The 144,179-nt window shown below is 43.6% G+C and overlaps 2 protein-coding genes across 5 annotated transcripts; one reads left to right on the top strand and one right to left on the bottom strand.

Annotated features, from left to right (window-relative positions):
* The first annotated feature begins 31,073 nt into the window (after window positions 1-31,073).
* LOC147457517 (tRNA modification GTPase) lies at window positions 31,074-62,930 on the top strand. Its single transcript, XM_086512376.1, has 10 exons — window positions 31,074-31,232; window positions 31,531-31,664; window positions 33,167-33,483; window positions 33,855-33,993; window positions 34,086-34,207; window positions 34,806-35,009; window positions 35,105-35,164; window positions 35,484-35,622; window positions 35,695-36,035; window positions 62,581-62,930. Exons 1-10 carry the CDS (start codon window positions 31,183-31,185, stop codon window positions 62,773-62,775), a joined length of 1,701 nt encoding a protein of 566 aa, XP_086368502.1. The 5' UTR covers window positions 31,074-31,182; the 3' UTR covers window positions 62,776-62,930.
* Window positions 62,931-83,340: 20,410 nt separating this feature from the next.
* LOC147457516 (T-box protein) lies at window positions 83,341-101,635 on the bottom strand. Of its 4 annotated transcripts, none has more exons than XM_086512372.1 (8): window positions 101,217-101,634; window positions 86,290-86,448; window positions 84,841-84,924; window positions 84,622-84,764; window positions 84,451-84,521; window positions 83,791-83,904; window positions 83,629-83,721; window positions 83,341-83,554 (listed from the first exon to the last, which is right to left on the bottom strand). In XM_086512372.1, the coding sequence occupies exons 1-8, from the start codon at window positions 101,592-101,594 to the stop codon at window positions 83,472-83,474; spliced, it is 1,125 nt and encodes a 374-aa protein (XP_086368498.1). In that variant the 5' UTR covers window positions 101,595-101,634; the 3' UTR covers window positions 83,341-83,471. The 4 variants fall into 4 exon arrangements, with proteins under 4 accessions (XP_086368498.1, XP_086368499.1, XP_086368500.1 ...); XM_086512373.1 differs by having other exon boundaries at window positions 84,841-84,918; window positions 101,217-101,632; XM_086512374.1 differs by lacking the exon at window positions 86,290-86,448 and having other exon boundaries at window positions 101,217-101,635.
* Window positions 101,636-144,179: the final 42,544 nt, after the last annotated feature.

Raw genomic sequence — 144,179 nt, 5'->3', positions numbered from 1 at the left:
CAATGCCTGTTGGTCTAGCATTTCACAACGACACTTTTGGTCCAATAATAGAACCGATGCCAACGTGAAGAGCAAGATCAGCACACTTTAAGATTTAGAAAAAACATTTATGAAAAAAGATTATAACAAAAATGTATACCAACTTAATTACAAAGAAAAGAAATGACTCATGAGATCAGGCTAAGGATTATACCGTAAATTTTTCTTGCTTGTGAGGGCTTGGGAAAGCTTGGAAAATTTCAGGAAACCTGAGAATTTGTAATGTAAATGGCCTATGAACTTTGAGAGTAGCGAAATTAGGAAATTAGCTAAAGCACTTTTGTGACAATACTTTGTGAGCATAGTGGGTGAGCTTAATTGATGGTAGCAACATAAACATGGTATTTAGCTAACTTGGCATGAACAATACTTTTGCAAGAGAGAGAGAGTTTAGAGAACATGACAAAGGTTGAGGACCGGATTTATGCGGAGCCGGTCCCCCCTCCAATAGGCATTTTTATTTTAGTTTCTCCCATCAAGAGAGAGTTGGTACAATACAATCTTTGTGTTCCTTGTGACCTAGGTGATGCAATGAAGATGGAAAGCTTCATGCATCATGAGCATAACATAAACTTTGTAGAAAGCATTAACTATTCAAGCCTCAATCCCAAGGCCTCAAACACCTTCAAAGGTGGAGAGAGCTAGCAAGGAATGAGGGTAGGGAAGAGGAAGAAGAAACATTACACAGGAGAAAGAAATAGTTTCTCACTTATCATCACTCTTCTTGCTAGCATACATAATAGCATAGTAATGAAGGTGGAGAAGATGGCAAGCTTAAGCATTGAAGTATGGAACTTGGTTGGATTTGCATTCCATAGCCAAGAGTGTTGGTGTAGGCACTCAACTTCTCAACAATCTTGGAGAAGGAGGTGGAGTTCCTCTACTTTCACCAAGTGAGAATCAATGAAACAAATGAGTGTGTGAGAGGTGTATACCCCCCCAAGCATACCCCTTGCTTGCTTTTGGCAAACCCTCCTTTTTGCTCATGCCTCAAGCTCATTGGACACCTCTCCCCCTAGCCAATCATATGCACCATGCATTTCAAGTACATGGGTAGTCTTTGGACAAGTGTCCTCCTTACCCCTTAGAGAGAGAGAGATTGAAAATATCTAAATATTTGTTGAATTGAACTAGAAGCTCATTGGACCCCTCTTTAGCCCAACCAATAGGATTCAAGTACACCATGTGGCTAAGCATAGGGAGAGTCTGACATGTGTCCATGTACCCCTTGAGAAAGGGGGTGCCCTTTGGGTGAGTGGGAGGTTAAGTCACAGATTCCCCTAACTTTGGGGCTTTCCCCCTCCTTTGTAGGGTCTCTTTTTGACTCAAGCACCTTACCCCCCATGCATGGAAAGCTTCTCAAGCACCTTCCTCACCAAGCATGACAAGCACCTCAAGTACCTTAGTCATCAAGCATGACAACCACCTTAGTGATAAAGCACCTCAAGCACCTTAGTCATCAAGCACGACAAGCACCTCAAGCACCTTAGTCAGCAAGCACGACAAGCACCTCAAGCTTAGGGCGGATTCCCACCTCAAGCTCCTAGCTTGCCTAAGGTCAGCCTAAGGTCAAAGGACTTTTAACACTAACCTTTGGAGGTCTTTAATGAAGCTAACCCTAAGGTCTTTTGAGCTCCATTAGATGCATGTTGCTCTTTGATAGACTACCTCCTTTTAGACGCATGTTGAGATGTAACCATCTTTCTTCTTGGTCCCCTGCTGAGATAAGTCTAGAAGCACTTATTGCATATTGCTCTTTGGTACACTGTCTCCTTTTGGACCTCTATTGAGATGTAGCCATATCTCCTTTTTGTTCCCTGCTGAGATAGGTCTAGAAGCACATGTCTCTATTCTAACTCTTGTTCCCGTTTATTCTCTCACATCAAATGATCAATTTAATATGAGAAAATCATTTGGGTTAGCTAGATATTAGGTTTTATGATAGAAGTTCTCTGAGCTGGAGGGCGAGGGAATTGTGAGGGAAATGGGGGTCCCTAGGGCCCCTATTTATAGTTTCCTAAGGGGCCCGCTGGGCTACATGTTGGGCCCACAGGAGACAGAGCTCGACGGGCTAAGCATGTACCCAAGCGGGGCCCAACAGGCTAAGAGGCTGTACCGACGGGCAAATCCCATCGGCGCCCAGGTTCCCTCCAAGTCACCATGTCATTTTTTGTGAATGTGAAGACTTATGAATTGAGAATTTTGTTAATTAATAGTGTGATTACAAAAAAAAAACTCGTGATTACGTGAATGTGAAATTCCTGCGAGTCCTTGCAATCGCCATGCACTGATACCAATTGTGAGTGCACGAATGCGGTGCATGTGTAGAGAGGGAAAGAGGAGAGAGTGAGAGTGCATATATGTGTGGGTGGAGCAATCCTCCAGAATGAGAGGATCCCCTTATTCTTTGGTATATGAAGAATAAGAAGAAAGCCTCTAAAATGAGAGGAGCCCCTTATTCTTTGGTATGTACACAGTGGTGGCCGGCGGCGGACATCGGACATCCAGTCTTGGGCAAAGGCACATTGCCTTTACCCCAACAAACTCCCACTTAAAAGTGATGGGCCAACGAGTGGAACATACTAGATAAACTACTAGTATGTACAAAGCTTCCAAGCTTTCTTTGTCTCTCCATTGCTAAAAACGAGCAAGCTTTCGTGTTGAAGCTCTTGACACCACCGTACTCCCTGCGATCGCCATGTGCTCTAATATGGGTTGAAGTGTGCGTATGCAAGTGCATGTGCACACACACACAGAGAGAGAGAGAGAGAGAGAGAGAGAGAGAGAGAGAGAGAGAGAACACGGTGTGGGGTGGAGTAGATTGACAAGAAGCAGCACTCGCTCCTTATTCTTCTATGTATAAAGAATAAGTGAGTAAGTTAGTAGAGTCAGTGGGCGGCCGAACACTGGACATCCGACCTTGGGCAAAGGCATAACTCCTTCACCCCAATAGATGCATGGGTAGATGGTGCCATTGAATCTGTCACAATCTGCCATTCCTATGTTGTGGCTCTTGGCTCTTTTGCGGTATTCAATTGGGAAAAATGGGATGCACAAGTAGGTGCCACCATAGGTAGAGCAATTGAGTGCACGCATGGGCTAAGAGGCCACAAAAAGAGGTGGAAGTGGGGAGGGGTAGAGTTGACTATATGGTGCCATTCTATGTTGTCAAAAACAACATCTTTTGCCCTAGAAATGGCGTTTTTGTGTTTCTAACTAAGGGGGGCATTTCAACCTTTGATGAATTGTGAGGAAACATGGGGATTTTCCATAGTGGTTTCCTTTTTCAAAAACCATTTCTTGATTGTGATAACATTTCTAGCTTTTGGTGGTGTCGCACTATACCCCTATGTTTGTGCCCTATGGTGAGTCATGATTCTCCAGACCCTCTTCATCAAGCATCGGAGGTTGTCAATGGCTTTCAAATTTTGAATATGACAATTCTTTTCATTGCAAAGCTTCATTACAATACATGCTCTAAATGGGCTTGGAGAAGAGGGCAAATGAAAAACTAAGGGGTATCATCAAGGTATCCACCTTTGAGTATATCGTCAAGTTTACTCTACCCATCAAGGAGTATATCTCCACAATTTCCTAGTCATTGCACTTGCCATATCAAGATCCAATTTGTAGATTGTCGCTTCTTGTCTGGACACGTTTCATACAACTTTTACACCATTCGCGTGACAAGATTTTGTGGGCACCAATGTAACAATGTTTACGGGTAGAGTGTATTTAAATGGAAGGGCTGCCAACTAATTGGGGTTAATATTGGTCTAAGTGGCCTCTTTGCATACTTTTGCCTCCTCACATCAATATAAGCTAGGTGAATCTCCCTAGGTTTTGTGGCACAAGGTTCTGCTCAACATGGAGCAACTAAAACAAGAATTAGCAAACCTTAAAAAATAAACACTTCTAATGATCATGCAATGTGATCCGCCCATGACCTTGATTGTGCAACGTCCTCATTAGAGATGGAAAAAGAAATACCCAAAATTTCTCTCCACTGATGAACTCGACTTTCCCATGGCCTCATTGACAATGTCCAACTCCATATCTTTACTATTTAATCATAGAAAACTACACTCATTTCCTCTTAGCTAAGTGAAATAGGAGGTCTAACATGATATTCCCTCATTAGCTTCAAAATATTATGTCGAGCTTGGAACCTAGTTGTGACTACGATGACCTCAACCATTAATCATCAAAAGGGTTCATGTTTGAACCCATACACATGCACCTATGCATATATTCATATCTAAATTTAATATAACTTCTCTGTCTTTGTTCCATCTTGACCTCTTGTCTTGTCTAGCACAAGATATAGACAAAACAATTCACGACAAATTTTACAAAGAGGCGAGCACAATCGAGAAGGCAACAAAAAAGTTGCCTCCCTTTAAACTTGTGTGCCTATGTTTTAGGATGGATAGTGCAATAGAATATGGGGCAGGGCACGTGTTTCATTCGTTATAATCTTTGAGGAGACAAGGTGCCACTCTCCACCATACTTTGGCACTGTTGTAGTTCGTGCACTTTATATTCTACGTTAAAGTTATATGTTCGTTGTTGTAGTATGAAGAGTTTAACTAGTTGTGTGGGTCCTTTTTTGTAGCTTGGCAAATCTGGTTTGTAAACACAAACCAGACATCTACATAATAACATGTTAGTAGTCTACGAAGAGTTGATTGTTCTAATCCCACTTCCCATAAATTGTTGGACTTATGTTTTGTTAACACCAGTCTTGGAAAAACAAAAATACAACTGTAAAAAAAATGTCCACAATTTTAAACATATCTAAACAAAAAATGCTTTCAGGGAAATACACCCCAACAAATAGTCTGATTTCATAAAAATAATAGTAGGAAATTTCAATCACAGTCTAAGGTGTTTTCTGACGACCATCTCATCTCTATGGACTAATGTGTGTCAAGAGTCTCAAATTTTATAGAATGCTCCAAAGGATAGTAGGCTCAATCTTCTCTGAGAAATCCTCTCTATAGGTATGCCAAAGACGTGTTAAGAGCTTCTAAGATTATCACATAAAGATTGACCATATTTATTATTCATCTAAGTTAACAGATTAATTGTGGTTTTATATAAAATTTCTCACTTGAAAATAAGTGTTTGTTGGAATCAGGGTTGCAGGGATGCACATACAACTTGGAGAAGATGAAGAAGCTCGAGACACACAATAGAGATTGTATTGCTTAGTGCGCAAATAGAAAGATAATTTCCAAGATAAGTTAAACTAGAGTGATGGCCGTATATATACTACGCGGGAGGAACCTCCTAATGAGGGAAAAAGTGCTTTGACACTCCTAAGTGCATCACTACCACATATATGGTAACAAATTCCCCATAGGAGTGATGTGGTGAATCAGCTGACACATGGTGTATAGGGAAGTGCCTTGCCCTAAGGACATGATTTATCCATAAAGGAAAACAAACCCAAAGCTTTGAACTTCCCATGAGGCAATGCCTTTGTGAACCGGCAAGGTTTCCTTGTGGTAGCACATAAGCCAAGATGATTTCTCTTGCCGAGAGTCTCTTCTTGACATAGTAAAAACGCACCTCAATGTGCTTTTTGCGAGCATGGAAAACTCGACTCCTCACAACTGCCAATGTGTTCTAACTGTCAGTGTAGATGATGTTGGCACTCTCATGTCCAACACCCAGATCATCCATAAGGCGTCTGAGCCATACACTCTCAACTATAGCTATGAAGACTGCCTTGTACTCAACTTCATAGTTGGAAGTGGCCTTAGTAAGTTGCTTCTTTTTCAACCATGATATGCATGAACTTTCCAACATGAGACAAAAACCACTTGTGGACACTCGTGTGTCATAACAACCAACCGAATCCGAGTCCAAAAAGGCATGAAAATTTGGCGGCAATGATCCCCCCTTGGCATAAAACAACCCAAGATGTAAAGTGCCACTCAAGTAGCGAAAGATCAGACCATGCATAAATTTAGTGACCTATGAGACTACAAACCGAATATGTGACCTCATATTGCATACATAAATAAGGCATCCACAATAGTCTGATAAAGAGTGACATCAGCAAGATCTCCAACATCATGAAGACAAATTGTTTCCATTGGAGTAGCAATAGGTTTGCAGTCTTCAAGTCCAAACTTACATAGTAATATTTCTATGTATCTTGCTTGGCACAAAGCAATACCTCTATCAAACTAAATAAATTGTATGCCCAAGTAATAATGCAAAAGCCCCAAGTCCTTCATCTTGAAAGTTGTATTTAATTCCACAATGTGTGTCACATTTGGACCAGTAATCAACAAATCATCTACATATAAAACGATGATGAAAAATACATCACCCTCAGGCTAACATACAAAGTGCTTTCAGTTGGACTATTTCAAAATCCTTGCTAAACCAAATGAGTGTTAGCTTTCTCATACCAAGCACGAGGAGACTGCTCAACCCATATGAATCTTTCTAACATTTGTACAGTTTCTTTTCTTATCATTTGTTGACAAAACCGTGAGGTTGCATTACATATACTTCCTCAAACACGACCATTCATGAAAGCAATAATAATGTGTGATTGATGTACATTCCATCCAAACTAAGTTGCCAATGCACATATTCAATGAACAATAGTCAAACGAAAAGTGGGAGCAAAAGTCTCCTCATAGTCTATGCCTTTTTGTTGTGCATAACTTTTTGCAACAAGTCTAGCCTTGTAGCGATCAATCTCACCATTCGGCTTACATTTCAAGTTGTAAACCCACTTCATCACATAAACTAGAAACAGACAAAGCATAACAATCTAACGCATAAAATGCATGACAAGAACTTGAACAGGTACAAATAGACATAGGTGCATCCAATTTACTGCACGCAAAGTATGCACCAACCATTTCTTCATTCTCATCCCATTCCACATCAAGTACGTTATGTACATCTGCATCAATCATGAATTTCATGTTTTGTTTGTGGATGGTACAACCTATAACCTTTGCTTTCATGACTGTCACCAACAAAAATGGTTTTGACAGTCTTATCATCCAATCTGTTGCATTTGTGGCACAAAATCATAAGCTAAACAACCAAAAATGTGCATGTGATCAATAGATGGCTTTTTATCATGCCATGCTTCATAAGGAGTCATAGATCGCAAGGCTTTGGCAGGACAATTGTTAAGTACATAAGTAGCACTCATGATAGCCTCAAGCCAAAGCGAATGTGGTAAAGTTTGACTCTTGACCATAATCGTGCCATCTCCGTAAGCGACCCGCTTTTTCTTTTAGCAACACCATTTGTGTTGAGGTGCATACGTCAACGTACATTGGTGTTTTATCCCATGACTAGCTAGAAATACATTAAATTCATGAGACATATACTCCCCCCCCTCAATATGAATGGAGGGTGACCGTTGTACATTTAGAAAAAATTTAAGTCACAACCAAAAATTTCTTGAAACATATGAACACTTTGGACTTAGCTTTAAGCAGATATACCCATGCATGCCTAGAGTAATCATCAATGAAAGTCATGAAGTATAAGTAAGTACCCAAGGATGGACTTTGCATAGGCCCACAAACATCAGTATGCACAAGTTGTAACCTGCATGTAGCCCTTAGTGAACCACCTTTGGAAGCTTTGTACTCTATATCTTATCCAAAATATAGCCTTCATAAACATGCTTAGAAGGTGGTTCAACATGAGGCAAAGAAGCAAGCATATCAAATTTCTGCAAACACAACAAACTGGAAAAATTCATATGCCCAAAACGTGCATGCCAAAGTTTGGCATTTGAAATAGCCTTTGAATCCACAGGTGCATTTGCAAAATTCTCCTCACACTTACCATATTATGTGAGCATATACAACCCACAACACAAAATGCGAGGTGCAACAATTTCATCACCACTGAACTCTACATCTATCATCCACACATTTGACGATAAGACCAAGTCTTGCAAGTACAAATACAGTCAAAGGGTTTTTTTAAATCCTTGATACATAATGTGGATCAACAAGTGTGAAGGAACTGCCATTTGCAGCAATTAGCACAATCTTTCCAACTCCCTTGACCATATATCAAAGTATTAAACAAGTGACTCTGCAACAATTGAAATACATGCATCATGGACGGAAGGATCATAAGTACAGTCTTCACTAAATGCCCACTCTTTGCATCTACATCAACATCACAATCTTCATCTCCAAAAGATTCTACAATAGCTGCATTGGTAGTAGATCCAACCTCTTTCTTCTTGGCTTCTTTTGCCTTCAACTCAGGACATTGCTTTATCAAGTGATCATTAACCATGCAATAATGGCAACACATCCTCTTCTTGCCTTTTTCACAGGAATTCCCAAACGACTTGTTGCTAGCAGAAGCACTAGACACAGGTGACCTTCTATTCATAGAAGAACCACGAGAAGTGGCTACATTGCTATTATCACCTCCTCTTTGAGCAACAACAAAAGCTTGTTTAACTGCATGCTCTTTAGCCCATGTTCTCTTGAAAGTAACTCATGTGACAACAATGTGCATAATGCATCAAATTTGATAGCTTGAGGGTTTACTTGGGTCATAAGTCTCCAAGTACTAGCAAAAGTTTGATAAGAGTTTGTCAACACATCGGAGAGCAACCTGCACACATGAATTGTTAGAAATAACTTCCCCTTTAGAAATGAGTTGCTCATTGATATCCTTAATACCAACAAGAAAAGTGTTTATTAATGCACTTTTAGCCTCATTGCGACTTGCATAAAGACCAGCATGAGTATCCCAAGCTTGTTTAATTGATTTTGTTGAGCGAACATGAAGAGTAATAGTGTGCTTCACAGATAATGCAATCAATGCATAAGCTTGTGCATCTCTTACATCTCCCAACGAGATTTCTCTGTCGTAGGCAAAACAACTCTAGCAGCAACAAATCTGCTAGAACCTGCAACATCCTCAATAGAGCTTGTATCTACAAAAGACGGATGTACATCTAGACACCCTTTAACACAAGAACATGCATCATCATGTAAGCCCACATTGGGTAGTTATCCCCATCCACTTTTTCCTCACCAACAAACATCTTGAAAACATCCGTGCTATTGTTAGTCATGGCGAGTGATTGCACTCTACATGAAAATTGTTTCGAAAGGGAAAAACCAAAGTAGGACTAGCACATGCTATGTAGCACAACCTGAAAAGGATTGTGAGGGACGTATTCAGTAGGAGTTAGGTCTTCGAGCAAGCTCAATGGAGCGAGCTTTGGAGTGAACTTTTTTTTTTTTTTTGAGGACCGCCCTCCCTACCACCCCTTCCTCCTCTTGCTGCCCATGTGCTTCCTCCTCTTCCCTTTCTCCTTCTCCTTAGCTTCCTCCTCCACCTCCTCTCTCCATCTACTCCTCTAGCCGCCCTCCCTCCTCCAGCAATCGCCCTACTTCCTCAAGATTCTCCTCTTCTTTCTCCCTCTTTCCCTATCACTTTATAACCTCTCTCTCTCTCTCTCTCTCTCTCTCTCTCCCCTCCCATTTTCCTCTCTCGGTCCCCCTATCTCTCTCTCTCTCGAACCCGCTCCCCCCCCCCTCTCCTTCCCCTTCTTCCCCCTTCTCTTTCTCTCCCCATCCCCCCCCCCCCTCTCTCTCTCTCTCTCTCTCTCTCTCTCTCTCTCTCTCAATATCACTCCCTCCTCTCTCCCCCTCTCTCTTCTCTCTCTCTCTCTCTCTCTTCAACTCTCCTCATTGGATAGATCTTTAAGGTATCCCAACTCTCTCTCTCTCTCTCTCTCTCTCTCTCTCTCTCTCTCCAACTCTCCTCATTGGATAAATCTTTAAGGTATCTTGGGATAGTTTCCTACAACGTTAAAATTCTCTTCTTCTTCTTCTCTCTCTCTCTCTCTCTCTCTCTCTCTCTCTCTCTCTCTCTCTCTTTTCTATCTCTCTTACTGTAGGACAAAAGGGAGAGAGAGAGAGAGAGAGAGAGAGAGGAGGCGATCGGGAGGGAGAGATAGAGAGAAGAGGATTTGCCGGAGGGGGGGAGAGAAGAGGAGATGTGTGTTGGTAGAGAGAGATAGGGGGCTTAGAGAGGGGAAAGAGAGAGGAGTAATGGATGGAGAGAGAGAGAGAGAGAGGGATAGCGCTAGAGAAATACATTTTCCATAACTTAAGAAAATAAGGGTAAACTTGAAATTCTCTCGATCTTTAAGTCAAAATTGAAGGTTTTTTTGATATTTACACGTAAACTTGTGAATTTCTCAGTTTTTTTCAAGGACCTCTCAACATATAATCGAGATTTTACAATTTTAGCCGCTTGAAAACACTATACCCCGTTTTTTTTGTACTTTGATATGGGGGTTGGAGAGGGCGAGCAGGGAGAGGGGGGGGAGGGATTGTGAGAGGGAGAGGGGGGGAGAGCATTGCGTTTTTTTTTTTCCATATAAAGAAGAATGAAAAAGAGTTTAAGTATAAAAAAAAGGCTCTCCCAAGCAAAGTTAAGTATAAAAAAAAGGCTCTCCCAAGCAAAGCAAAGCAAAGCAAAGCAATAGCGATATCTCTATTGCTTTGCTTGGGAGAGCCTTTTTTTTAAACTTAAACTCCTTTTCATTCCTTTTTTCCTCTTTATATGAAAGAAAAAAAAAAGCCAATGCTCTCCCTCTCTCCCTCTCACAATCCCTCCCCCCCTCTCCCTCTTTTCTTTCCACCGGCCCTTCCCTCCTCTCCCCCCCCCCCCCCCCCCCCCCCTCCTCTCTCTCTCTCTCTCTCTCTGTGTCTGAGCTAAGAGAATTCATGACAAGATTGTTGATAAGGGGCTCATATTGTAAGTTAGAAAGAATTCAGCACGATGAGTGTTTGTTAGGGTTTGTTTGTAAGTTCACAACTCTAGGTTTTGGAAGGGTGGTGTGGGAATCTTGTGACCTAATTAATTGATTTTTTAAACATTGAGGCAAGTATACAATATGACTAGTGTAAGGGTGACAATAATTATCGAACATCGTTTGGATTGAATTTATCTATGTAATATAGTAAAAAGATTAAATTGTATACACATGTGTCTACATCTTGAGAGAGAGACGACGAGGGGAGAGAGTAATTTTAATGTCATAGGAACAATCCTGAGAGACACCAAAGATCTATGTGAGTCTTGAACTGATGACATGATACGCACGAGAGAGAGAGAGAGAGATGTGCATGAAAGGCAAGCTTTATATCATTGGATTTTGTCCATCCCTATGTAGGAGGGCTTCTTAGCAAGGTACTTCAATATGGGGATTTTGTCTAGCCCTATTCCGGAGGGCCTCTTAGCAAGGGACTTCAATATGATAAGATGAGAAATTGATACCACTTCTTTAGACACTTTAGTTATGACTAAAGAGCAGGCTACTAGGGATGAGATGTGCCTTCAATGGCATATGAAAGATAGTTGGGTGATTACATTCCCTTCATCTGCCGTATTCACTTTCCACTCCATTAAAAAAATATGGACTTTGCATGGGCGTTGTAAGGAATCCTAATTTTTAGGGATTAAGGATAATGTTGTGTAGGGTTAAGGGGACAAGGACATTCAAAAAGCTAGTTTTGAATAGGCTTTTCTATAATTTTTATTAAGCACATGTAAGATGCGGACGAGGAGGCTCCTTTCTCTCTCTAGCTTTTTGAAAGTGAAGGGAGTAAAGGAGTGTGGCCACATCAGCAAAAATGCATGAGTTAGGTCTTCGAGCGAGCTCAACGGAGCAAGCTTTTTTTTTTGGAGGACCTCCCTCCCTACCACCCCTTCCTCCTCTTGCCGCCCATGTGCTTCCTCCTCGACCTCCTCTCTCCATCTCCCAAGCAAAGCAATAGAGATATCGCTATCGCTTTGCTTTGCTTTGCTTGGGAGAGCCTTTTTTTTTAAACTTAAAACTCCTTTTCATTCCTTTTGTCTTCTTTATATGAAAGAAAAAAAAAGCCAATGCTCTCCCCCTCTCTCTCTCACACACACAATCCCTCCCCCTCTCTCCCTTTCACAATCCTTTCCCTCCTCTCCCTCTTTTCTTCCCTCTCTCTCTCTCTCTCTCTCTCTCTCTCTCACAGCTAAGAGAATTCACGACAAGATTGTTGATAAGGGGCTCATATTGCAAGTTAGAAAGAATTCAGCACGATGAGTGTTTGTTAGGATTTGTTTGCAAGTTCACAACTCTAGGTTTTGGAAGGGTGGTGTGGGAATCTTGTGACCTAATTAATTGATTTTTTAAATATTGAGCCAAGTATACAATATGACTAGTGTAAGGGTGACAATAATTATTGAACATCGTTTGGATTGAATTTATCTATGTAATATAGTAAAAAGATTAAATTGTATACACATGTGTCTACATCTTGAGAGAGAGACGACGAGGGGAGAGAGGAATTTTAATGTCATAGGAACAATCCTGAGAGACATCAAAGATCTATGTGAGTCTTGAACTGATGACATGATACGCACGCGAGAGAGAGAGAGAGAGAGAGAGAGAGAGAGAGAGAGAGAGAGATGTGCATGAAAGGCAAGCTTTATATCATTGGATTTTGTCTATTCCTATGTAGGAGGGCTTCTCAGCAAGGTACTTCAATATGGGGATTTTGTCTAGCCCTATTCCGGAGGGCCTCTTAGCAAGGGACTTCAATATTATAAGATGAGAAATTGATACCACTTCTTTAGACACTCTAGCTAGGACTAAAGAGCAGGCTACTTGGGATGAGATGTTCCTTCAATGGCATATGAAAGATAGTTGTGTGATTACATTCCCTTCATCTGCCGTAATCACTTTCCACTCCATTAAAAAAATATGGACTTTGCATGGGCCTTGTAAGGAATCCTAATTTTTAGGGATTAAGGATAATGTTGTGTAGGGTTAAGGGGACAAGGGCATTCAAAAAGCTAGTTTTGAATAGGCTTTTCTAGACTTTTTATTACGCACATGTAAGATGTGGACGAGGAGGTCCCTTTCTCTCTCTAGCTTTTTGAAAGTGAAGGGAGTAAAGGAGTGTGGCCACATCAACAAAAATGCATGAGTTAGGTCTTCGAGCAAGCTCAACGGAGCAAGCTCTTTTTTTTTTTTTTTGGAGGACCTCCCTCCCTACCACCCCTTCCTCCTCTTGCCGCCCATGTGCTTCCTCCTCCACCTCCTCTCTCCATCTACTCCTCTAGCCGCCCTCCCTCTTCCAGCAATCGCCCTACTTCCTCAAGATTCTCCTCTTCTTTCTCTCTCTTTCCCTATCACTATATAACCTCTCTCCCTCTCTCTCTCGCCCCTCCCATTTTCCTTTCTCAATCCCCCTATCTCTCTCTCTAACCCGTTCCCCCCCTCTCTCTATCCCTCTCTACCTGCCCCTCTCCTTCCCCTTCTTGCCCCTTCTCTTTCTCTCCCCATCCCCCCCCCCTCTCTCTCTCTCTCTCTCTCTCTCTCTCTCTCTCTCTCTCTCTCTCTCTCTCTCTCTCTCTCTCTCTCTCTCTCTCTCTCTCTCTGCGAGCCACAAAGGCTCCTAGCACACAGTCATACAGCAGACAAGCTCACAAGGAAGAATGGTGTGTCACTCACCTTCCTGCGTAGTTGTGAATGAAGGATTCCCGCGCCGCGAAGAAGAGGGAGACGCCTCTACGCCGCGCTCAACCGCCTCGCCGCCGCAACGCTCGATCACACACACTCTCACACTCTCTCTCACACGTACACACACACACACACAAGGAGATGGTGAAGGAGAAGGTGGAGATGGAGCAAGAGCGGCTTCTATTGCACAATGAGAGAATGAGTAAAAATTAGGTTTAGTGGCTTTTATATGAGCTCTCCCCATTCACACTTGGGCGCCCATACTTAGCCAACTAACTCCTTGAATATTCCAGTTAGAGTGCGCCTGTCATCGGCGATCACCCTTACCCTGTTCCTATTGGTCCAACAAGCCCGGTACCTGACTCTAAATAATACAACGTTTATAGATCATAGGGTGTCCGTGTGCCGTGAGGGTTAACATGCCCCCCTTCCTGATGTAGATTCTGTCCTCGAAAGCTATCTAGTTGAAGCTCGTTCGTTGAGATGGAAGAGTAGTCGACATGGATGTGCGTAGCCTTCTTCAATCACTGCAAAATCAAACAACATTGCCACAGTAATTGCATTTTCATATACAATTAAAAATCATATGCAATAGACAGACCAATTGATTGGTAACAGAATTTTAGACAATTTGTCAGCAATAAACATTAAATTGCAATATAATCAAATGCATAAACAGATGTAAAGGTAAAAAATTAAACAAGTCCGGGGTCGCTAATTTAACGGTCAAAAGGCACTAGAGCTCGACTATTAATACCATGGGTAAGCTTCTTAATTTTCTGTGGTCAATTAAGTTGTTAAATCGCGAGAGCCAAGTATTCATGTTCGAGGGCTGACTAGAGGCTATATCTAGAAGACCTTGTAGTTAAGCTACGATAAAAGGAATTTCTCATGAAATCATCGCCTGACTGATTACCTTTTCTTTGACCCCCCAAAGTCTTTTCACATTGATTCAATTTTGATGTGTGTGCTTATTTTGTATGCCTTGGGTTTTTTGCTTTTCAAGGAAAAGCGTCCACACTGGGAACCTCTAGGGCTCTAGTACCATAGGCGATACATGTGAGTGAAGTACCAATTTAAGCAGGGATTTCTCTTCCAGCTTAAAATTTTACATTGTGGCACTTTGATTTTTTGTTTGTTCATTTTCAACATTTTAATTTTGTAACTTTGGGGGGTCATATAACACTGTTACCCTCCCCAGGCTCATCACATTAGTAAACTCCCTTTATAATACTTAAGCTAAAGGTCAATAGGGTTAAGCCCACTAGAAAGCCCTAGTACATTTCACACAATGCTGCCTAAATCGGATTAAGAACGTAAGTAACCATTGCGTATTAGGAAGGCATTCCCCATGGTATTAAGAGAAGATTTCTAATACCTAGCTTGGTCAAACTAGCTTAGTCGGACTGCTTGATTTTTAAACCTAAACAAGTGATTATGACAAAACATTACATTGAATTAAATGTTTGATACTAAGCAAATGCGCTGAATATTATGCTACCAATCACAATCAAAGCAGACAAACATGGATGCAAAAAGATAAGGGCAATGTTAATGGACATAAAACACTTGTTTGTGTTGATGGTCGCGCTTGATTTGAAGTGTGAACGAGAGAAAGGTTCCATGAGGGTCCAAATCCTATCAACATCAACACGCTCCTGTACACACTAGGAAACAAAAGGAATACCTCCAGGAGGCACATTAGTGGGAAAAGGTACCAACACTATTGAACACAACAAAAAACATAAGGAACCCTAACCTAATTATTTGCACTCCCCCTAAAGAGTCAAGGGAATAGGATATTGTAGAGGTTGGGGGGAAACCCTAAGGCTAAACCCCTATCCTCGTCGTCGAGATAAACAAAGTCATCATCCATGAGACCATATGTGCCATCCGTGTAGTCATGTAAATTTTCTTCTTCATCATAGGTGCCCATGTTTACTAAGAAGGTCACTAGACGCCTATAGTCATCTTGGTCAAAAGGGTAGCCTTGTGCAATGGGAGAAACGCTCTCTACTAAGTATGGATCAGACGTGGTCAAGAGACGTATCAGCCATTCTAACTCCTCAAAATTCCTCTCACATGCTATCGTACCTATCAAATCCCATTCACATGCAAGCACTGGAAAGACCATGTGAAACATTTGTGAAAAGTAACGAGGGTACCTCTCACCCAAGGCAGGAGTGGATGACTCTAGCGTACTAGCCATATCTGTACACGCAAATAGATGATGGTTAGAGTGCAAATATTACAAGGGTCGTGTTCTTGTGCATAATTTGTTTTTATTATTTTGTGTTATGGCTCTTGCTCTTTTACTTTTTAATCTTGTTTTTGTGAGTATAAGGCTTTATATATACATTCCCTAAGATTGGAGATTGAGAGGTCAGGGAGGAAGGTTGAGAGGGAAGTAAGTGAATGACGTATGTCAGCAAACACTCCCCCCTTCTTGGGTAGATCATACTTTTTGGAATGATGCCATCACCTTTTGAAACCAATTGTTCCAAGTTGTTATGGGTAAAGGCTTTAACCAATAGTTTTCGATCACCCTATGTGTTTCATCTAGTTGCAAGGGTGGTAAGGTACTCTCCCATGATTTTATTTGCAACATTGTTGGAGGTGGTGAATCTACAACAGGAGGTGCAAACTCTTTCTTGCTCGTATGGATATGTACAATGGTAGGTGGAGGTTGTGTCGAAGCTTCTATTTCCGTATAGGAACTACATGAAGAGCAAGAAGCTTCATCTGCTTTTCCTCTTCCTAAGCTAGGTGGAACAAATCGTTCTTTCTTTGGTACCCAAACTAGCTCTGGAGCAGGTGTGTCGCATTTCGTGATTTTTTCCTTTCCACGATTTTCAATTTGTTTTGGAGCCACAGGATTGGGTTTACATGGGCCAGGTGACAGGTAAGAGTACAATTTACATTTGGACACCCAGATTTGATCATTTCCTTTATAGTATCCTTGGGCTTTTAATAGTCGTTTAGGAATCCAGCGCCACGTTTTCTTACATTTCTTGGAGTGAGTGGGACGTTTCTTACGAGGCTTCCGTTTTTTAGCATCAGCCATGGTTACTAAAGAAGCTTTAGGGACCCACTTGTATGCTTCCTTTGTTATATTAGGATGGTTCTTGTGTGTCTCAAGCTTTCTTTCAACTACATCAGTTGAAGATCTAGAGAGTTGGGGGCTATGGGGACATATGGTTCAACCTCCTGGACATGCAATGTCTTGGGTTTTATTTCCTTAGGCAATATCTTAGGGACTATGGCTTGAGTGGTAGGGATAAGAGTTGGTTTTTGCGTTGTGACACCCCCAGTCCCCCAGTCAATAGTGCATTTGGTGGCTATCATCCACGTGCGTCCTAGGTTTATATTACCCTCCATAGTTCCAGTAGGCATGACCAAAAAGTCTTGAGCTACAATTCCATTGTCATAACTGACAGAAGTGTGCAAGATTCCAAAAACCATAGTTTTTTTCTTGTTGACACCCTTGACTTGGATAATACTCTCAGATAGAGGTGGCTTCCCTAACTGACACCACACCCCATAGGATAGCAGATTATATTTAGCACCCGTGTCCAATAAGGCGTTATATAGCACTTTTCCATAGGCACTATTTCTCAATAGGGTATCGTAGAGGTGTGTCAGCGTCCAACCAATCCTCTTCGATTTCCACGTGGAATGCATTTGTGACTCCAAGGTTAGCCTCTCGTTTTTGTCTTATACGTTGTTGTCGCTCCTTAGCCTCATCTTGAGCTTGTATCTTCTTTAACTCGGTTTGTGCTTTGGCGGCCTTCTTTTGATGAATGGCCCGTAGTTCTTCTTGGCTTAAAGGATCATAATATCTTTTGAATTTACTCCCATTGAGGAATCCAATGGTTTCAACTCCATCAAGAGTTTCCACACGAAGGGTACCTTGTGGGGTAATTTCACATACTCTATATGGTCCTTTACCAGCATATTTCAACTTTTTCTTCTCTTTACGTACTCCATACATAAGGACTTTATCACCAACTTTGATGTCCTTGTCCTTCACATGGCGATCAAACCACTTCTTTCTCCTATCCTTTTCCACAAGAGCATTTTGCACAGCCAACTGTCTCTCTTCGTCTAGTTTTTCTAAGATATACAAACGCTCGGTTAAGGGGTTACCATTCCATCCTTCTTGCGAAGCTACCCTAAGACTAGGAATGACAAACTCCCAAGGCATAACCGCTTCTTGGCCGTATATCATTTTGAATGGCGTACAATTAATAACCACTTTATAAGCAGTACGATAAGCCCATAGAGCAGATGTCAACTTCAAATCCCAATCAGTGCGATGAGCTTCTACCGTCTTGGTTAAAATAGAGATTAGAGTCTTGTTGGTGCTCTCGGCTTATCCATTAGCTTGCGGGTAATAAGGTGTAGACTTATGGTGGGATATCATAAAGGTCGTGGTAAGCTCTCTTATTACCTCATTTATAAAATGGGTACCATTATCACTAACGATTTCAAAAGGGCAACCAAATCTTGTGATAATGTTCTCAAAAAGAAACTTAGCTGTTGTCCTCGCGTCAGCTTTTTGTGAAGCCTTAGCTTCAGCCCACTTTGTTACATAGTCCGTAGCAACTAGAATATATCGAGATTGAGTGTTGTGAGCTGCGGGACTAATTGGACCTACAAAGTCGAAGCCCCATTTTTCAAATGGTTGGGTTACTTTAATAGGATGTAAGGGCATTCTGTCTTTGCGCTATGTGGTCTTGTAACGTTGGCACTCATCACACCCTTTTGTAAAAAGTGATGCATCCTTAAATAAAGTTGGCCACCAATAGCCTGATTGCAGCACCTTTCTAGCAGTCAGGTCTCCTGAAAAATGTCCTCCTGCTATGCCCATATGTGCTTCTTGCAAGATATACAAATATTCATCCTCGCGAGCACAACGCCTAAGAATATCGTCCTTGCCTAGTCTATACAGAGTTCCGGCAATCAAACAATAGGGTTCACATTCTTTTACTAGCCTTCGAGCGATATCCTTACGAAGTTCCTTGGGTGGAAAACCATTAACTAAAAAGTTAACAATGTTCTCACTCCATTCAGGCATAGTCTCAACTATGAATAGGGAAGTATCGGGTAATTCATCATCAACTCCTGTAGGGGCTTCACCATTGGGTATGCGAGACAAATGATCAGCCATGACGTGCCTTTTACCGGGTCTCACTACAATCGTGAAATCAAACTCCAGAAGAATTAACAACCATCGTGTGATTCTTCCTGTGGAGCATGGCTTGTTTACCAGATACAGCAACGCTTGATGATCCACATAAAATACAAACTTGTTTGCCAGAAGGTAGTAGCGAAATTTCTTTACTGCATAAACCATTGCTAAACCTTCTCGCTCTGTAGTGGTGTAGTTCCTTTCAGCATCGTTCAATTGACGGCTTGCAAAGCTAATGGGATAGTCCAATTTATGTTCTCCTGGTTGAGTGAGAACACACCCAATAGCAAAGTTTGATGCATCAATATGCACATGGAAAATGACATCCCAGTTAGGTGTCCTTAAAATTGGAGCACTTGCTAGTGTTTTCTTCAATTGTTCATAGGCCTGGTCACACTCTTCAGTCCATTTAAATTCAATGAGAAGCTTGTACAAAGGACGTGCTATCTCAGCGAAAAATAAAATAAACCGTCGATAATAACCCACGTGTCCCATGAACCTTTGAACTCCCTTGTAATTGGTTGGTGGTGGTAACTCTAGAATCACTTTAATTTTGCTCTCATCGGTTGAGATACCATTCTTAGATACTATATGCCCTAAAATAACTCCATGCTTGACCCAAAATTGGCATTTGAACGGGTTCAATGAGATACGATATAACCTACACTTTTCAAACACCTTCCGCAAACATGATAGATGTTCTTTCCAAGAAGAGTAAACACAAAGGTCGTCTAAGAAAGCTTCACAAAACTCTCTCAAATATTCTTTAAAGCAGTGTTTATTAATCGTTGGAATGTAGCAGGGGCATTTGTTAAGCCAAAAGCCATCACACGAAATGCAAACACGCCAAATTCTGTGATGAAGGCAGTTTTAGCTTGGTCCTCTAGCGCTATCGTGATTTGGTTGTAGCCTGAGTACCCATCTAGAAAGCTATAAGCTTCCTTGCCTGCAACTCTTTTGAGTACATGTTCGGAATATGGTAGGGGGTAATGGTCTCTTCTAGTAGCTGCATTAACTTTTTTGAGGTCCACGCACACCCTGAGTTTCCCATTCTTTTTTGGCACGATAACTATTGGAGACACCCATTCAGAGTGTTCAATAGGATATATGAACCCACATTTGATAAGATTTTCTAGTTCTTCTTGAATGATCTTTGCGTACTTAGGATTCATCGGGTAGGGTCTTTGTTGTACGGGCTTCGCAGTGCTAATCATAGGGATCGTATGTTGGACCACAGTAGGTGGAACACCTTTCATATCATGGTATGTCCAAGCGAATATGTCCTTGAATTCCTTGAGAAGCTCTTTGAGGACCGCCTCTTCAACTTCTGTGAGGTCTTGGGCAATAAAAACAGGTTTTGATTCTTCACCGGGGTTGGCTAATTCTATTTCTTTAACTATTGCCGGACCATCATAGATTCCATTATTCCCATCGATAGGTATTCTTTGGGCTTTTGTGTACACAACCTTTGCTTCCCCTGTGGTGTAAGATTTGAAATGTTCTGGTGCAGGATGCAAGTCTGTGGATTCTGGTTGTGCTTTGGTCTGTGCTTCCATTTCTGCTTTCTTGTGTTGTCGAGCTAACTCTTGGTTTTGACGCCTCCTTGCAGTGCGGCTCAACTTTGGCTTGTCTATGATCTCTAATTGGGCTATGTCATGGGGTCGTGGTCTACACCACATAACATTTTGGAGATATTCACCCCAATCGTCTACCAATTTTCGATGAGCATCACATGCTCCTATATAACTGAGCCATTCTGCTGAGGATCTCTTCTTTTTATCCTAGCACGTACATTGGCTCGATATCGACGCCTCTTAAAGTTTTTCTTTTTCTTATTTGAGACCTGCTTTTGATTTGCATTTAGATCTGGCTCACTAAAGGAGTCCTCGTTGGTGTCCTCTTCACTCTCGGAGGAGCTATCATCGGTTGATGTGCTCGGTCCTTCCGAATGTTTTGACTCTGAACTTGCTCCACTCTCTAATTCATGAGATTCAGAATCCGTTTCACTCTGGGAGTCAGTGTCTGAGTCGTGTTGGTCAAAGTCTTCTATTGAGCTATCGGTGTCACTGTCAGATTGGTCTACAATTGCCTTGCCCTTAGAAGATGCATGTATGGCACTTATCATGTTCAGAGGTGCAATTTGTGGTACCTCTTCCCCCTCTGGTGTGACCCAAGTGGTTCCTCTATTTCCCCAGGTATCTATGGTTGCAGCTAGGTGTACCCAGTCTACGTTGTCTGATTCCGTCATACCCGGTAACACATCCATGTAAGGAGAATCTTGGCCAATGTCTGTATCCTTCTTACAAGTGTAACAATATTGTAGTGGGGCCGAGTGAACTGTGGTGTCAGAGCGATGATCAATAATGGTTTTACTCCCTAAGGGGTGTACCTTACCAGTCACCAAATCCACTCTAAGGACAGAGTCTTGGAATTGCAAATAGACATGATTTTTAGACCAATCATGAACCATTTGTGCTTCCCTCATGAATGGTCGTCCTAAAATCATTTCATATGACATAAGGTGTTTAGAGAAATCCATTACAATGAACGTATGTCGTACCTTGTGTCCTAGAACTTTGATCTTAAGATCCTTGAGCATCCCCATAGGTTTGGCTATGGTACCATTTGCCATCTTTACCACAATGTTAGTAACACTGAGGCGGGGTTTTCCCATGGATTCCCAACAATCTTTTGTAACGATGCTAACTCCCACACCACCATCAAGAATTCCCTTTATAGTTAATCCCTTGGTAGTGATGGGTAGGGTCGCATTAGACTCGTCGCCTTCAAAATACTGCCCTAATTCGTTAATGGGTACCTCGATCACAGACTCGTGTCCATCTAAGTCAAGTGATTGCACATGATTTTCCTCATCAATCATAATCGAGTCAGGCCTATTTGGTTGCGCAAACTGCAGTAATCCCGTTCGTAGCTCTCCGTTAAGGAATGCTCGAAGTGCAAGGAATAACTCAGGATCTCCATACAGCTTTGCTATGATCGTGGTTCGGACCTCAGAAGACATGAAGTCCACTAGTTTGGCAACATTCATTGGCATTTTGCAGGGTGTAGGTCCTTGACTAGGAACTGGTGAGGATGGAATCTCATATTCTTCAATGGGATCAGGTATTCCTTCGTTAAACATCCTTTCCAACAAGAAAGGTGTATGCTCACTTTCTGATGTCCCGTCCTCACTCCCTTCTTGGATGATACTAGATATGGCTAACGGTCTATGGTTCATGTGGGGTGGATGAACTTGCGTGGGCAACACTGTGTCATGAATTTTGACATGCATGGGTTCTGGTTCTATTTTCCTTTGAGTCTCCTCCACTAAACCTCTTAGATGTTTCACCTGCTCAATCTCGTCTACTGGGTTTGGGTACGTCTCAATCTTCTTTTTACGATTCTTCCCTTTTTGCCCCTGCGGTTTATCTTGGGGGTCTTGGATTGGATTTGGAAACACTTGTGGTGTTTTCAGAGGCTCTTTATGGTTTTCTCTTATTCGGTTTTCATGTGGTTCCATGTTACGGTTTTATTTGTCGGTCTTTCCCTTTGTGGTATTGGTTCTAGTCTCCATTGTCTCGATTGAATCTGAATCATCCTGGAGGTCATTCATATACACGGGGTCATCTCCTTTTCCTATGTTTGTTTTGGAACTTGGCTTTGAATTTCTCGTATTCTGCGACCTCTTCCTTCGTGTCTTCTTTTTCTTTGCTTGGATAACTGACACGGTATCTCTCTCTTCGAGGATATGGCCTGGCCCTTGAAGCATGGACCGTGTAATCGCATAAGCGGGTGCGACGGGTGGTATTGGCGATGTCACACTAGCAATTTCGACCAAATTTAGGGGTGTGATTTTAGGCGCATTTGGGTTATAGGGGAATTGGGCAATCAAGTGATCTATACCACAACGATTACATGTGAGTATTGGCATTGCAGACGTGCTCCCTTGATTCATTTGCATCTGTGTAGCATTCTTTTGCAGCCTAATAGGGCACTCCACTGCCCGATGTGGTCCACCACACTCGTAGCATTGAAGAGGTGGCCTCCTAGCCTGGGCGTTGATATTTTGACCTCTGGATGCGAGAGCAGCAGCTTGATAAACCAACTTGACTTGCCCCCAACAATCTTCCATGTAGTATATAGGACACTCTTCCAATATATCAAGTCCGTAGGCAATACTAGTGTCTATTTCCTCCTCACAACCATCTGCATAAGCATTAGATGGCTCGCAACCCACTTGGTTCATAGGGGCGACTCTTGGATGCGGGGGCTGCGGTCCTAGCACAGGAGGTGGTAGCGGTGTAGCTTGTACAACATTTTGAGATCTAGGGACCATGTGTTGCGGTAGTTGCTCAACAGGTGGAGCAGGCATCAATACAGGAGCTCGAGGCGCATCCGTCCAGGCTACAAGTGGTCTATTTGCCATCATACGTTTGATCATTAAACAATCCTTAGCTTGGTGACCATACCTACCACATGCGTTGCAAATTCCATTAAATTTTACTCTAAATGTAGGCACTCACTAGTGCTATGTGGACCTAAGCAAATGGAACACCATTGTTGCTCCCTTCTTGGATACATGTGACTATTTTGAGGGGGTCGATTATCCTTAAGAGACTCTTGGATTGCCTTGGTGAGGTCTGTCAAGAATGTCTCAAATACCTTTGGCTCATTGGCAATGGGCTTTGCAGTCATGGGTTCATACTCAATGGCTTGTGAGCTAGTGGATCTCGTGTCAGTAGACACCCTCATGCCTGCTATCATCAAGTTGTCCTCTAATTGGATTGCATTGGCAGTGACATCTTCCCAGGTTGTGATACCTCTAATCACTAGTCCATTATAGATTCCTTCATTCCTCAACCCCTCGAATGAATCGATCAAGCAGTTGGTTATTGTTGAAGCGCTCATTTACAGGGCAGCGAGAGTTTAAGTGCTTTAGACGACTAATGAAGTCTCTTACTGACTCTCCTTCCTTACGTTCGGCCTTCTGTAGCTGAGATGCTACACCCCAAAGCACACCTTCTCGTATGTACTCCTTTAGAAACAACCTTCGAAGGGTAGGGTAGATTGTTTTCTTGTCCACCCTTAGGGTTCTATACCAATCTCCAGCCTTCCCACTTAATGTCAAGCTTAAGGCATTGCACTTATGTAGTTCGTTGCGTTCCCCTAAGGAATCACATACTTGTTCAAACACTTCAATGTGTTTTCTAGAATCTTCGTCCCCATTAAATTTTTGCGTGAGTTTGGCAATTTGTACTGCCTTACTTCTAGGCTCTCTATCAGATGCATGACGCATATTTTCCGCGATAGATCGACCTATGGTTTGAGCAAACGCTGCCAAGTCACCTATGTGAGGAGGCAGGGCCGGTGGAGGTACTCTTGGAATCATATGTGGGAGAGGGACGGGTACCGGTCTTGGCATATGTGTGGATGATGCAGGATATGGAACATAACCGGGCATAGGTCCACTCAGATAAGGGCTAGGGAGCGGCACTCGAGGAGCATAAACAAGTGGTACAATTGGAGGTGTGGGGGCCATGTGTGCATAAGGGGCTAGAGGCACATACGGTTGAGGCCCCATATTAGGTACTACGACACTAGGTAGTGGCACTGTGCTAACCGTAGATGTCATCGGTACATTCTCTGTCAGGCCTATCCCTGGAGTGAGCACTGTGTTTTCCTTAATAGAGGGTTGAGCCAAGTTAGGGAAGCTAAAGTTGTCGCTCGGAGGCTCAGATTGCATAGAGACCCCAGGTGAAATGACGTAAGATGGGTCCATGGGACTCATTAGAGGAGTCTCCATTTGTGATAGAGTAGGCTGTTGAGCCTTGCTCGTATCCAGAAATCTCATGGGGCCAGTTGAGAGTATATTTACCCCTCGGTTTTGCCTTTCTGATTGAATAATGCCATGGATAACATTACAGATCATTTTTTGTTGATCTTCGATGCTCGTGGCACTAGAGGTGGATTGTACAATCTCTATCCATCCTACATGGTAGGCGTGGCCAGAGTGTAGATCCGTCAACACCTCAGTGTGGAGGTCGTATGTCCAATGATCATTAATGAACAATCCTTCTAGAGTCGATGTGTTAACGGTTTCTTGTGAGGTAGAAGCAATGTTGCTCCCGTGGTTTTACTTGTCACCAACGGTACTCTAGAGGGAACTTCTGAAGGAGGCAGCTCAACAGGGCCTTCTTGGTAAGAAGTTGGCAAGATATCCACATGGACACTCTTTGGGGGTGTGGGGTCCACGTGCGATGTGAAAGGAGAGTCCACTTCCCCACCCCCTTCGTGTGCTTCATTTGCATCAGGTTCCGAGCGAGTAGCTCTACCTAATGTTTCCATGAAACGGCTAAACATACTAGTACTAGGCTGTGGAGCTTCGGGAGGTGCATGGCCTTCTCTCTCAGTGTTTTGGGTAGGGTATGCTTCCATGATTTCTGAGTCGGAGGAGGAATCACTAGCGGCTATTTTAGGGTCTTGGGTGGTGCTACCTTGTGTCCCTGCTGAGGGTCTAGAGCCTATCGTGGATGGGTAATGGGTGTCCGTATGAACAGAGGCACCCTCAGTATGCTCATGTTCTAGCACCCGCCCAGAGCGTAAGTGCATGTGCTTTTGATATCCTAAGGTGTCAAAAAGCTGCTCTAGGAGGCCTTGTGACTAGTTTTTTGCGTGTTTTTTGTTTGTTTTTTTGCTAGATTTTTTAGAGCGTGTCGTGGAATGGTCCGTGTGATAGCTCGGAACGAGCGTATCGCTAGAAGGGACGCGCTGTGCTTTACAGCCCACCGTTTGGTTCTATTTTGCTCCAGAAAAGCCCGAAATAGTCTTTTCCTAGCTGGGGAACTAGGCTCCAAATAGCAAGTCCTAGTGTGCAATGAAGGAGAGGAGAGTGTAGGACTTATCCCACATTCCTCACTCCCTCCTTGTGAGTCTAGCCTATATATATAGGAGTGAGACTACCCTATATCATAAGATTGAGACTGAGCTTGGGATTGGGATTGGGTCCAACGATCTCGATCTCACTTTTATACAACCCAACCCGTCCATTTTTATAACCTCCCCCTCACTCACGTTTTTATTTTTTGTTTTTTTTATAAAAAAATTAAATTTTTTTTGGATATTATTTGGTACGCGTTGACCTCACCTAACTATTTATTGACTCACCTACCTACTGACCTGCTAATCAGTGGTTCACCTAATTACTAACCTGCTTAATTAACTAACTGTGCGCCTAACTGTGCACAAACTAGAAAACACAGAAAATGCAAGAAATTGAAACTTGACAGAACTGTGCAGTGCAAACCAGAAAATGCAGAAAACGTAAAAATGCAAGAAATGCTAACTGTGTAAGCTGAAATCTGAGCTTAATAGAACTAGCAAAACAGAGCTTAACAGAACACAGAAAACTTGAATGCAGTCAACAACATTGTGTCTTTCTCTACTGTTTTTGCATAACAACAATAATCAAACTTAAGCCGCGCCTTTCCTACATAAAAAATAGCTTCAATACAATTTACAGGTCGCCATTGGAGCTTCACGCGCAGCAGCTCTCCGGCAGCGGCGCCAAAAATGTCACGGCTAGGGACTTGCTACGCGCCGTGTGTGAGCCACAAAGGCTCCTAGCACACAGTCATACAACAGACAAGCTCACAAGGAAGAATGGTGTGTCACTCACCTTCCTGCGTAGTTGCGAATGAAGGATTCCCGTGCCGCGAATGAAGGATTCCTGCGCCGCGAAGAAGAGGGAGACGCCGCTACGCCGTCGTGCCGCCGCAACGCTCGATCACACACACACTCTCACACTCTCTCTCACACGTACACACACACACACACAAGGAGATGGTGAAGGAGAAGGTGGAGATGGAGCAAGAGCGGCTTCTATTGCACAATGAGAGAATGAGTAAAAATTAGGTTTAGTGGCTTTTATATGAGCTCACCCCATTCACACTTGGGCGCCCATACTTAGCCAACTAACTCCTTGAATATTCCAGTTAGAGTGCGCCTGTCATCGACGATCACCCTAACCCTGTTCCTATTGGTCCGACAAGCCCAGTACCTGACTCTAAATAATACAACATTTATAGATCATAGGGTGTCCGTGTGCCGTGAGGGTTAACACTCTCTCTCTCTCTCTCATTGTATAGATCTTTAAGGTCTCTTGGGATAGTTTCCTACGACGTTAAAATTCTCTTCTTCTTCTTCTTCTTCTTCTTCTTCTTCTCTCTCGCTTACTCCGTCTCTCTCGCTCTCTCTCTCCCACCATTTTCTTCCCTTTTGTCTTACAGTAAGAGAGATAGGAAAGAGAGAGAGAGAGAGAGAGAGAGAGAGAGAGAGAGAGAGAGAGAGAGAGAGAGAGAGAGGAGGCGATCGGGAGGGGGAGAGAGAGGGTTAGAGAGAAGAGGATTTGCGGGAGGGGGGGAGAGAAGAGGAGACGGGGCAAGAGAAAGAGAGGGGAGGGGAGAGAGAGAGAGAGAGAGAGAGAGAGAGAGAGAGAGAGAGAGAGACGTAGGGGTGGGTAGAGAGAGATAGGGGGCTTAGAGAGAGAGAGAGAGAGAGAGAGAGAGAGAGAGAGAGAGAGAGAGAGAGGGATAGTGCTAGAGAAATACATTTTCCCTAACTTAAGAAAATAAGGGCAAACTTGAAATTCTCTCGATTTTTAGGTCAAAAATTGAAGGTTTTGCCAGTATTTACATGTAAACTTGTGAATTTCTCAGTTTTCTTCAAGGACCTCTCAACATATAATCGAGATTTTACAATTTTAGCCGGTTGAAAACACTATACCCTGTTTTTTTTTGTACTCTGATAGGGGGGTTGGAGAGGGCGAGCAGGGAGAGAGGGGGGGAGGGATTGTGAGAGGGAGAGGGGAGGAGAGAATTGGCTTTTTTTTTTTCATATAAAAAGGAATGAAAAGGAGTTTAAGTCAAAATAAAAAAGGCTCATATTGCTATTGCTTTGCTTGGGAGAGCCTTTTTTTTTGACTTAAACTCCTTTTCATTCCTTTTTTCCTCTTTATATGAAAAGAAAAAAAAATCCAATGCTCTCCCCCCCCCTCTCTCTCTCTCTCTCTCTCACACACACACACACACACACACACACACACACACACAATCCCTCCCCGTCTCTCCCTCTCACAATCCCTCCCCCCCTCTCCTCTTTTCTTTCCACCGGCCCTTCCCTTCCCCCCCCCCCCGCCCCCCCTCTCTCTCTCTCTCTCTCTCTCTCTCTCTCTCTGCCTAGCAAGCACCCTCCTCTCCATTGTTGGCCTCCCTCAAGCATTAAAGGCTGCCTTGTGGGGTGGCGTTAGATCTTAGTTGTGTCTGTTTGCAAGCCCACATGCATTCACTCTTTGCTCGTCTTGCTCTGCCTTGCGGTACATTCTTGCAACTCTATCTCCTAGCGCATCGCTGCTCTACCTTGCTCAGCCTCACAATTGAGCATCGTAGTTCAGTCCTGCTGCTCAACCTCGCTTAACCTCAATGTGCCTCCTTTTGTGCCTCACACTCGACCCTAGCCAACGTGGCTGCGAGATACATTATCTTTTAGGTTGACACGAGTCTACACACTCACACACTTTAGCCGGTGTTCCTACGCTACATGCCAACCCAGTCCCATCGTGGGCGATATGACAACCAAAGAGAAGACTACGACCCCAAAACCTTGTGAGGACACGGTCGAGCTTTGCGGTTGTCCTGGCAGCTTGAAGCAAGCTTGGCTCATTGAATACCTCCAAACAGCCCTCAATTGTATCATGGAAGAGAATCGCAATCTCAAAGCTTGCATTAACAAGCTCAAGGCATGATTCGACTCAATGATCAGACTCGTTACCGATGAGAGAGAGAGAGAGAGAGAGAGAGAGAGAGAGAGAGAGAGAGAGGGGAGGGAGGGAGGGAGGGAGGGAGGGTCGGACGGAGAGAAAGATAGGGGGTTGGAGAGGGCGATGGGGAGAGAGAGAGAGAGAGAGAGAGAGAGAGAGAGAGAGAGGGGGGGGGGGGGGGGGGGAGAAGAAAGGGAAGGGAAAGGGCTAAAGAGAGGTGTGAGCACAAAGAGAGAGGTGGGAGGATGTGTGTGTGTGTGTGTGTGTGTGTGAGAGAGAGAGAGAGAGAGAGAGAGAGAGAGAGAGAGAGAGAGAGAGAGAAGGGGGGGACGGGAAAGAAAGGGAAGGGAAAGGGCTGGAGAGAGGCGTGAGCACAGAGAGAGAGGTGGGGGGATGTGTGTGTGTGTGTGTGTGTGAGAGAGAGAGAGAGAGAGAGAGAGAGAGAGAGAGAGAGAGAGAGAGAGAGAGAGAGAGAGGGGGGGGGGGAGCGAGATGGGGGGGAGGAGCACAAGGGGATAGGCTCAAGCATGTGTGTGTGTGTGTGTGTGTGAGAGAGAGAGAGAGAGAGAGAGAGAGAGAGAGAGAGAGAGAGAGAGAGAGAGAGAGAGGGTCGGACGGAGAGAAAGATAGGGGGTTGGAGAGGGCGATGGGGAGAGAGAGAGAGAGAGAGAGAGGGGGGGGGGGGGGGGGGAAGAAAGGGAAGGGAAAGGGCTAAAGAGAGGTGTGAGCACAGAGAGAGAGGTGGGAGGATGTGTGTGTGTGTGTGTGAGAGAGAGAGAGAGAGAGAGAGAGAGAGAGAGAGAGAGAGAGAGAGAGAGAGAGAGAGAGAGAGAAGGGGGGGACGGGAAAGAAAGGGAAGGGAAAGGGCTGGAGAGAGGTGTGAGCACAGAGAGAGAGGTGGGGGGATGTGTGTGTGTGAGAGAGAGAGAGAGAGAGAGAGAGAGAGAGAGAGAGAGAGAGAGAGAGAGAGAGGGGCATGAGAGGGGATGGGTTGGAGGGATCACGAGAGGGAGGTTGGTTTGATACAAAGAGACCTAAGGCACTAGCAAAATTGCTAGTGCCTTGGCATTTGAGAGAGAGAGAGAGAGGAGGTCCTTGGCTACTCCAATGGTGGGGAGGGGCGGCAATGGATGGTGGTGGTAGGATTAGAGGCGGCTCATGGTGGGAGTAAGCTAGCACCACTAACCACCGGTGGTGGACTTAGGTGGTGGTGGCGATGGGTGCTAAGGGGCAGCAATGGGAGGTGGTGGTGGTGGCCCTCAAAAGAAAAAAAAAAGCTCGCTCCGTTGAGCTTGCTCCATAACCGTCCCCATTCAATAGAAAAGGATTGTAAGGGACGTATTCACTAGAAAATTGCAATGACAAAAATTCTACATAGAAGGAAAAAATTGCCTCTGCAGTACTACCTATTGTGGAAATGAAGGCCGAAATGAGCTCGAATCAAAGTTATGAGCACAGCTAGCTCTTTGAGCCCATCCCACCCAAAGTATTACTCGACCAATTGATACTCACCAAAGCTCACCCAATTTAGAGAAAGTGATTAGGGGGATGCTAGCGCCGCTGGTGACTATCCTTGGGAGGACACAACGTGCTCTAATACCAGTTGTTGGAATTAGGGTTGCAGGGATGCACACACAACTTGGAGAAGATGAAGAAGCTCAAGACACACAACATAGTGTATTGCTTAGTGTGCAAATAGAAAGAAAAGTTAGCCCTAGAGTGATGGGCGTATATGCAATGCACGAGGGAAGAAACCTCTGAGTGAGGGAAAAAGTGCTTCATCGGTCCTAAGTGTGTTCACACACAACACTACCTCTAAATTCAAACGATGACTCTAAAATTCTTCTTCCCATCTTAAATCCGTACGCAAGAAATTCCATAAAGTTTTCATATCACAATAAGTCTCCACTTTTTATGATATAGTGATACTAATATAATACTACTACATAGAGCAGTTCTTCTTTCTCTTCAAAGATTTATCCATTGCAACAAGGCCTACCAAGCATGAGTAGGACCCCCTTTCATTTTAAATGCTCTTTTAAAGATAATCCGCAGCATCATCCATCTCTCTCTCTCTCTCTCTCTCTCTCTCTCTCTCTCAATGCTCTTTTAAAGATAATCTGGAGAGATTCCCCCATCATCCACCCCCCCGCGCTACTCCCCTCCTCTATTATTAGTGACCACTCATAATAGATTTGTTCTAACTTCGTACGACACTACATTTTCATCATGTCTCTTTTGTGCCGCTCTTGCGACTATAGGTTTGCATGTGATGCTACACACGCACACGCACACGCACACACACACACACACATAATTCAAAGCTTAGTGTTGTTTTCACATGATGCGAATGTCTCTTAAGGACTCTAGAGCACTTTGCATCTTGCTGAAATACACTTACCTATTAGCTACGAGCAAGGAGGATGCGAGATGATGATTAGTGCTGGTTTTCATTTGCAAGAAAGGCCGGACTCAAATATTTATAGATTGAAGATGGGAGAACTAACCAACCACACTTGAGCCGCAACCGCGGTTTGAACTCAGGACAAAATCCACCTAATTGGTCTAGTGCTAAAACCTGCTGATGGCGTGAGCTGTGCAATGGCGTGCCGGGCATGGGAGATACCTATGTTCGCTCGCAGCTTGCCAGGGTATGTGTATGCCGCTCTGAGAGAGAGAAAGAGCGCTAGCTGTGCACGTGTTTAGAGCATTGTCAGCGATCTGCATGGGATATTGAATGCATTTAGACAACGGGAACCACAATCAGCTCGTAAATACATTGTTGGATGCCCTCATCTGAGACCTATGTAGCAGTTTAAGATTTTTGCCTTAATAGTCACATGCACGATGACTGCTACGGTCTCCTTCATGCATCAATGGCTTGAAGGCACTGTGGTGACTGTTAAGTTATATATGTTGATTCCACTAATCATTAATTGTGAATTTCAGAGTAAGACTGTGGTGGCATCGTCGCAAAAGCTGTCTCAACAAAATATGCTGTGTGCAACTGCCATGCGGTAGGAGAACATATATGTGGAGACCTGTTGCCGCGTTTTGTGCATCCTCTCATGATGGGACTCTTTGTAAGCAAGCCTTTTCTGGTCCTCGCTGCTTTTGATTGTGATAAATTTTTTTCAGTATAAAAGAAGTCTTTGAACGCAGAATCTTCTTCTCATCCTTGTCTGATTGCCTCACTAGCTTTGGTTGTATTTTGGTCATTAGATGGTATTAAAAGTTTTACAGTTATTGGACATTTAAATTGACAAGAGTTGGTGGTGATACAATGCCACTACACAGAATTAGGGCTGCCCCACAACCTCCCATAAAGAGATATGACTAACAAATATAAGAGATGAAGAAATATAGGTGGTCAGATGTTAGACGAGTGGTTGGTGTAGTTATTCAGGGTTAATTTGGATGAAAATAAAGTGTAAGGTTGGAAAAGTTCACATACAGTGAATGGAGCACTAGCAAATTACATATGCAAGTCTCAACAACTGTGTATGAGCAGTGCAAGAGTTTTGTACTTAAAGCGAGTCTCGTGCATTACAAATGCATCTTAATATGGTAAGAGCTCTGTACTTTAATAAGCTGAGAGAGTCCTCATGGATTACATAACATGGTGTCTTGCCGGACGTTTATGCATGTCATTTTGTTATTGGTAGAGATTTTAGTGGAGAAAAATAAGAGAGTTTTGGGATCTCTGCTATGAGAACACTAGCTGAAGGAAGGCTATGGAGCTTCAGTTGGACGAGGTGGAGAGGAGCTTGCTGGCATGCAGGTGCTTGCTGACATGGAGAGGTCCACGTGGCTCAGTTGCATGGGTTATCAACTACCAACTGGCACAGTTGCCTCAAATATGAAGGCACTCCTATTTAAAGGCCACAATCCAGTTGTGTTAGAATTCTCATCTTTGGGGGCGCTATTGTACTATGAGAGTTACATAGTACATATGAAATTTTAATGCAGTAAATCAAGAACACTTATTTTGGAGAAAGGAGCTACTGCTGTTGAACAGATGAGAAACTTGGTTTTTAAAGAAGGCTCCGAATACCACTCATAAGAGATTGCAAACATTCCTTGCTCTGAATGGAAGGTATTAGTTAGTCACTCTGAATGGAAGGTATTAGTTAGTCACTCATCACAGTAGTTTAAAGTCAACATCACATAAAAAACAATGTCGGCCTGTAATACACTTTGGTAAGGCTTTTTCCTGTTTAAAAATGGGTAACGAGAGGGCAGATTATTCATACCATGGCTTGAAACACTAACGTTACTAGACACTTGCATTGCATGTCGATCATGCCGCTGAGTATGTTAGTGTGTTTTGATCCTATCTGATGAGGAGCCAGGACTGGCCAATAAGGTACTAATTTTGGATAGTCTTGGAGGACTAAAGAATGCTTTGATCTTCTGTTTTTGCTGGCCCCTCGGAGGAGCTACGACATTATATTTTCAAAAGAATTGTTTATAGTTTGTGGCTTGCAACTCATGAATGCTTAAAAGTGTGAGCATTGACAGAGAAGAAAAAGACTTGGATGTAACAGAACTTCATGAAACATGATGTTTTAATCCTTTTGTGCAGTGCAAACTTCAGTATCTTTTTCAGATGCGAGAACAAGACTTGAAGATGACAGAAGAATTTCAAGAAACATGAGATCCGATCTGTCTGATACAAGTGATGACACAATTGTGGCCATTGTGACTCCTGTGGGTGGCCAGCATGGAGCAGTAGAAATCATCAGGTTATCAGGCCCCTCAGCAGTAGCCATTGTAAAAACTCTCTTTGTTCCAAGTAGGAGAAAGAAGAAGTACGGAAAACTTAGAACAGAATGGAGTCCTGTCAGTCACATGGTTGAGTACGGGACTGTCATTGATGCCTCCGGTGCATTAGTTGATGAGGTAAAAAGCCCCCCCCCTTCCCCCCTTCCCCCTGTTGTTGGCTCCTTTCCAAATTTGCTTGAACCTGTTTAGCCAGTTCAAGTCAGTGTGGAAGTACCAGCTGCCACTTTCAGAACCAAGGGTGCCCGTCAAACCATCTGTTTTTTGTTGAACTGTGTTTAGCTCTGCTCGTAAAATTTTGGAAGTTTGACTGGTATGTGGTATTATTGTGACCCAATGGCTCGTGGGTTTTGTTAAAATGAAGTTCTTTTCTCGAACGCCTTTTGTAGCTTTGTTCTCCTTGTCTATCAGCTGTCTGAGTTTGGTGGAGACTGTAGTAACTAATATTCAAACAAATGGTTTGGTTTTTAAAAAAGAAAAATTTGGTGCAGGTCCTTGTTGTTCCTATGTTAACTCCAAGATCTTATACAAGAGAGGACGTTATAGAGATTCAATGCCATGGTGGTGGCATATGCTCACGCAGAGTGCTTCACTTATGCCTTGAAGCGGGAGCAAGGCTAGCGCAACCTGGTGAGTTTAGGATTTAAATGTTTTTTTCCTTGCAAATCTAAGTCACTCTCCAACTTACAGAAAAGGATGAATACTGAGATGCTTGTGATCAGGAGAGTTTACTCTTCGGGCTTTCCTCAATGGACGGCTAGATCTCTCACAGGCAGAAAATGTTGCTCAGTTGGTCTCTGCAAAAACCATCTCAGCTGCTGAGACAGCTTTAGCTGGGTTGCAGGTATGCACACTCTGTAAAGTATGTACACATGTTTTGTTTCAAATACGGCTACACAAATCCACTCCTTTGCAAGTAGTTTAATTTCTCCACAAGTTAACACGGCTGTCTAGTTGGTTGAGACTGCACTTTCAGATTGCATTACTTGTTGTACCGTGCTGAGTGTGTCGATTTGTATTTCTAGCATCCATCATGTATCCTACAGAGCCTTGGGATGTTACGTTGCTTTTGGTGGTTTATGCAACATCAATATTTAGTATTCTGGTCTATTTGAAAAAATCCTACTTGTATGTGAGGATTACATATTTTCTTGTAATTTACGCAGCCTTAGGATATTGCATTCCTTTTGAGCATGGTGGATTTTGCATCAATCTTTAATATCCTATTATCCTGTTATCTTGGTGCCCTCTACAAAGTGTATGCCTACTCATATCTGTGTATTACATGTTTTCCATTAGGCCATCCTCTCCTGATGCTGTTTCATGCAGCTGTCTAAACTGATTGCAATATGGTTTTTTTTGTTGAGGATAGTTAAGTTGCCTCATGTGGTTTTGACATCTTTCCTGTCGATTCTTGTGCTTATGGAGGTGTTATCATGCAGGGTGGCCTCTCTGTCTTAGTTCGGTCTTTGCGAGCAGAATGTATTGAGATGCTAGCTGATGTAGATGCCAGGCTTGACTTTGACGATGAACTGCCTGATCTCAATGCAAACTTGCTCATCCAGAAGATTGAGAAAATTTGGCAGCAAGTGCAACAAGCACTGAAAACGGAAAAGCGTGGAAAGCTGCTTCAAATAGGCATTCAGGTTTGACTTTCATCAGTGCTCTGTCTTTCCTCAAATGGAGGGCTTCTATGATGGCTGTATTTGAGGAGCCATTGGAACGTATCATCTTGAAACAGGTGGCCATTGTTGGAAGACCAAATGTTGGGAAATCGAGTTTGCTCAACGCCTGGAGCCAAGTAGGTGAGGATTTTTTGGTGTTCTGTTTTCTTGTGAGGCAACTGAAAGGTGCCTGCTGTTTGACACTCCTAATTATGGAACTTATAGTCAATGTGCACAGCACCTTCATGAGAACATCAATTTACAGGGGAATTACATACATGCCTTTTCTCATTCATCCTTCAAGCTATCTGTGCACATGCTTGCTGTACGGTGTGATGTTTAGGCACATTATCTGAGGTATAGCTTCTTAGAAGCACGAGCAAAACTTGAGAAGTAAGGTTTTGGTTGCAAAACTTTGAGAAGTAAGGTTTTGGTTTGAAAATTATTTCTTTACAGACTGACAGAGCAATAGTCACAAATGTTGCTGGAACGACAAGAGACATAGTTGAAGCTGGGATTGTTGTTGGTGGGTTTCCTGTCAAGCTTCTTGACACGGCTGGCATTCGTGAGACTCATGATGTGGTTGAAAGCATTGGTAAGAGTTTTGTATTCTGCACACATATGAAATTGTTTGAGAGCTAAAGGTTTGATGATAACATTTTGGCAGGTGTTGAGAGGTCTGTGGTTGCAGCAAAAGGTGCAGATGTGATTGTTATGGTGGTCAATGCACAAGATGGATGGACACAGGATGATACACACATTTTTGACAAATTGTTGAGAGTTAGGGATACATGCTCTGGGCTTGCTAGTTCTATACTTGTCATCAACAAGATTGATCAAGCTCCTACAAATTCAGTCACACGGACAGAGTTTGTGAAAGCCTTTGATAAAGTAGTTCCCACATGTGCTTTACAGAGGTTAGGATTCGATGATCTTGAGGCTGCATTACTTGACTTAGTTGGCACAGGTGATGTAACATCTGTGGGGCAAATGTGGGCTGTTAATCAGGTTCGTAAATCCATTTGCCCTTGATCTTCACGGTTTCTTGTCGATGTGTTACTTGTCTTTACATGTTCTCTCAGAAGGTCGACTATGTTCTACTGATGGAAATGCCTTGTAATTCATGAAGTAAATTGTAGCTTGTCTAGAAGGTTCTTTTAGTATTGTTTATGATTGTTTTTGGGATTTGGTTGCAACATTCTTGCTGTTTCATTAAATGATCTCCAGCTGTCCTTTTTTTCCATGAAACTTGATGCCTGACAAGAGAGTTCATTGCAAGGTTGGACAGACTTCAAACACTTTGAATTGATAGAACTTAAAACTACAAAACATTTGTGCATAGAGACAAAGAGGAGTGGAGTCCCCTCTTGTTACCATAAACATGTGGTAGTGATGTGTGTGAACACACTTAGGACCGCCGGGGCATTTTTTCCCTCACTAGGAGGTTTTTTCCCTGTGCATTGTATATACGTCCATCACTCTAGGACTAACTTATCTTTCATTTGTGCACTAAACAACACTACTCTTTGTTGTGTGCCTTGAACTTCTTCGGCTTCTCCAAGCTGTGTGTTTCCCTGCAACCCTATTTTCAACAATTGGTATTAGAGCAGGTTGCGTCCTTTTGGGCATAGTCGCCAACACACGCCTGCTCACTTTCTCCGATTTGGGTGATCTTTGGTGAGGGTAAGCAAGTTGACAATACTTTGGGAGAACTCGTAGAGCTTAGTTTGCTCAGATTTTTCATTTGGGCTCATTTTGGTCTCTGTTTCCACTATAGGCAGTACTGCGCAGTCAATTGCATCCTTTTGTGCAGAATGTCTGTCAGTGCCATTTTCTGCATAACTTGTCCTTACAGTCTTCTTCGGGTTGTGCTATATAGCACGTGTTGGTCTCGCTTTGTTTCTCCTCTTTTCGGGATGTTTTCACATTAGGTGCAGACATTCACCATGGCCGACAACAACACAGATGTGTTCAAGGTGTTTGCGGCCGAGGATAAATTAGATGGAGACAATTACCCAATGTGGATCCATGATGCAATATATTCTTGTGTCAAAGGGAGTTTGGAATGTTGTGTAGGGTATTGATGTACGTTGTGATTCTGTGGATGTAGGCACTGTTGAGAATGTTGAGGTTTTGGTGGCAGGATTGCTGCTGCTACTAGAGCTGTTTTGCCTACGGCTGAGCAGGCTTGTTTGGAGGTTAGAGATGCGCAAGCTCATGCATTGATTGCATTTCCTTTGAAGCACACTATTACTCCTCACATTTGGTGAGCTAAATCAGCTAAACAGGCTTGGGATATTCTGACAAGTCTTTATGCAAGTCACAATGAGGCTAAAATTGCATTGCTACGTGAAGAGCTGGAGTCAAAGATTATGCATGAGGAAGATGACGTAGACACTTTTCTTGCTAGTATAAAGGATATCAATGAGCAACTCATTTCTGCAGGCGAAGTCATTTCTGATAGTTTCCTTGTGCAAACTATTCTTCATGCTTTGCCAGATTCTTACTAGACTTTTACTAGTACTTGAAGACTTATGACCCAAGAAAATCGTGATGTAGTCAAGTTTAATACATTATGCACATTGTTGTTGCAAGAGTCACTTTCAAGAAAGAGACCGGTTCCACTACAAGTGCAACTATTGTAGAATCTTCTGTGAAAGGAGATTGTGATGCTAATGTAGATGCAGAGCGGGCATATAGTGCAGAGTACACTTATGATTCTTCTGTCCATGATGCATGTATGTCAATTGTTGCAGATTCCCATGTGTGGTACGGACAGTGGTGTTACAAAGCACATTACATCACATCGTGACTTGTTTACCTCTCTTGAGGCTGTTCCTCATGGGAATACACTCACTTGTGCCAACAATGTCTTTTATCCGGTCAAGGGAGTTGGAAAGATTGTGTTGACTGTTGCAAATGGTAGTTCTTTCACACTTGTTGATGCACTTTATGTACTTGGGATAAAAAAGAACCTTTTGTTTGTAACCGCACTTCCTAGACTTGGTCTTGTTGTGAAATTTGTGGATGACAGATTTATACTTTATGATCTCAATTTTGGTGATGAAATTGTTGCATATGGTATTTTATGCCGTGGGTTGTAGAAGCTCACTTTGTATAACAAGTATGGACAGAATTTTGCAAATGCAGTTGTGGATTCAAAGGCTGTTTCAGATGCTAAACTTTCGTATGCACATTTTGGGCATCTAAATTTTGCCAGTTTACTACGTTTGCAAAAATCTGATATGGTTGCTTCTTTGCTGCCCCTTGAAGCACATGTGAAGCATGTTTATGAAGGCTGTATTTTGGGTAAGATGCAACGTTCAAAATTTCCAAAGGATGGTTCAGCTGGGGCTACATGCAGATTGCAACTTGTGCATAGTGATGTTTGTGGGTCCATTGCAAACTCCGTCCTTGGGCAATTACCTTTACTTCGTGACTTTTATTGATGATTACTCCAGGCATGCATGGGTGTATCCGCTTAAAGCTAAGTCGGAAGTGTGTATGTGCTTCAAGCAATTTTTGGCTATTGTTGAAAATGTCTCTTAATGTATTATGGGCACCCTCTGTTCAAATCGAGGGGGGGAGCTTATGTCTCAGGAGTTTAATGCATTTCTGGCTAGTCGTGGCATAAAACACCAATGTACAGTGCTCTATACACCTCAAAAAAATGGTGTTGTTGAAAGGAAAAAAGGTCACTATGGTCAAGAGTCGAGCTCGCCACATCATTTTGGCTAGAGGCCATCATGTTAGCCACTTATATACTTAACAAGTGTGCTACGAAAGCTTTGCAGTTTGTGACTCCTTATGAAGCATGGCATAATAAAAAGCCATTTATTGATCACATGTGCGTTTTATGTTGTTTGGTTTATCCTTTGGTGCTACAAACGCAACGCCGAAAATTGGATGATAAGACTGTTAAATGCATTTTTGTTGGTTACAGTATTGACAACAAAGGTTACAGGTTGTTTTATCTGCAAACAAAACGTATCTTGGTTTCACGAGATGTTGTGCTTGTAGAAAATTCTGTTCAGCCCTTGTTGTCATGTACTAGAGATAGTAATGTAAGCTCACATGACATTTATGACAGTTTGTTGCCTCTTTTCAATGGTGGAAATTTGAATGTAATTTCCAATGAGGCAAATGTACAACCTATGGGGGTTTCAGAAAATGCTACGGATAAGCCTATTACTGATGTAGATGTACTTGATATACTTGATGTGGAAAGGGTTGAGAATGATTCTGCCGATGTCACTCTTTACCAAAGTGCTATTGGATGCCTTATTTATGTATGCAATACAAGGCTAGCTATCTAGTCTGCAGTCTCATAGGTAAGCAGATTTATGCATAGCCCAGGGTCTAAGCATTGGCAGGCTGTCAAGAGGATTTTTTGCTACTTGAGTGGCACTTTACATCTTGGTTGTTTTATCCCAAGGGGGGATTATTTCCGCCAGATTTACATGCTTTTTCAGACTCAAGTTCGGCTGGTTGTTTTGACACGCGAGTGTTCACAAGTGGTTTTTGTTTCATACTCGATAGTTTATGCATATCATAGTTGAGCAAGAAGCAACCTACTGTGGCCATGTTACAGACTTGGGCACCCCAAGTCGGAAAGCTGGCATGACACATGAAAGAATCGCTTAAAAAACTTTACAACTTTATCACACTTTTAAAATAGAGTCAACACGGCCCGACATAGTTCCGTGCTCAGAGGTACTGGCCCCAAATTCTGGCACCTCTTTTGGTATTCTTTATCATTAATCATTGCCAAGTACAACTCCGAGGGACCTTTGCTCTCAGACTCTGCGTCCAGATGCTCTGCAGAGTGAGGCCCTAGGGGCTCTTATAAACAATACAAGGTATGCCCAAAAGCACAGCCCCAAAAGCATTCAGTTCAAAAGCACTAAACCCAAAAGCATTTGCTCTCAAAAGCTAGCGTTGGGGACTCCCAAAAGCAGCCAGCGTAATTTTTGGAAATCCGTACATCCTGCCACGTCAGCACTTGTCAACGTAAAACGCGGAAATCCGTATTGTTGCCACGTTAGCATGTCAATGCAATTTGCAAGGGTTTCGTACAACTGTCCACGTGATTAGGTCCGTACAGTTTTGCCACGTCATCAGTTTGTGACAGGCCACTTCCAGTTGTGAGGCTGAGTACAAGGCAATCTTCACAACTACGGTTGAGTGTGTATGGCTCAGACGCCTTATGGCTGATTTGGGTGTTGGAGAGGACATTGTCAACTCCATCTACACTGACAGTCAGAGAGCATTGGCAGTTTTGAGGAACCCAGTTTTTCATGCTCACACAAAGCACATTGAGGTGCATTACCACTATGTCAGGGAGAGACTCTCAACAGGAGAGATCAGCTTGGCTTAATGTGCCAACACAGGACAAGCTTGCAGATCGATTCACAAAGGCATTGCCTCGTGAGAAGTTCGAAGCTTTCCGCAAAGCTTTGGGCTTACTCCCCTTTGTAGATTGATCATGCACTTAGGGCATGCCACTTTCCTATACATTATGTGCTAGCTCTTGTTCACTGCATGACTTCTAGGGGGGTTTGTTGCCATATACATGTGGTAGTGATGTGTGTGAACACACTTAGGACCGCCGGGGCTTTTTTTCCCTCACTAGGAGGTTTTTTTCCCCGTGCATTGTATATACGCCCATCACTCTAGGGCTAACTTATCTTTCATTTGTGCACTAAGCAACACTACTCTCTGTTTGTGTTTCCCTGCAACCCTATTTCCAACACCTCTAACATGGATTGACCTTGGACTAGGTGTTCTTGGTGGTATTTCTTTATCTTTATTAATAACAAACTATAGGTTACAATTCTCTCTTGCTTGGAAATACCGCTCACAATTTGAGTTACAACCAGTATGCTGGCCTCTTATTTAACTTCATACCTCCTCATTGCTAAAAGCAAACCACAATGCAGCTTCTAAAAACACTTGATAGAGTAAAAGCAACTTGCACATCTAACCCTATGTGCATGTGGACAAGCTAGCTCCTACTTCTACGGTTTAGGACAACCTAGGAAGTGTTCTGGCACCCTTGTGAGCCTGTACATAGGATGTGCATGTCCAAGCACTTTAGAGTAGTTGCATACCCTCTGATTGCACAAGCACCTCCAGTGTCTACTGGGTGTATGCACTCGAGTGTTCTCATTTAGTTCGAGTACCTAGCCTAGGTATTTTACCACATGTGAAGCACCTCTTATAAATAAGTTATTTTACTTATTAATTTAATAAGTGACATAACATTTAGCTAGCAATCACAAGTCGTGGGGTGCCTTCTTGCCTTGCTATTGCTCGACCTAGCTTTCAAGGGCTATATATGTCACAAACGAGAGCACACACGAAGTCCGTTTGCACACGAAGTGTGGAACTCTGCAGACCGTTCCAGATTCCATTTATGGAATCCTTGAGCGTAGGCCGAGGCCTCCCCGCTCCTTCGTAATGGAGTACCTACAAAAGGCACAAACATGAAACAACAATTGGTAGAGCGTATTCACAAACGGTACCTGTCGCTTCAAGTGCAGAAAAACGACCTTCGCACATTGGCTTTGCCCGACGGAAGGTTCTTTTGTAGCTAGCGTCGGCAAAACTAGTTGGGCGTTGGCTGATTTTGTAGTTCTCTAGAGTTGACAGGATAGCCGGTGAGCATCCTGCCAGAATAGCAGAGCAATAGAGCATTGGAATAGCCAAGGGGGCAAGCGTGGGATTGCTGGCAATTTTGACTAGAGGAGAGAGAGAGACATCGCAGGTGGTTTTCAGGTGAGGCAAGCGCTGGTGTAATGTGCAGCGGAAGTGATTGATGGTGAATGCTCAGGATGAATGCTTAGTGCTCCTTTTACAGAATGAGAGATGTGCAAAGACTAGAGAGAGAGAGGAGAGAGTGATACTGTGATTGAAGGTTTTGTGAGTGAGAGAGAGAGGAGAGAGTGATACTGTGATTTAAGGTTCTGTGAGTGATAGAGAGGGAGAGAAGACTGATAGGGAGTAGGTAGGGCAGACCAGAAGCCCCAATGACCATGCACAAAAAACCCATAAATGAGGAAAAAAATGGAAAAAAAGCAGAATAGGTCTGGTGGAGCAAAGTGTTGAGCAAAACCCTAAATGTGCCTGAAGATCCGTGTCCAGCAGGTGTACGGGTGGCCAACCCACAACCAAGGGCCAATGCACGTGATGTTTGTGAAGCTTGTAGGCAGGGTGCGGAGCATCTGGAGATGAAGAATCTAACACCCCCCCCTCAACGACAGATGCAGAGTCGCTGAGGAAAAGATGCAACACGCCTAGCAAATCTGGAGTGGGAAAAGAAGAAGCACCAGCCAAACAAAAAACGATGAACCGTCTAGCACCATTGTGATGATGACCGAAGCTAGGTCAGGCTGATCAAGTCGCACAAGGAAGCTGATGGTGAGGCTAACAATAGAACAAGTCGCTGAAGAGGATATATATGAGGGAAAGATGGAAGACGAGCAGGGAACCATTGGTGAAGGTCAGCATAAGAGAGAGACGGAAGAGAGAGAATCCCCCCTGAAGCAGAGCACTCTGACACAAAAGGATAGAAGGGCAAGGTGGTAAATCCGGCAAACTTCAAGTCAAAAAATGATCTCGATCATAAGAGGGAAGAAGGAGGTGGAGGAAACTAGAGGGTGAAGCCATCGGCCTGTGAAGGGCTAGAGATGGTGTTGGCAGACGTCTGTCGAGAAGCCGTCCCATCCTCAGGATCTGAATCCTTCTTGCGGTCCCGCTGTTGTTATAACATTTTGCTGCATAATGACCTTTCTTTTCACAATAGGTACAATTAATGTTAGGACGAGAAGGTGTACAACCAGGTCCAGACGACTGTCTGGGAGCACTACCACCCCCACCCCTATTGGATGTAGAAACCAATGGAGTAGAACCTGCAGAGGCGTTTGAGGTGGCTCTGTCCTGAATGTGTGAAACTATCTATTGCACAACAGGTAAGAGCTCCTCCCAAGTGATAGGAGTTGTCACGTGACACATCCAACCCTATGTGTCTGTGGACAAGCTACAGCATGACCAGGGTTCAGTTCAGTCAAGTCAGTCTAGAATAGGAAGTGAACTGGCACTTTTGTGAGTCTGTTCGCAGACCGTGCATGTCCAGAAGAAAGAGTAGATGCATATCCTCTGGTTGCACACAACACGATCATCAGATTACAGTCAGAACCCATCAGTAGCATTTTTACAGTGCATAGACCTATTTTCCCTATTTTTGACATTTTTCACTTATTATTTGTAAGTGACTTTTGTTGGGAACTAGGTAGGGCAAATTTACTAAGTTTGTATATATAGAAACCTAGCGCTAGCACTTTCTAACGGAAGAGGCAACAGGAGCACCTTGCTCAACAGGCACCTTCTCAGCAAGACCCAACAAGACAGCAGGCGTAGTGTTTTCTGCATCAGCATTGACCTAGCGTTTTGCTCCCAGATCAGCCAGCGTTTTTGCATTGCAGCAGCTTGGCGACAGTACGACCTCAGATCAGCCCTAGCGTTGGCAAATTCCCCCGTAGATAGCAGATCAGCCCTAGCGTTAGCAGACTCCACAGCGATAGCAGAATTCAGCCCTAGCGTTTTTGGAGCAGCAGGACATTATGCGTTTTGCAATTCCATCGCGACAGATTCAGCCCTAGACTCGGCGTTTTCAGTTTTCAGCAATCAGACATCGCAGAAGAAGTCCCGAACCTTGCAGATCTCACCTTTCCGCAGCAGTTCCTCGCCGCAAAGTGTGATCTCGAAGTTTACAGTTTCAGCCCGGAAAACGCAGATTTCAGCATCTTGTTTTCAGCGCGTCGTCCTCGTACCGTCGTCATTGACATCGTCACTGACATAGAGTCAGGAATCAATAGATAAAGATTTGCAGATTTCAGCCCGTCTCGTCGTCGTCCTCATCGTCGTCGACATCGTCGGCAAGTCCAAGCATTGTAGAGATTTGTGCAATCAATAGTAGACCGCTCTTGCCATAGAGAGTGGGGCCTTCGGAGGAGGGTTTGACAACATTTTGGTGTCGTATTCTTCTCTCTCTATCTCTCAGTCTCAGCACCTTCATTCACAGTGTTCACCACTTTGTTTGTGTCCATTGCACTCTCTCACTAAAGGAACGGAAGGCTCTCCCTTCCGTAAGTAAAAGGAACCTTGAGCACAGTTCGGAGCACTCATCTTGAGCAAAGTTCAACATTCACTTGTGCTGCACCTTACAGGAGTAGGGCGCGTGGAGGTAGTAAGTGACTGGAACAAGGAATCATAAGTGTCGGGAAGTTTGAGCAGCAACCGAGTTGCCATGCCCTTGGAAGAGATACCTCGTGTGCAGTGGTGTGAGTGTAAAGACGTCAACACGCTATTCGCACAGTTGACGAGTAAGAGAGAGTAAACTCTGCGATGGTTGAGATTCCATTGATCCACCATAGCCTGTGTAACCATAGCACGTGATCCACCAGAAGCAGTACCATGAGAAGAAGTAGATGAGGAGCCATCATGTGTAACTACAGAAGAAGTGGTAGCTGATGATGTCGATGTAGGAGCACCAGATGCCCGGGAGGAAAGATGGTCATGGCTGGGAGTGTTGCCATAGGTACAGACAAAAAATCAGCAAAAGAGTCTCGTGTGTAAAATCAGAAGCAAAGGTGAGGATAGGATCGGAAAACCACGCCGGATAGAACACCAGAAGACCGCGAAGTAGAGGGTAAGTGACGGGAGAGGCAAGGGAAACCCGAAGAGATGCCAATGAAGCAAAGTCGAGGTGCTGTCCAAACCTGAAATCGCAGCAAAAGGGAGCTCGAAACACCGCGAGAACGCAGGGATTTGAGCAAAAACGCCAGGTGATGAATATCGGATGCCGAGAAGGTAAGGTGAGGGCTGTAAATGCACCAAAACAGGCTGAAAGTCAGCAGGTAAGTGATTGGGAAATTGCCGGAAATAGTAACAACTGTTCAGCTTCCAAGCGGGAAGACCAAGGGGCAAGGAGTGGGGCTCGAATTGTCCAAGATCGGCAAGTAGAGGCTTAAATGAAAAACGCTGGTCAAGCTGCTGTTGTCCTGCCCAAAAACGCTAGGAATGCTAGCTGCTGTCGAGCAAAAAATGCTAGATCCACAGGCTGGCTGAAAAAATGCTGATGCAAGGGAGTCCCTCAAGACTGCAAAAAACGCTAGGCCAAGGATGGGGAAAAACGCAAGGCAGAGGAGAGGGCAGGTGGTGGCAATGAGGCAGAGGGAGGGAGGGCTAGAGCAGAGGCTTGCAGAAGATGATGCTCGCCACCAAAAAACGCTAGGGCTGCCAACAAAAACGCTGGTCAGAAAAAAAAGGCCAGTGGATCTGAGGTGATTCTTCGCGATGAACTCCTCCGCAGGGTCCTTCCAAGTGTAGGCGATGGCAGATCCAAGCCTAGAGCTCTGATACATGTCAGAGTGAGCAACAGAAGGTGGAGAGAGAGAGAGACAATGGCAATAGACACACAAGAGACAGATGGAAAAGGCTGGCAAGCCCCAATAACTCTAGATGGCAAAACTGCTGTGTACAAGACAAGACGGCAAGATATGAATGGGAGAGTGCATTCCCCCCCTCCCGTATATAGGAGAATAGGGAGTAGGTAGGGCAGACTAGAAGCCCCAACGACCATGCACAAAAAATCCATAAATGAGGAAAAAATAGAAACCAGAATAAGTCTAGCCGGGCAAAGTGCAGAGCAAAACCGGACATGTGCCTGAAGATCCCTGTCCAGCGGGTGTACGGGTGGCCAAACCACAACCAAGGGCTAGTGCACGTGATGTGTGTGAAGTTTGTAGGCAGGGTGCGAAGCATCTGGAGATGAAGAACCTAACAATCCTCACATTAGCTAGAGATTGAGACATGCAGATTTAGAGGAGTACTTGCCGAGTCCAAGATTTTTGTTAGGTGTGCCAGATAGAGCCCGAGATAGAGCTACATTACATGTCACTGGCCAGTATACTATATGAGATACAAGGCCGCTTTCACTGTCTATTCAGAGAGGGTTTTTGGACCACTTTCTAGAGTCATGAGATATCAGGATCAGAGATGCCTCGGATTATACTTACTGGAGATTCGCGGACACAGAGAGGATCTCTTGAAGAGAGGCACAATGAGAGAGATCCAGTGACAGCGGCAAATTACAGATTTTTTTTCAATCACAGACAGAGAAGTTTGAGCAATCCCCAAAGCATAGCAGCACCAGAGGCACCAAAGGCATACTGCTTGATCGGGTGATAGAGTTGGGGCAGTCCCGTGGCCCATGTTTTTTCATCCCACGGATGAGGGGGCCCTCTTGACATCGACGCAGATTGCGACAGAGGATCTGTAACAAACTTGGACACCCCAAGTCAAGAATCTGTCGCGACACAAGAGAGAGAGAAGCACTTAAAATACTTCACAACTTTAAAATCACAGTTCAATTTGGTCAACACGGCCCGACGTAGTTTCGTCCCCAGAGAGATTGGCCCCAAAGATTGGCGCCCCTTTTGGTATTTCTTTTATATTAATCTTTGAGCAAAGTACAACTCCTGCAGGGTCCTCCGCTCTCAGACTCTGCGTCCAGATGTCGTGAGAAGTGAGGCCCTTTGGGCTCTTTTATTCTTACAAGGGATGCCAAAAGTAGAGCCCCAAAAGTTTCAAACTTAAAAGCTTCTGGCTTGAAAAACTGCCCAAAATGCAGTCAATGCAATTTACGGATTTCCGTACAGTTCTGCCACATCAGCAACTGTCAGCGCGTTTCACGGATTTTCGTACAATCAGCCTGCCATCGCATTTTTCGGGCGTGCGTATAGTTAGCCACGCCATCACTTTTTCGTTTGTGTGTGTGTATCCCCGGGTTGCACTGCCACGTCATCAATTTGTGACATACCCCCCTCTTGAAAGAATTGTAATTGCCCTCGATTACGCCTGCAAAACAGACAGAGGCCATAAACAATCCAGTAGACACTGACTCTTAAGTATCGACGCACTAGACACGACACCTCTAGTACTTGTACAAAGACGACAATCACATCACTGCACATGACATCATAGGACATCACGTGCCAATCAATCAGAGAAACATTCATTCCAAATCTCAGACCATGATTGCCAGCAACGTATTTAGTAACCACAACTAGATCCATTCTGGACCTCATTGATGTCAGATTAACTAATTTCATATTGCGATCATGTCTATAGAGACTTTCGACTCAAGCACTTCGTGTGCAAGTAATCATTCGCCTCAAGCACTATCGTGTGCGAGAAATCTTTTCCGGGGATCCCAATTCATCACTATTTTCATACTAAACAGAGTGGTCCAGTCATTCATTGCATTGAATCAATCGTGATTCATGATTCATTATTAGGTTCATTTAGGAGCTGGTACTGCTCCAAAATCAGCATCTCGTTCTTAATCCTGTTATCTATTCACAAAAATAGCAGGTTTCATTAGTTTCCTTCGAAATTCATGATACTTATCGTTTTCAGATTCATTCTGGAGCTGTCATTGCTCCAAATTCGTCATCCATTATAATCGATTTAACTTGTTATCTGCATACATCTACCAAGTTCTTCCAGAGAACATGTATGTCATACATAAATCAAATTCGCCTTCGAAAATTCCTATTTCAAAGTTCTTCATTCACACACTTAGTTCATAGTGAACAGAGTGTTTCAATCATCTAGTCATCTCATTCGTGCAGAAGTCTTGATGCACCTAGATCCCTGTGTAGCCATCTTATCTCGCAGAAACTCTTGATGCGCTCACCACAATATCTAGTCATCTCATTCATATGGGAATCTTGACGTACTAGAATCGTTTAATATGCGTCATCTTTCATTCATTCAAATTCATCATTCTTATCTCAAATCGAAAGGATATCCGATTCATTCCTGAGCTATCGTCGTTCTCGATCTCACCATCTCATCCTTGATTTCACTTGCAAAACAGGCAAGGAGATGGCTCACTATGTTGCAAAAGAGTGGATGTCCAGCTCCATGCTTCCCAATCCATACAGATGGGAGTTCCTGGCTACTATTTCTGGTTATCTGCCACAAACAACTAGATTGTCAGTACATCAATATCTCTTTCAGTGTCCTTTCTAGTATCGAGTTCATCTTTTGGTCAACAGTTCTATTCCAGCTCTTCCTGTGAGTAAAGCTTCTGCTTTTCTGTACTCATTTGTCCTTTAAGCTTTCCTCTCGTCGTGAGAAGAGAATCAATGGCCTCATGCCATCTTGAGTGAATCTCATCAATCAGGTAATTTTCATGTGTTTCGCAAATCTCGGGTCTTTGGAGTACTTCATTAATCTTTTCACACCCATGTCAACTTGGAGTGGACGCTTGTATTCTGCTCTAGCAAACTTTACCAAAAAATTTTACCCAAATCTTTATTCTTTTCTTCAATTCCCGTGCCTGATTCCAACTTTTCTTTGCCTTCCCGTTGAGGTGTTATCTCCATCAGATTCTTCACGAGAACCCATGTGTACTCTGGGATTCTTAACGGCTTTATGCTTGTAAGACAGAGCGATGAAGATGGGAGCGCGTCCGATGCGCGATGACTTGAATGCCTAATAAGTCCGGGTGTCATGAAACGAAACTTCCTAAATAACAATTTTGGATAATAAGTCGAGGGTCGGGACACGAAACTTCTTCAATAACAATTTTGGATACGGCAATAAGTCCGGGGTCGGGAAACGAAACTTCTTCAATAACAATTTTGGATAATAAGTCCGGGGTCGGGACACGAAACTTCTTTAATAACAATTTTGGATAATAAGTTCGGTGTCGGGACACGAAACTTCTTTAATAACAATTTTCAAAATTGTACCCAAGCGATCCGTCTTCTCTTTAGTAGGACCGGTATGCTTTGAGAAAAGCACATGCCTGATGCTCTGATACCACTCTAACAAACTTGGACACCCCAAGTCAAGAATTTGTTGCGACACGAGAGAGAGAATTACTTAAAATACTTCACAACTTTAAAATCACAGTTCAATTTGGTCAACACGACGCGGCGTAGTTTCGTGCCCAGAGAGATGGCCCCAAGATTGGCGCCCCTTTCGGTATTTTTTTTATATCAATCTTTGAGCAAAGTACCAACTCCTGCAGGGTCCTCCGCTCTCAGATTCTGCATCTAGATGCCGTGAGAAGTGAGGCCCTTTGGGCTCTTTTATTCTTACAAGGGATGCCAAAAGCAGAGCCCCAAAAGCTTCAAACTTAAAAGCAAATAAGTCCCAAAAGTTTCTGGCTTCAAAAACTGCCCAAAAAGCAGTCAGGGCAATTCACGGATTTTCGTACAGTTTTACCACGTCAGGAGTTGTCAGCACGTTTCACGGATTTCCATATAGTTTTGCCATGTCAGCAACTGTCAGCGCGTTTCACGGATTTCCGTACAGTCAGCCTACCAGCGCATTTTTCGGGCGTCTGTACAGTTAGCCACGTCATCACTTTTCTGCACGTGCGTGTGTGTCTGGGTTGCACTACCACGTCATCAATTTGTGACTGGATCCATACCATACTGGTGCAACATAGGAGCCGTCTCGACAGAGTGCTTACCTTGGAGGACATTGAACCTCTATAGCCTTTTGGATACTGATGTATATGTATATGATGCCTCTACTGTTAGAGAGTTCCATTGTATCAGCTCACCCTTTGTATCAGCTTTCACAACACCACCCCCCCCCCCCCCCCCCCCCCCCCCCCCCCCCCCCCCCCCCGCCAACCCCACCCCCACTATTTTCTTTTCAGTTCTTTGTACTCTTTGTACCTAGACCTGGTATTAGATTCACCACATGTAACCTTTTGGTCTCATAGGTCATTTTGGCCTTTTGAAGACGTTAATTTCATCTCTCTCTCTCTCTCTCTCTCTCTCTCTCTCTCTCTCTGCATCAGCCTGTAGGTAATTGAACACACAGGACCAAGACTTAGCGGTGATGACCTGTTCATGGAGCATAGGGTTATAGGTCTGGTGCAGAGTCGATTGACGATGTGCTCTTAGTCAACCAAGGCTTGCACACATTGGGATGGCAGCCAAGGTGCAGGACCTAAGTACTCAGGGCTCACTTTTTTGGAATGCTCAACGGGGAGTGAAGGTGGCATCGACACGTGCTGGTCAGAGCAGCACTACATAGGGCAGTGTTGTATTTGAGCGCAGGTCCTTGTTGGAGGTAGAGGTAACAAATGAAAGAGGTGGCAGGGTTACATGCTGTCTTACAAGGGATGCCAAAAGCAGAGCCCCAAAAGCTTCAAACTTAAAAGCAAATAAGTCCCAAAAGTTTCTGGCTTCAAAAACTGCCCAAAAAGCAATCAGGGCAATTCACGGATTTCCGTACAGTTTTGCCACGTCAACAATTGTCAGCGCGTTTCACGGATTTCCATATAGTTTTGCCATGTCAGCAACTGTCAGCGTGTTTCACAGATTTCCATGCAGTCAGCCTGCCAGCGCATTTTTCGGGCGTCTGTACAGTTAGCCACGTCATCACTTTTTTGCGCGCACGTGTGTGTGTTTGTGTGTCTGGGTTGCACTGCCACGTCATCAATTTGTGACTGGATCCATACCATAGTGGTGCAACATAGGAGCCGTCTCGACAGAGTGCTTACCTTGGAGGACATTGAACCTCTATAGCCTTTTGGATACTGATGTATATGTATATGATGCCTCTACTGTCAGAGAGTTCCATTGTATCAGCTCACCCTTTGTATCAGCTTTCACAACAACCCCCCCCCCCCCCCCCCCCCCCCCCCCCCCCCCCCCGCCCCCCAACCCCCACCCCCACTGTTTTCTTTTCAGTTCTTTGTACTCTTTGTACCCAGACCTGGTATTAGATTCACATGTAACCTTTTGGTCTCATAGGTCATTTTGGCCTTTTGAAGACGTTAATTTCATCTCTCTCTCTCTCTCTCTCTCTCTCTCTCTCTCTCTCTCTCTCTCTCTCTCTCTCTCTCTGCATCAGCCTGTAGGTAATTGAACACACAGGACCAAGACTTAGCGGTGATGACCTGTTCATGGAGCATAGGGTTATAGGTCTGGTGCAGAGTCGATTGACGATGTGCTCTTAGTCAACCAAGGCTTGCACACATTGGGATGGCAGCCAAGGTGCAGGACCTAAGTACTCAGGGCTCACTTTTTTGGAATGCTCAACGGGGAGTGAAGGTGGCATTGACACGTGCTGGTCAGAGCAGCACTACATAGGGCGGTGTTGTATTTGAGCGCAGGTCCTTGTCGGAGGTAGAGGTGACAAATGAAAGAGGTGGCAGGGTTACATGCTGTGCACTCAAAGGATGCTGGTGGTGAACATGATGCGAATTGGCAATGGGGACTGCAGGTTGGTAGGGCATTGTGACGGCCAATGCAAGTTGTTGCACATGCTGGAGTTGGCAGCAAAGCCAATTGGTTGGGGCCGGCTATTGTAAAAACACAATATTATGTATGGAGTCATTTGAAGGGAAACTCCAGTGAGGCTACCTGCAACGGCTCCTCCGCAAGCTTGCACACACATATTTTATGTCCATGAAGTGTGTTTCTTAGAGCTTGGGAAGAAGCTTTGCAACTAGCTCTACAATTAGGTGCGCTCAAGTCTGCACTCAGCAAGAGAACATGTTCCCTCTTGACCCCAGTTTTACTTCATCACCGTTTGTGGACATGTGTGGTCTCAATCCATCCTTCTGTTCACATAGGGACTACAAATTTGTGTGGCAGAGCTAGCAATGCATAGCAAAATCAACAGTCGCAGCACCAACAGCACATGAGTGCGTTGTTAATCAGTGACAAGCACGCATACTTGAGCTCGGTGGATCAGTCCACCTCTCTAAATGTCAAATCCAAGCTACATTTATTTGAAAACAGCCTATCGGCCACTTGTCAAGCTGATTTTGGGGTGCTAGGAGCCGTTCATAAGGGCTCTGATGAGTGTGGGGATAAGGTTTTAAGGTAAGCATGGGTGTAGGGAATGGTGAAGTAATTGAGTGCATTGGTCAAGGTCCCATGGTAGCTGCCCACCAAGTAGTGATGAGCGTCGGGATAAGGTTTTAAGGCAAGCATGGGTGCAGGGAATGGTGAAGCAGTTAGAGTCCCCATGGTAGCTGCCCTCCAAGTAGTGAGGGAATAATCAGCTGCGGTAGCAATCAGATGATGGTGGATTTTATGGAGCAGATTGCTCTTTGCAGTCTCATGTAAGTAGACCCTGGACTTCTGCAATTTTCTTGAAAGTTGATACCCAATATTGGTCTTGTTCATGTCACAATGGAGATTGTGTAACAAACATTCTCAACTTTAGTAGTGAAGGTTCATCCATCCCTCTTGTTGGGGTATAAAGCCCAATGTGGTCGCCCAGGTAAGTGGGCGGGCCGCCAGGTATGTACACATATTCTTTTGTAAAAACCTAATAAGAACTCACTATGCTCTACACATTACAGTAGAGCGAGTTCGGTGTTGTCAGAATTTTATTCTGAGGTCATCTCGGCCATCGTTCGGCTTCGACAAAGGTCTGCGCAGGCCATTTTCGACTACGTGGTCTCGACGGGTGCAGATCCGACTCTGCAAATTTGGGGTTTTCGGCCTACGACTGCAGGTGCTGAGGATATCGACACTCCCAGAATGTTGATTTGTGGCTGTCTACACATCGAAGGACGGCTCACAGTTCTTGGAGGCGTGTCACATACGACACGGGCGCATCTACACACAGACTGTAGGCGACATCCACTAGTTCATCAGGTAGCTTGTGTTTGCTGCTTGATATTCCAGATTTCATCCTGACATTGCAGATACTTCCACATGGGACGTATTGTCTGAGATGATGTATGTCTGTTGAGGGTTTGCTGGTTGTGAGTCACGCAGCAAAATACCGCCGCAGCGGTTACAGCATACAGTGGGAAATTTGTGGATGTATGACTTTGTGGGAAGTCTATGTACTGTCAGATTTACTGCAGCCTTTGTTGAGGGTCGAGTGAGGTTTTATTGAGCTGGGGGATTCTCGAATGTTGAGATCCTTTCGGTGATACAGGTCTTGGAGCGATCCCTCGAGCACCCTTAGATAGGCAGCTAGGATGTATTGACTGTGAGTTAGACAGTTGGGATTGCATCTTTGCTTTATTGCCGTTGAGGCATTGTCGCAGTTTATGCTTACAAGACAGTGACAGGACAATGAGAGACAGTACAGGTGCAGGACAGGTTTACCCACAGCTTACAGTGTTAGAGAGACGGTGGTTTTTTGAGCTGTTTTTTGGTCTGTTTTTAGTACACCAGAGCCATTTTACAAAGGAGACTCCGCCAAAATTTCTGCAGAATCTGAAGCTTTCTTGGTTCATTTGACAGGTTGATATTGGTTCAGAGGTCAGTTTACAGGGGAAACTTTGTCGAATTTTTCCCAGGAAAGTAAACTACTGTGAAGCATAGCTATGGCTGGATCACAGGACACTGCTCTTTACAATATCAAGAAGCTGGATGGAACCAATTTCCCATTGTGGAAGAAGCAGATTTGGCACGTGTTGGTACAAAAGAAGCAGATAAAACCTATAAAGCTCAAGGGGATAAAACCAGAAGATATGGACGAAGATGAATGGAGCGAAATGGATGAATTGGCTCTTTCTACCATTATGCTGACTTTGGCAGAAAGCGTTTACTTCAATGTAGCAGACGAGATGTCGGCTTATCAAGCATGGTTAAAGCTGAGTGATCTTTATGAGAAGCAGAGTGCAGCTTCACAGGTATACTGGCTTAAGAAGCTTGTTGACTTGAAGATGAAAGAAGGGACACCTATGTCCAATCATCTGAATGAATTCAACACAATCTATAGTCAGTTGTCAGCTCAAGGTGTCAAGTTTGATGAACCTGTTAGAGCTATGTTCCTGTTGATCACATTGTCGGAAAGTTGGGACACTTTTCGCACAGCTTTGAGTAATTCTGCACCTCTAGATGGTTTGAACATAGCAGGTGTAGAAGGAAGTCTGCTTACTGAAGAAACCAATAGAAAGACAATGGACAAAGGCAAAGGAACAGCCCTAGTTGTCAGGGGAAGGACCAAAGACAAGTACAAAGGTGGAAAGAGCAGTCTCGTAGCAAGTGACATAGAATGCTACCATTGTGGCAAGAAGGGTCACATGAAAAGAGACTGCAGAGAATGGAAAGCAGAAAAAGGCAAAGAGAAAGTTGAAGACCATGGTGAGCAGAACAAGTCCTCAGTGAAGATTCAAGAAATAAATGTGACAAACACTGTTGCAGATGATGACAGTTTAGTGTCAGGAGACATCTACTTCTTGAAGAATACAATGGACTCAGCTCTTCTTACAGCATCTGATGGAAATGCACTGAGTGACTGGATTATAGACTCATGGGCATCACTTCATGTGTCTCCAAACAAGGAGTGGTTTACCTCTTATGTGACCACTAAAGATCATGTTCGGCTAGGCAATGGGCAGACATGTGAGATCTTAGGTGTTGGAGATGTTCAATTGAAGTTTCAGAATGGCTCTTCTTTCACGCTGAAGAATGTGAGACATGTTCCCGCAATTACAAAGAGCTTGATCAGCACAGGTTTACTTGATGATGCTGGCTACGTCACCACTTTTGGACAGAACATGTGGAAGATATCCAAGGGTTCTATGACAGTAGCACATGGAGTAAAGTCTGGAGGACTTTACATGATTTATGTATCAAATGTCTCTAAAAATGTAATCAATGTAACCGAGCAGCCGAACGTTTCTTTGTGGCATAGCCGGTTAGGACATATGTCCAAGAAGGGAATGAAAATCTTGTCTCGTTCTGGTTATTTGCCCGGCTTTTCATTTAATGATTTTGAATTCTGTGAACATTGTCTGTATGGTAAGCAAACACAGCAGCCACATAAGCATAGAAGCAGTAGAAGAGATACACAGTTGGCACTTGTTCATAGTGATTTGTGTGGACCTATGCCTAACCTATCTCTAGGGGGAGCTTCTTACTTTATGACATTTATAGATGATTACTCGAGGAAAGTATGGGTTTACTTTCTCAAGCACAAGGATGAAGCGTTTAGTGTTTTCAAAACGTTTGTGACACTTGTGGAGAATCAGAGTGGCAAGAAGCTTAAATGCTTACGCACTGACAATGATGGAGAGTATGTTTCAAAGGCCTTTCAGGACTTTTGTGAGTCAAAAGGTATAAAACGTGAACTTACTGCTCCTTACAATCCTCCTCAAAATGGTGTTGCTGAGAGGATGAATAGGACCATACAAGAGAAGGTCAGAAGTATGTTGTCTAATGCACAACTGCCAAATGGGTTTTGGGCTGAAGATGTATCAACAGCTATTCATCTTGTAAATAGATCTCCTAGCAAGGTTTTGCAGAAGGATTCAGTGCCAGAGATGGTATGGTCAGGCAAAATGCCCTCATATAAGCATCTCAGAGTCTTTGGCTGTGAGGCATATACTCACGTTCCAAAGGAATTTAGGAACAAACTTGAGCCAAAGAGTAGAAAGTGCATCTTTCTAAGCTATGGTAATTATGGTGAGATGGGGTACAGACTTTGGGATCCCGAATCCAGAAAGGTTGTCCGCAGCAATGATGTTCACTTTAATGAATCCAAATATCATTCTAAACCAGAGAAGGTTGAGGAGATTAGAAGAGTTGTCTTCCAAGAAGATGGACCTGCACGTGCAAGACAAAATGTCAGGGCTCAAGAGGAGCAAGGACAGGATAGAGTGGAACCACAGGTTGTGGCTGAGCCTGAGCCACCTATTGTGCGTAGATCTGGACGTGTCACGCGACCTCCTGATAGGTTTGTTCCATCTATGAACTATGTCATGTTGACTGATTGCAATGAGCCCTCATGTTACAAGGAAGCAGTGCAAATGAAGGACTTTGGGAATTGGCAATTGGCCATGCAGTCAGAGATGACAGCTCTGCATAAAAACAAGACATGGAAGCTAGTTAAATTACCACAGGGCAAAAAGGCTCTACCTTGTAAATGGGTTTACAAGTATAAGATCACCGCTCATGATAGTCAGCCAAAGTACAAAGCCAGGCTTGTTGCCAAGGGCTTTAAGCAAGAACAAGGCATTGACTTTGATGAAGTCTTCTCTCCGGTGGTCAAGATGACTACATTGAGATGCTTTCTTGCATTGGTTGCCATATTAGATTTGGTGTTGCACCAAATGGATGTCAAGACAGCGTTCTTGCATGGTGATTTAGATGTGGAAATTTACATGCAGCAGCCAGAAGGGTTTGTTGAGAAAGGCAAGGAAGATTGGGTATGCCAGTTGTTAAAGAGTCTTTATGGCTTAAAACAATCACCGAGGGCATGGTACCATAAATTCCACAAGTTTATGCTTTCTCAAGGCTACAAACGTAGTGAGTTCGATCACTGTCTATATACAAAGAAGGCTAAGGATGGTAGTTGGCTGATCCTTATTTTGTATGTGTATGACATGTTGATTGCTGGCAAGCACTTGGAAGAAATTTCAGCTTTGAAGTCAAAGATGGCAAAATCGTTTGACATGAAAGACATGGGTGAGGCAAGTCATATACTTGGTATGCGCATTGAGAGAGACAGATCAAAGAAGTTGATTTGGTTATCTCAAACAGAGTATATTGACAAGGTTTTGCAACGTTTCAATATGGAGAAGGGAAAGGCACTGAGTGTTCCATTGCCACCATATGTGAAACTTAGCAAACAAGATTGTCCTGTGTCTGAGGAAGAACAGGCTGAAATGGATAAGATTCCATATGCGTCTGCAGTGGGTAGTTTGATGTATGCAATGATTGCTACTCGCCCAGACATTGCATTTGCAGTGGGAGTAGTAAGTCGATACATGTCAAACCCAGGCAAGAAACATTGGGAGGCAGTGAAAGGAATATTGAGATACCTGAAAGCTACAAAGAGTATGCGTATATGCTATGGGAGTCAGGAGCTAAGTGTAAAGGGTTTTACAGACTCAGATTATGCAGGTGACTTAGACAACCGAAGGTCTATGTCAGGGTATGTCTTTACATTGGCTGGTGGAGCAGTATCATGGCGTTCTAGATTACAAGATTGTGTTACTCAGTCTACTACATAGGCTGAATATGTTGCAGCATCAGAGGCATGCAAAGAATCAATTTGGCTTAATCGACTAGTAACAGATTTGGGAATCAAAGAAGAGATGCCTGTGTTATATTGTGATAGTCAAAGTGCTATACAATTGGCTCGCAATCCAGTTTATCACTCAAAGACAAAGCATGTGGATGTGAAGTATCATTTCATCAGGGAAATGCTCGAGGATAAGCAACTTCAGCTTGTCAAAGTTCACACCACAGAAAATCCTACTGATCTACTTACAAAAGGACTTCCCTCAGAGAGCTTTGCGCATTTTCGCAAGCAGTTAGGTGTAGGGTAGTACATCACTTCTCTACATCTCTTGTATATTAGCTTCTCTCACACTTAAAGTACCACATTGGACTTTAACTGGGAGGTTGTTGGGGTATAAAGCCCAATGTGGTTGCCCAGGTAAGTGGGCGGGCCGTCAGGTATGTACACATATTCTTTTGTAAAAACCTAATAAGAACTCACTATGCTCTACACATTACAGTAGAGCGAGTTCACCATATTGTCGTGCTCTTCTTCTCGCACTCTCTCTCGCGTCGCACTTCCGCTCGTACTCCTTTACCTCTCATAGTATCTCATGTTATAACACGTCTCCTCTTACCTTGTCCCTTTGGCAAGACATTGTAACATGAAGGGAAAACTTGCTGCAATGCAATATTTGAGTTGATTTTGATAGTTTGTCTTGGTAATGGTATGGACTTCTTCACATTCTATCTGCCTACCTTCCTTTTTTATATTCTCTTTCCAAGGAGGCGTTATCAAATTTTTTTCCTGAGAGTAGTGGGTGTAATCCTGGTCTTGGTTTAGGTTTCTCCATTTCAGAATTATTTGTGCTTTCCTGTTTATGAGAGCTTAGATTTTGGTTTCAGAAGTGTCACGAGACCAAAACGTTTTTACATAAATTAACACACTGTACCTTTTCGTTGGGGGAGGCCTGCTCTTTTGCTTGCGGCTTGCGAGGCCCCGGAGCAGGAGGCTCACAGGGGGTGCGGGGGCAAGGCGAAACGAAGACAAGTTTCTGTGAGAGGGGTGTTGTGTGGTGTTGGTGGCGATTTGGTCTGAGACGTCGGGCTGTGTTGTGCAATGGTCACAACCCTCTCTTCACCGCACCCTTATTTTTGGTCTCAGTGGAGGGTGCCCCTCTAGTTCGCCTTTGCGACGTAATGGCGCCTGTGGTGTTTGCGAAGGGGAGTGATGATTCCTATCGCGGATGGGGCCTTGATGCTGAAGGAGAAGTGGGTGTTGAACTGCCAATCCATCTCCTCGAAGAAAACACAGCCATAGAAACTTCTCCAAAATTGTTAAAGAAGATCCTACTGCTGTCCAAACTCTTCTCTTTGAAGAAGCAGTTGGAAATGAATAGCTCCCCCTCTGGATCCAACAACCGCATGCTTGCTCCCCTTGCAGGAAGGCACGGTAACACGACTCCATCTGGGAAAACCAAAACAATCCAGCATTGCTACACTTCCTGTGACCTCCATCTGGTTCCCCTCGGTGAAGAGAGGTCGGGGTAAACAAGGAAGTTGTAAACGAGGATCCATAGCTTCCACATACCCAAATCTGCCCCAAACTGGAGAAAAACCAGGAAAAAATAGCAAGCTTCTTCTCTCTCACTCATGTCCAAAACCGCACTGGATCAGCCAAATCCGAGCATCCAAGGTGTTCATATCACCATAGGGCTCTGATACCATGTTAAAGGTGGCAGTGGAAGATGCAATGAAGGCAAGAACTCGCTTGTGATCCGGTGGGCACCTCGACTCTGATCTAGAACACCTGCAATGCCAAGCACATGAACAAGGCACATGTGGAGAAGAATCACCGAGGTAGAAAGAGATTAGGACATTTGAGAATGAGAGAGAGAGAGAAAGAGAGCGAGAGATCTTGGAAAGGCTCTCCATGCTGATCATACAAGTGACCAAGGGTGGTCTAGTAGACATGCCAACTAGATAGACCCGAGGTACACAGAACTGCGACTGCTATTGAAACTGCCAATTGCTCCTGTACACGAGACCAGTGACACGGGGCTGAAGACCCCAACACAGATCCACCTCTTGGCACCAACCGAGATCTGGAGAGTGAGGATCGGCAACCCTCAAGGCTGGTCACTGCACGGCTGCCCTCTAGATGGCTGACTATCTCTGCTCTCCTAGGCCCGCATCGTCGTGGAGATGCTGCTCTCTGCATAGGTCAGGAAACTCCAGGTGCTGCCAACCAAAAACGCTGGCATGGCTGGCTGCCGGGTGCCCAAAAGCGCTGAGGAGAGGGCTGCCCAAAAACGCTGGGCTGCCCCTCTCCTGTCCTCTAGCAATGGGCAAAGAAAATGTACCCTAGGGCCCCTAAGGGAGGGTGCCCCTGACTGGGGCAGATCTGTACTGCCTGGAAGTGACCCCCCTCCCCTACGTATATAGGCCAGAAGGCTGGCTGCCCGACCCACACCTCCAGCCTCACGACCTTGGTAAATGGGGGAAAATAAGGAGATAGTGGAAAAAGGGGCACAGGGGAAAAATGTGACAAGGCTGGGGAATAATATTCCCAGCCTGCAGGAACACAGATGGCCATGGAACCAAGCCAAAAACTGGGGCGAAACATGGCTAGACACAACCCGGCATGAGAAACCTACCTCACACTGGCCGGGCACAACCACAAAACAGCCCTCACTTCCTAACACCTTTCCCTAGGAGAACTGGGGACCGATTGGACGAATCCATAGAGAGATGCCTGAACTCTAACAAGAGGGGTATGTACTATGGCTGCGGGCCCAGGTGTGGGTTCTGGTCTTATATTGGCTTCTCAAAAGTGAGTTTGGCCTCGAGTTTTGGTAATTCACATAAAAAGGCTGAAAACCTTATAAATTGTGCCAAGTCAAAGCAATTTCGACCTCCACTAAATTACATGCAAGGTTTTACACACAACATCTCGTGCACATCATGCTCTAGGACTAAGGCTAGTATACGATCACAACCGCATATTCTACTAGTCATACTCTTCTTGTGAACGTTGTCAGATGTTGGCAGAACTGCTTGGTCAATCACTAATGTCAAAGGTGCAACGAAAAAGGTGAATCGGATGACGATCAAGTCTACAACTAGTCCCGAAGTGTGGGCAGCCTTGTGTGTGCGGTACATGGCCGAGGGCAGCAGCACCTCGTGTAGAACCTACAAGGGGCACCACACACGGTGGGGGGGGAGAGTGATGAGAGCGCGCAAGTTGCAGCTAGAGCAACAGAAAATGCCACCAGATTACTATGCTAGAGAGAGGTTGCGATTCTAATCTGGGAACGCTAGAGATAGAAACCGCTACCAAGAGGAGAGAAGCATGCAATCCCAAAAACACTGACGTAAGTTGCACGACGGAATGAATACAAATTTTGACCCACCTAAATAACCCCAACCCATAAAAGAAGGGGCGCCCTAGAATATATATGCCACATCACCTAAAACTTACATAAGGCATGCAATGCAAATCACATTGGTTAAGAACTGCAGTATACAGAGACGCTAACCTAGTAGAAACCTAGGGACAAGGATCCCGCCTCAAGCTAGCCCTCAAGATGGACACATACATGGCTGGTACTGCCAGAAAAGGTACGTTTGTCGTCTACTTCAAATACGGCTAGGCATAGAGCCCTCGCTCCTGGATAGGAGATGATACTCACCCCTGCTCCTTGACAGGAACTGACCCAAGGAAGCTGGTATAAAGGAGCCACCTGGATAGGAGATGATACTCACCCCTGCTCCTTGACAGGAACTGACCCAAGGAAGCTGGTATAAAGGGATAATGTCGCTTGAGGTAGGGGTTTGGTGAAGATATCAACAGGGTTATCTGATGTAGAACAATACTCAAGACGTTTAGTACCATCTAGGGTCTTCTCTCGATTAAACTGATACTGTATTCCCACTGCTTCTTTCCGTAAATGGTGGGTATCAATGTCAGAACTCTTGGAAGAGGACGAGGCCTCCTCCTCTGAACTGCTAGATTGCTTTTTGTGCTTCCTAGACTTTTCTTGGATCTTCTTTTCTTGCTTTTCCCGCTGCTTCCGCCTTTCCTGGTCCTCATTGAAACTAGAGGAAGAGAAATTGTCGGAACCCTTTGAAGACGAAGAAGAGCTGGGATCATCCTCAAAACGAAAACGCTTCTTGGATCCACTAGCCACCTTGAAAATTGATTTCCGGCGAGATAACCGGGATAATCCTCTGATTTGCTTTTCTTCCGAGACTGCTTTTTGCTTTTCATCAAGTGACTGATCTTCTGTTCAAGAGCTTCGTCAAACTCTTCTTGCGAGTACAATTTCTGCTTTTTTGCACCCGGCTTTGCGTTGGCGGCATCTTGCCATTGTGAGTGAACTCTTGTCGAGTGGATGATTCTTCAGGTACTTCACATATATGATATTTTGGGCCCTTGGGAGTACTTGATCATTCTCTTTGCGTACGTGTCAACCTGTAGTTGACGTCGGTACTCCGAAACTTGCCTTGGTCTTATCCGGATTCCTCTGAAGGAGGCTTGCTCCATTAGTTTCCTCTGTGCCCCCGTTGGGATTGGATGCTCTTCATCTTCCCACAGACGTGTGGTCGGAGGGGTGTCTTCTCTGTGGGATTCACTGCTAGAACCCATGTGCGCTGTAGAAAAAGGATCTGATTCTCCATAGAAGAAGAATCACTTGACCTCTGATACCAGTGTAACAAAGCTTGGACAACCAAGTGAGAAATCAATAGCAACACTTAGAACACAGAAACTTGAACAATAAAACTTGAAAAGAGAGGGAGAGAAGAGGAGAGTCAACACAAAGCAGCAAAGTTTTGCTTCCAGATGCAATGGCCCCAAAGACTCGCTCCCCTTTCGGTATTTCTTTCTTTATTTCTTGTTCAAATAGGTACAATTCCTGTGGGATATCTCCGCGACTCTGCTCCCAGCTTGTTTGTTGGAAAGAGACCCAAGAGCACTCTTTTAAAGGTTACAAGAGGCCTAAAAGCAGAGCCCCCAAAAGCTATCACTTCTAAAAGCAATTGCTCCCCCAAAAGCTGGCACCGTTGCTACGCAAGCGGTCAGCGGATTTTGTGCAGAATTTTTGCTGGTCAGCCTTCCACATCAGTAAGTTCGCAAGTCTTTTATTTTTCGCCCTTTGTCTCTTATGTCCATTGCAGATTGACCATTAGTGGCCTAACTGCCTGGCCAAGCCGTGCCACATCGACAACTTGTGACAGCTGCACACGTCTAGTATGTAATTTTAGGTTACACTTCTGAGTCAGCAGCTTGAAATCGAAGCTTTTGTCAAAGAAGTGTTTTTGGATTCTGAAAGGGGGGTCATGAAACTTCATTACTTCAGCAAAATTGTTTTTAGAACACTGCAAAAATGGTCCGTGAGGTTTTTGTTTTCCAGAAGAGTATACTTTTCAAGATTGTTTCAGTTCAGGAATGGTGAAATTAAGTCCTTTTGGCCATGTTTGTTTGTATTGTTTTGTTTTTTTGGGGCTTGAGTACTTTACATGCCTTCTTTTTGTAGAGGCAAGCAGAACAACTTCTAAGGGCTAGTGAAGCGCTGGAGAGGCTTAAAGGGTCTATTCAACAATGCCTTCCCATTGATTTTTGGGCTGTTGATATCAAGGAAGCAGCCATAGCCTTCGGTGAGATAAGTGGAGATGTTGTCTCTGAGGAAGTTCTCTCACGCATTTTTAGCAAGTTTTGTATAGGAAAATGATATGCAATCGATAAATTTGTGTTGTCCGCTTAAGGGCATTCTTGTTTATGTTGCATGATGTATCTCTTTAGCACTACACTCATTTCATGAAAGAATTAGTTTGCTCGACCTTTCTTACGAAGCCACTTAGGCAATGAAAGCTTTTTACTTGTCGATTCGATCATCTCTTGGTTGGTTACCGGCTCTTTGCTATAGTAGATAGCACAAAAGCTGAGGTATTGTTCCTGCTTATGCCATGTGGTGGTTTGAAGGTTATGAAAATTGCACTATCATTGTAACAAGTTATTTGTATTGTGCTGAGAAGCTTTAACAAAGGGCAGTTTGTATGCCATTGTCATAAAGAGCTTCACATCCTCCATTTTTGCCAATTGTCTCTGAAGAATTAAGGGTACGATTTATCTCCAATGATGAAAGAAAAAAAATTAGACTCAACAAGTGCTTCTCTTTCCAAATTGGTGCTTCATGATCTTGCCTAATGCACCATGTGTGCAGAGGCATTGAGATACACTTATCATACATCTGTTTTGGGCCATGGTTTTAAAGGGGGCAGCATTTCATGGGGGTGTGCTGGGGAAGCTGCTAATGGTTGAGGTGTATGAGATGGAGGGAAATATGCTGGTTAGTGTCACGAGGTATTGAGGAGTCCAGCTGGTTAAGAGGTCATTTGAAGTATATAGTAGGATGGGGTATGCATGGGGGTGGTGTGTATGTAGGTGGCAATGAGATGTATGTGTGGTCGACCAGGTAGTGAATGAGGTGATTATATGTGTAGCCTCTTTGTGTGTAGTCCAATGTGTCCATCTGGACTTGATGGTGGGATACACGTCTCTTCTTTGGAGCTAGGCCATTGTGCCATTTTGTTCTCAGTAATGAGTGTGTTGTGACCATAGCTGAAGTAGCGACCATGTGCAGTTGGTACGGCTCTATCCTATGATGTCCTCTCTACTCTTGCCTCAAGGGGCGTGGCATTGCACTCTCCTCCTGCATTTTTTTGCCTGTTGTCTCTTCATTGAAATTTTCCATAAGAGCTCTACAAGTTTGAAAATCTCTATAATCCCCTCTGTTAATAGGCGTGTATGGCAATTGTGCATCTCCCATGTTCTTTCGTCCTCCTTGATGCTCATCCTCCTTTGCATTTCCTCCCAGAGTTGCAAGCTTTGACTTGGAAGCGCTCATACATCTGTAGCCTCACCCACATGAAACGGGCCTATAGTTCCATTCTATGATATGCAAGCTACCTTGCAATTCTCTTCTATATAGAGCTGCCTCTCCGCATGAGCCTTTGGGAGTGCTGTGACGCCCATTGATGCATTGATTCTCCCATTGATAGCCATAGTGTGAGTAATAGTAAAAGAAATCCCTTAATGTATATTTTATGTAACTGTATGTGAAACAATCAACCTTTATGTTGAATTCATGTGCTATCTTACATATTGTTTAGTAAACTCTCCAAACCATCATCCTAGCTGTCCTTGGTCTGTATGCACCTTCCAATGCATAATTAGTAGGATTATTAAATAATATCCTTGTAAGGGTTTATCAATATAAGCTGTCACCATTATTGACTTGTAACACCATGTCTTAATCTCTTCAATTTTACTATCCTTGTAAGGGTTTATTAGTATAAGCTGAGTATCACCATTGTGACTTGTAACACCATGTCTTAATCTCCTTGATTTTACTATTTTGACATGTATCTTCTATACATTAATTTTTTTGTTTTGTGGCCATGCCGTGTGATAAGAAATAAAATGACGGTGCAATGCTTTGACATTTTGAGAGTTCTATAAAATTCCTCTTCAAGGGCTTCTATGGATGGATAATCATGTATAGGTCTTTAATTATCATCAGCTGTTTAATAGAGGTCAATGATAAGGGGAGTTTCACCTTAAGGATCTTTTCTCAAACTTCATGTACTTGTGGATTGATAATCATGTGCATGTTTGCAAACCATCATCAAAATGTTAATGGTCTTTGCTCAAAATTGATTCAGTAGCTTCAATATATGACTATACCTAACTTATAATTTGACGGGAAAATACACATTATATGCTTCACCCAGCTTCTCAAAGATGTGTATCTTTACCTTTGTGATGTTTCGAAGCATCTATCACATGCATACAATCAAAATCTACTTTATTATACAAAATCAATTGCAATGATGTCCTTACATATTCATCCAATATTACAGGACTACCACCACCTTATTTGCCAATACAATGTGTGCATCATAACATCTAACGGTAATCAAAGAAGCTAAAAACTTGTCGGTGATTTTTATAATTAATGTTTATGATGTTTCACGTGATCTAGACATAGCCAATAAAAAAAATTTGTGACATTATTTTTGGGTTGATTCATGGAGCCTTCATCATGCAACACTCCACATCAAACAATGCTGAAGCGCCGTATGACACTGATGGCAACACCAGTGACTTAGATGGGGTAGAGTTTAATAATACACTATTGTTTTGATGCTTTTCTCAAAGAGGAAAGTATCAAAATTTAATATTTTCCATTGACTTTCTTAAATTTTAGGTGAGATTTCTTTTTGCTCCAAATGTTCAAATGAGTTGGGGGGAGGTATGGGATCATGTACTTGCTGGCATGTACAATTAGTTTGCCATGAGGGACAGGGGTTGTCTAGTGGTGGGTACATTTAAAGTGCTATTCATGGTTGGTGAATTGGATATGCTTTTCTTGTGAAACTATTTAGTTGATTGTATGCTAGAAAAGCAAATATGTTAGTACAAGACTATGCATAGAACTTCACGATGATCGTTGATTGTTTGGAAAGCTTGCAGAGGAGACTTTGATAGAATAGTAATTGAAGGGATTGAGCTCTAGAATTGCAAGCAACCATAGCTTATAGTTGTTAGGCATGATAGACATGTAGTGGAGACTTAGGTAGGATATGTTAAGGGATTGACACATGACCTGGGTCATCTACAACTAATGCAGATTTGGGGGGGGGGGGGGGGGGGGGGGGGGGGGGGGGGGGTGTTCGGATGATTTTGTTGGAAGCAGCTACATGTGTGGATAATACAAAGCGTTTAACTATTTACTTTTCCGGCAAGCAAATTGATCCTACATTGACATACAATTAAAATCTATGGATTCGAATGAGAAAATAGGGGAACCCATCTATGGGTAACATGAAAAGAAAATTAATACTGAAGAAAGTCAAATGATGCCTATTTAGCAAGGCTAAGGATTTGATAGGTTCTAGAGGAATTAGAAGAAACCCACTTGGCAGCCAAATTATAACCAAACCTTCAACCAAGAAATAGGTTTATTAAATGCAAGTGTTGAGATGGGCACAAAGTTGGCCCTGACTATGAATTGTGGTGGAAACACAAAGAGGAGAGAGGAAGACCTATTGTCAAGTTTGCAACTTAATCAAAGGATGCCATTAATAAAAGAGGACCATGAAACTCCATTGTCCAAATGTAGTGCTTTTGTTGAGCTAGAGGATAAGCAAGGAACAACCTTTCAGATGCCCAAATAAGGGCAAAGCACCACTTGTTGGGGAGAAAAATTATATGGTTTTCCATTATGATCACAATGCATGTTGATTGAAGTCTGTGATAAGGAAGAGATTGAGTTGGTTTTTGTGCCAGTAGTGACCAAGTTTGTGGCTTAAATGGAACAATGAGAACACGTATGGTGAGGAAAGTAGCACATTGGAAACCTAACTTTAGGTGATCAATAAAGTCAAAGAAGACCAAGAGGACCACACATAGTCAGGAGAAATAAGGAGGAGCGAAAAAGAGAATCAAAATGTAGCTTTGTTGCAAGAATTTTCTAAACAAATGTTGAGATATTTTTGGAACAATTTCTAAGACTGGTCTAAAATTTAGGGAGCGCTTGTTTAAGAAGTTCGTGCAAAAGAAGCAACAAATGGTTCCATTGGTTTCAATTAATGCTACTATAGAAGACATAGAGTTCAAGGTATCTACAATATAGATGCATTGTGAAGGAAGGGACTTTGGACAAGTTCTTTTGAATAGGGGATCAATAGTGAACATCATTTACAAGTTTATCTACCATATTCTAGGATTTTCCAGTTGGAGGACATTGTTTCATGTCACAATGGAAAACTAACAAAGCCTTCGGTCAATAGGATATTAAAGAATCAAAGCATAATTGCTACATTAATTATTTCTAAAGCATAGTTGTTGCGTTAATTATTTCTAAAGTTTATTTGACATTTTTGAGAATCTAGCTGAATGAGGCATCTTATCCAATGCTCTTAGAAATACATTAGTTTATGACAACCAAATTAAGACAAGATTGAGGTGCCAATGTGGTGATGGTTCAACATGGTAAACCATGTAAATAGAACATTATGGGCAAAGACTATCAATCTTACAATTGAAGTTATCCTTCAGGAGAAGATTACTGGTAGGCTAACCCATCATTGGTGCCTATCATTGGAAATATCCTTTGTGCTTCAGGCACTGCTTTTAAGTGATCTATCTTATGGGTCTATCTCGATAATGTCGTTGATATGTTGGTATGAAAACTAGATTTGAAACTTTAATTTCTACCTAGGCAGCCAATATTGGGTTCTTATTTTTCTTGTCCAATGCGTTGAAAGATGGATACTTTGGTTGATGGACTAGCTTTTGGTTAGGAACTTTTGGCATCAACCTTGAATTTGTAGAAGAGGATGAACTTTCTTCCATGAAGCTAGTGGTGGCTGTTGGCAAGATTGTCGAAGGCACTTGTAAATCCAAGGTACTTCTTCCCACAAGAATCTCCTTGGGTGAGGGAAATATATGATGGAGAGTCTGGTCAAATTAAAGTTGTGCTTTTATACCAAGCTTCTCTTGTGAAGAAAAATCACTTGATAGTAGGTGTTTCTTGCTAGATAGACATCTCTAGACAAGTGAGTGTGGATGATTTTTACTACCACGATCTTCTTTAGTTGAGCTTGATGGCATGTGGTATTCATACTACCAATGCGGCAATTCTCAATTGTATCCATGAGCTTATACTTTGAAGGACCCTCATCCACTTGTTGACGTTGCCAATTGTGGATCTTGAAGTCCACCCCATTGCTTTGAGTTGCTTGAACCTTGATTTGACACTATTCCAAGAACACGTGTTTTATTCTATATTGTCCATGTTTCCCTTCATCTAGACTAATAAGAGGGCATTAAATACATGTCTTGTGTCGCAATGTGCACACTTTGGAATCTCCTCATAAATTTTTTCCACCTCCAAGATCATTAGCTAGTGATGTATGACAACCTTGATATTTTGGACTTTGATATTGAGATTGCTCCTAGGATACGATGCTTCTAGCAAGTAAGACCTTTGTGATTTGCACAAGGATTGGAAAATCCTTAAGAAGATGTCTCCATCTACAATCCGTACATCCCATCCTTTATTCAAACCCCTAGCCCATAGGTGGTTATGTCACCTCTTCATTTAATAGTGCATGTTTTTCAAGTGACCGGGGAAGGGGGTTTGAGTGATACTAGCAGGTGTAGGTTCCTCCTTCTTAGAAGACTCTCTAGGTGTACGTAATGTTGTTTAAACACTTGTAGGACTATGTTACTTTTTATATTAGTCCTTTTCTCCTTGATGTTTGACTAAGCTAAAGCATAGCAGCTCTTGACTCTAATTTGTAAATGGATCTAGTAAAAGAGCCTCTAGTCAAAGATGAATCTTGTCTATAATTTGAAAGCGATTGGCAAATGACTCCGTCTTGCCCTATATAATGGTATTTATCCTTTATTGTCAATTTGGCACCTCCTTCATCAACGTCATTTTAAACTTGAAACTTATTATCATAGCAATGAATTTGCAAAAAGAGGTGTTCATCATCTTCACATTGAGTTGAAAAATCAATTTTCACCTCTTAAAAAAAAAACAAAAGAGGTTAATGAAGTCTCAATTTTTCCAACTCAAGCAATGAGTGTAGAGAGAAGGAAAGACATTGATGTATGGAAAAATGGTAGATTGTATCCCTTTCCTATCACTAAAGTCACCCTGACATTCTTCAATTGTTTTACCTTGATGAGGTTTGTAGATGGTATTAAAGGGCTTCTAAGCTATACAGAGAACCTTGCAGTAGAGAGAGACATTCTTAGGTTTGAGAATCATTTGCTACACTAGTTTTAAGGATTTTGTTAGCCAAAAAATTGAAGAAAGAAAGGAGAAGATAAAGAATCTACAAACCCTATTGAATGGAGCAAAAAGAAAGAGGACTATGCTAGGGGAGAAAGTAAATTTAAAAATATTGACAATCTCAAACAAGGAGGTGGGGGCTGCAACAAAAGGACCAAAGAAATGAGGTAAAATTGGATCACTTTCTTTGTTAGCGACTTTACTTTCTCTCCATGGGAATCATTTTATTTTTTTTCTTTGGTTCATTCACTTTCTTTCTTTGGAGAGTCTACTAACCTTATCTGCTCATAATGATTTTATTGTAATCATATATTTTGATTCAAGTGAGTGGACCTAGTTCAACCATTCTGTCCATAAAGAAACATGAAAGGTGTATCATATAATCATTTTCTGAGGTGATTGCACCTATTGTTTCTAGGAATATGTTTGATGAGAGAGGATTCAAAGAGGGTAGGCATAAATGCAATGATGGTTTCTTGCAAAGCTCTACTTAGACAAAGAGGATGCTCAAGGGGCAATGGACAAGCTTGGAATTAGCAAGGTAGGCTACACATAACTAGTCAAGGCCATGAAGAGAAAGTTGAAGCACTCCAAAAAGAAGGGGTCCTTTGAAATGAGCTAATCACTTTCGACAGCTATTCTAGGAGGTTGGAGACTTAGAGTTAGTTAGATCAAATCAAACATATAGGCTTCAGGTTAAGACTTCACATAATAGATAATTAGACAAAGACTGAAATGGAAACATAAGACAAGAGACTAGAATTGGAACCGATATGTATTGAGATATTAAAAGTGTCCAATTGGTATTAGATACAACCATATGAGAGATAAATGATACTCATAGTAATTGCTTAATGAGTACAAAAGGGTAACACTAGACTCCAGAATGTCTAGCCCACAAAATGAAGTAATGGGTCTTATTTATAGGTACTCAAATTGGGCTCTAACTGATTGTACACTGCGAAATCACTGTGGTAAATCTATCCGATAACTGCCAGTTCCTAATGACTCGAGGTCTATTCCCACTTTCTACATTCCTTCTCCCGTTCTTTGAATTTTGGCATATCCAAAATTCCAAGTATGATTTTGAGAATGATTGATATCTTTGGGGATAGGTGGTCTAAATCCACCCACTTTCCTTCCAGCTTTCTCTTCTACGATAGGTCTTAGACTTCTCTGAAACTTTCACTGTGACACACCCTGGTTCCTAGGGTTTTCATACATGATCCTTGGGGTGTCATTGTTTCCTCTTATCTGGAGCCTTCTTCCTTGTGGGATTTAGAATAGCCTAAGGTGGAGCCTAAATTGCCATAGGTTGACCCATTCCTTGAGCATCAAGGTCAACATTATCCTTCTGAATGAGTCGATAGTTGGATTCCTGCTCTAGATGCTCCCTGCAATTAGTCATCATCTCCACTTCATATGGTGCCAAAGAATTCCAGGTCTTTGTTTTAGCATCATAAAAAGTACCCCTTCCCCTGGTGAGCCTGGCTCTACCAGCTTGTGACCGATTGATGCAGTGTGTATCCAACCCTCTGGTAATGACTGGTTGGCCTTGATCCGAGCTTCAAACAACACCTTGGCCATTTTTGTGTACTGTGGCTCTGATGTTGCTTTGTTTGCCAAATCCTTTTTTGGAATCTTGGAGGCTTCCACTGACAATTGAAGGAGCTCATTAGTGCATCGAATCATTGTGTCCAAAATATTCGCTCCTACCTCACCATCCAATGTTACTCTTGACAAAGGTTCCCATAACTTGTAATCAACTTGGATGACTAGAACCTCGTCATCTTTAATGGCCTTGTCATTGCCATTGCCATTGCTGCTTGCTTTCTCTTCTTTACGGTGAACTTCGCAGCTCCTGGTAAAGTTCGTCTAATATCATCTAATTCAACTGTGAGCTTCTAAATTCACTCACACCTTGACATAATTTTTTTCATGCTCATTACTAGAACTGCTATCTGAACCAGAATACCTTTCCTCCAGTTCACTATCCTTGCACTGCCACTCAGCTAGCCTCTTGTGTCTGGTGGCTAGTTGACCCTTGGGTAGCATTTTCCATCCTCAGGTCAATGTTCCCAGCTCCAACCAAGTTTTTTTTGACTTGGCGTACTTCCTCACCCAAATAGTCTCATTGGCCTCTTCCTTACTAGACACTCTAATACACTTATCCTCATAAGCTACTAAAGACTGTGACGACAACCTCTGGATGGTTCTAGCCTCTGAGTACTTAGGCTACTCCGACATCTTCTTAGCCAGATCCTTTGTAACTTTGGCTGCCAGAGTTCGTTGCTACCACCATTCATTGACCACCTTTGCCTTGCCCTTTGCCTTCTAGGTAGCTCTCTGTTGTTCCCATCTCTTAGTCTCTTTGGTTTGGTTCATTTCCTTCTCCTCAGGCTCGTCTGGTAGATCCTTGATCACCATTCCTTGCTTTTAGTGATGATTCGTACTGGAACTGCCTCTATTGGCTTTGATTCAGCTCCTTCTGGCCTCTTGCTATCAAGGCATTGGGCCGCAAAATGACTATACTTCCCGCAAGTATAGCAACTAACTTTCTTCCTCCAAAAATCAGCTCTACCTCACCCTCAGCCATTAGTCCCCTAAGATCTTCCTCTTCCAGACCCAATGCTAGTACTGGCCTCATTCCGTCTAGAGCCAAATTCTCCTGTCTTAGCCACATCTAGGTTTGTCAATGCAATCATAGACATATCTCTTCCCTTCTGAAGTACTGGATGCTTATCTTGCAATTGTTCCACACTTGGCCAAATGCCTTGCAACATGCACATTGAAAACATTCATCAGACTTGTGATCCTTGGATCGGCACTTTGAACACCAAGTCTCTAGTTTATCAATTGAGGATCCATTCTTCGACATTTTAGTGATTTGCTTTGACATTTTCTCAATCTTTCTCGTTCAAGAACCTTGCTTCTTCCCCTTGACTTGATAATCCAAGTCGTTGTCAAATCTAGAACTAGACTCCGACTCCTCAGTTGATGTGTCACTGTACTAGAGTTTCGTCTGCCATTATGGCCCCTTTCTTTCTTTGCCTACTACTCAAGCTTCAGTGCTCTCTTTAGACCAGATTGTTGAACTTCTTTTAGTCGGTGCTGGAACCTCATGTTCCCTAAGCTTCTTACTTTTGAAACCATTGAGAAACCATACCCCCATTCTCTTTTCTGATGGAGGTTCATGCAATTCTCTTGTCAGTTCTTTGATCTTTTCTACATAGCTCCGAAGAACTATAGGCTTTTCCTACTTGATTTTATCCATCTCATACATGATGTCGTCATCACCTCGATCATCAATGTATTCTAGAAAGGCTTTGATCAACTTGCTATAGGTTTTGAGCTAAGATTCTGGATATTGGTAATACCATTTTTGTGCTACATCCTTCAAGATTTGTGGGAGGTACTCTCCGCAATTATCTTCATCAATGTCCTTCAGCTCAACATACTGCTCAAATGTCTGGATATGAACGTCGCGATCATCCTTTTTCCCACCTTTGAAGAATATAAAAGAGATCTTCAAGTCAATTGAATTCTCATGATGTCTGGATTTTCCTTCAAAGCTGACTTCCGTTCTCGAAGTCGATGCTTACTGTAATGGTCCGTGTTTGCATCCCATTTATTGTTATCGTCAGTTTAAGTAACTATGTTTGACTCATGCTTCTTTTCCAATTTCTTGGATGTTGATCAACAACTCAGTTTGCTCCCTTCACTATCCTCAGTCTGATTCTTGCCTTTGCACTTATCCATATTTTTAGATCCATTTGACTAAGAGCATCTTTCTGCTCATTCTGAATGCCGTTGCCAAGACTAAGCTGAATGTTGGAAAACCCCAAGTTCCTCAGTTTCCCTTTGATCAAGGTCTGCATCTATTTCATTTCCACGATCAGTTTCAACGTTAGAGCTCCTCAGGTATTGCACTGACATGATCCTACTCTTCCATGAATTTTTGGTCGGTCTTCTTTCACGTACGACTCTTTTGGGCATCATTACTGAACTGCAGCTAGCTTGAGGTCCCAATTGAGAGATAGATTCTCCATCAAGAGCTTTAGCTCACCACTGTGATTGGCAAAATGGAATGATTTGGTCACTTCTGACAGCTATTCTGACTTTAGTTAGATCATATTAGACATACAAACTTCAGGTTGAGACTTCGAATAGTATATAACAAGAAGATTGAAATGGAAACAAAAGACAAGAGCCTGGAACTAGAACTGATATGTATTCAGATATTGAAAGTGTATAATTGGTATTTGATTTAGCTACAAGAGAGCTAAATGATGCTCAAAGCAATTGCTTAATGGGTACAAAATGGTAACACTAGACTTTGGAATGACTAGCCCACAAAATAAAGTAATGGGTCCGTTTTATAGGTACCCTAACTGGGCTCTGACTGACTATACACTGTGCAGTTACTATGGTAAATCTATTTGGAACTACCAGTTCCTAATGATTGTACTGCTATCCGACTAGGGTCTACATCCTTCCTTCCAAAGCCATCTCTTGTCCAACAAGCAGGCATAGGATCAACTCAAGATCATGGGAGATGCTTGGATAACCTTTTCACATCAATGACATGTATTGTTATAAGGTGAAAGATCTCAAGTTTGGCTGTTTCAATAACTTGTTCTCCAACTTGATGGCTTTGTAGAGGGTAGTGATTTTGAGGTGAATGGACAAACCAATTTTGTGATTAAGTTAGATGACGGTGAGACATAAGAAATTTTGGTGGTTTTGTTTTGAGGTAGATTGTGAAGATTTTACTATTCTGAATGAGGTTTTCTACCACACCAATATACTTGTGATTATTAAGGCTTTGCAAGTAAGAAAGGAGCTATAAGTTCTAGGTTTTGGTAGGTACAAGGTAGAATGGCACTTGGGGGAGATCTAAGACACTAAAGGGTATGTACAATGTGTCAAAAGATGCCAAACTCAAAAGCTCTTATATCTATTGCACGGGTGCATCGAAGGAGTTAAGCCATGTCATTAGAATAAGGCTATTAGAAGACACGCTAAAGATCCATTTGCATGGAAATTGCAGCCTTTATCACCCATGGAGGCTACAAAGAAAAGCCTTTATCACCCATGGAGGCTACAAAGAAAAGTATTGATAGTGCCTTGTGAGAGATTGGTCTTCACAATGGCATGTGGTGATTATGACAAAAGCAAGGAGGTCTATGGTGGAAGCAATATTGCTAGAAAGTCTTCTATTGGTGGGGTGAAGGCCAAACACTTCCTTGGATTTCATGGGAATATGGATAGGCATGGAACTAATATTCAGTTTATTGATGGAAGGCTCTGCATAGTGCTATGAAGGACCATGGAAGTGATGGAACAACAAAGAATCAAACGAAAAAGTGTGTGAAGCTTTGGATGCAATCTTTTCTTATTGTGATAGGAATCACTATGAAAAGAATGACCTCTCCAACTTCAAGATAGAGCTCAACAAATTCAAGAATACTAATGCCTAGTGCTTTGAGCACTTCACACATTACAAGGTAAGAGTTGCTAATGGCATTCTTGATTCATTTGCACATGAAATTTCTTACTTACTTCTCTTTTTTGTACAACATATCCTCTACAATCAAACTTCTTGGTTTATAAAAAAATATGGGAGCTTGTCAATTTGGTCTAACCAAGGCATGGAGAAGTCCCACTACATAGTAAGAACCAAGTTTTTCAAGCACACTAGACATGGGGGAGGTGCGCACAAAGAAAATGGCTTGCTTGAAGCATTTTAGTGGTTTTAAAGACAAGTGGGACACAAGACCACATCTTAGGAAGGGAGAGGCAAGAAAGAAAGTAGGCAAAGTTATATTTGGTTGCTTGAGCTAACATCGAGCCTCAACCTCATCTCCCCTGCTTCCCACCCAATCTTGGGTGTGCATTTCAAAAACTCTTGCTTCTTCTAACATTGCAATTGCTTGCTCATATCACTAGAATATCCAAACACATAAGATGCCATGATGTCATAGTATGAACACTTCAATATTTCAATAGTCCAATTACTCTAATGGCATCCTGCTTTTCAAGGACTATCATTTTGTGAAATATTAGGCATTCTTGATGCGAGAAAAAGCCAAATTCCTAAAAGGATGGAGAGAAGGTTATAAGGAGAGATTTTTGGGATAAGGGTAAAGCTAAAACACCTGCTAAACCTATATGGAATTTGTCTCATTGTTCGAATTCCCAATGTAATAAGCCCTCTTGAGATCCAAAGATCTTGAGCCTTTCTACTTCCCAAATACTTGTCATAATCAACAATGTTAATTTGTTCAAAATGTCAATGGATAAACGTTGTCATATTGCTTCTCTAGCACATTCTCTACACATATGCTCTATTTTTAGTCTTTTTGTATTTGAAGAAACCTTTCCTTTGTGGGTAGTACATCTTTATAGTTTTGGACCACATCAAGAAAATACTTTCCAACACGTGGGTTTGCAAAAAAAATTATCTTCTTTTGGGTCGTGATGATAGTCAACACGGTGCGTATTCCACAACTCCTTTGTCATTCTTTGCCCACTTTGCAAGAAACTCTCTTATGTCAAAGATGTTTTGTATATCAAGTAGTGACATATACTCCGTATTGTTGATTTTGCGGGCATATAAAGTCCATTCCAAGAATCATTAGTAAAGATCTTCATGGCGAAGGAACTAGAGTATAAAAGGACCATGTAGATATGAACAAAGAGATGGAAAATCTCCAAAAGAACCTAGAAGAAGCATTGCAACAGCCTAAACATCCCCCTTTGGAAATACACAACACTAACTCCTTTGATGTGGAGATAGGTGGGCACTCAAATGAAGCTGCTAATAGTTAGAAACAAGAAGAAATTAGAAGTTGTCAGCCTCCACAATTGTAGTATTGCCCGTGCCTAACTTGTCAATGGTCACACTTGAGATGCAATCACATGTTGATGAAGTGGTGAAGAACAACATTGCGTATGACAAGGTGGTGAGAAAATCAACATTAATTTCTTATCTAAAACTAAGAGTGCGATCAGAATACCACCAAGCCCACGCTATCTTTTAGCTTTTCCACTCAAGTGTGGTTCACACAAGAGACGGACAAGAACAAATTTTTGGTGCTCTAATGGGAACTAGTAGGATCGGGGCTCATGGTTAGAGTCCTTGTCTTTTATGTGTGGGGTCACATGTTCAAGCTCTCTCCGCGTTTGGTGCCAAAAAGCTGGAGAATTTCTTGAGTGTCAAGGGGTAAGCATCTGCCTCTTTTGTGGTAGGTCCGGAAACCAAACATTATCTTTTTCCTTAAAGTGCCTTTCACCATGCAAGACTGACTCTCGAAGTTTTTCTACTTGGGCAGGCAGTTTGACCCAACCTAAAGGAAGAAAATTAGGACTAGCAAATTGCCGCACTACCCTATCCACTTCTAAAGCATGGTCCTATTGTTAAAGAATTAATAGGTACTAGAGATAGCGCCTAATGTGATGGAAGAGTACAATGAAAAAGATCTTGAAGGCCAATCACAAGACCAAATAGATGAGTGTCAGCCTAGATGGCGAAAAAGAAAGCCCAATTCAGGAGTATAATACAAACCTATACTTCAATCTAGCAAAGGATGGATTCAACATTCAGCCACATTGTTAGGAGATTGTTAGGACATGGGGAATATGCTCAATCATTGAAACATCCATTCTTTGCCAAAACCACCAAGAGGTCAACCTACTGAAGAGGACATGGTATATATATGCAACAAATGATGGCTACAACAATCAAACATGTACCAAATATAGCTTGAAAAATGTTAAGATTATGGAAATGATACTCGTGGTTCATTACTTTCACCAATGCAACATAGACACAGGTGCCCTGGTTGTCTTTTTGGAGGGCAATATTGGACTTTACCAAGACCTCTTGATGGTAAAAGGTGAAGATAGTTAAAGATATTCAAGGTTATGAAAAGATACTAGCAAGAAAAGAATATTGTCTCATAAGGAGATGCAACCTTTGGGAACCCTTCGAACTTTTTAGGAATCATCTGAGCAAGATAACAAAATTTACATAGTTTAAGTGGGTAAATTTAGGTTTCATAATTATAGTGAATAACATTTCTTGATCGCATTTATGATTACTCCGCATGTAGGATTTGTGAAAAAGGTGCTGGGCTAAGTACATATAGAGAGAAAAAATAAATAACTTAAAACTCCATAACACAAAAAACCATTGAATTCTACAATTTTAGGAGTGGGATGTATATAGAAGTCATTGAAATCTTACAAAACACTATCTCACGGTTACCACATTGTGTGAAAGAGCATGTTACTGAATCAAATAATTCCTCGTGTGTAAGCCTTGAGTTATTCCAACATTCTATGCTTAAGCCCACAAGCATCACTTTTGTATGGGTTGATAATTTATTGAGCAGACCAGAGTTGCAAGCATGCGTGACAAGAAAAGTTTACAACAAGTATATTAAAAAATCTAATTCATCAACACGAGAGACCATGAACATTTAGATGATGTCAGGTAAAGCAAAAGTCCTGTGTCAATAAGCTCACTTGCAAAGAAACTACATATTATTTGCAATAGATGCTTCTTTCAATAGCAAGGAGACATAAAGGGCTTGCTTAAACTGAACTTGCTTTGTGATTTTTTTTTTTCCGAGAAAAAGATCCTTCTATTAGTTAATGAAACTGCCCATAGGGCTACAACCACCTCTGCGAGAGAGGGCTAAAACAAGCATGATGGGGAGACTCTCCCAATGAAAAAACATCAACTGTACAAAGAGGCTAAATCAAGAGATGGGAGGAGGGAAAAGCCACATAGGTGGTCGGTAGTGCCATCTGAGTACACCTGGACCATGGTGTAGAAAGGCCCAGGACGCCAGAGTCGAAGGAAAGCCTCTCTACGCTCCTGCATGCGGTCGGAGCTGCCCTATAGTCTCTCGAGCTGTCCTCTGAGTGTGGATCAGCTCTAGCCAAAGATCGCAAACAGTCTCTGCTAGTGGCACAGGGCGAGCCTCAAAGATGCGGAAGCAATGGGCCCGCCATATGAACCAGAGTGTCAGGCCACTGATGAGCTCCCAACACTCCTCTCTCTCACTGCACCACTCCTGTGGAGTAAGCTCTGTGGTGGCAGGCTGGAGTGTAGGTCGCCCCCCTTGCATCACTATCATCCTGCCGGTGGAAGATAGCTCAAACTAAAGTGCCGGGCCAGTGAGGGTGGACCAAGCAACTGCTCCCCAAGTGTACTGTCGAGCAGTGGAGAGAGCAGGCATCAGCCGAAGAACACGAAGCCACACCTGCTGTGCCAAAGGACAGTCCCAAAGACAGTGACGTTGACTCTCCACAAGATGGTCACAAGCTGCACATGCAGCTGAGAGACCACTATGCACTAGCCAACTCATAACTGCTGTAGCTCTGTGTGCGACCAACCACTGAAACAAGGTGACTCGCCTCGGCTATCTAAAGTCCCACAACCTCTCTCAAAAGGCTGCCAAGAACTCAGCTGTGAGACCCTCCTCCTGCCAAGGAGGTGCTGCAGCGGGGCGAGCCTCCCTTTGTGCTGCTAGTATGTGACGTCCCAATCGAACAGTGTACTGAAAGAAAGGGACACCTAGGTGGTCTGCAGAAGAGAAAGGGTCCCTCCAAAGCCACTCTCCAGGATCCCACTCTACTTGTGCCAGTGGACAGCACTCCCAAGCCCACAGTCTCCAGTGTCCAGTCTCAAGAGCTGCTGGGTTAGGATCGATGACACGAGTCCTCTTACAGATGCCCACCACTCGGATCCTCTGAAAACAACACTCTGCCACCTGCAAGGCCTCTACTGCAACTCGTTGTAAGCGTCCCTCACCCTGTAACTCGAAAAAAAGGAAGGAAACAGTCTCTGAGCAGGCCCGGACTGAGATGAGAACCTCCAGTCGTGTGAAGGCTCCCATCCACCTGGGTGCTACTAGCTCAAGAGGTGTGAGCCACTCAACTGGAATTGCCTCTGAGATGTCCTGGCACATGCTTTGCACCCTTCTCATGCCCTGTAGCTGGAAACCCTGCAACTCCTCTGACAAGCTTGAAAACTCTAACCAATCACCTAAAGAGCGCGTTGGACCCACTGCCATGGGACCCCAGGAAACATGAAGCCGACTACCAACCAAGTGGCCTCTCTGAGTGCTAACCATGGGGTTCCAAACAAGGGGTTGTCGTAGGCGCTCCTCCGTGCAAGTAGGTTGTCGCTGCTACAGGCCTCGCCGCAAGTGCTCCCAAGATCGAAGCAAACTTGCAGCGAAGCGGTCCTCCAGTCTCCTGCTCAAACCAACTCTGCACATCTCTGTGAAGATCCATCTGGTTGAAGGTTGCCAGGGGCCTCCAGCCTGAGGCACCCTAGCACGTAGCCGCTGTAGCAAGAACTCCTTCCAGGGCTCCTCACCTGGAAGAAGTGCTCTGACTATGAACTTCCCAAGAAGGGATCTGCTCTGCTATGCCGGGTCAATGGTCCCAAGTCCTCCCTGTGAACAAGGAAGAGTGATGTGATGACTTGCCAAGCCACTTTGGCTCTGGCTATCTGAGTGTCACGTCCTGACCAAAGGAAGTTCCTGATCAGCCTCTCTACCTGGCTGATACAAGAACTCGAGAAGATCCAGCAAGAAGTGATGTACCACATAGTCGCCAACAACACCTGGTTGGCCACTACTACTCTGCCAAAGAAAGTCGTGCTAAGCTCCAGTGTAACAACTTCCTCCTGATCGACAAGAGGAGGAGAGCAATCTGTTGCTCGAGAGACAAGTCCAGACCAACTTGACAACCCAAGTATCAAACTGGAGTCCCTGGGGGAATCCACCTGAAACCCTCACCTGGCATCCAATCGGGCACAGGAGCACTACCAACCGAGAAAGCCACTGTCTTTCTCCAGTTGATCAGTGCGCCAGATGCACAACAGAAGGTCTCAAGAGCCTGCTCACACCTATGAAGGTTGGCCTCCTGGCCATCCAAGTACAAGGCTGAGTCGTCAGCAAACTCAACATCCAGTAGCTCATCTCCCCGAATAGGAAGTGCTAGCCCCGCAAACCAACCTGCTACGACACCAAAAACCTTCTCATCGCCTCAACATAGAACAAAAAGAGGAAGGGGGCAAGAGGGCAGCCCTGTCTGACCGAACGTGTGAGCATGAAACGATCGCCTCTACCTCCTGACAAAAGTACCTGATTGTGTGCTCGTCTGTACAAAGCTGAAACCCCTCTGATCCAAGCATCTGAGAAGCCCATCCTGCGTAGAGTGCCCTCCAGAAAGTCCCAATCAACTCTATCGTAGGCCTTCTCAAAATCGAGAAGAAGAATCACCAGATCCTCACCACGGAGCTTCGCTAGGATAGAAAACCTCCTAAAAAGTAAAGATGTTGTCAAGGATACTACGCTCCTTGACAAAACCAATTTGGGTCCCATGTATAAGGCTCTCTAGAAGTGGCTGGATCCTCAAATTCAAAACCTTGGCAAGAATTTTGTAGGTTGAGTTAAGGATGGTGATGGGGCGCCACTGTCGAATCTCATCCAAGCAGCCACCCTCCTTGGGAATGAGGTAGATCAGACCCTCACTCATGCTGTCAGGCATCTCTCCTGTGTTCAAGATGTACTGGAAAGCACTACAGAGATCAGGGCCAAGCAAGTCCCAGTACTCCAAGAAAAAACTGGGAGTCAAGCCATCCTCACCTGGACAGCTACCACGGGGGAGTGCACTAAGAGCCGTGTGCAACTCCTCAAGCTGAAGTGGAAGCTCAAGTCTCTGGCGCATCTCCTCAGTCACAAGGCAAGGCATCTGTGCCCATACCTGCTCCCTCCATGCATCCTGACTCTCTAATTGAGGCTCTGTAGATAGTAACTCACGGTAAAAGTCAGTAGCAACTGCACGCATGTCCTCTGGCTCAGAAGCAACTTACCCGTCAGGCCTCCTCAACTGACTGACCTTGGCATGCGTATGCTGAGGTCCCACTACCTCGAAGAAAGCACCATTCACTCTGTCACCCACCTGCGTCCATTGAGATGCCTGTCGGTGAAAAGCAAACTCATGGCGCCGCTCCTCTGTGCTAACAAGCTCCTGGCGAGCCTGTTGTAACTGCTCCTCCAACCAAGGACTGTCTAGATGCTGCTCTTGCATCCTCTGCATGGAAGCAACGCACCGTCTGAGACGCTCCTCCTCTCTCGTTGCAGTCAGGCGAGTCAAGGACTCCTGGAGAAAGAAACGACTAAGCTGAGCTAGTCCTGAGGCCACTCTATCAGCAGGAGAATCCTGCATGTCCAGGCTCTCTGTCCAAAGAGCCTCTACTCGCTCTCTGAGTGCAAAGTCCAGCAAGACCCTCTCAGGGATGCGTAGCATCGTGCTCCCCCGCCTCTGCCTATCTGTCACTGTGAGGATCACTGGTGCATGTTCCGAGAAGGAAGTCCCTGCCAGGATGCCAACTGTCCCACCCAAGTCACAAAAAAAGTCACTAGTGTAGAAGCGATCTATCCGCGATAGATTCACTCCTCCCACTCTGCGGTCCGAACGAGAGAAGGCGAGGCTCTCTGGGGGCCTCACAAAGCTAGAGTGCTGCCACACATCCTAAACCCTCAGAGTCATACAAACCCTCTCCCAAGCTGCCACCTCAACTCCCTACACAGTAGCGTGGCTACTACCAATCCTGTCAGAAGGGTCCTCCAACATGTTGAAGTCACCCCCAATGCACCACTACTCTGCTTGCGGCAAAGACTCAACAATCTGTGACCAAAACTCTGCTCGTGCACTCGCCACATTGAGCGCATATATGTTCAAGAAGCCCACAAGGAAACCCTGAACCTGCATAGTGATCCACTGAGCCCTGCCTGGCACAATAATCCCTCTGCCCACAATGGCCTCTGTAGAGACTCTGCAATAGTCATACATACCCTGCCTTGGATGCCTCCAGGTCCAAAAGCAGCTGACCAAAAAGTCTCATAGCGGGGGAGGCAGGGCGGTAGCGACTGAGGGAGGAGGAGGCAGTGGTGGAGGAACAGAAGTGGACGGGGCCTCCTCAGGCAAGCCTTGCTGAAGGCGGTCGAAACGGTTCCCAGTCGGAAACCAGTGCTGTTGAGCTGCAACAGGTCGGCCGCCAGGAGGAGCAGTGTGGTGAGCTCTCCCCTGACGACGGCGGCCAAGCACTTGCTGCCAACCATCAGCTGGCTGGTCATTGGTCTCTGTCGAAGTACCAGCCTGTGTATCTTGTGTACCTGGCTGCTTGGCATGCTCAGCCTTGGGGCGGCTGCGCATGCACTGTGGGTCACGGTCTCCTGCGAGGACAGGCCTTTGCCATATGGCCCATCTGTCTGCAAATGAAACACTGGTTCGGGAGACCCGAATACTCCACACTCTGTCTAATCCATCCCCCACTCACCCTAGGCAACAGTACCACCTTGGGGAGGGAGTGTGTGTCACGAACAAGAACCCGCATTGTAGGTAGACCTGCGGCCTTGGCCACAACTAAAGCTGCCGTGGGTGGAGACTCCAAAACTGTCTCGAACATGGGTAGGAGGGGATGGTACTCTCGCCTCAGGCCTGGAAAGAAAACCGAAATTGGCAAGTCTGCCTCCTCCTCAAGCACATCTGTAGTAGGGTCAAAACCGTGATTCCAACGTCAGAAGTAAGCTTGAGCTGCTCTGATGCCAAGCGGGCTCATCGAAATCACCTTGGTCGCCATATCTGCAGACTCGAACTCGACCTGGTAGTACCCTCTCCCGAGGATATGGACATCTGTGATCTTTGCCCACATCGGAGAGAAGATGGGCCTGCAGTAAATCCCGAGCTTCGCCCTGACCGGGCCGAATGCCAATGATTTTACAAATAACCGAAGTGTCCTGCAAGCGCTCCACTTCGGCCATCAAGCTCGCTTGCTCTTCTGACAAAAGAGCAAGTCGAAGGGTCGGCTCCGCGGTGTCGGGCGAGGGGGCTTCTGTGGAGTCCCTCGGCGGTGGAGCAGAAGTCGCCATTCTGTGTCTGGGTGGTCGAGGGTGTCACTGAATGCGAGGAGAATTGAGTGAGCCGGGAGGTTGACTACGTGAAGAGGGAGAAGGGGACGGGTGAGCACGGTAAGAGGAGTGCGAGGCGAGCGAGGAGGGGGGCTGGCGGGATGCTGCAGGCAGCGCGAGGCGGGTGTGTGTGTGTGTGTGTGTGTGTGTGTGTGTGTGGGGGGGGGGGGGGGGGGGGGGGGGGGGGGGGGTTTGCTGCAGGCAGCGCGAGGGGGCGGGGACTTGCAGGATGCTGCAGGTGTGGGCGGGGGGGCAGCACGATGAGAACCAGCAGGGGGTTGCGCGCAGGGCAGAGCACGCAGGGGCGGGCTGAGAGGCTGCGCGCAGGAGGTGAGGGAGGATTGCTTTGTGATTTTCATCGACACAAGATAGTTTAACTGAGGAACTCCACCCCCGCGTTCATGCATGCATGTACATGTGCACAGAACAGTTCCTCAAATATCCAACCCATTGCAGGCAAGGTTATGCATAATACAAGGGAAATTGTAATAACATACAAAACAAAACATATTTGTACAATCGCTTGCTTAGCAGAAAGAATCAGTGCTCTAAATTGAGAGGTTAGCAAATAAAAAGTCTGTCAGCCAGCTTATCATTTGCTGTTGCGAAATAATTGACATCAACAATGACAGCCCCAAAATCATCTGAACATGACAAAGCAAAAAAACAATGGTTAGACAACCAACCAATGAAGTCAACAAAATACATCAAGAAGTACCTTCATAAACTGTCCTCACAACATCAACATACTCCGGCACAAGATTCTTGTAGATTATGCCTTCTGGATGAGCATCCAGGACAAGCAGAGAACCTGTTGTACATATCTATTGAGTCAGCTTTAGTTTTGAGGTCACCAAGTAACCACGGAAAAGTTTCCTACCGGGGGCAAGCCAACTGGCATTGTCTGCACACTTTCTTGATGTGCAGTCAGGCATTGGAGCTAGCCACAAAATATTACGTAGATTCATGCTGTCATCATATGGTAAAGGCGATCCTGCAAAACACATCCTCACGTTGTTCACAAAAGAAAGAGTGATGCACTAACAGGTATTCACACTCAGGGAGGGCAAACATCAAAGTTCTTCTCTAAGTTCTGAAAGCTTTGTGCGAGTTGCACAAGAGAATCCCGTGCCTCGTTTTGTATTTTATCTTCTTGCCTTTTATATTTCTGGGTTTCTTCCCTGGGAGAAGCATGTCTTCGCAACATGAGCCAAGGGTTTTGCGACACTGACCCAAATGCATGTGACAATGAGTTAGTGACAGCCATGCAGCACAGCTTCTTGAAAAACAGGTCTTCATGATGGGACACTGCATGTTATTGAACTATCTAATGCATTCAACTCCTCTCTGAGTAGCCATTCAAAAACACATCCACATGGGCAACTACAAAGCACCTACAAAGACTTGTTTACAGGCAAAAAAACACCAATCGAATGCAGCACAAACAAATTCTAAATATCAGAAACTCACAACCAAGTCGTTGGAAAGGTCTTTTCATCATTACAAGAAACCACAATCAAGGCCTTGTACAGCAACTTACCCACTTGGCAATAGCCAAGATGCACTGGAAAAGTCTTTTCATCAAAGGCTGGATACTCTCGTGCATGGAATCTGACAGAATATGAGAAATTATCCGCTTTAAGTTCTTCATTGTAAGATCCAATCTCTTATCAATGTTTTGCAATGAAAAGGAAAGAGTGACCATGCTTACAATATTCCCAATCTTCCTGTCGTATTTGCCAGAAACAAATGGCCATGAAACAGATCAAATCGATCGAGTGAGACATTGAAGCCTACAGAGGGTGCCAAAGCAGAAATTGTCTCAAATAGGAAAGCGAAGTACTGATTTAATTCCTGAATCCATAGCACTGGAAAATTAACAGAGACCTCAATAATTCTGAAAAAAATCAGGATTTTTTTGACGCAATACCTCCTTGATAAAACGTTGCCCGCGTAGATATTTGGTTAGCTGACAATGCTGCTCATTGGCCCCCTCAACATCTGGTACCTGTAACTAAGGAGGACAACTCTCAGGCTGTGAGATTGGAAATCAGACTTTTTAATTTAATGTCATCCTGGAGGAAACCAGGTGTATGCTCACCCCAATCGCTGTTCACATCCTACCCCCTATCATGCTTAAACAGGGTTGTCCACGTTCGACGTACGGGACGTTCCATACGTTCCGTACCGTACCGTACGACTCGTACGTTCCGTACATGAGTCGTCCGGTTTTTTTTTTTTTTTTTTTTTTAATAATTTTTTTTGCAGGGCGATTTTTGGTGTGGGAATGTTTTGCATCTTGACTGCATTTGAACAAGAGCCCAATGGCTGCATTGGCTCAAACCACCATGACCTATGTGCGACGAGGCTTGGGTAGCGGATCACTATGGCCGCCACCACTTTGGAGATCATGATTCTTCTTTCTTCGGACATTGCCATTTCCAATGTCCATGGACAGATCTTTCATGTTCTAACTTGTAAGACTTAAGTTACAAGTATTTAGTACTAAGCAGTGTTAGAAAAAAGCCGGGGTCTAGTGTATTTTAACCGGTTGAAATTATAAAATTCCGGTTAGATTTTGAGCTTGCCTCTAAGAAAACCGGCAAATTTACACAAGTTTTAGTGTAATTACCGGCAAAAGCTTCAAATTTTGACTTGAAAACTCAAGTTTTCCCTTATTTTGATCGGTTAAGGAAAAATGTTTGTTTCTAGCCCTGGTACTAAGTACTAAGGTCGATGTCATGACTCATATGATCTATCATGTGTAAGACACATGAATTTTTTTTGCATCGTACGTTACGTCACCGTACGTCTAATTTTTTTTCATTCGATTAGTACCGTACGTCTTCGTACGTGTACCCGTCGTACGTGACCGTACGTGTCAACTATGTGCTTAAAAGATGTGCCATGAATAAGCACACCAAAACACAAAATGCACCAATTGTTAAAAATGTCTAAGCATAAGTGAATAGAGGTCTACTCAGACAAGCACAACTGCTTTATATGACATCCAAATAATTGAAGCTGGAAGCCCCAAAAAACACAAGTTTGCAGGAAAAATCCAACAAAAGCCCTTCTTATTTTTGTGATTAAGTTTTTATACTCACAAGCGTAGCTTTAAAGCAGTAAGAAGAGACGGCACATGTCAAGACTCCAGAGTTCAAAGCCTATGCAAAAATGTGCTTCATTTTTATACGCAGACAAGGACACTCCGAGGAAAGATATGTATGCTATCTAGCTGTCTGGCTTAACCAACATCAAAAGAAAACAGATCTTGTATGTCATCTGTGGTATTCACAACGTTGAACTGAACCCAATGGCCAAAACATATATGTAGAGAACTCGCATATGGAAAGCGTCTTCCCCTCTGAAAGCTTACCAGGTAGCTTTCACTACTGAGGGAATTCAAAATAACAGAGGCATCTCCATTCCACTCCACAGCTTCCCTTGCCAAATCTGCTACTGCAGGGGGTGGCCAATGAATCAAGCTTTCGACAAGAAATTTCTCCTTCCACAAAAAAGAACTGAGAGGACTCATCTGAAAACAGCACAGTTCTGCAAGCATGTAAGTACCTGGAACAGAAACATTCTCATTTCATTTCCTGCTTTCATTGACATTTCCAATCTATTGCACTGAACTTCTACGGCCTCTTTCTCAAAGCAAAATACATCTATAGTGACGAGCATAATAGAAAATTCGTACATCAAAAAGTTGATATCTCCTGTCTATTTGAGCACTGAACTTCTATGACCTCTTTCTCACGGCAAAGTACCTCTATAGTAACGAGCATAATAAAAATGTACATCAAAAAATTGAGATCTCTTACAGGCTTGGACACTTCAAGCGAGAAATCAATAGCAACACACGAACAAAATCTGCAAAAAACTGAACTGTGAGAGAGAGAGAGAGAGAGATGAAATGTTATATTAACGTCTTCAAAAGGCCAAAATGACCTATGAGACCAGAGCGTTACAATGTGTTGGATCTGATACAAAGTCAAAGTAACAAAATGAAATGACAAAATGATAAAATATAAATACTATGAAATCCTAAGCTGGTAGGTGTGAGCTAAGCAGCTAGCCGGGATAGCTAAATCACAAGTCACAAGAGATCCAGCATTGGTCGCTGGCAGATCTCATCAATCTCCTCCATGGTCAGCAATCTGGCCGAGCGTCGTGCATGTCGGGCCAAAGTGATCCAAATCCTCTGATGTAGCCTACGTCAATGCTGTGTAGTCCTCCGCAATCGTGGGCGTCTGGATCTCCCCAACTCAGTCGCTCCGTCGATCAATGTGCCTTTGGTGTGAGGCGACAAGATCTGATGTGGTAGTAGCTCCTCCGGGTGTCCGGTGTCTGTTCTAAAGAAGTCTGTGATGTGTCTCTTAGACTGGCTGGCCCCTCCTCTCATCAGGCTCTCTTTGTGTCTGCGCAGCTTGAGCAGAAACAAACCCAGGCATCTCTGATCCTCGTACCTCATGACTTTGGAGAGTGGTCCAAAGCCCTCTCTGAACAAGCAGTGGAAGCGGCCTTGTATCTCGTAGTAGACGGGGCAGTGGCATGTGTAGTGTAACTCTGTCTCAGGCTCCATGTCACACAGGGGGCATGTCCTGGCCTTTGCTGGTACTCCGTTGTATCTCCCAGTCTCGATACGCAGCTGGTGTGAAGATGTGCGTATCTGGCCAATAGCACACCGTATCCCATGAGACAAGTGGGTGTCCATGTATTTGGGCCTCGTCACAAAACCATCCGCCGTAAGCCGGATAAGATGCTCTCTGTAGAAAGAAATCTTCGTGCCCAGCTCCTATGCTAGCTGTATCCATGTCCTCCTGGTGTCTAGCTGAGTCAGGTCTTGGCGGATGAGCCTGGTGATCTCGGGCTGTGTAAGAGTCAGCGAGGGTGCATCCAGTGAGTACTGCAAGGGGGGCAATCTGTCTATACTGTCATCTCCCCATACCAACATGTTGTATCTCCCTGCATGGCTAACTGTCGAGAGGACTCAAGTGCAAGGCGGGTGTATCTGTCTCTGGGAAGTTCCCACATGCGGTGTATGAAGGAGACAGATCTGGTGAGCGCCTCAATCACTAGTGGGGAGGCGGCTAGCTCTGCTCGGATAATGGCACGTGGTACTGAAGCCTTGGCTTTAATGAGCCGCGAGATCATAGAGACCAGGGGCTTCTCCATGTGCCCCCATCCATCAGTGCGATCTGTCCTCCCGTGATGATTCAATGAAGGCCCCCAGATCTCAGCTCCATAGAGCAATGCAGAAGCCACCAAAGTGTCAAAGAGCCATAGCTTCGGTCCACTTAAAACCACTCCAAGGTAAGTGTAAGCATCTGTATACTCCGCCGTATGTGAATGTGGGCGCTGACCTCCTGATCCACTGTGGGGTGGTATTAAATACCATGACCTTGGTTTTACCAAGGTTGACAGACAAACCACTTTCATGGGCAAACCTATGCAAGGCATCCAAGTGACGATGCATCCCCTCTGGAGAGTCGGAGATCAACACAATATCATCAGCATATAACAATAGTGGAATCCATGTCCCTGCCTGCGGTGCACCTCTATCCCCATCTCTCTCAATGTAGTCAAAAACCTCATCCACATACATACCAAATAGAGTAGGAGAGAGCGGGCAGCCCTGCTTCACCCCAATAGTGGAGTGAACCGTTGTAGATAGACCTTCTGAGGTGCATACATGCCCTACTACTGATCTGTACAATGCCATGATCCCCCAAATGAGCTCTGTGGGTACTCCCATCTCTTGTAATCTGCGCATCAATCTAGCTCTGGGTACTCTGTCAAATGCTTTGCGGAAGTCCACAAAGCTACAATAGATCCGTCTCCCACGGGGTCTACCCTCCTCGATGATGGCCTTGAGTGTCAAGATATGGTCAAGAGTAGAAAAACCTCTCCTGAACCCTACCTGCCCACCTGCACGCACTCCCTCACTCTCTGCCCATCTACTCAGCAGCTGCTCAAGAATGGATGCGTGCAACCGTGCCAATATGTGTCCAATCATGATAGTGCGATAATTCCCAGGCTCCATAGGGTCTCCTGATTTGAAGATACGTACAATCGAGGCTCCAAGTATCAGGCAAGCCCTCACACATGGCACGGTTAAACATGAATGCTAGAAGCTTTGCTAGTAGATCTCTGGCATGCATGAAATGCTCAGCCACCAGGCCATCGTGATCATATGCTCTCCCAGTCCTCATGTCACGTGACACATCCAACCATGTGTGTCCATGGACAAGCTACAGCATGATCCGGGTTCTATTCGGTCAGTCAAGTCTAGAATAGGAAGTGATCTGGCACTTTTGTGAGTCTGTTCGCAGACCGTGCATGACCAATCACTTAGATTAGATACATATCCTCTAGTTGCACACAGCATGACCATCAGATTCCAGTCAGAACCCATCAGTAGCATTTTTACAGTGCATAGATCTATTTTCCCTATTTTTGACATTTTTCACTTCTTATTTTTAAGTGACTTTTGTTGGAAAGTAGGTAGGGCAAATTGAGTACGTTTGCATATAAGCAAACCCAGACTAGCACTAATTGGCAGAAGAGGCAGCAGGAGCACCTTGCTCAACAGGCAACTTCTCAGCAAGACCAACATCCGCAGCAGCCTAGCGTTTTCTCTCCACAGAAGAGCTAGCGTTTTTGCATCAGATCAGCCCTAGCGTTTTGTGCACAGCAGATCAGCCCCGGCGTCATCACGACACAGCAGATCAGCCTATCGTTTTGTATCTGCAGAACAACCGGCGACAACAGAAGACAATTTCAGCCCTAGCGTTTTTGGTTTGCATCACAACCTCAGCGTTTTTGCAGATCATCGCGACGGAACATCAAGAACCACCAGCGTTTTCAGTTTTCAGCCTTTAGCACTCGCAGATCAAGTCCCGAACCTCGTAGATCTCACCTTCCCGCAGCAGTTCCTTGCCGCACGGTCAATTTTCGCAAGGTTTACAGTTTCAGCCCGGAAAACGCAGATTTCAGCATCTGCGTTTTCAGCGCGTCGTCGTCGCATCGTCGTCATCGACATCGTCATCGACATAGAGTCAGAATTCAGCAATAGAAGATTTGCAGATTTCAGCCCATAGCGTTTTTGGACAGCAAATAAAAGATTGCAGATTTCAGCCGGCTTCGTCATCTCCGTCGTCGTCGTCGACATAGCCTAGACTTGCATTAGTCATATGCATTCAATTTGTACCAGATTGTGCAATCATAAGTAGACCACTCTCGCCGACGAGAGTGGGGCCTTCGGAGGAGGGTTTTACGTCTCTGGTGTCGTATCTCTCTTCTCTCTCTATCTCTCAATCTCATGCACTTGCACGCACAGTGTCCATTCACTTTATTTGTGATCATAGCACTCTCTCATTAAGAACGGTAGGCTCTCTTCCATAAGAACAAAAGGAACCTTGAGCACAGTTCGGAGCACTCATCTTGAGCAAAGCACAAACATTCATTCCGCTGCACCTAACATTGGTATCAGAGCTTTGGTAGTGTTCTGTATCACTCAAGGAAAGAACCACAAGAATTTTTTTTTGCTTGTTGAGGTTGCACGAACCCAAATTCGCTTGGGTGTGTCGATTCCTAATCGTGTTTTTGAAGGGTGACAAGAATCCCAAGAAAGAAGGGCTTGTCCAGCCTCCCCTTGTGCCTCTTTTCACTCATTGAGAGTGGACCGTGCACTTAGCGGCTGGCCAATCGACATGAGGTGGAAAAAAGAAACCTTTGTGTGAGAGCAAGGCCGCCACGGGGTGCGCCCGCAGAAAAGAGCAGAACTCGGGTGAAGAGAAGATCCTTCTCTAACACAGATTGCAAGCGAAAGAAGAACCTCAAGAACCTCAAGACCTCAAGAACCCCAAGAACCAAGACCCACAAGAACCCAAGTTCCTCATGAACTTAAGAACCCAAGACCACAGGAACCCAGAAGAACCCACGACTTCAGAATGGTCATCACTCGAAGCGGAAAGGATACTTCGCTTGGAGGTGATGAGCATGAGAGAGGCGAAGAAGAATTTTCCCCACCAAGAGGTTTTTCCGACCCTCCCCCTTCCCCATCTATGTCAAGGATTGCGCTAACTCCTATGGAGGAGTTGGACTAATTGTTTCTGGAAAGAAAGTTAGAACGCGAAGAAAGAGAAGCAGAAAGAAAGGCCTACGAAGAAGAAATGGCAGCCATAGAGCATCAGTGTAACAGACTTGGACACTCCAAGTCAAGAATCAACCGCGACAGCACCAAATAACCACTTCAAAACAATTCACAGATCACAATAGATTTGCACTGGCCCGGCGGAGTTCCGTGCCTAGAGATATTGGCCCCAAAGATATTGGCCCCAAAGACTGGCGCCCCTTTCGGTATTTCTTTTTGTATTAATCAATCATCAAAGTACAAGAGAGCAGTTAGGGTTTCACTCTCAGACTCTGCGTGAGGCCCTCACCACTAATTTAAAGATTACAAGGGATGCCCAAAAGCAGAGCCCCAAAAGCTTGAAAGCAAAAGCAGATTCTCTCTCTCTCTCTCTCAATGAGAGTCGGTAAAAAGCAAGTTCTCTTTTTCTCTCTCTTTCTCCCAAATCATAGCAAAAAGCTGAGATTTGCGTCGCTCAAAATTTTCCCCAAAAAAAAAAAAAAACTTACCCTCCGCGATTTTTCCGGATATTAGGGTTTTTGGCAGAAATTAGGGTTTGCACGAATTTTAGGGTTTTTGTTGTCCGCCACGTCATCACTTTGTGACATACCCCCCTCTTGAAAGCATTGTAATCGACCGCGATTACGCCTGCAAAACCTACAAAAGCCATAAACCGTCTTAGCAGACACTGACTGTTAGTACCTACGTACTAGGAACACACATCTAGCACATGTACAAAATCGACAGTCACATCACACGACATCAGAGGACATCACCAGACATCACAGGACATCACATGACATTCAACATTCATTCGGATCTTAGACCATGATTTATCGGCAATGTAGCTAGCAATCACATCTAGGTCCAATCGGGACCTCATCAATGTCCGATTGACTAACCCCTATTGCAACCATGTCTATTCAAGATCAATCAGACCAAAATGCTCCAGTCATTTCGTCTATCAGTTCCTGCACTCAAAAGAGGTCAAGAACAAATCAGTATCATTATCAGGAATTCCATTTCATAAAGTCATCCAGCAGAATACTGTCAGCTCTCAGTATCCCTGAAGCTCCAAGAGACATCAGTGACTTTAGTATCAAAATCAAGGCATCTGTTGACAAGGGAGCGGAGTGACTCCCCTCTTGTGCATCCCATTGCACCAGATCTCCGGCCAAGCTGAATTCTGGGTTCCGTTTGGAGTAGACTATGCTAAACCAAAACATCGAGGTAAAGTTTCACAATCCGAGGAGTATCTGCTAGGTCCTCCTCCTCCATCCACTTCGCATCAAATGCAGAAAAGTTCTTGAACTTAACCAAGAACCGCCTTCAAACTTTACCTTTCTTCATATCGTTATGTGCCAAAATCTGTTCAGGAACAAGGATCTCCTCGTTTTCTTCCACTTTGGGTTGCTCATCAAGCTCCCCATCATCAGGCACATCACCCTTAACAGGTTTCAAGAGACTCACATGCAATGCATTGTGAATCTCCAAGTATCTGGCAGTTTCAATCGGAAGGAGACATCATTTATCTTGTCAGTGATCTGGAAAGGTCCGTAGTATCCCATACTAAGCTTTGGAAAAAGCCTCTCCTTTCCCTTTTTCTTTCGTAGGCGTGCCTTCTCAAAACGTAAGAGCACCCAATCATCCTCCTTCAATTTCAAGTCGCGACGATGGCGATCTGCTGCCTTTTTCTGTCATTCTTGAGACTTCTGCAAAGTCTCGCGAACCTTGGCAAAAGCCGTATCCAAATCTCGCGAATATTCATCCGCTTCAAATATCTAATCTTTCGTGCTCTGAAAGGATGGAACCTTCGCAGCACTTTCAACAATCTCACATGGTGTCTTCCCCGTGGAAGAGTGTATCGTGTTATTGTAGGCAAATTCCACCAAAGGTAAGTTCTTTTCCCATTGAGTCTTCTGATCCGAGATACAAGACTTCAATAAATCTAAAATCACTGAATTGGCAATCTCAAATTGCCCGTCCGTCTGCAAGTGGAATGATGACGAGAACTGCAACTGCGTGCCAATGTTCTCCCAAATTGCCTTCCAAAACAAACTCATAAATCTGGGGTCTCTGTCGGAGACAATCGTCTCAGACGTGCCATGTAATCGGAAAATCATCGTGATCATTCTGTGTTCTCGGGAGATCAAAAATGAAATCCATTTCAATACTTTTCCAGGGGCGGGTGGGTATGGGTAAAGGCTGCAACAATTCCTGTGCCTTATGCCTGTCAAACTTGACCTTCTGGCATATTGCGCACAAACTCTTCCACATCCTTTTTGAGTCTCGGCCAAAAGAAGTATCTCTGTACCCCTTCATGGTGGTAGCAATGCCGCGGTGACCCGTAAGAGGTGGACAGTGGCATTCAGTCATAACCTTTTCCCGCAACGGCTGTGTAACGCACAACATAGTCTTTCTCATCAAGTAGCCTTCCCGAAGGGAGTATCCAGCTAATGTCTCTCCATCTCGTATCCGTGTGAAAATATCTGCAAAATCTGTATCTATGGCATACCGATCGACCATATCCTCGAAGCTCCTATGATGTATCGCGAAAATAGCCAGAACCAACGGCTTCTGAGACAAAGCATCTGCCACCACATTCTTCTGTCCCTGCACATGGACAATCTAGAAGTGGACCTGTGACAAGATGTTCGCCCACCGCATCTGCTTTTCCAAAAGCTGCTTCTGTGACAAGAAGTAGCGGAAACTTTGATGGTCTGTAAAGACAGTAAAATCTGCTCCGAGTAGGTAATGCTGCCACTGAGTAAGAGCATGGATAACCGCCAAAAGCTCTTTCTCATAAATTTGTGCTGTCATCTCCGGCCTAGAGAACAAACGGCTCTCGTAAGCTATGACATGGCCTTCTTGCATCAAGACCGCACCCAGACTACGACCATAAGCATCACAAAATACTTCAAATGACTTCTGCAAGTCCGGCAAAGTCAAAATAGGTCATGTAGTCAATTTCTCTTTCAATGTCTGAAAGGCAGTCACCTCTATGGGTCCCCACGAAAAAGGTACTCCTTTCTGTGTCAAGATATGCAAAGGGGAAGCAACCTCTGCAAACTTTCGAATGAACCGCCTGTAGTACGAACACAGTCCCAAGAAGCTTTCAACTTCATGGACATTCTTCAAATCGGGCCAATCACGGATAGTCTCTATCTTGGCTGGATCCATTTGCACTCTTGCTGCTGACACAATGTGTCCCAAAAAGTGTATCTCTGGTAGGAAAAATTCACTTTTCTTTGCAATAATCACTAACTTGTGATCTCGTAATGCCTGAAAGACCTGAAGCAGATGATCTCTGTGTTCTGCCTCATTCTTGGAGAAAACAATGATGTCGTCAAAGAAAGTGCCAACAAATAGCCTGTACTCTCGAAAAATCCGGTCTATCATCCGATTAAATGTCGCAGAGCATTGGTTAAGCCAAAAGGCATCACCAAAAACTCAAATAACCCATAAGTCGTCCGAAAGGCCGTCTTGTAGACGTCTCCCAGCGCGATTCGGATCTGATAATATCCACTATTCAAGTCAATCCTGCTAAAGCACGAGGATCCCTGTAACCTGTCGAGTATATCATCGATCCTAGGAATCGGAAATCTGTTCTTGATGGTGATTTCGTTGAGAGCTCTATAATCGATGCACATTCTCCAAGATCCGTCTTTCTTCAAAACCAACAACACTGGAGAGCAATACGGTGAAGTACTAGGCTGGACAAGACCCTTTTCCAAGAGGTCTTTCACTCGGTTCATAATCTTTTCATTTTGTACTCGGCTCACACGGTAAGGTGGCCGATTTGGTGGCGTGCTTCCAGGCATCAGATCAATGGTACCATTGATCTTCAGGCCCTCTAAAAAGCAATCGGCATGAGTGTAGAATGAGTAAGAAACTGAAGTTCATCAAGTACAATCTCTAAGCCCTTCATTTATCAAAGTCGCTTTCTCGGCCCGATAGTCAACCACGGCATAGTTCTTGTGGTACCAAGAGATCCTAAGTAGAACGTCACTCGTGTGCCCTGAACACCCCTATCATTGCAAACGAAGTTTGCCAATGTTCGGAGTAATGGCAACATCCCATCCGGGTGCCAGTCGAACTACCTCCGCCTGTGGCGTCAGTCTGTCGGGCGTAATTCCAAATCGAGCCACCAATTCCAAGTGAAAAGAAGTGGGCCTTGGCTCTTTCAAAAGAGCTTCCTGATCCTTCACTTTTGCCCCAAAAAGCGGCAAAGTTTGTACTTTCATTCATTTGATTCGGTGCAAGTCCCACGACATGTGGTACCAGTTCTGCTTTTCTATCTGCCTTTTCTGCCACATTCCTCAGCTGCTCTCAAACTCTCAGGCCTGTCGTCGTCTTTATCATTTTGTTCTTTCTGTGCCTTTTTAGGGCACTTCGCGGAGATATGTCCATGTTCCCCGCATCCAAAGCACTTCCCCTCTCTGATGAAGCTAGCTCTCTCCTTAGGAGTAAGCTTGGATCGTGCATCCTTTTTCTCTGGGTTGCTCTTTTTCTTTCTACTTTCATTCCCAGAAGTTTGTTCGGCTCGTTGTGTCATGGCCTCATCTGTGGGGTAGGTCAGACTGCCAGAGTGAATGGCAAAGCCCCGCTTCGCATGACTCATCAACTCCTGAATAGAAGCTGACTTCTATTCCAAGCACTGATCTCGGATCTCTGTAGGTAGACCCAAGGTAAACCGCTCAATTTGTTCTCTGAATGAGATCTTCTTGAATGAAGAGACGGGTAGAAAAGAGCTCCAGAATCTTTCACAATAAGCATTGATTGCATCTTTCTTGGTCATCCGAAGATGGTTCCAAGCAGCTCGTATATCTCGTTCATATTCTTGCGTCAACCAAGAAGAAATAAAAAGCTTCTTAAATTTCAGCCATTTAACTGGCGCAGTCTTGTTTAAAAGAAGCGTGGACCACCAAGTACGAGCATTCCCCTTAAGGTAAGAGGTAGCTCTCCGAATCTTGGAGTGCTTTGAATAGCGTCCTCCCGCGAAAGCGATGTCAAACTGTTGTATAAAAGACAAAGCCTTCGAAGCATCTGAGTATCCTGAAAAAGTATCAAACTTGATCGAGTGGCCACCTTCCTTAAACTCTCAGACTTTCTTGCTTTTATCTTGGAGAAAGTCATACTCGTTAGCTTTGTAGAAATTCTTCTTGTTCGCATAAAAGTTTCCGTCATCGGAATCTGAGCTGTCTGTAGACGAGTCCTCAGTAGAACTGTAAGTCTCTGGGCGAGATTTAGCCTTCTTTGCCTTTCTCTTGCCCTTTCCAAAGCGTTGCTTCTTGCTTCGCTTTTTACCTTTTCTGTCTTCTTCGCTCGACTCCGGGGAGCTAGAAGAACTGTCAGAAGAAGAAGAAGAAGAACTGGATACTCCTTCAAATCGAACACGCTTCTTCCGTTTCTTTGCCTTGTCAAAAGTCGAATGACGACCCAAATATCCCGAGAAGTCAGTGCCTTTCTTCTGCTTTTTGCCGTGCGTTTTGTCCTTCTTTTGCACGTCGAAAAGTTGAGCAATCCGTGCATCAACCACGTTCTCCAGTTCCTTCTCCGTATATTTCTTGGAGGCAGAAGGTTTCTTGAGAGCAGGTTTCGGGAGGGTATTGTGGTTCTCTGCCACTCCGTCTGTACCTCTTCCAAAGAGGTCTGGTTCATATATTTTGCCATCTTCGGATCCTTGGCAAAATTGAGCATCATCTTTGTTGCATCGCCAATCAATTGACGACGCTCCATCTCTTGCTGCTCCGCCTGAGTAGGCCTAGGCAGGGCATACTCCGTGCCGGAATCTTCGTTGTGATCCCTGCCCGCATCTCCAGATGCAGAGGGAGTCGATTGATCATTGCCTGAAGCCATAGGTGCCACGAAAAAAAAATTCGGGGATCGGATTTCCCGTAGAAGAGAAATCGGCCGTGCTCTGATACCACTATAACAGACTTGGACACTCCAAGTCAAGAATCAACCGCGACAGCACCAAATAACCACTTCAAAACAATTCACAGATCACAATAGATTTGCACTGGCCCGGTGGAGTTCCGTGCCTAGAGATATTGGCCCCAAAGACTGGCGCCCCTTTCGGTATTTCTTTTTGTATTAATCAATCATCAAAGTACAAGAGAGCGGTTAGGGTTTCACTCTCAGACTCTGCGTCCAGATGCTCTGAGAAGTGAGGCCCTCACCACTAATTTAAAGATTACAAGGGATGCCCAAAAGCAGAGCCCCAAAAGCTTGAAAGCAAAAGCAGATTCTCTCTCTCTCAATGAGAGTCAGTAAAAAGCAAGTTCTCTCTTTCTCCCAAATCATAGCAAAAAGCTGAGATTTGCGTCGCTCAAAATTTCCCCAAAAAAAAAAACCCTTCCGTGATTTCCGAAAATTAGGGTTTGCAAGAATTTTAGGGTTTCTGGCAAAAATTAGGGTTTTTGTTGTCCACCACGTCATCACTTTGTGACAGTCAATACGACTTGAAAGAAAAAGAAAGTCAAGCAAGATTTGATCGTAGAACAAAGCAAGAATGCAAGAGATGTTGCGACTCTTTTCTCAAGTGCAGGCACAGATGCAAGAGCTTCATGAGAAGGAGACTCTCTCGGTCTCTTCTTCTCCAAAGCATGATACACAGGATTTGCATGATGACAAGCACGATGATTTGAATGATAATGATAAGCATGATGAATTGAATGATAATGATGAGCATGATGATTTACATGATCACGATGTGATTTCTCACAAGCATGATGATTTGCATGAAGATGACGTGATTGTTCACAAGGATGATGAGTTAGTTGATGCTTTTTCTAGCGAAGCTAACCTCGTTGCAGATTCGGTCAATCACGAAGGATCGATCTTGGCTCTCGAGCCTAGGTCCCAAGAACCTCTGCAAGAAGAACAAATCTTGGCTCTCGAGCCTAGGTCCAAAGAGCCCTTACGGGAAGTATTATGTGTTCGCATGATTGATACGCATGCATTGTTCGAGTGTTTCATTCGTGATCGTTTCCTGTATTTTAGTCAGCGTCTTTATGTGATCCCTTTTCCTAGGCATGACATATTGTACGTTGAGCACGTTTCACTCATGAATGAGCACGAATGTATGCGGATTGTTCATGAAAAGCTGAAAAGTATGTATGTAAGGAAGTCACATTCTATGTCTCTTTCTTGGCATGACACATTCGTAGAAAGAGCACATGAAAGTATAAGCACCAAGCACGGGCATTTCCATTGTGTTTTGCCACAATTGATTGATTTAGATCAGCACGACAAGATTAGATCTTGTTGTTTGCGTATGTGTGGTGAACGGTTTGGCACTCCGTCTCTTTGTTCATCTACATTGCATGCACAGTCTTTTAGGAAGACCAATTTTTTTCCAGTCACCTTACATGGAATTGGTATGTTCATGTTTTTGTGTTGGAAGTGGTTTTAGGAATTTTCAGCCATGGAGATTCTTGAAGAAGGAAGAAGCATGACTCTAGACGAAGTTGAAGCATCGAAGGAGCCACAAAAGACTTTGTGTCGCTTTCGGCGCGGCCCAAAGAAGCAAGCGATGCAGACCTTTATGAAGTTCAAGTATCGCATGACCCACGCATCAAAGTGGGTCGGCGAAGAGTCCTTTCAAAGATTCCGGATGTTGTTGGCGATCTCTCTCGACGACATACAGTTCGGTACTAGTACCTCACTTTGAAAAGGAGGGGATGTCACGTGACACATCCAACCCTGTGTGTCCGTGGACAAGCTATAGCATGACCCGGGTTCAGTTCAATCAGTCAAGTCTAGAATAGGAAGTTATTGGCACTTTTGTGAGTCTATTCGCAGACCGTGCATGACCAATCACTTAGATTAGATGCATATCCTCTAGTTGCACACAGCATGACCATCAGATTCCAGTCAGAACCCATCAGTAGCATTTTTACAGTGCATAGACCTATTTTCCCTATTTTTGACATTTCACTTATTATTTTTAAGTGACTTTTGTTGGAAAGTAGGTAGGGCAAATTGAGTTGTATATAAGCAAACCTAGACTAGCACTAATTGGCAGAAGAGGCAGCAAGAGCACCTTGCTCAACAGGCAACTTCTCAGCAAAACCAACATCCGCAACAGCCTAGCGTTTTCTCTCCACAGAAGAGCTAGCGTTTTTGCGTCAGATCAGCCCTGGCGTTTTGTGCACAGCAGATCAGCCCTGGCGTCATCACGACACAGCATAATCAGCCTAGCGTTTTGCATCTGCAAAACAATCGGCAACAACAGAAGACATTTTCAACCCTAGCGTTTTTGGTTTGCATCACAACCTCAACGTTTTTGCAGATCATCGCGACGGAACATCAAGAACCACAAGCGTTTTCAATTTTCAGCCTTTAGCACTCGCAGATCAAGTCCCGAACCTCGTAGATCTCACCTTCCCGCAGCAGTTCCTCGCTGCACGGTCATTTTCCACAAAGTTTACAGTTTCAGCCCGAAAAACGCAGATTTCAGCATCGACGTTTTCAGCGCGTCGTCGTCGCATCGTCGTCATCGACATAGAGTCAGAATTCAGTAGATAGAAGATTTGCAGATTTCAGCCCATAGCGTTTTTGGACAACAGATAAAAGATTACAGATTTCAACCGGCTTCGTCATCTCCGTCGTCCTCGTATTCGTCGACATAGCCTAGACTTGCATTAGTTATATGCATTCAGTTTGTACTAGATTGTGCAATCATAAGTAGACCACTCTCGTCGACGAGAGTGGGGCCTTCGGAGGAGGGTTTTACGTCTCTGGTGTCGTATCTCTCTTCTCTCTCTATCTCTCTATCTCTCAATCTCATACACTTGCACGCACAGTGTCCATTCACTTTGTTTGTGATCATAGCACTCTCTCATTAAGAATGGAAGGCTCTCCCTTCCATAAGAACAAAAGGAACCTTGAGCACAGTTCAGAGCACTCATCTTGAGCAAAGCGCAAACATTCATTCCGCTGCACCTTGCACCTCATCCTGTCAATGGCCTTCTTCACCATCTCAACGGTGAAAAAAGCACGTGTGTGGGTACGGATTGGGGGGTCAGGAAGGGGCGGCTGTCCAAAAACTGTGTACAAAGATGATGTGTATTGACCCCAAGTCTCTGTAGAGGTAATGACAGGGGGGGAGACAGCTCATGAAAGAGCCGCCATGCCTCACGCGAGTCTTGACTCAAGAATAGCTGGTAGAGATCCTGCTCTAGTCAAGCCAAAAACGCCCTCTTCTTCCGTTGCACTAGCATCAGAAGTCAATATGTGACTGTCTGTGAGTGGTGTCCCCCAAAAGCACTTCCCTTTGAAGTCTAGCTCTAGTCTGGCGGCATTCCTCATCATACCAGCTGTTCTCAGATATGCTCCTTGAACGGCGTCTATGCTCAGGCTGCGTGTGTAGGTATGCCTCTACTGCTGCATCATGTAATGATGTGTCAGTATAGTAGTAAGCTCCTCCAGAGGTCACCTTGACTCCTCGGTGCATGGACGTCTGTAGATCCCGTCTATATAGAATCCGTCTCCCGCATGAAGGTGTAGCGAGTAGAGGCTGCTACCCGTGGACTGTGTGTTACACTCAACTGGACGAGATGGTCAGCGACACAATAGCATGATCCACTGCCACCCCAACAGGTATGGGCCTAACTATGAGATCCTGGATACTAGAGATGAGGCTTGGTTGTGCCATGCCATAACCCACTGTGCTGGCTCCATGTCTGTGTGGAAAGCATGTGAAACCTCCCACAGCAGGAAATCTTTGTAGGCCATTCAAGATGGCCAATCCATGTGCAGTCCCCATGGATCGCCAAAGAATTGACTACAAATCAATTGAAGACTGAGCTCAAGAAGATACACAAAGCCCGCAAACGAGGCAAATGGGCATTCTATCGAGGCGGTAAATCCATCATTCAAGAGTTTCGAACTCCCAAACCGGCCTCCCCCCATCTGACCCCTCTTAGTTTTTGTTCTTTTCTTTCTTCTTAGCCAATGGACCCTCAATCCTTAACTGATAGGTACCAGAGGCCTTCAGTTAGAAGGATCGTTGAGCTGTTTTGTTTTTGGTCCCAAAGGTCATATGTGACCTCCGTGGACGATAACTCTCTCTCTCTCTCTCTCTCTCTCTCTCTCTCTCTCTCTCTCTCTCACACACACACACACACACACACACACACACAAAGAGAGAGAATACAGACCTTGCTATGTTGTTTTAGGGAAGGGTGGAGAGAGCCACGGGCAGAATCAGCACGGAGCTCTTGTGGTGGGGATACAAGGAAACGAAGGTAGGGGAGGATCTGGTGCGCAAGAGAGGGATCGACAGACAGGGCTGCCTGCTTCCCACCAAGGAGAGCAAGTAGACTGGAGGCCGTCTGTAGAGAGGTAGCCTGGTCCTCGACATGTTTGGAGACGGTAGAAGCAAGCTGCACTCGAGCTTTGAGGTGAGGCTGAAAGGGCCTTTGCACTCTCCCAGCAGGAAGATGCAGAGGTACCGACCTGCAAGCCTGAGAGAGAAAGCACCCTGGCATGCAGAAGACGACAAGGATGATTGTCAATACGCCCCCCAAGGTCCCCATCTTCCCTCCATATGACGCAGGAAAAGTTAATTTAAAATTAAAATGGAAAAGTCTCAAACTTTAAGAAATCAAATCCCACCCAAAAATTAAAAAGGCATTCAGTGTACATTAGTTATTCGGTCACTTAAAACTTCAAATTTTGATATTACCAGTGTAAAGAGATCAACAGGTCGACAAAAACTACGATACGATCTAATAAACATGGAAATGAAGACATTATAACGATCAATGAACATTTTAAAAATTATAAACCTAGCATATGACATACATAGATGAACATCAAGCATCTATAACAATATAAACAAGTATGTGCTAACGATTTTAAGTCTAAACTGCGAATCTATCAAGATCTTTTGAGACTCCTGGTTGGCGAGCAGGGAGTGCAGATGCAAGCGCGTGATGCAGCGGGAGTAGCAGTAGGGGATGGCAATGGCATCAGGATCAGGAGGGCGAAACTTGGCATGCGATGGCATTATGCAACACGAGTGAGCAGGGGATGGGGATGGGGATGGCAATGGCGATGACGGCAGGAGCAGAAGGGGCTGGAGGACTGTTCTTTTTTTGTTTATAGACTACAACCTCTCTAACAACTTTCCAGTGATGAGTGTAATGGCTATGGTAATTGCACTTAGAGTTCCCAACTGCATCTGCCCGCGCTCGATTTCTGTTTTGGGGTGTGCTACTTGGGGTTTTAGAGAAGCAACACGAATTAGGAATCTGTGAAGATTCTGATAATAAAATAACGAACGTGCCAGTATGTACTAGGTAGAGTAATCGTGTGGCTAATGCAATATGTTAGATGTCAAATTGCAAAAAAGAAGTGCATTTGTATTGTTTCCTCCCTCATTCCCTTGGCACCTTTTCCCTTACCACTTTGTAACCTCTCTCTCTCTCTCTCTCTCTCTCTCTCTCTCTCTCTCTCTCTCTCTCATGTTATGTACCACCAACAAGCTATTTTTCTCTCCCTCTCTTACTCTTTGTCTCTCCCTTTTTTTCTCTTTAATTCTATTTGGCACCGTGATTGCTTATCAAAGCTACCAACTTATCTCTCTCTCTCTCTCTCTCTCTCTCTCTCTCTCTCTCTCTCTCTCTCTCTCTCTCTCTCTCTAAGCCATCGTCCTTTGTCGCTCTGAAGCCATTGCACTCTCTCTCACACACATACTCTCTCTTTCTCCTCATTAATAGTGAGTACATGACAAAAAATAATATGCTCTCTTTGGGGTCTCTCTCTATCTCTCTTTCTTTGTGATCCCCCTCCCTCTCTACATTACTAGCAAAACCTTTATACAAAAACATGAACGTAGAATTCTTTTCGTGAAGTAATATTTCAACTTTTTTCTTTTGTATTGCCAATGTTGGCATATCAAACAATAAAAAGAAATAGCAAGAATTTGTGAGCGCAATACTATCTCGTTTAAAAAATTATATCCCATGTACATTTAAAACTATGAAACAATGGAAGAGATTAATACTCATGAAGATTTCAAGCTTTAATTTCATGGGGTCCTGCATCAAGGATTGTGGTTAGTAGAAAATACAAAGATGGTACTTCGCTCTCTCTCTCTCTCTCTCTCTCTCTCTCTCTCTCTCTCTCTCTCTCTCTCACACACACACACACACACACACACACACACACACACACACACACACACAAAGACATCCATAAATGAACATGAAGAGAAACAAGTAATGAATACAGGAAAACCTTCATAACCTCAAAAACGATGAGCACGATGAAGAGACAAAGGACCATGAAGAGAGACAAGTGATGAGTACAAGAAAACTTTCATAACTTCAAAAACATGTGCACAATGACGAGTTGGATAAGGGTAAGGCAAGTTTGGAAACATTTGTGATGGGATTGATGGGAATGGGATCGTGCCATCTAGGGTGGATGAAAGAGAAACATCGTGCACACAAGTGAGTGTGTGTTGGCTAGATTATCAATCAAGCGAATTAGGTCCCAATATCAATTAACTTGGACTCATAAACACGCTTAAGTATTTGCTAAGCCATCACAAGCTCACCATAAACAAGGGAGTTGTAATGCAAAAAGGAAATGGTTTATTCATTCATGAAATGAGCTTTAAGTAGCTCTACATCCTTGCACCAATACATGTGGGATAATTCTTTTCTCTCCTTGACTCATACTCTAGTACTCTAGGACAAAGCTCACACCTTACAATTTTCCCCTTGAGGTTTGGACTAGGAAGAAATTGACATCTCTAGCACACTCCAATCCAGAAGCAAAAAAGAACATCTCCAATCCAGGAGGCAAACTATCTCTACTCCAAGAGACACTCAACACCTCCCCTCAAACAGATATATAAAACTGAGACCAAGCTAGTCTAAGCTATCTCCAAACAAATACAACTGAAGGGGAAAGGCCAAAAAACAAAAGGCTAGAGAATGTCGTCATTGACTAGAAGACTATTGTTTCCTTCTTCTTTGTCTTCTTCTGCCAAATAGACTTTGGACCTTGGATTTCTAATGGTGCTTCCTCTGTCCTTTTTGAAACACTTGGAAGGAAGGTGATCCTTCGTCCCACAAATGCTGCAAGTCTTCGATGCTAGATAGTCCTTTATTATGTGCCCTTCTTTGCCACACTTGAAACAAGTTTTGTTACTAGAGCTAACTGCAAAAGCTCACCCCCATGCAGTAGAATTCCTCCCTTGATTCTTCTCCTCGGACATTAAAGAGTTGATTACATCTTGGAAATCTGGTGTTGGATCCTTCTCCTCAATGATGGTCATTATCTTGCCAAAGTTAGGTGGTAAGGCTGCTTGAAGAATTGCATTTTTTTCCTCCTCTGGTACTGCACTATTTACATAAGCTAGTTGTGTGGTCAGGCTTTTGAGGCAATTGACCAAGCTTGCAATATCTTCATTATGTTCCATTTTTACTTTGTATAGATCCTTCTTTAAGCTCACTTTGCTCTTCTTTTTCCTAGCTCCATTTTTTTTTTCTAGTGCTTCCCATGCATCTAATGATGTTTCACAATCATCAGTAGTGCAGTTATTATGATTCCTAATCCGGCTCATCCTTGGCTTGATTTTGTGCGCTCATAGCTCATGTCTGTATGTATGCTCCATCAATGGATGATGGATCAATGATTGTTGGCTTGACTACTCTCCACAATTATTTTTTCATTAAGTAGCCTTTCAACTTGGTTTGCCAAGTGTGAAACTCACAATTAAATTTCCTAAGCCCTTTCTCTTCCATTGTGCTAATAGAGGGGTCTTAGCTTAGGAGACTCTCCCAACTAGTGTCTACCTCTTTACCACAAGCACGACTAAAAGGTCATCCCAGTAAATGAAAATTGGTTGCAAAAAATTTAGAGTTTAATTGCAAGAGAGAGAGAGAGAGAGAGAGAGAGAGAGAGAGAGAGAGAGAGAGAGAGAGAGAGTGAGTTTCTTTGAACTTTGTGAAGCTCCTCTTCATTGGGGTAAAGCCCCTCTTCACAATAGTTTTGAAATTTTGCTTGGGGAAGCCCACTTGAAGCTCGATGAAGCCTTCAGGTTTGGTTTTGATAAAGCTTTGATAGTTTTTGTCCTTTGAATGTCTTTTGGAAAGCTTGAATATTGATCCCCTTCAATGCTTCTCAAACCTCAAGAGAATTGAAGTCGGAGGCACTTAAAGCTCTTGATAGCCTTGAATGTGCCCTTAGCTGCTTGGTAGCCCACAGGGATCCCCCCCTGGAAGGACGAGGGCCAACGGAGCGTCTTGGCAGTGCTACTGCGCGGGACGAGGGACTCTCTTAAGGCGGAGTTGATTGGGAGTTTATGGGAGAGGCCCCTTGAGTAACTCAAGCTTGCATTGGATCCTTGAAGTTGTGGCAAATGTTTACCACGCGGGAAAGGGCCCCTAACTAGGGTTGTAAGGCGTGTTGGGCCGCGGGAAGGGGCTCCTACCTTTTGACAAACACGAGCTTGGGGTTTCAGAGCCGCACGACATGGGAAGGGGGGCCTTGTATGGGCGGACCCGAATCGGGTTTGAAAGCGGGCTTACCGCCCGAGTGAGATCCACCGCCGGACGCCCAGGTTTCTTAGGTGCACCTGTCACGGTTGGGTCAGTTGACAAATTGTGGTAAATGGTGAGCGAGTGCACTGTCGGACAATGATGAAGGCGCAGACAGCCGGTTCTCGGTAGGTCAGACCCGACGGGGCACTTCAAGGAAATTTTGAGAGGCTCCTTGCGTCCGCCTAGTGGGCGCCCATCGATGTGGCCGAGTTGCATGTGTCCCCTCACAAAGGGGTGGTCAAAAACCCTAAGAACACGGCGTTCTCACCACGTGCGAAGTTGACTTGAGGCTACTTAAACTTGGTTTTCCACAAGGGTGTGGTGAGCATTGAATGCTCTTCTAGGCACACACACACTTTTTTTAGAGCTTCAGATGTGCAGGAAAGTAGAGAATGGAGCTTGCCAAGCTTTAAGTTTGTTCAAGGAATTAATTGATGAATTCTAGCTCAAGATTTGTGTGTATATGCTTGATTGAAAGCTCTCTAGATGGGCTACCACACACACCAATTGCAAATGCCACTTTTGCTAAAATAAGGAGCAACTATTGAATGCAAATGCAAGTTTCTAATGGCAAATTAATGAACTCCAATGCTAATTAAGCTTCCAATTAGCCAGTGAGTAGTGGCCCAAGAGTCTTTAACTCAAGAACATGCTCATGCTAGCCAATGGAATACTAATTAGATATGTGATATTCAATAGAAGCAAACCTAATGGATCTAGCTAGTGATGATCAAGGAATGCTAATCGTACTAACACGCAAATTCATAATAGCAAACCTAGCTAGCATAGCCGTGCTCTGATACCACTTGTGGGAAAGGGATCGTGCTAGCTAGGGTGGATGAAAGAGAAACATAGTGCACACAAGTGAGTGTGTGTTGGCTAGATTATCACTCAAGCGAATTAGGTCCCAAGATCAATCAACTTGGACTCATAAACACGATCTTGAGTATTTTCTAATCCATCACAAGCTCACCATAAACAAGGAAGCTATAATGCAAAAAGGAATTGGTTTATTCATTCATGAAATGAGCTTTAAGTAGCTCTACAGCCTTGCACCAGTACATGTGGGATAATTTGTCATAAAATCAAATATCTAACCGACCCAAATGATTTTCTCATATTAAACTGATCATTTAAAGTGGGATAGTAAATGGGAACAAGGATTAGAATATAGACATGTGCTTACGGACCTATCTCAACATGGGGCCAAAGGGGCCCAAATGAGAGATGATCTGTCAAAGAGCAAGGCTAACTAATGGATCTTAAAAGACATCCAATGGTTAGTGTTAAAAGTCCTTTGACCTTAGGCAAGCTAGGGTTGAGCTTGAGGTGGGAACCCAACCTAAGCTTGAGGTGCTTGTCGTGCTTGATGACTAAGGTGCTTGAGGTGCTTGTCATGCTTGATGACTAAGGTGCTTGTCATGCTTAATGAGGAAGGTGCTTAAGAAGCTTCCCATGCATGGGGGGTAAGGTGATTGAGTCAAAAAGAGACCCTACAAAGGAGAGGGAAAGCCCCAAAGTTAGGGGAATTTTTGACTTAACCTCCTACTCACCCAAAGGGCACTCCTTTTCTCAAGGGGCACATGGGATACATATCAGACTCTCCCTATACTTAGCCACATGGTGTGCTTGAATGCTATTGGTTGGGATAAAGAGGTTCCAATGAGCTTCTAATTCCATCGAACAAATATCTAGATATTTTCAAGCTCTCTCTCTCTCTCTAAGGGGTAAGGAGGACACTTGTCCAAAGCCTACCCATGTACTTGAAATGCATGTTGCATGTGATTGGCTAGGAGAAGAGGGGTCCAATGAGCTTGAGACATGATAAAAAGGTAGAGCTCGCCCTAAGCAAGCAAGGGGTGTGCTGGGGGGGATACACCACTCATTTTTTGAGGTATTCTCACTTGGTGAAAGTAGAGGAACTTCACCTCCTTCTCCAGGCTTGTTGAGAAGTGAGAGCCTACACCAACACTCTTGGCTATGGAATGCAAATCCAACCAAGAGACATGCTTCAATGCTCAAGTTTTCCATCTTCTCCATCTTCATTACTATGCTATTATGTATGCTAGCAAGAAGAGTGATGATAAGTGAGGAACTATTTCTTTCTCCTATGGAATGTTTCTTCTTCCTCTTCACTACCCTCATTCCCCGCTAGCTCTCTCCACCTTCGAAGGTGTTTGAACCCTTGGGACTGAGGCTTGGGATAGTTAATGCTTTCTACAAAGTTTATGTTATGCTTGTGATGCATGAAGCTTTCCATCTTCATTGCATCACCAGGGTCACAAGGAACACAAAGATTGTATTACACCAAGTCTCTCTTGATGGGAGAAACTATAATACAAATGCCTATTGGGGCTCCATATGAATCTTGTCTTCAACTGTTTCATGTTCTCTAAACTCTCTCTCTTGCAAAAGTATTGTTCATGCCAAGTTAACTAAGTACCATGTCTATGTTGCGACCATCAATTAAGTTCACCCACTATGCTCACAAAGTAATCTCACAAAAGTGCTTTAGCGTATTAATGGTTGATTTTGTCGATTATATTAGGGTAAGTGGGACTGGGATCTATTATCGGTTTTGTTGAGCTCACTATGTGGGATATGGTGCACACCTCGGGAGCTTTGGTCTAAATAATGGAGTCTTTTTAGACTTGCCTACAGCTTTACCATTATTGAGCCATAAGAAGTCCGAAAGGAGCTATCCCTCGGCAACTCTGCTATGTTAGACCCACTCCACTACTCTCTATAATTAACCAATTCGAGCCGTGGGTGTAGATACTTAAGTGCCTATTTTCAAAGGCTAAGAGAAGTAGCAACTAAGGTTTTGAATTGCCAAAGCATACCCTATGTAAACACATAAGTTTAATTAACATGGCTGACAATAACCAAGAGAGTAGAATGAACATTGATAACTTTGATTTTGCACATGAAGGTGCTAATGATGATGGCCCCATGTTTGTTAATTATCTTGTTACTAGGTTGCAACAAGCTATGGGAAACCCCGCTTTGCAAGCCGAAGTTACTCAACAACTTCGTGCTTATGGGATTTCCTTTCCTCGCCAAGAGGAGAGAGAGCTTAGGAGGCCTCTTGATGAGACCCCCAAAAGAATACTCTCTCCCATATGAGAGGAGGAACCCAAAGAACAAGAAAGTAATAAATCCCTAAGTTCCTCCGAAGATGTGGCTCCACAAAGATGGCAGACTAAATGATTGCCAACTCCTCTTAAGAGGAAACGGTTAACCCATAGTCCTTCTCCTCGTCACTCCGAAAGGGAAGAGAGGAAACAAAGGAAGAAAAGGGCAAGAAAGAGGTCACCCTCTTCTCCATCTTCTTTACCTTCCTCCTCTTCCGATGAAAGCTATGGCTATTCTTCTAGAGAATACAAGAGGGGAGGACATCGCAAATCTTACCCGGCATGGCGAAGGTCACAAAAACTCAAGAAGTTCAAAGAGGGAGGAAAGAGTATCTCTTTTCTCACCTATGATGGCACCTTTGGTGCTACTGACAAAGTATTGGTCTTCATCCAACAATTTGATGCGGCCTTTGGAGACGAGGGCTTCACGGGGCCCTCCAAGCTACACCATGTAGCTATGCTCGTCAATGGTGGGCTAGCCTTTGTGGAAACGGCGAAGCCCCAAAGACATGGAAACTCTACGAGTCTCCATCATGAAGCAATTCCTTACAAGCGATGCAAAGAACAAAGTACTCACCGAATGGCAGAGTTTGAGGCTTCTCTCTCATGAGTCTATCCAGAAATATGTGGACAAGTTTTGGAATTTACATCTCAAGGATACTATCTTTCAGAAGATAGACTTTGCCGAGAAAAAGTAATAATTCTATGTGGGATTACCTAAAGAGATGGCCGAGTACGTCAACTCCCAACGGTCTAACTCTGTCACCGAAGTAATCCACCACACTATGGTTGCTTCACTCATCAATTTCCAATAAGGGTCTAGAAGGAATGTCAAACTCATGGAAAGCAAAGACCAAAATGATGCAAAGGGGAAAATCAATGCCCAAAATTCTTCCCAAGGCCACTCCAACAACAACAACAACAATCGGTCCAAGAAAAAGGAGTTTACAAAGGTAAAAATAAACTCTATACTGAAAAGCTTGAAAATTTTCGCAAGGACCACAAATGTTTTAAGTGTGGGGAGCAAGGACATGGCTATCGTTCTTGCCCCAAAAGAAATGGTCGCAATGAGACTCCTAGAGCTTCCACTATTGAAGCTCCAAAAGAGGACACTCATTGTAAAGGATCACCTCTCTCCCATGCTTGGGGAAATGTAAGGGAGCATGATGCCTTCATTTTGTTTGACCCTGGTTCTACTCACAACTTCATATCAACGGAGTTGGCCACCAATTTGGACATTCAAGCTTTCGAGATGGGAGATGCTGTAACTGCCGATGCCTCTTTCAAGGGACAGCAAGCCTCTGTTACTCCCTTGATTGGGAAGTTGAGGCTTCATGTCCAAAGCTATGTCGACAAAGAAGACTTCTTTATCTCTCCTCTCCAACATGAGGATGCTATCCTAGGGGCACCATGGTTCAACTGCATGGTTGCCAACATGAAGTTCCCTGAAAGGAGAATCTACTTCATCTACAGGGGAAAGAATATGTATATTGATGCTAATGAGTCTGGTCGTACTACACCACTTGTAAATCCTCTTGCTCTTGATAAATCAATGAAGAGCTCAGTTTCTGCATACATGATTTTTGTCAAAGAGTCCCAAAAAGGTCCTAATGTTTTATCAAAGGTGAATGGTAGGAATCAAGAAGAGTTAGACTTGTCTAACTTTCTAAAAGGATTCTAAGTTGTGTTCATCAATGATATCCCTACGGACTTATCTCCAAAAGAAGGGGATGATGACCATCGAATTGAGCTCCTATTAGGAAGCTCACCGCCTAACAAACCTCCTTATTGAGTTTCCCAAGCTCAACAAGAGGAGATCATGAGGCAAGTACAAGAATTGGTAGACAAAGGGATGGTGAGGCCTAGCTCCTCTCCCTTTTGTTCTCCGGTCCTTTTAGTGCAAAAGAAATATGGTACATACTGCATGTGTGTGGACTATCGTGCACTAAACCATATCACTATCAAAAACAGATTTCCCGTACCTCGGGTAGAAGGACTATTTGATAAAATACAAGGCTCTACCTACTTCAATAGGATTGACCTTAAAAGCGTCTACCATCAAATAAGGATAGTGAATGAAGATATCCTAAAGACCGCATTTCGTACAATGTTTGGCCTTTATGAATATCTAGTCATGACTTTTGGCCTTTATGAATATCTAGTCATGCCTTTTGGCTTGACTAATGCACCAGCTACATTCAGTCGATTAATGGATAAAATTTTTAGACCCTACCGCAAATTCACTGGAGTGTTCTTTGATGATATCATCTTCTACTCCAAGTCCTTGGAGGAACACAAGCAACATCTCCAAGTGATTTTTCAAGCATTGAGGGAGAACAAGCTTTTTCTCAATCAAAAGAAAAGCAAATTTTTCCTTCAAGAGATTCAATACTTAGGTCATATTATCTCTCAAGATGGTATCCGTATGGATCCATCAAAGTTGGAGGTGATAAAAGCATGGCCTAATCCAAGAAATCTACATGAGCTAAGAAGCTTTATTGGTATTTGTTCATACTATAGACGCTTCATAGCAAAATTCTCTCAAATAGCAGGACCATTACATGACCTAACAAAGAAGAACGTTAAGTATTCATGGACTGCTAAGGAGAAAAATGCTTTTGACAAGCTCAAAGAGAAGCTAACCTCCCAACCAGTCCTTATGCTTCTGAATCTCTCAAAGCCATTTGAGGTCCAATGTGATGCTTGTGGTGATTGCCTTGGAGCAGTCATGCTTCAAGAAGGGCATGCCATAGCATATGAGAGCCGAAGGCTCAATACCGATGAAGGTGTCTTAGGCATTTATGAGAAAGAGCTGTTAGTTGTTTTACATGCCCTGGACACATGGAAGCACTATCTATTGGGGACTCCATTCATTTTACAAACAGACCATCAAAGTCTCAAGTACTTCATGATGCAAACAAAGCTTTCCGACAAACAATGAGGTGGGAAAATTTTCTTTTGTAATTTAATTTCCAAAATATGAAGTTGAAGATTCAAATACAGCATCAAAATTCGAGAAGTTTAACAAATGATACCAGTTTACGTCATCAATTGGAGAATTTTTGGCACCACTTATGTGTGGCAATGTCTAACCCGTACAATGTATGTCATGGCAATTACGAACAATTTATAAGCCAAAATAAGGCTTTGATTGATTTTGTTGACAAAAGATAAACTTTGAAAAAAAGTATGATACTGAACTGGAAAACCAGTTTTGATATGTGCAAGATCAGTAGTTGTAGTTGAGAAGATCTAGGTCAGAAACTTGTTCAATGATTTTGAAAGCCTTTGAGAGATAACTTGTCTCTGTAGCACAAGAGAATTATATATATATATATATATATATATATATATATATATATATATATATATATATATATATATATATATATATAGAGAGAGAGAGAGAGAGAGAGAGAGAGAGAGAGAGAGAGAGAGATTCAGCTAAACGCATTCTTGAGAGCAATAGAAAGAGAGAGGGTCGATTGTTGCAGGTTGGGAGCAGGGCCTTATGTGTGTAAGTGTGTGTGTTGTTTATGGCATGTGTGAGTGTGACCGTGACATTTCTAGGGTGTATGTGTGTAGTTCATAGAGAAAGAGAGATTGCGCTGTAGAGCTATTTGAGAACCAAAATTAAAGAGATAAAGAGATAATTCCATTGCACACACAAATAGACTTCTTGGTGTTCCTCTCTCTACACACATTGGCCCCCCATTCCTTGGTTGATGACACACTCATTCTGTCTCTACAGATTCTCTCTCTTTACTCACGCTGGAGAGAGGTAATGTCATAAAATCTAATATCTAACCAGTCCAAATTATTGTTAACCCTCACGGCTCACGGACACCCTATCACCTACGAGACGGACGTTGTAACCTACGGTGGACATTGTATTATTTATTTGGTAGAGTCAGGTACCAGGCTTGTCGGTCCAATAGGAAAAGGGTAAGAGTGATGGCCGATGAGAGGCGCACTCTAACTGGGACATTCAAGGGATTAGTTGGCTAAGCATGGGTGCCCAAGTGTGAATGGGGTGAGCTCATATAAAAGCCAACTAAACCTAAAATTCACTCATTCTCTCATTTGTGCAATAGAAGAGTGCTCTTGCTCCATCTCCATCTCCATCTTCTTCTTCTTCACCTCCTTGTGTGTGTGTGTATGTGAGAGAGAGAGAGAGAGAGAGAGAGAGAGAGAGAGAGAGAGAGCACGATCGAGCATTGCGGCGGCACGACGGCGGTGAAGCGGTTGAGCGCGACGTAGCGGCGTCTCCTTCTTCTTCGCGGCGAGGAATCCTCCACGGCAGGAGCATAGAGCGGTGAGTGACACACCATTGCCCTCTTTTGAGCTTACTAGTTAAGCTAGTTGTGTGCTTGGAGCCGTCTATGGCTCGCACACAAGGCCCTTGCTTCGACAGTGCGGCAAGGAGCGCACATTTTTGGCGCCGCTACCGGGGAATCGCCCTGCACTAAGCCCAAGAGGCACTTTGTGCTTCTCCTATGAGTTGTTTGTAGTAGGAAAGAAGAGGAAGAGGAAGAGGAATGAGTTATTTTTCTGCAAGTTGTTAATTTCTGTATTGTCTGCAAGTTCTGTGATTTCTGCATAATGTTGTGTTTTTTGTTTGCCCACAGTCTTTGCACGGTTAGTAGTCGTTAGCTTGTTCGCAGTGAATGAATAAGTAGGAAGGCAGTTAACAATTTCTCTTTGCACACAGTCTATACACAGTTTTCTGTCAAGGTTTGCTTGCACACAGTCTTTGCACAGTAAGGTAGTGAGAGAGGAAGTAGGTGGACAGTTAGCCCACTGTCAGTAAGCAGTTAGCAGAGTGGTTAACAGATTAGTTAGTAGATTAGTTAGTGGTTAGCAGCACTGTTAGTAAGTAGATAAGGTAGTGAGTTGTTGACAGAGAGGTTAGGTAGGTGCTGACAGTGTGTGTGGCCAAGAAAGGGTCACCTAAACCGCGCGCGGCCGTCGCCTAAAAAAAAAGAAAAGAAAACCGAAAATATTTAACGTGAGTGACTGGGGGGCTACACTAAAATTTTGATCGGGATCGGGATCATTTCCCGAAGCCCAAGCCCAAGCCCAGGCCCAAGCCTCATTCCTCAGTCTCATGCTATATACTAGACTCACTCTTATATATATACCCTACCCCCTCAAGAGGGAATGAGAGCATGTGGGGCAAGTCCTCCACTCTCCTCCCTTCTCTTCCCACTTGCACCCTTAGACTTTCTAATTTGGGCCTAGTTCCCTATTAGAAATTGACGGTTTTAGGGATTCCGAGGGCATAAAGTGACCAAACGGAGGGTTGTAAAGCACGGCATGTCCCTCTGACCGAGACGCTCGTTTTGAGCTATCATATGTTCTATCCTATAGCTGGGTCAGAAAAAAAGGACCAAAAACTCAAAAAATAAATAAATAAGAAAAGACTTGGGTTGCAAAACACCCAAAATTACTAGGTGAGCAGCCTTCACGGGCACTCACTGACACTTCTAGGGGATCCAAGTCATATGAACCTACGCTCTGGACGAGTGTTAGAGCACGAGCATATTGGTAGTGCCTCCATTTACGCAGGCACCCATTATTCCTCCACCCTAGGTTCTGGACCTTCGGCCGGGACTCAAGGTAGCGCGACCCAAGATCCTCATATCGCGTCTAGTGATTCTTCCTCTGACTACGAAGTCATGGAGGGGTATCCTACACCAAACCCTGATAGTTCAAGTCAAGACATGCATGCCATGGGCCCACGGCCCGGGTCTAGCGTGTTTAGCCGCTTAAAAGAGACCCTTAGTAGAGCTACTCGCTCCGAACATGCGGTTAATGAAATAAATGAAGGGAGTGGGGAAGTAAATTCGTCATTCATGCCTAAAATAGACCCTATGCTTCTTGAGAGTGTGCATGTGAATTTTCCATCCACTGCACCTCCTGATCCTTTAGGACTATCTCCCTCTGAGGTTTTACTACCCGATGGTAGGAGTCTTGCTAAAGTACAAGAGATCGAACGCTATATGCAAGCAACAAGGGAGAGGGAAATTGAGAACCTACGAAGGCTAGAACAAAGTCGAGCCCTGAAAGCAAAGGCTCCTATGACAACAATCATGCCAGCCGAGCAACCGAGTGCTCCCAAGGTAGCAGTCACGGAGGGGCAAGCGATGGGGAGCAATAATGCTTCCACTTCGAGGGAAACCTCCAGCACGCCAAGCCTAGATGGGATATTCCTAAACAAAAATTGGGAGTATGACCTACAAGCAGAAGCTTTAACTGATCGGTACACAGGACACACCTATCATGTGGGTTGGTTAGATGTTCTACAATCCACATCGGGTGCTACTAGCATAGATGAGCAACAACAGAAAGTCTGTGATGTCCTCCATAGGATTGTCGAGTTAGAAAGACAGAACACAGGGATCAACATGCCTTCAACAGGCCTAATGAGATTCTTGGATACGGGAAAGGCCAACCAACCAACCCTATCACAAATGGAGACTCCCTCAGTGAGCCCCATTGATCCTCCATATGTTGTTTCGCCAGGAGCCTCAGTACAATCTGAGCCCACAAGTGGCAGCTTTACCTTCCCAGATCTAGCTCATCTTTCTCTTAATGACACTACGGCTACCATGCATATCCCAGTGGTGAGCATGACAAGAAGTACACCATGGAGTTCATTTGTTAACACTGCGCCGATGCCTAGTAGCACAGTGCCCCCAACTATACCTACATGTATGTATCAATCATGTGCACCGGTCGTACCTCAGCCTCATGTAGCTCCTACACCTCCGATTATTCCAAGAGCTTACAATCCACAATGGAATTATCCAAGCTCTTCTACAAGTGGAGCCATGCCATTTAATAATAACATGCCATATCAGGCACCCCCTATGCCTAGGGCCACGCCTGTAAACTTTGGACCACCGTCTGGTACACCACCATACGAAATATGGGACCCAAGAGCCGCGCGTATGCCAAGGCCAAGGACAACTCCCATCTCACATGTGGTTCCAAGAGCACATACACCCATTATACCTGCTCAAATAGGAGATTTGGCAGCATTTGCTCAAACTATCGGTCGCTCTATTGCGGAAAACATGCGTAGTGCACCTGATAGAGAGCCTAGGAGCAAAGCAGTTCAAGTAGCTAAGCTCACACAGAAATTCAGTGGAGACGGAGATGCTAGAAAGCATATGGAAGTCTTTGAACATGTGTGCGATTCCTTGGAAGAGCACAATGAGCTACATAAGTGTAAGGCTTTGAGTTTGACCCTAAGCGGAAAGGCTGGAGATTGGTATAGAACCTTAAGAGTAGAGAGAAAACGATCTACTCTACTCTTAGGAGACTGTTCTTAAAAGAATACATACGAGAGGGAGTACTTTGGGGTGTAGCCTCTCAGCTCCAGAAAGCCCAACGAGAAGAAGGTGAATCCGTGAGAGACTTCATTAGTCGCCTAAAGAATTTGAATTCTCGATGCAATCCAAACGAGCGATTCAACAACAACCAATTGCTCGATAGATTCATTAGGGGACTACGACATGAAAGTATTTATAATGGCCTAGTCATTAGAGGTATCACTACTTGGGAAGCAGTCACCATGAATGCAATCCAATTGGAGGATAATTTAATGATTGCAGGAGAAAGAGTGTCTGCCGAGCCGAAGTCTAGTAGCTTGCAAGCATCAGGGCATGAGCCAATGAAGATAAAGCCAATCGTGAAAGAGCAAACGATATCTGAGATGACTTTGGCAGATCTCACCAAGGCCATCCAAGAAAGCCTTAGGGGTAATCGTGCTCCACAAAACACTCATATGTATCCAAGAAGGGAGCAGCAATGGTGCTCAATCTGCTTGGGCCCACATACTACGAGTGAATGCCCTACTTTCAGAGTAAAGTTTAACGGGACTTGTAACGCGTGTGGTAGGTATGGCCATCAAGCGAAGGATTGCCTAATGCTTAAACGCATCATGGAAAATAGACCGCCTATAGCTTGGGCAGACTCACCTCGAGTTCCTGCATTGATGCCTACCCCACCCATGGAGCAACAGTTGCCATTACAGCACATGGTCCCTAGAACCCAAAATGTGGTCCAAACCACACCGTTGCCACCTCCAGTGCTAGGACCGCAACCCCCTTATCCAAGAGTTACACCTATGAACCAAATAGGTTGCGAGTCATCTAGTACTTATGTAGATTGCGAAGAGGACATAGACTCTAGTATCACCTATGGAGTCGACATGCTTGAGGAGTGTCCCATGTACTATATGGAAGACCATTGGGGACAAATCAAACCGGTATATCAAGCTACTGCGCTAGCAGCAAGAGGCCAAAACATTAATAGTTTTTCCAGGAGACCACCTCTTCAGTGCTACGAATGTGGTGGACCACATCGAGTAGTTGAGTGCCCCATTAGAATGCAAAAGAATGCTGCACTAATGCAAACAAGTCAAGGGAGTGCATTGGCAATGCCAATACTCACTTGTAATCATTGTGGCATAGATCATTTGATCGCACAGTGTCCTAACAATCCAAACGCACCGAAAATCACACCATTGAACATAATAGAGATTGTTGATGGGACACCACCAACTATAAACATAGCACCAGTGAATGCACTCACACTGTCGATGCTCCAAAAGCAACATTACATCCTCGAAGAGAGAGATGCTGCATCCATTGGCCGAGCGAGAAAGAAGAAAACACGAAGAAAAAAATCCCTTAATGCTTCTAGCTCAAAACCTAGTTCAAAGACTAACATAGGGACAGGAGAGGATCCCGTGTATATGAATGACCCTGAGGATGACTCAGATTCGATAGAGACCACGGAGACCAAAACTATTACTACAAAGGAAAAAGCCAGTGAGGAGGATCACGAGAGGGAATTACGACAAACACCAAAAGAGTATTCAAAGTTAAACCACCCAGTTGCGAACCCCCAAGATAAGCCACGAGAGACAAAAAATGAGGATTGCAAGAGAAAGATTGGAACCTATCCAAACCCAATAGTGGAAATTGAACGAGTCCAACAACTGAGGGGTTTGGTGGAAGAAACTCAACGAACATTAGAACCTGAACCCAAACATATCCAGATGTCGGACACAGTGTTTCCCACACAAGTTCAACCTCACAAGAGCTATAGGCCGTTAGCTATACCCAGTATCATTCAGGAAGAGAGTGAGGGTAGGACATCTGAAAGTGGACACACACCTTTCCTACTAGAGAGAATGTTTGGTGAGGGAATGCCCGACCTCCTTGAGGAAGTGGAGATTCCATCTTCACCATTCTCTTGTCAGGGTCCTACGTCCCACAAGATGTCATTAAATGTTGCCAAATTGATGGATTTCATGTCTTCAGAAGTTAGAACCACCATCATGTCCAAACTATATAAAGACCCCGAGCTAGTCTCAGCTCTTCGAGCCTTCCTCAATGGAGAATTACAGGCCGGATTACCACAGTTTGCACATATGAACAAACCTGACTCGGTAATGAATGATGAGGAACATTTAGCACCACCATCTGACCTAGCGGGACATGAATATGTAATTGAAGTACCCGTTAACAAGTTGGGGCAATACTTTGAAGGTGATGAATCTAATGCTACTCTACCAATCACTACTAAAGGATTAACTGTAAAGGGGGTCCTTGACGGTGGTGCGGGAGTCAGCATGGTGACAAAGAGTTGTTGGGAGTCTATGGGGCGACCTCACCGTGAAGCCACAAGCGTAGTGGTAAAAATGGCTAATGGATCTATTGTTACGCCTATTGGAATGCTAAAGGATCTCAGAATCAAGGTCTTGGGACACAAGGTAAGGCAGACTTTCATTGTTATGGATTTTTCCAAGCATCCTATGTCATTTGAGATGATCTTAGGGCGTCCATTCATGAGGGAGGTGCATGACTGGTCCAAAAACCACGTCTACTTACAGTTCCAAGACTCTGTCATTCGAGTTGATCTTTTAAGTGGTCGAACGCATCCTCTAGGAAATAAATTCATCATTGATAATCGATCAGACACAACAATTCACTCAGCTCCATTACAGTATTGTTACACGTGTAACGAAGACACGGATATTGGGGAGAACTCTCCTTATACGGATATCCTACCCGGAATGGTTGAGTCAGACAATGTCGATTGGGTACACCTAGCGGCAACTATAGATACATGGGGAGCTAGAGGAACAACCTGGGTAACACCAGATGGGGAAGAGATACCACACATTGCACCAGTAAACATGTTAGGTGTAGCGCATGTAACATCCGATGATAAGAAAGAGGCACAGCTACCTGAGGGTGAAACCGATGATTCCTCAAAGGCTTCAGGTCAATACACATCGGAAACGGAATCGCAGGGAGAAATGGATTCAGAACCTGAAGAAACATCGAGTGAACCAAGTATAGAAACTGAACACTCAAGGCCTAGTATGACCATCTATGGTAATTTATATGAGAGTGAAGAAGATACAAGCGAAGACCTATCAGGCGAGTCGAGTTCAAACATTTACCAAAATCAAAACCTTAACAAGAAACAAAGGTCATATAAGAGACGACGATATCGAGCAAATGTGAGAGCTAGGATAAACAAGGAAAGATCTACTGCAGAATGGCTTAGCTATCTAGGGGCATGTGATGCTCATCGAAAGCTAGTAGACAATTGGGGTGAACATCTCCAGAGTGTCATGTGGTGCAGCCCGCGACCCATTGACCTCGCTCAATTGGAGGTTACAGAGCTGAAATTGAGTCGAACTATAAGAAGACGTCAAAACCGAGAGTTAGCACAACAACAAAAGGAGGCAAAACTAAAAGAAAGGTCTCCGTCAGGACAAGAGCCTGCTGACTTACATACGGCTCCTGAACATTTTAAATCTTATACCACGGGGGAGCGAAAGGTTGTGTATGCCAAAGCCCAACGAATACCTACCAATGGAAGCAATGGAGTCTATGATGGTCCAATGGTAGTTAAAGAGATAGAATTAGCAGAACCAGGTGAGGAGTCTAAACCAGTCTTTATTGCTCAAGACCTTATCGAAACTGAAGAGGCTGTACTTAAGGAGCTCCTCAAGGAATACAAGGATATCTTTGCTTGGACATATCATGACATGAAGGGTGTTCCACCTTCTGTGGTGCAACATACAATTCCCATGATCAACACTGCTAAACCCGTCCAGCAACGACCATATCCAATGAATCCTAAGTACGCCAAAATTGTACACGAGGAGATTGAAAAACTTATCCAATGTGGATTCATATACCCTATTGAGCACTCAAAATGGGTTTCTCCAATAGTCATTGTGCCAAAAAAGAATGGGAAACTAAGAGTGTGCGTGGACCTCAAGAAAGTTAATGCAGCTACTAGGAGAGATCATTATTCCTTGCCATATTCAGAACATGTGCTTGAAAGAGTTGCGGGCAAGGAAGCTTATAGCTTTTTAGATGGGTACTCTGGTTACAATCAAATCACAATTGCATTAGAGGACCAAGCTAAAACTGCTTTTATCACAGAGTTTGGAGTGTTTGCATTTCGTGTTATGGCTGTTGGCTTAACAAATGCCCCTGCTACATTCCAACGATTAATAAACACTGTGTTTAAAGAATTTCTAAGGGAGTTTTGTGAAGCTTTCCTAGACGACCTTTGTGTTTATTCTTCTTGGGAGAAGCATTTGTTATGTCTACGAAAAATATTTGAAAGGTGCAGATTTTATCGCATCTCATTGAACCCTTTCAAATGCCAATTTTGGGTTAAGCATGGAGTCATTCTAGGGCATATAGTGTCCAAGAACGGGATATCCACAGATGAGAGTAAGATTAAAGCCATTGCCGATTTGCCACCACCTACTAACTATAAAGGAGTTCAAAGATTTATGGGCCATGTTGGTTATTATCGAAGGTTTATTTTAAACTTTGCCGAGATAGCGCGTCCATTGTACAAGCTTCTTATCGAGTTTCACTGGACGGAAGAATGTCATCAATCTTATGAGTTATCAAAGAAGGCCCTAACAAGTGCTCCAATCCTGCGAACACCTGATTGGAATGTACCTTTTCATGTGCATATTGATGCATCAAATTTTGCTATTGGGTGTGTTCTAACTCAACCAGGAGAACATAAATTGGACTACCCTATTAGCTTTGCAAGTCGCCAATCAAATGATGCCGATATGAACTACACTACTACAGAGCGCGAAGGTCTAGCTATGATTTACGCAGTAAAGAAATTTCGCTATTACCTTCTTGCTACCAAGTTTGTGTTTTATGTTGATCATCAAGCATTGCTATATTTGGTAAACAAGCCGTGTTCCATAGGTCGAATTACACGATGGTTGTTAATTCTTCTTGAGTTTGACTTCACCGTATTGTGAGGCCTGGGAGGAAACATGTCATGGCGGATCATTTATCTCGTATCCCTAATGGCGAAGCTCCTACGCGGGTTGATGATGAATTGCCTGATACTCCTTTGTTCATTGTTGAGACAATGCCTGAATGGAGTGAAAATATTGTTAACTTCTTAGTTAATGGTTTTCCACCCAAAGAACTGCGAAAAGATATAGCTCGAAAATTAATCAAGGAATGCGAACCCTATTGCTTACTGGCTGGAACTCTCTATAAGAGAGGAAAAGATGATGTTCTTAGACGCTGTGCCCGCGAGGATGAGTATTTATATATTCTACAAGAGGCACACATGGACGTAGCTGGTGGTCACTTTTCAGGAAAGTTGACTGCCCGAAAGATCTTACAGTCAGGCTATTGGTGGCCCACTCTGTTTAAGGATGCATCACTTTTTGCAAAGGGATGTGATGAATGCCAACGCTTCAAGAAGCCACAAAGAAGTGATAGGATGCCTCTACATCCCATCAAGGTAACCCAACCATTTGAAAAGTTGGGTTTAGACTTTGTAGGACCGATTAGTCCGGCTGCATGTAACACGCAATCACGATATATCATTGTGGCTACCGACTATGTAACCAAATGGGCTGAAGCAAAAGCAACACGAAAGGCGGATGCAAAAACAACAACTAAGTTCCTCTTTGAGAACATTGTCACACGTTTTGGATGCCCCTTTGAACTTGTGAGTGACAATGGAACTCATTTTATAAATGAAGTAATAAAAGAACTCACATGAAACTTCATGATATCTCACCACAAGTCTACACCCTATTATCCCCAAGCAAATGGCCAAGCTGAGAGTACCAACAAAACTCTCATCTCCATTTTGACAAAGACAGTTGAGGCTCATCGCACTGATTGGGACCTAAAGCTTACATCAACTTTATGGGCTTATCGTACTGCGTATAAAGTTGCTATTAATTGCACACCGTTTAAGATGGTGTATGGCCAAGAAGCAGTTATGCCATGGGATTTTGTCATTCCTAGTCTTCGAGTAGCTTCTCAAGAAGGTTGGGATGGTAACCCCTTAGTGGAGCGATTATATATCCTGGAAAGGCTAGATGAAGAGAGGCAATTAGCTGTGCGAAATGCTCTAGTGGAGAAGGATAGGAAAAAGAAGTGGTTTGATAGCCATTTAAAGGATAAAGACATCAAGGTTGGTGATAAAGTTCTTATGTACGGGGTACGTAATGAAAAGAAGAAATTGAAATACGTTGGTAAGGGACCATATCGAGTGTGTGAAATTACCCCGCAAGGTACCATTCGTGTGGAGACTCTAGATGGAGTTGAAACCATTGGATTCCTTAATGGGAGTAAATTCAAAAGATATTATGATCCTCTAAGCCAGGAAGAGTTGCAAGCCATCCATCAAAAGAAGGCTGCCAAGGAACAAGCAGAGCTTAAAAAAATCCAAGCAAGAGTTGAGGCTCGAGAACGACAACAACGTCTTAGACGCCAACGAGAGGCTAATCTGGGAATCACACAAGCATTTTTCGAGGACACAGATGACGACTCATTAGAATCTGAGCCACCCCTACGATACCCAATTGATCTAAATAGCCCCTATGGGAAAGTACTATACAATGCCTTATTAGATACGGGAGCTAAACACAATTTGTTATCCTATGGAGTTTGGTGTCAATTAGGGAAACCGACCCTATCCCCGAGTACGATGCAAGTCAAGGGCATTAATAAAAAGAAAACTGCTATTCTTGGAGTCCTTCAGACCCCTGTTGTCTATGACAATGGAAGCATAGTGCAGAGGTTTCTAGTCATGCCCGCGGGAGCTATGGAAGGCAACGTAAACCTGGGACGCACGTGGATGTTGGCAACCAAATGCACTATTGATTGGGATACTGGTAGTGTCACGACGCGACCACCGACTCTTACCCCTATCATTCAAGCAAAGTCACCTACGTTGCAAACTCTAGCAAAGTTGAAGGATAGCCAACATTCACAAGCCAAGGTGGTTAACTTGTCTTTGCCGGCTACCCATGAACCTAGCACTTCAACACTTGTAGTTGCAGCAAGCAGTAATATTGCAAGTACTCAACCTGCACGACCTAAGAGTACATATCAATGGGTCCCCAAGGCCTTACTTCCAACTACCTCAACCCTCCCATCCATTCCAAGAAAAAATTTCCCCGGAAAACCAAGAGCGCGCCCTAGGAGAGTCAATACCAAATCACGATGGATTCCAAAACAGCTATTAGAAGCCCAAGGCTACTATGATGGAAATGAGCAAATTTGGGTACCTAAATGTAAAATGTGTCCTTCCCTATCGACAACAAACCCATATGAGTCAAACAGTGTAACGCTAAAGCCAATGGCAGACCGTGGGAAGGGAAAGATCACAGAATACTACACACCTAGTCCAGAGCTAGTTTGGGCTCCAAGGCAAAACCAATTTATTCCACCTAGCTCAGGAAGGGGGGAGTTCCATGAAGCTTCTAGCTCCTCATGTAATACATCCATAGAGGTAAAAGCTTCTACACAGCCTCCATCTATAGTAGTGGACCTCCATGAAGCTACAAAAGAATCCACACCTCCCAGTGTTCAAGAATCACCTGATGAACCACTTCAAGTTCTATCCTGGGAGAGTACCTTACCACCCTTGCAACTTGACGAGGCACCTAGGGTAATAGAAAACTACTGGCAAAAATCCTCACCTATTACCAACTGGAACAATTGGTTTCAAAGGGTGATGACATCATTTCAAACGGTATGATCTACCACAGGAAGGGGGGAGTGTTTGTGGACATCCATCATTCACTTGCTTCCCTCTCAACCTTTCTCCCTGACCTCTTAATCTCCAATCTTAGGGAATGTATATAAAGCCTTATACTCACAAAAACAAGATAAAAAAGTAAAAGAGCAAGAGCCATAACACAAATCATAAAAACAAATTATGCACAAGAACACAACCCTTGTAATATTTGCACTCTAACCATCATCTATTTGTGTGTACAGATATGGCTAGTACGCTAGAGTCATCCACTCCTGCCTTGGGTGAGAGGTACCCTCATTACTTTTCACAAATATTTCACATGGTCTTTCCAGTGCTTACATGTGAATGGGATTTGATAGGTACGCTAGCATGTGAGAGGAATTTTGAGGAGTTAGAATGGCTGATACGTCTCTTGACCACGTCTGATCCATACTGAGTAGAGAGCGTTTCTCCCATTGCACAAGCCTACCCTTTTGACCAAGATGACTATAGGCGTCTAGTGACCTTCTTAGTAAACATGGGCACCTATGATGAAGAAGAAAATTTACAGGACTACACGAATGGCACATATGGTCTCATGGACGATGACTTTGTTTATCTCGATGACCAGGATAGGGGTTTAGCCTTAGGGTTTCCCCCCACCCTCTACAATATCCTATTCCCTTGACTCTCTAGGGGGAGTGCAAATAATTAGGTTAGGGTTCCTTATGTTTTTTGTTGTGTTCAATAAGTGTTGGTACCTTTTCCCACTAATGTGCCTCCTGGAGGTATTCCTTTTGTTTCCTAGTGTGTACAGGAGCGTGTTGCTATTGATAGGATTTGGACCTTCATGGAATCTGTATCTCGACTCACTCTTCAAATCAAGCGCGACCATCGACACAAACGGGTGTTTCTTGTCCATTAGCATTGCCCCTTATCTTTTTTTCATCTATGATTGTCTGCTTTAATTGTGATTGGTAGCCTAATATTCACCGCATTTGCTTAGTATCAGACATTTAATTCAATGTAATTTTTTGTCATAATCACTTGTCTAGGTTTAAAAATCAAGCAGTCCGACTAAGCTAGTTTGACCAAGTTAGGTGTTAGAGATCTTCTCTTAATACCATGGGGAATGCCTTCCTAATAATCAATGGTTACTTAGGTTCTTAATCCGATTTAGGCAGCATTGTGTGAAATGTACTAGGGCTTTCTAGTGGGCTTGACCCTATTGACCTTTCGCTTAAGTATTATAAAGGGAGTTTACTAGTGTGATGAGCCTGGGGAGGTGTATCAGTGTTATATGACCCCCCAAAGTTACAAAATTAAAATGCTGAAAATGAACAAACAAAAAATCAAAGTGCCATACTGTAAAATCTTAAGCTGGAAGAGAAATCTCAGCTTGATTTGGTACTTCACTCACATGTATTGCCTATGGTACTAGAGCCCTAGAGGTTCCCAGTGTGGGCGCTTTTCCTTGAAAAGCAAAAAACCCAAGGCATACAAAATAAGCACACACATCAAATTGAATCACTGTGAAAACACTTTGGGGGGTCAAAGAAAAGGTAATCAGTCAGGCGATGATTTCATGAGAAATTCCTTTTATCGTAGCTTAACTACAAGGTCCTCTAGGTATAGCCTCTAGTCAGCCCTCGAACATGAAATACTTGGCTCTCGCGATTAAACAACTTAATTGACCAGAGAAAATTAAGAAGCTTACCCATGGTATTAATAGTCGATCTCTAGTGCCTTTCGACCGTTAAATTAGCGACCCCAGACTTGTTTAATTTTTTACCTTTACATCTGTTTATGCATTTGATTACATTGCAATTTAATGCTTATTGCTGACAAATTGTTTAAAATTCTGTTACCAATCAATTGTCTGCCTAAAATTGCATATGCTTTTTAATCGCTTATGAAAATGCAATTACTGTGCAATGTTGTTTGATTTTGCAGTGACTAATGAAGTCTAAGGACATTCATCTCAAATGCTCTTCCACCTCGACCAACGAGCTTCAACTCAATAGCTTCCGAGGACGGAATCTACATCAGGAAGGGGGGCATGTTAACCCTCACGGCTCACAGACACCCTATCACCTACGAGACGGACGTTGTAACCTACGGTGGACATTGTATTATTTATTTGGTAGAGTCAGGTACCGGGCTTGTCGGTCCAATAGGAAAAGGGTAAGAGTGATCGCCGATGAGAGGCGCACTCTAACTGGGACATTCAAGGGATTAGTTGGCTAAGCATGGGCGCCGAAGTGTGAATGGGGTGAGCTCATATAAAAGCCAACTAAACCTAAAATTCACTCATTCTCTCATTTGTGCAATAGAAGAGTGCTCTTGCTCCATCTCCATCTCCATCTTCTTCTTCTTCACCTCCTTGTGTGTGTGTGTGTATGTGTGTGTGTGTGTGTGTGTGTGTGTGTGTGTGTGTGAGAGAGAGAGAGAGAGAGAGAGAGAGAGAGAGAGAGAGAGAGAGAGAAAGAGAGTGCGATTGAGCATTGCGGCGGCACGACGGCGGTGAAGCGATTGAGCGCGACGTAGCGGCGTCTCCTTCTTCTTCGCAGCGAGGAATCCTCCACGGCAGGAGCATAGAGCGGTGAGTGACACACCATTGTCCTCTTTTGAGCTTACTAGTTAAGCTAGTTGTGTGCTTGGAGCCGTCTATGGCTCGCACACAGTGTTAGGCAAGACCCTTGCTTCGACAGTGCGGCAAGGAGCGCACAATTATTTTCTCATATTAAACTGATCATTTAATGTGGGATAATAAACGAGAACAAGGGTTAGAATATAGATACGTGCTTACGGATCTATCTCAACAGGGCCAATGGTAAAGGGGCCCAAATGAGAGATGGTTTGTCAAAGAGCAAGGCTAACTAATGGAGCTTAAAATACCTTAAGGTTAGCTTCATTAAAGACCTCCAATGGTTAGTGTTAAAAGTCCTTTGACCTTAGGCACAAGCTAGGGTTGAGCTTGAGGTGGGAACCCGACCTAAGCTTGAGGTGCTTGTCGTGCTTGATGACTAAGGTGCTTGAGGTGCTTGTCATGCTTCATGAGGAAGGTGCTTGAGAAGATTTCCATGCATGGGGGTAAGGTGCTTGAGTAAGAAAGAGACCCTACAAAGGAGGGGGAAAGCCCCAAAGTTAGGGGAATCTTTGACTTAACCTCCCACTCACCCAAAGGGCACTCCTTTTCTCAAGGGGCACATGGGACACATGTCAGACTCTCCCTATGCTTAGCCACATGGTGTGCTTGAATGCTATTGGTTGGGCTAAAGAGGGTTCCAATGAGCTTCTAATTCCATCCAACAAATATCTATATATTTTCAAGCTCTCTATCTCTAAGGGGTAAGGAGGACACTTGTCGAAAGCCTACCCATGTACTTGAAATGCATGCTGCATGTGATTGGCTAGGAGAAGAGGGGTCCAATGAGCTTGAGACATGAGAAAGAGGTAGAACTTGCCCCAAGCAATCAAGGGGTGCGATGTCGGGGTATACACCACTCACACACTCATTTTTTGAAGTATTCTCGCTTGGTGAAAGTAGAGGAACTATACCTCCTTCTCCAAGATTGTTGAGAGTGAGAGTCTGCACCAACACTCTTAGCTATAGAATAATGCAAATCCAACCAAGAGCCATGCTTCAATGCTTAAGCTTGCCATCTTCTCCATCGTCATTACTATGCTATTATGTATGCTAGCAAGAAGAGTGATGATAAGTGAGGAACTATTTCTTTCTCCTATGGAATGTTTCTTCTTCCTCTTCCCTACCCTCATTCCCCGCTAGCTCTCTCCACCTTCGAAGGTGTTTGAGCCCTTGGGACTGAGGCTTGGGATAGTTAATGCTTTCTACAAAGTTCATGTTATGCTTGTGATGCATGAAGCTTTCCATCTTCATTGCATCACCAAGGTCACACAAGGAACACAAAGATTGTATTGTACCAAGTCTCTCTTGATGGAAGAAAACTATAATACAAATGACTATTGGAGGGAGGAATGGCTCCGTATGAATCCGGTCCTCAATTGTTGTCATGTTCTCTAAACTCTCTCTCTTGCAAAAGTATTGTTCATGCCAAGTTAACTAAGTACCATGTTTATGTTGCTACCATTAATTAAGTTCACCTGCTACAAAAGTGCTTTATCTAATTCCCTAATTCCGCTACTCTCAAAGTTCGTAGGCCATTTCCATTACCAACTTCTACTTTTTTTAAAATCTTACAGTTTTTATCCTCACTCCATCTCTAGCCCTAGATATAGGTGGAAAAGCCTCATTTTCTAAAGACACAATTATTGTAACTCACTTGAGAGATCATGTAGTGAAGAGTACACCTATTCTTGCACACTCACTACTCTTTGTACGGGTAAGCATAGCTAACGAAACTTCATGTGTTGCTTCCTCATACTCTTGGCATCGTGTACATGTTCAATGTGCTATGTTGAGTGTGTGTTTGCGATGCAATGAGCGATTTTATTTCTAGGTCACCTAGTGAGTTTAATTGCTTGTTTTGTGTTGTTGATGGTGTTTTAAGCAAAACTAAGCATGAAAAGAGTTAAGCAGGCCTTAGGAGGAGCCAAAAAACCGCTCATTTGTCACTTTTGGTAAAGTTGAGAGGTGGCAACAATTGTGGTTGCTCACCTACCCGATTGTGACTTTTGCAGGTTTTGATGTTGGAAACGTATTTTCTATAGCCTAGAGACCCCCAATCTCAAGTTTCATGTCATTCGGAGTTCGTTTGGCCCCTCTACGACCCTTTGAGTGTTGGTTAGACCACACGGGAGATTGCAAGGTGTCCAATTAAGTATTGCAAGGTGTCATTAAAAAGCCCAAGAGGTAGTGATTCATTGGACACTAGTCAGTCATCAGGTTTTGATAGTTGGAAATGACCACGGTTGCTACCATCTACCCCATTTTCAAAATTTGACCTTGCACATAGGTTTTCCAGGTTCTCTAAGTGTGTATCCATCTACACCTATTAAAAAAAACCCAAAAACTGAGTCAAAACCCCAAGTTAGGATCTTTTTAAAGAAATTTTGGCTTGTTTACAAGTCAAAACTGATCCAATTGGGTGTGCATAGGCTTGAAAGACTCTATAGAGGCTAAGCTATCAGCTAGAGCTGTCAAAATTCCAAAATTCTCTAAGTGGCAACGATCGCGGTTGCTACCATCTGACCCATTTTCACAGATAGAGCATGTCATCAGGACCCTCATACTTTGTACAATAGGAATCCACCTTACCCAAGTCCATAAGATCTACAAATTGCCAAATCAACTGTCCAAAAAGTGGCAAAAATTGAAGGTTTTTGTGTCACTAGACTGATCAAATCTCATCAATTTAGGTCCAACATAGGGGCAAAAGACTCCACAGAGGGAGCCCTAGTTGCAGGAAGCATCAGATCTTAAAAATTCACCAGATGATAGCTACCACGATTTTTGCCATCTAGGTCTACATCAGACAAAAGTGGTGTCAATTGACTCGTATCAGTCCAAGGATCCCATATATACCTTCCATATTCAATTTGGATAGGTGAAAGCCCTTAAAACTACTTAAAATCTGAAATTCTAGACCAAAGTGGCACAAAGGTGAAATATAGGTCAAAAAGTGGTCATTTTAAGTGATACAGGGTGTCATTGTTTGGGAATCCCTAGAGGTAAGGATCCTACAAGAATTGATTGGACAAAAAACAAGTACCAGTTGTAGCTATTGCGATTGTTGCCACCTGACAAATTTTCATCTCCAGAGTATACCAAGAGGATCCTTAAGCCCTGTACTTGCCAAATCCACTTTCCACAAGTCAAAAAGGATGAAAAAATTGGGTAAAACCAACCAAAATTGTTATGGAATTGATATTTTATTATTTGTTGCAGCTGACAGGTGGAAAAGACTGGGACCAAGCTAGGCCTATGCGAATGAAAGTATATACATTGTACATTTTATTATTCAAGTGCTCTTTTATGAGATTTGGCCATTTATGACCGGCCGACCAGTTTGTAACCAATTTGACCAGTCAAGAAATCTATATAACAAATACGTGCAAGAGGGAAATGGTCACTCTTGCACGGGGGGAGATTGCACCCAGTGTCTGCGTTCTTCTTCTCACCTCTCCTCTCTTCTCTCTCGCGTGCTGGAGTAGCACTCCATTCTAGGAGGTGCGTCTGCACGCGCCCTATTGCTTCTCTCTCGCACTCTGTCTCCTTCTGTTCGTGTATCTCGCGATTATGCGTCTATGTGGTTGCCAGGTATGTCAATTAGTCTGTTTTATGGTTTGTAGTATGCTATTTCGGGTATTTCGCACGGCAGCCACGCTCCCGTTTGTAGCAGTGGTATCAGAGCATAGGCTACGCTCCAAGATTAAGGATTTCGACAAGCATCAGCTAAGTATTTTGCTCTCTCATGCCTGTTAATGTTGTTAGTTGATTCAACTTGCAGTAATTTGTATTGATTGTATAACAATTATTCACCTTTGAAATTAAAGAGAAATTCTTATTTATTGTTATGATATAGTAATTACTAGTGAAATTATGATAATTAAACGTCATAATTGAACAGATTAAACTTAATGAAAATACTCAATAATAAGAAAGGATTAGCATACGGCCTTAGATAGGATATTATGGGGAAAAAAAAGCAAGAGACGACGTATTTAGCCATGATGACACTTTGTAAATAGCGAGTATAATCGAATTCTGTCACATAGAATGACCAAAGAAAAAGAAATAGTAGCAACAGATTTTATGGTGGATTGTTGTAGGAATATACCGAAGCGACCGTGGTGATTATCCGAGTGAAGAAGTAAACGGAAGGAGAACAGGAACTCGATTGCCTAATCAACCATCTCTCCGCTTAGTGGGAACGACCATCAAATTAGTTATGTTAGAAAGGCATACTATTGTTTTCTTTTAATTAACGAACACAGTTGAAACATAAATCCACACCAGGTGGCACAAGCGGGCAAGGACCATTACCGATGGATGTGCACTTGGTATACAAGTTCCGCCCACAGCTCCCCAATTGTCTCAACCCCCTCCCCCCCCGGTCGGCATGCAGAGTTTGACACTCTCGCTCTTTCTCTTTCTCTCGTAGTTTCCAGCCGGCCCCTCTTGATGCCATGCAGCAGTTGAAATTCCCAATCCCCCTCTCTTTCTCTAGTCCACTGCCGGCCTGACGTGCTCTCTCTCTCGTTCGGCTCAACCACCCAACTCCATGCAGCCAACTGATCACCCCTAGCCATTCAACCCACAACTACCGTGCGACAGTTTCTCTCTCCCTCTCATTATCATACATACATCGAACAGTTTCTCTCTCTCCCTCTCGTCAGTTGGCGGAATCCAACAACTGGCTGCGCACCACCCAACCGCCATGCAGATTTTCAAAACACAAAAAAGGGATGGCCGACCTGCAGTTTCATCTGCATGCCACCCACCATGAATGCAGCCGTTTCTTTTTCTCTCTCTCGGCTAGCGACTACCCTCAGTTGTGCATGTGTTGCTCTCAATACACCCGTTCATCCCTCTCTGACTCTCTGTCCCTCGTCGGCAACTCATAACGACTGCACCTTTTACACCCGTGAACTGCCCATAGCTGGAGACCTCTAGGGAGTGAGATAAATACCTCTATCATCCGGATGTGGCCCTTGTAGTGCAGCACTACCAACCACACCAATCAACATCACCCTCTCTCCTATTAGAGCCGCCTAGCACCTCCTACTGTCGTCAAACTGCAACTGCAACTCCTAGAGGTGCCATGCACCAGCCTCACCAACTAGACAGAGGGCGCCCGGATCCCAAGGTTTTGTTAAGAAGTTCACAGATAGAAACTTTCTGAGCAGCTACACGATTGGCTAAGATAGGAGCTGTTGCATGATTCTCAATGATACTATGAGAGTCTGCTGTCAATCACTGCCAACCACTAGACTTTTGAGCTCTTTCTCACTCATACACCTGCCGCCCATGAGAGGCCGTCGGCCATTCCCCTCTGCAGTCCACCAACTCTCTCTCTCTCTCTCTCTCTCTCTCTCTCTACCCCACATTAGGTACACTTGCATGCCATTCTGCAGCCCTTGACGACATCACTTTGCAATATTCTCTCTTCTCTCTCTCTCTCTCTCTCTCTCTCTCTCTCTCTCTCTCTCTCTCTCTCTCTCTCTCTCTCTCTCTCTCTCTCTCTCTCTCTCTCTCTCTCTCTCTCTCTGTGTGCGTCTCCCACTGCGGGGCTGCCAATCCTAGAAGAAGCAGGGGCAAAGCTCAGAACAGGTCGCCACAGGAACTGCTTTGCTGCCGGTTGCAGGTTGAGCACATGAAGCTTGCAACTTAGCTCTCTTTTCTTGAGTGTTATCTGAAGATGATTCCAGACATTTTTATTTATTTTTTTCCTTCAAAAATGTGTAACACCTATTGGGATCGATCCCTCCACAAGAGGCATACAGAAAACCGACACCTAAGCTAGTCTCTACACTCTTAATGCACCTACGAATTCCCACATATTATTTGCATCCAGGAGTTGAAATTTCGGTGTCGAAACCTCAGAAGATGTACGGTTGAGATTAGCTGCCTTCCGACCCTCGACTGTCACGGTTTCTATCATATAGCTCTACAAAAATCCGGCATTTGTCGCATGTAAGACATGCCTGCAAGCTTGGAAAGTCTTTATGTGATGGAGTGGGAGGAGACAAGGTGGTTGCCTTAAAATTTCTTCCACCTCTCGATGGTGTACAGATTCTATTCCTTGTGTCTTGGCTAGCTCCTCCCTCTCGAACCTCAATTTCTGAGGGATTCTCCATCTTACACCGACAATATGGCTTTGTCTTCACCCAACAAACCACCCGGCGTCCTTGACACCCTCCAGTCGTTGCAGGATGAGCTCACACAACTTCGACGTGACTACGATGCCTGAAAAACCGCTTTCAAAAGCTTTGCCTTCGACTTTTGGATATGCAGGCCTCCGTCCACGCCTTAAACTCTATTTTTAATGAGCCTCACCGAACACCTTTTTGGATGCACACTCTCCACTGACACCAAGAAAACCTCGCCTCGACCCTCCTAGCACTACTTTCCCCGACCCTACACAATAGACATGTTTTTTTTAAAAATAATAATAATAATAATTTCTTTTGTAATAAGCCTATCAAGGCTCCCTTCTGCCCCCCTTTCGTAGATCTCTAATGTAGCCCAATTTATTTTTAAGGATATCGCAACAGCTCTGTCGGCTCCCGTATGCAGGGATTCATGACTAGTCTTTTTGGTTTGCTTTAGGTCATCAACACTTCTCGTAGCACACGTAGTCTAGCATGGTTTGAACAAAAAAAAATATGTATATAAAAATATATATATATACATCGGCATCACATTATTTCTCGCAATTTTGTCCGCATTGTACTCAATGATCTTGATTAGCACCAGCTAGTATAATATTTGATCTGCTCATATCTACAAATATCCCCACTAACAGCCTCTGCTGTAACCACTTTCTGCAATGTGTATCATGATATTACATCGTCTTTCGTGATTCGTTCAGGTTATAACAATTCATGAACTCATTTGATGTACTTGTAACTTTATGAAAAAAAAAAGTTCTTGTTAAATTACTCTCTCATATTTTTTTACTCCTTAGTAAAACTTGCTCAACATGACTATCTTTATTACATTCACCACACCTTTAGGGCAATATAACTATCTGTCCCGCCAATATCCACCCACATGAGATTATTTTCACTACTAATCTCAAGTCCAATCATTCACACAGAGCCATGCAGACTAGAATGGACCCTATTTCCTTTTGAGTTTACTATAAGCATATCATCAACGACAAATAGGTCCTTATTCAACTGTGTATACTAACCCTTTTATACAAGAGAGGGCTACCGCATCTTCTTACACAATCTAAGTAGAATAATCTCACTTTCTCATCAATCAAAGGCTAATCATGATAGTCCTCGGTAAGTAATCAACATACGTTTATCCTTCAGATCGAGTTGTAATGATTCCACCAGAATTTCATTCTTACTTCGTTTATTTTGGCCCATTGAAAGTTTGGTTCTGCATTTCTTTTATGTTAGTTTGTGGCCCTAGTTGATCTATGCTATTTAATTAGAACTGTAGAAATTCCCTTTCCGTTCAGTTATCTTACATTTGTCTCAACTGTATACTTATCCCTTTTGTAATAGTCATTGCAAGTTCACGACCAATTATTAACCCCATGCTAACACATTTTGGATCTATTAGCTATACTTTGGTATAAGTTTGCTAGGTGCAACACTTGTACCTCTCCCCATGTGCCAACAATGATATATATATTTTTAAATACAGCTGCTAAGGTCATGGCTTCTAATTATATTTTCATTGAGATGATTTTTCAATAGGCTACACAACATTGTCTTGTCAACTCAATACTCCAACACTGCTACGGTCAGGGCTTACTACTTGCACGGTATGAAATTTTTTATTGACCAAATTATTCATTAGCTATGCAGCTCCTCATTTGAGCTAGGCTCCTCTTGGATATCAAGCCACAGTTTGTAAGTGCCTTGTTAGTGGAACATACTCTAATTTGGTGTCAAATAGGTGGCAAATATTTTCTTTTTATGTCTTGCTTGGTCCATTGGTCACATGCACATAGATTCGCGGATTTAGGCAGTGTGTCAAAGCTCATCTAGTGCAGATTCGCCGATTTAGGCCGCACAACAACAAACTATAGATTCACGCTTTTTGAACTTATATCAAATGCAGATTCGCCGATTTGGGCAGCATTAGTGCAGATTCGCCGATTTAGGCAGCACGTCAGGTGTAGATTCGCCGGTTTATGCAACACCAATCACGAAATCATGCTGCAGTGGCTGGCCACCACTGTAACTGGTATGATTTTGTTACCCGGGTACATAATGAAAGTGATTTGGATTTGAACTTATATTGTGGAATTGGATTGGGATTTGGTATCTAATGATTATTTAGCAGTGTTTATGTGATGAGACTTGACATTATGAGATTGATGATGAGCGTGACCAATGATATCCTGATTCATCAGGGTATGACATATCCTGCTTATTCTAGTGGTATGGGACACTAGAATAGGTAGTATGTGGATGACGGCAGGCATAAGTAATGTTGTCTAATTCTATAAATTTTTCTTTTACTATGTGACAGTTTTGATACAGATTTCTAATCACTATTTTAGACAAGCATTGTTTGCAGATTTTTATCTTTGCAACTGAGGACAGTTGCTTTCCAACGGAGAGGTATGTTATGGAATTGATATTTTATTATTTGTTGCAGCTGATAGGTGGAAAAGACTGGGACCAAGCTAGGCCTATGCGAATGAAAGTATATACATTGTATATTTTATTATTCAAGTGCTCTTTTATGAGATTTGGCCATTTATGACCGGCCGGCCAGTTTGTAACCAATTTGACCATTCAAGAAATCTATATAACAAATACGTGCAAGAGGGAAATGGTCACTCTTGCACGAGGGGAGATTACACCCAGTGTCTGCGTTCTTCTTCTCACCTCTCCTCTCTTCTCTCTCGCATGCCGGCATAGCACTCCATTCTAGGAGGTGCGTCTGCACGCGCCCTATTGCTTCTCTCTCGCACTCTATCTCCTTCTGTTCGTGTATCTCGCGATTATGCGTCTATGTGGTTGCCAGGTATGTCAATTAGTCTGTTTTATGGTTTGTAGTATGCTATTTTGGGTATTTCGCCGGGCAGCCATGCTCCCGTTTGTAGCAAAAATTGCTTAAGTGACTAAGGCGGGGAGTTAACTTGTCTTTTGATAGGTCAAAATCCAAAATTGCAAGTGAAACCTAGGTAAAAACGACCATACAAGGGATTGGAAAGCCTCTGAAAGTGTCATAAGTCCAGAATTTCACAAAAACCAGCTACTATAGTAGTTTCTACTTGTGCCAGATTGGGACCAAGGTGGTGTCATTTGATTCCTAGCAGTGCAAGGATCCAAAATAAACCTTCCTTGACTCATTTGGACTAGAAAAAACCCCTCTAATCACCTAGAAATTGAATGTCCAAGGACAGCCTATGATAATTGACCCAACATGCACAAAAATTTGTCAAAACATTTCATACGTGGTGTCAAAAGACTCCCCAGGTAAAGACCAACCAACAAAAAGTGCCCAGTCTAAAAAAGTTCACCAGTGTCAGCTATCACGGTTGTTGCCATCTGCCAAGCTTGCAAATTGACCCTACCAGCCTGTAGGCCATCTTGCGAGGGCTCCAAAAATACCTCGGTTGAATCAAACAGACTCTAGAATCACTTTCAAAGGGTTGTTAAAGATTAGATGTTGATTTGTCAAATTCTTGACCTAGATTTCAAAATTTTTGCAAATTTTGAATTTGAGTGAAGATTCCAGAGAGAAATTTGGACTAATCACTCAGAAGGCCAAGAGGCAAAGTGCTTGATCTTGTATACACATGTATCCAAGTTACCAAGAGCAAAAGCGGCATAAGGAGCTAGCTGACCTCACATATAAGAGGTTGGGATTTTACAAAAGTATATTCGTCTTTTTTCATGTATTTGAGATCGGCATCTTCCAAGAGAAGGTAGGGTAATGATGGACCATGGGAGTCTAGTATCAACTACAGGGAGTGTAAACCAAGCCAAGATAGATCCCTTAGCACAAATCATAGAAGAGGACAGTGATACTCACACCTCTTCCAACAAATCATATCATTAGATGGCTAACCAACCACTAGGAGGCTTTCAACAACAAGGGACTATGGGGAAGAGGAAGAAGATGGAGAAGAGGGTGTCCTCTTTCTCGCCTTTTTCTTCTCTTGATTTTTGTTATCCCTGTTTGAAATAGGATGTGGAGAAGTATGTGATGGTCTTCTCCGTTTTGGAGGTGATGGAGAGCGTTTAGCCCGCCGTCTTCGTGGAGCCATCTCTACCGAGGTGGCAGGAGACTCACTTCTTTCTTGCTCCTTCGGTGGAGGCTCTTGAATTCTCCTTTGAGACGGAGATGCGTCATCAAGAAGCAAATTTTTGAGCCCTTCATATGGATCCTCTTCTTCTTCCCGAATTAGAGAGAGGCCTCTTTTGGAAGTCTCGCAAGGAGTCTTCCTAGGTGCTCTCTTGTCATGGGTGGGGAGCTTGGAGAATCCCATGAGCACGAAGCTGTCATTGCACTTTACTTTGGAGGGATGGATTTCCCATGGATTGTTGAAGCCTAGAAACAAGATAGTTAACAAGCATTGGGGCATCATTAATAGCCTTCTCATTAGCAAAATCAAAGTTATCAACATTAATTTCACTCTCTTTACTATTATCAGCCATTCTAACAACTTTTCGGTGTAAACTTTTTAGGTGTAATTTGGTACTTAAAGACCTAGTTGCTACTCCTCTTTACCCCTTTAGAAAAAGCACTCAAGCTATTATACCTGTGGCTCGAATACCATTAATTGCAAGGAATAGAAGAGAGGGTCGTTCAACACCAAAATAGCACCGGCTCCCGTCAAGCTTTTAATAGCTCAATAGTGGTTAAGACGTAGGCAAGCCCCGTAGGACTCCACTATTAACACCATAGCTCTCGACGGTGATGCCCCGTTAACTGCACAACGACAGGCGCACTGCAAGGCTGAAAATCCCTATTCTACTTACTCACATGCAATTAATAATACCAACCATTTATAGCTAGCTTCAAGACCTCACTTCTTGAGCAAGAAAAGAGAAACCTTGTGCGCTGATACCAATGTATCATTTAATGGTCTAGAAACTTGTGTGTAGAGGAAAATAGCATGAACATAGTGAGCATTCATTAGAATAGATTCCTAATGAGAATAACAAGAGTGCTTGGGTGGAGAGAGAAACAAAAAGTATAACACCTAGTTAGATAGCATGAACAATACTTCAAACGAAGAGAAATTAAGCAATTGGCAATAGTTGAGGATCGGATTTGCATGGAGCTGGTCCCCCCTCCAAAAGGCTTTGTATTATGGTTTCTCCCATCAAGAGAGACATTTTACAATACAATTATTTGTGTTCCTTCAATACTAGCTAGTGCAATGAAGATGGAAACTTCAAGCACTAAGCAAAACACTTATCAAACACAACATCAATTCCCTCACGGTCTCAGACCCAAGACCTCACACACCTTCGAAGATGGTGAGAGCTAGCGGGGTATGAGAGTAGATTGAGAGGAAGAAGGAGTAGTCTTACGAGAAAGATATACATCTCCTCACATAATCACTCATATTAGCATAGCTTAGCTTAGTAATTAGCATGGTAGAGGAGATGAGCATGCATTGAAGCTTGGCTCTTGGTTGGATTTGCATCACAAAGCCAAGAGTTGTTGGTGTAGTACTCCCTTCTCACAAGCTTGGAGTAGGTGGGTAAGCTTTCCATTAAAGCTTGAGAAGGAGAGAGAGAGAGTCTTCTTGCTTCACACATCGATTCTGTGAGTGTGTAAGTGAATAATGCCTTGAGAAAATCAGCCCCCTCTCTCTCTTGATCAACCTCCCTTGCTAATTGCTCATGCTACAGCCCTATTGGACCTCCCCAGGCCTAGCCAATGGAAATTAAGCAGCATAAGTGATAGCCTTTTGACATGTGTCCCCCTTTACCTTTTTGTGAGAGCTTTTGCTAATTAATTAATGCAACTAAACTCTCATTGGACCCCTTCGTCTCCTGGCCAATAGGAATCAGGCAAGCCATTGGGTCGCTGAATGCTCATTGGACCCCTTGGGAGACTGTCCAATAGTCTTCTAGAGGGCTTAATTCCTATTGGTTCTTTTATTAAGTGGTTTTAAATTAATTAAACTAGACATACTCTAGCCTAATTCTCATTGGTCCACCTCCAAGGCCATCCAATAGGATTTAAGTACACCTTGTGGGCATATGGGCTAGGGAGCTGACATGTGTCTCTCTTTCCCCTTGTGTACAAGAGCTTGTGTGTGTGTGTGTGTGTGTGTGTGTGTGTGTGTGTGTGTGTGTGTGTGTGTGTGTGAGTTTCTTTCTCATCCCCTAATTCTTGGGCTTGCGCCCTCCTTTGTAGGGCTTGAGAAAGACTTTTGGGACGCACACAAAGCATCCAATTTCCCTGGGCTTTTGACCTTTGGACACAACCTTTGAATTTTGGAACCTTAGCATTTTGGAAGTCTTAATGGGCTGAACCTTAGGGTCTTTAAAGCCCATTGTTGCACATTGCTCTTTTGCAGATGGCCCCCCCTTTGGATCCCTATTTTCCCTCCTTTGGATCCCTACTGTGGCCAGTCTGCTAGCTTAACCAATATTCTAGCTTTTTCTCCCCTAGCACTTCCCCATATTAAATGATCAGTTTAACATGAGAAAATCATTAGGAGAATTAGATATTGATTATTATGACACAAATACCCTTAAACACATCAGAATACACAAAATTATTCCTAAAGGGAAGAAACACCCATGGAGCCCTAGTATATGTAGATGTTTGAGGACGTCAATGCATCTATATTGAAGAACGGCCTACTAGAGGATTACAAGTAATCCTAGTAAACAATGATGGTGATAAATTCCACGATGAAGAAGGGAACCACTACCTCATTGTCAAAGATCCAAAAGAATAAAATTGATATGGAGACAATGTAGCAAAAGGGAAGATGGTTATGGAGACCCAAGAAATGCCTCCTAAACTTAATCTTTGTGGATCCTTTTCCATTCATGACAAGAGAGTGGCAAGAGTGGCTACAATTCAACAAAATATTCGGATTTAAAAGCACAAGGATGGGAGATTTATGTCTTACTACCATTGCATGGAACCCCATGTGAACATATTAAACAAGACAAAGTCCTATACTTGTTTTTTATATGACTCTGCAACCAGTACCCATATCATTTTTGTTGATAAGTACGAACGAGAATATGAACCAATCCACCCAAAGGATGTAGGGAGAGTGATAATGCCAAAATTGTTAGCACAGGCTTTTGAAGAGAAACAAAAGCCCATACAAACCCTTAGCAAGTCTACAAATCCCTTCTTAGATGATTATGACACCACGTCTCATACAAATAAATAGCCATCATCCAAACCTCAAAACTCACAAGCCACACAAATATCATTTCAAGCATGGCTCAAACAATATGCAACATTAGAACTGAACATAAACAGAGGTGGTAATCAAGCCATGTCAGGGCTAGGAGCACCACCAATACCACTACTCCATTAGTAGTACCAAGATGAGAGTAGAACAAGAACGTCAAATTCGACCAGGACAGAAGCGTCACATCAAGAGCGAGAACGAGAAGAAAATTTTGGATAATTTTTAGCTTTGTTTTGAACATTTTTGGGTTTATTGGGACATTTTAAGTACCTTTTTGAATTTCCTTCCTAAAAGTCTAATAGAAAATCCAAAGAAGTAATGGAAAATCCAAAGGTAAACGGCGAAACAAGAGAGACTGATGAAGACGCCATTGAGCTCCAATGCCAGAACAAGAGAGACGGCCAAGGACTCAACTCGACCAGAGGATTGCTCACAGAGGAAAAAAAGGCTAAAAAACAAGAGGAAGAAAGGGAGAAGGCCGAGGGAGAGTAAAAGAAAAGACAATGAAAAGCTACCCAAGCTTTAGAGAGAGCCGAGAAACAAGAAAGAGACGAGCGAGCTCATAGCTTGGCAACCTTGATAAGAAAGAAAATGAAGCCATAGCGGCCAGGACCACCAAGCGGCCAATAGATGCTACAACCAAAAAAGAAGAAGCAAAGAAATAAAAGATCGATGATGATTCAACACAAGAATGACTCACCAAAAGGCAGCTTGATCATCATCAAATAGTTGCTCGGATCCCCATAGACCTAGAAGGCATAGATGAGACGCTTCTCAAACAACCAATCAAGATCCCTATAGAATGGGAAGAGGACAGGGAAGAGCAACAAGCACCACAAGAAGAGCCACACGAGATCTAGCAGAGATTACGGGCCAAGAGATGGGATTACCACCATCAGAAGCACAGAGTGAAGATATGACCCAAGAGCAAGAACAAAAGGAGGAAACTCCCCACAAGGATCTGCCACCTTTTGATCCAATATAAATAGTCAAAGATCAGCTCTAGGATGACTACATTAACGAGGAAGCCCAATAAATGGTCCAACAAAAATCAAGATTTTAGTGGCAACCACATCATAAATTTAACTTGAGGGCTTCCAAAAGAAACACAAGAAAATCTGATGATGGAAAGATCAGAAGAAAAAAAAAAGAGAGAAGAGAAGAAAAAAAAGAAAGAGAAAATAAGAAGAAGAAGGAGAAAAAAAAACAAAATAATAAAATATATAATAAATAATAAAATGAACAGGTAATTTAGGGGGATAAGTTGCCTAAGGGATTGCAAAAAGAGGAAGAAAACCCATTGATGGACAACTTACCTCCCGTGCAAGTGGAAGACAAAGAGAAGAAGAAAATTATAGAGATTTTGAAGATAGTAGCAAAGTGGACAGTGCAGCGACCAATGCTCATAGCCATCATCTCTTGCTAGGCGCACAAGACCAAAAGTGATAGGAAACCTACAACGGTTGAGGAACCAAGGCTGATACAACTCACCATCAAGGCAGGCTCTTCAACTGCACCTTTGGAGAAGATAAGCTAGCACCACCAATGGAGCTAGCCATGCCTGCAATGGCAAGAAGCACACCCATGTCAAATTGCAGGCGTGATGTTATTAGCTTGCTGAGAAGCTAGACAAGGAAATGATCAAGCAAACCATGCTAGTCAAGTAGGAACAACAGAGCAACGAGCTGTTCAGCCTAGCAGTGCGTAGAGCAGATCAAGAAAGAAAATGTCGAGCTCACCACTACAAACATTGATCTGCCAAGATTTGAGAAGAAGAAATGCCCAATTTGCTCACATCCACGCAGCGGCAAGCATGTTTAAAAGAGCTATATGAAAAGGAGAAGACGGCAAGGGAGAACTAGGAGGGAATTACATGCAGCAATCAGCTACCTCTATGACAGAGGGAGAAGAAGTATGCCCAGGCACACTAAAGTGCAAAAGAGGAGCTGCTCTTAGTTACAAGCAGAACATCACCCTCGAGCTTCTGCAAACAGGGGTGATGGACCAGGCAAGACAATTAGATGCCTTTATGGTCAACCCAATACGGTCCCTGCCAACAACTCAGAGCAGGTTGAGGCATATAAAAAGCAAATAGAAGACCTATAGGAGCATCTCAAGATAGCAAAGCACGTCTGCATCACTAGCAAGGCTACTAGCTACAGGGAAAGCAAACATTGCAAGGAGAACAGTGTCATGCATGAAACAACAATCTAGGCATTACTCATAGAAGTGGAGGAGCTCAGAGAGTCAATGAGCAAGATTTCAACCATCCCAAAGCATCCTCCATGGGAGTTAGGTCTTGCAGACACTCTCCCTAGCTTAAGCAAGGAAGCATAGGATACAAGGATTCCATAAACGAGGTTCCTAAGCCCCAATTACCCTATGTCCTACTCAAGTGACTAACAAAAGAGCGAGCCTACTTCCCTCACTACTGCCAAATTTAGAGGGAAGCTATCAAGATTGAAATCTGTCAAGAGTGGATAACTAAAGACTTCATAGCAGCACGTCCAAAGTGGAAGACAACCTTCATGGCTGAGCACAAGAATGTAATAATAATCAACTTGTTCATGCCAATGCACCTACATGTGGATCCTACATTTTGCCCTATCAGTAGACGCAGGACCTGGCCATAATTTTAGCAGCTACAGCGTGCTCATCCATGCTGGCTGAACTACCCAATGTTTGCAGATCCCAATAGTTCTCCCCCCATTGAATATATATGCACCAGGCACTCAAACAAATAGTGTGCAATAGGCCGGATATAGTATACGAGATGATTCTCGAGGGGGGGGAGGGGGGGGGGGGTTCACTACACTTAAAACCTACATATCACGTGCGTTCAAGGACTATTTATAAAACCCCTTAGCTGTGAAATTTTCACCAGTAAAAGGAACCCTTTTCCTATTCATTCTGTAAACTTTTATTAGAGATCATTTTTTTGACACCCTTGTGTATGTAAATCTGTGAGAAAATATAGAATAAAATAATCCCTATTGTTGAACCGACGTGATAGGGAATTTTTTTTTATAGTGACCCCCTCTGAGATGATGCTAAAGGTTTGTTATATGCTATTTTTTGCATCAACGCATTCAAACAAACAAAATCCACACAAATCAAGTGTACTTCATTTTTTAAAGACGTTCAAAGAAGCCTTCTACATGGGCTACTTTGAGATGGACATCACAATCTTCATGCCAGTCTGAAACCACTTACGTGCAAGCTTCATTGCCTACATGATACATGAACGTGACAAACCCTACACATACATGTATCGTCAACCGACAGAAGACCAATGGGAGCAACCGATATTGGGGTTCAACCAATACACATCAAAAAAATCAAAGACCATGTCATTATCAAGAGATAGAGAAGGAGAGAGCTTGAGCTCTTGCAAGAACACAGACACACACAAAGATGGAGGCAAAATACTGTACTTCTTCTTTCACAAACTCAAGATAAGAGGTCTACCAAAACATAAGGGAAAATACAACATAAAAAGGAACTAGTACAACAGTCGAGCAAGAACCGATAGTGAGTGAGGTGTGTAGGCAAGTGTGCCATCATTCCGGTAGGTAGAACAGCTCGATGTAGTCCAACTGTAGTATCATTAGTGAAGATATGTATATATTCACCAAGGCGTGCCAATGATGATGACTATCAGTGATAGTCATCTAGGAGTCATACATGTTGAGCTTGACATCTCAACACTCCTCCTCAAGCTCAAAGCCATCTCTCATATGCCAAGCATCGATCAAAACCGTCGTAGTTTTGCCGCTCCAAGGGCCTTCGTGAAGATATCTGCAACTTGCTCATCCATTGCCACGTACTGTAGGTCAATGTTGCCTACTAAGACCCTCTCTCTGATGAAGTGTCAGGGCACCTCAATATGCTTTGTCTTGGCATGAAACATTGGGTTTCGTGCCAACTGTATGCTGGTAAAGTTGTCACAGTAGATGACAACCAGCCTCTGTACCTGTACTCCAAAGTCATGAAGTAGCAATCCCAGCCATGCTATCTCACATGCCACCATTGCAGCACCCCTGTACACTGCCTCTGCACTCAAAGAGCAACTGTAGGTTGCTTCTTGCTGCTCCATGTGATAGCAGCACTCCCAAGTGAGAACATGAATCCGCTGGTAGACCTACGATCGTATGTACTACAACCCAATCCGCATATGTGTAGCCATTGGGCTGCAACTCCACATCAGCCCTATAAAATAGTGCATAATCCAAAGTAGCACTCACATAGCATAAAGTATGCCTCACTACATCCAAGTGTGGTTTCCTGGGAGATTGCATAAACTGACTCACCAATCCAACTTTGTAGCTCAAGTTTGGACGTGA

The sequence above is a fragment of the Adiantum capillus-veneris genome, chromosome 5 (genome assembly GCF_014529385.1).
Source record: "Adiantum capillus-veneris isolate H3 chromosome 5, ASM1452938v2, whole genome shotgun sequence".
NCBI lineage: Eukaryota > Viridiplantae > Streptophyta > Polypodiopsida > Polypodiales > Pteridaceae > Adiantum > Adiantum capillus-veneris.
This window is presented reverse-complemented; position numbering and strand designations above follow the sequence as displayed.

What these genes read in the sequence shown, in the direction of transcription:
- LOC147457516 (XM_086512372.1), bottom strand. Translation starts at nt 101,594, where the DNA reads ATGGGGACCTTGGGGGGCGTATTGACAATCATCCTTGTCGTCTTCTGC. An exon ending in ACAGGAAGATTGGGAATATT is followed by an intron (nt 84,522 to 84,621) that starts GTAAGCATGGTC and finishes ATATTCTGTCAG; the next exon opens with ATTCCATGCACGAGAGTATC. An exon ending in TCTTGGCTATTGCCAAGTGG is followed by an intron (nt 83,905 to 84,450) that starts GTAAGTTGCTGT and finishes TGTGTTTTGCAG; the next exon opens with GATCGCCTTTACCATATGAT.
- LOC147457517 (XM_086512376.1), top strand. Translation starts at nt 31,183, where the DNA reads ATGGCGTGCCGGGCATGGGAGATACCTATGTTCGCTCGCAGCTTGCCA. An exon ending in AGCAAGGCTAGCGCAACCTG is followed by an intron (nt 33,994 to 34,085) that starts GTGAGTTTAGGA and finishes GCTTGTGATCAG; the next exon opens with GAGAGTTTACTCTTCGGGCT. An exon ending in AAATGTGGGCTGTTAATCAG is followed by an intron (nt 36,036 to 62,580) that starts GTTCGTAAATCC and finishes TTCTTTTTGTAG; the next exon opens with AGGCAAGCAGAACAACTTCT.